The 144,179-nt window shown below is 40.2% G+C and overlaps 5 protein-coding genes across 12 annotated transcripts; 3 read left to right on the top strand and 2 right to left on the bottom strand.

Annotated features, from left to right (window-relative positions):
* Positions 1-3,894: 3,894 nt before the first annotated feature.
* On the bottom strand, positions 3,895-6,177 carry LOC308110692 (uncharacterized protein). The gene is made up of 6 exons (XM_080465158.1): positions 6,115-6,177; positions 5,685-6,011; positions 5,132-5,470; positions 4,920-5,045; positions 4,800-4,828; positions 3,895-4,704 (listed from the first exon to the last, which is right to left on the bottom strand). The coding sequence occupies exons 1-6, from the start codon at positions 6,155-6,157 to the stop codon at positions 4,516-4,518; spliced, it is 1,053 nt and encodes a 350-aa protein (XP_080321284.1). The 5' UTR covers positions 6,158-6,177; the 3' UTR covers positions 3,895-4,515.
* A 19,212-nt stretch (positions 6,178-25,389) lies between these two features.
* Positions 25,390-136,084, top strand: LOC308111366 (uncharacterized protein). The gene is made up of 6 exons (XM_080466231.1): positions 25,390-25,453; positions 25,563-25,892; positions 134,618-134,956; positions 135,043-135,168; positions 135,260-135,288; positions 135,384-136,084. The coding sequence occupies exons 1-6, from the start codon at positions 25,411-25,413 to the stop codon at positions 135,570-135,572; spliced, it is 1,056 nt and encodes a 351-aa protein (XP_080322357.1). The 5' UTR covers positions 25,390-25,410; the 3' UTR covers positions 135,573-136,084.
* LOC308110595 (uncharacterized protein) lies at positions 65,241-67,783 on the bottom strand. The gene is made up of 6 exons (XM_080464987.1): positions 67,720-67,783; positions 67,281-67,610; positions 66,721-67,059; positions 66,509-66,634; positions 66,389-66,417; positions 65,241-66,293 (listed from the first exon to the last, which is right to left on the bottom strand). Exons 1-6 carry the CDS (start codon positions 67,760-67,762, stop codon positions 66,165-66,167), a joined length of 996 nt encoding a protein of 331 aa, XP_080321113.1. The 5' UTR covers positions 67,763-67,783; the 3' UTR covers positions 65,241-66,164.
* On the top strand, positions 71,959-74,269 carry LOC308111508 (uncharacterized protein). Its single transcript, XM_080466450.1, has 5 exons — positions 71,959-72,021; positions 72,125-72,448; positions 73,284-73,622; positions 73,704-73,901; positions 73,972-74,269. Exons 1-4 carry the CDS (start codon positions 71,979-71,981, stop codon positions 73,892-73,894), a joined length of 897 nt encoding a protein of 298 aa, XP_080322576.1. The 5' UTR covers positions 71,959-71,978; the 3' UTR covers positions 73,895-73,901; positions 73,972-74,269.
* LOC308110698 (uncharacterized protein) lies at positions 116,600-118,617 on the top strand. Of its 8 annotated transcripts, none has more exons than XM_080465170.1 (6): positions 116,600-116,777; positions 116,864-117,190; positions 117,281-117,634; positions 117,712-117,840; positions 118,042-118,088; positions 118,163-118,615. In XM_080465170.1, the coding sequence occupies exons 1-6, from the start codon at positions 116,735-116,737 to the stop codon at positions 118,295-118,297; spliced, it is 1,035 nt and encodes a 344-aa protein (XP_080321296.1). In that variant the 5' UTR covers positions 116,600-116,734; the 3' UTR covers positions 118,298-118,615. The 8 variants fall into 8 exon arrangements, with proteins under 8 accessions (XP_080321296.1, XP_080321300.1, XP_080321301.1 ...); XM_080465174.1 differs by having other exon boundaries at positions 116,653-116,777; positions 117,712-117,773; positions 118,163-118,617; XM_080465175.1 differs by having other exon boundaries at positions 116,653-116,777; positions 117,284-117,634; positions 117,712-117,773; positions 118,163-118,613.
* Positions 136,085-144,179: the final 8,095 nt, after the last annotated feature.

The following is a 144,179-nucleotide window of genomic DNA, read 5'->3' as shown; positions in this document are numbered from 1 at the left end:
ATTCCTTAATGTGTGACTTCATGAGATTATACAATATTAATTCACTGGCAATATAAACGAACGGCACTGTGATCACTCAGTTTCACTTCATTACAGTAGAAACGTTTCATGCTGAACTTCCTCACTGACCTTCTTTTAGTTTATATTTTTCATCCAGTTGTTTTCTTGAGTTTCTCTTGTGTGAATGTTTTTTGTGTTGGAATATTATTCATCACCGTGATGGCACGAGTAGCTCTGTGTTCCATAAATTCATGTTTCTGCAGTTCTGTCAGGTGTGATCATTAACCTCACTATGACAGATCAACCCTCATGGAGATAAACAGACTTGGAACAATTCAAGAACAAAAACATCCTTCAAAGCCTCAGTGACCAGGATTTATTTTATCATGTCAAAAAGATTGCTCTAAATTAATTTCTCATTTCCGCTCAGCTGCAGCTCAGCTCAAAACCCGAGCACCAATCACCATCATTAAGAATGAGCAGCTCATTTTCCAAGAGAGGCGGAGCGCTGACCTCTTATCCAGAACTTGACCTCTGGAGCAGGTTAGACATTCAGCCTAAGTTGTCGGGGTGAATTATCCCAGTGAGAAGTGAGCGAGCGTCGTAGTACGGAAAACCAGGGTTAATCCTTGAAGTTATCTTGATAAGAAAAAATCCAGTGTCGTAGTCCAGACCTCTGGTGAAGAAGCTCCAGCACAGACTGAACTTACTGAGAAGGTTAAAGCAAGCTCTCCTCCCTCATCCCCTGGCATGTGGCTCTTTGACCCTTCCGTAGTGGCACCTTTCAGAAAATTATACCAAAACAAATATTTGATCTTGTTTTCATTTTATTTACACACAAAGTCATTTTCAAAAATACTTTTAACTCTTAACTAAAAAGAAACTTTTAAAAAAGACAAGAAAAATGCTAAAATAAGGAAAATTAGTTAAAACCACAAGAAATTATGAACAAAACATTAAATGACAAGCATTTTTAAAAGAAAAATATCTTAAAAATGAAGAAAGAAATAAAACGACAAAACTGCTTAAATAAGTGCCAAAATGGTTTAAACAGCTAAAATGTCAAAGTAGTCTAAAAATGCTGAAAAAGAAGGTCGAAACCTTTAAAATCAGGTACAGAAACAGCTGAACATGTAATGAAATGTTTCTAAATTTTAATGGAAACTTCAAAAATGCAACATAAGACACACAGTTTATGTTTATATATCAAAACTCTATAGGTGGCGCTCTCACCTCACAGCGAGAAGGCCCAGGTTGAAATCAAGCAAGGGCCTTTCGATGTGGAGTTTGTATGTTCTCCCTGTGTGTGTGTGGGTTTCCTCCACAGTCCCAAAAACTTGTAGTGAACAAGACCCTGGACCCCCCAGCTCTCTGTATGGCTGCTACCGATGGGTCATTCAGTCAAAAACTGTCCCAAGGGGATCGATAGTTGTTAAAATGAAATGAAATGAAATTTAAAAAAGAAACTTTAAGAGTTATTTGAGCTTAAAGGTTAAAAATGTTTGGCGGCTCCACTTAACTTTGATTTGGTGGCAGCAGCAGCATTACTGGCAGTCACTCAAATCACACGAGTCCTGGGGTGGCTGTGTTCTGGTGGAGTTTGGACGGGAGAAGCGGTGGTGCACGGTGGCAATGGAACCTTTTCTTTAGTCTATTTTGTGACTTTGTCTCTGTATTACAGCCGACTTCCTTTTCATGAGCTGCTGCTTCTTTACGTATAATTTCTGTCCAAAAATACCTGTTCATTGGTCTTGCTGTTGTCGGTCTTGATGTCGTCCAATGCAGCACTTCTTTTCCCACCAGGGACTATTTGACCTTTCGTAGGTAGAATATCTGTTTTGATAGAGGTGTGATCAGCATGTGTGGCTGGTGTTCAGAGTTAGTGCTTTCTAATTATAGTGGATGTGCAGCTCTTGTGTCATGTGCGATAAGAAAAGGATGTGTGTCGATGAGTTTGATCAGTACTTCAGTTGTAATTCTTGGTGCAGGGTTTTCTCAGTGAGCTCTACTAAAGTCAGCGCATCAAGAGCCACTACGCACAGACCAATCCTAGACATGGGATCCTAATGTGGCTTCCTGGTGTAAAGCCACTCCTGAACAAGAGACAAGGTCAGAAGCGTCTTACCTGGGCTGTGGAGAAAAAGAACTGGACTGTTGCTCAGTGGTCCAAAGTCCTTTCTTCAGATGAAAGTACATTTTGCTTTCATTTGGAAGTCAAGGTCCCAGAGTCTGGAGGAAGAGTGGAGAGGCTCAGAATCCAGGTTGCTTGAAGTCCAGTGTGAAGTTTCCACAGTCTGAGATGATTTGTGCTGCCATGTCCTCTGCTGGTGTCGGTCCACTGTGTCTCCTGAAGTCCACAGTCAACGCAGCCATCTAGCAGGAAACTTTAGAGCACTTCATGTTTCCTTCTGCTGACGAGCTTTATGGAGATGCTGATTTCATTTTGCAGCAGGACTTGGCACCTGCCCACACTGCCAAAGGTACCAGAAGCTGCTTCAATGACCTTGGTGCTTCTGGGCTTGATAATGAAGAAGAGCTAAAAGCTAAAAGAGCTTGTAGCCTGGCAAGTAAGCGAGTTTTCAATGTTTTTGACAGTTTTGACAGAATCTGTATGTAAATGTAAAATTCTGAAAATCAGTTGTTTTGTTTTAAATAGAGGAGCTTTTACTGTATGTGTGCGACGTGCGCGGTGCAGCGTGCGCATATTGTCGATGCGACAGTAGAAAATAAACTGAAGATCCCTAAATTCCCCAGCACCGTCACTGAAAGATCGAGCTTCCCCAAAGAACCAACAGAAACAAATCTCTGGCACCGCCACTGTTGTAATCATTATTTTGATCATGGCTTTTTTATGTCATACTGCTCCTCGTCTGGTTTTATTACTAATCACATTGTGGTGACAGAACACCTTATGTTCATATCTACTTTAACACATACAATGAATTTAAAAGAGGTTTTATATCATAATGAAAATGTTTTATCAACATAGAAAATTCTTAATTTGAAATTGATCAAACATCACATTTTTAAATAAAAGGAAAGTCGATATAAAAATAAATAAATGTAACAAAAGAAAACCGGTTAGAATAATTGTGTTCTATTTGACTGAAGCAGATTAACAAGATGTGTAAAGAAACTTTAGTTTTGATTTGTTTAATTTGTACGGAAGAGTATTGAAGAAAAACTAATTGGGAGGTTAAAAAAATAACAACCTTTATGCACTTCAGAAAAAGTCAAAAATCAAAGTCGATATTTATTTATTTATTTTCACGGAGAGACGTCTGTCCATCCCTCACCATTTGCCCATGGATATGAAATTACATTAAATCACTTAATTCTGACTATATAGTGTTGCTTACTGCTTATGGACATGTGATTTTACACAGAATTTCCTTGATTGATAATAACACATGTTATAAGCACCCTGGAACCCCTGCCTTTGTCCTTCGTACTCGACGAACGTCCGCAACAGAACAGCACTGCAGTCGGCACCGCCTCTGCAAAGTCCTGATACTGATTATAACTGCACCGTGTTTATGAGCAAAATCCTGATCTGAAGCACCTTTTCACTACTTCATTAAACCGCCTGTGATGCATTGTGAAGCAGTCACACGAGCTGGCATGTAGATGGACAGATTTTGTAGAAAGAATTCTGGAAAAGAAATTGTGGCGTTGATTTTCGACTTTCTTTCTGAAGCGCATGAGGTTTTTGTTTTTTTAGCCTTCTCTTTTTTTTTTTCTTCAGTGGCCCTAATACTCTTCCGTAAAATTGAACTGATACATACAAGGGAAATTTAAATGGTAAAACTTTGAAGAGATAAAAATATGCAGGATACCTTCAACACGCTGTCACAATCAAGAAACAAAATATTAAATATAAAAACACACTAGTCCAGAGCAATAGAGAATATTTTCAAAACTTCATGGTGGATTACATTTTCTGAAGAAATTACATCATAATCTGCATAATGAGAGTAAAATGAGCAGAAAATATTTATATTTTCAATAAACTAACTGAAGTAAAGTTTAATGTGATTTGCTTTATTATCAGAGACATGAAATTCAAGTCGTATACTGGGTTACTTATCAGAGGTGGAAGATAAGTGATGAACACTGAAGTGCAGCTGCTGTTACTTTTTATACATTTTAATTGATCACAATGCATCAAAATATCAGTTGATTTTCCTGGACTTTTATTTTCTTTGGTTAATAGCAGGCAATCATTTCATTTTACTGTATATTCATGTAATAATGAAGTTCAACATCATTTCTGTTTGAGGAAATTTCTTCTCTTTAAAAAATATATATTTTGTAAAACTTACTATCCAAAAGTTGGCATATTAATTTAAACTGTGGCCTTGTTTAGTTGCAATTTACATTGAATATAAAAAGTACATAACATGGCATAAACTGTACTTGAGTATAACACAAGTAACCCAAATTACTACTTGATTACAAAAATGCAAATACAGTCCACATGATCTGTTACTTGCACCCTGGTAACTATATTTGCAATCAGGTTTTGTATAAAAGGAAAATCACATCACCGTCATTTATCAGATTGAGATTAAATGATTTAGTGGTGAAAACGACGTGAGTGTAGATCGTCTCTTTCTGAGCCGAGTTTGTGTTTCCTCTTTCTGCTTTGGGGACTTTTCTCCTGCTGAAGGTTGGTGCAGAATAGGTCAATGAAGCTTCTTCTCTCTGAGGAAATAGAAGAAAATGTACAAATGTTACAACTTTATTTACATGAAAATAACTGAAATTAGATTTCCAGTTATTTCATCCTGAGACTTTACCTGCTGATCACTGCTGACCGGTTCAGCATCTGTTTCAACAGAGACATTTAGTGTAATATGTGATTAGTTAATTCAACACTGCACTGAGATTTAGCATTATATTCATGAAACTTGTATTACCACAGTTACAATCCTTCTTCTTCTTGGTCCAGATGAGATAAACTGAAACAGTCACACTCGCAGCCAAAGCAACACAGACAACACAAAGAGCTATTTCTGTTTTATTCAAAGCTCTCGTGTTGGGATCTGAGAAAATAAAACATTCAATGATAATGATTATTTAGTTTTTGAAATTTAAAAACCATTTTCCTAGTAAACTAGTCTGTACTTACCTTTAATGTCCAGTTTTGCTCCATTTCCAAACATGATCTCTCCACATGCAGCCACAGCACAGTAATAAGTAGCAGCATCAGAGACACTGACCTTCTTAGAGAAGTTATAGAAACATTTCTGTGAAGCGTTTCCACACTCTGCACCGTCTCCAGCAGTATAAATGAAACTGGGGTGAGATTGATCTGATCCGGCTCTGAACCAGTAAACTCTGGAATGTTCTGGACATGTTTTCTTCTCAGAGTCAGAGAGAACCGAACACTGCAGAGACACCGACTCTCCTGGATGGACCCACTCAGACGGAGGAGCTTGACTGATGCCAGAGAAGACAGACTGGGGTCCTGGAGGACACAAAATAACCAGTTTTATTTCAATGAAAATATAAATTAGTTATTAAATTCACAAATTCTATTATATAAATCGGTAACAGTATCAGTAAAAAACAACAACATATGTATAAATGAAAAAGGTAGAAACATAAATAAATACTATGATGAGCAAATAAAAACATGTATTGATATTTTGAATAGAGATAGAAGCAAAAACTCATTTTACCTGTAACTTTTAGAAACACTGCTCTCAAGAAGGTCATGTCAAGACTTTCAGTTCGTATGCAGTAGTAAAGTCCAGTGTCGATCATCTGAGTTTGATTAATGTGCAGAATAAAAGTTCCAGGTCCTTGTTTGGTGGTAAAATGAGGAGTCTCATTAACGTCTTCATGATCAAAGCCAAATGTTCCTCCCAAGAATTCAGGCTGTTGTTCAGAAATGATTCTGATCCAAAATATCACCTCTTTGTGGTGAAACGTACGAGGACACGTAAAGGTCACACTTTGTTTGACATTAACAGACGTTATGTTAAAGTTCTGATCATTCAGGGAGCCTGAAAGAAACAAGCAAATTCAATCATTGAATACACAAACGGAAACATTCCTTCATTTAATGTATGTACATACGCTGAATCAGAAGTGTGTAGAAATACTTACAGCCCGCTGCGATCATCAACAGAAAACTAAATGTGACAAACATTTTCTGAGAAATCCTCCACTGACTGTTTCAATCAGAGCGTCTCCACTTCTTTTGTCATCTCATAAAGAGGGAGGGTCAGACTCCACGACCATCTGATTGGTTCGTCTTCACACTGAAGGATGTGATGAAGACAGTGAGAGGAACACGATGGTCGACCTCTTCATCAGAGAGCACATGGAGGAGCTGCTGCACAACGTTAGACCTCAAGTCCTCATTGAACTCATCTTATTCATTTGTTATAAGAGGATTGAGGTTGAAGCTGTTTGTTCAGGTTGTAAAGTGTCTGTATTGTCCACAGGGCAGCAGGAGGAACAGGCGGAGTCATTAAAATGGATTTATTCCAACACAAGTTGGTTAAGTTGTGAAGTTTTGCTATGTTACATCTACAAATCAGGTGTTGACTTGGGTACAGCATTTTATTGGTTAAATAGAATTATTTAAACAGGAAAAACATGCGAGACGTTTAAATGATTTGTGATATTGTTTGTGTACTAATGTGTTTTTCATTTGCTGCACATTTGTGTATGAGCAAGCAAGTGAATGTATAATTAGTGCATATAGAGAAGAATAGAGGGATTATATCTGTGGTTTAGTCTGACAGTGGTTTAGGTTCCCCAGTAGAGCAGGAGGAAGTTGTGGGTGACTGAGATATCTGAACTTCTTTTCTTCTTGACTGCCACCGTGACCCCAAACAATCTGAGTGGGAACGAGAATGACTGGAGATGGAGAGAAACACATGGTCCATTCAAACATCGTGTGTTGGTTCCAACTCAGATAGTCTGTGACCTCCACCTGAATAACGTGGTGTGGAAGATGGATGAAAGTACCAACGGATTATTCTGCATCTGTACTTTTCTCCACACGTTACAAATGTTTTCTGTGTGTCAACAATATTAGAGCCCAGCAAGACAAAAGTCCAACTTTGTTGTGTTTTAAACAAGGCCCTCGATGCAGAGGCCTTTCCTCCCTGCCTGCTCCTGCCTTTACAAGTTTCAGGAAGATTTCATGCACATCCTTTTTTACACACTAGTATTTGAACTACTATTGTTATGATTAATGGTGATTTCAGAAGGATTCACTGGAGTAGTAATAAGTCAACAAGAGGCCAAACAACACACTTAAATCCATTGAAATAGGGAAGGCGCTGTGCTTTTAGTGTCTCTCCTGATCTTAGTGATCGTCTCTGTGAACAACAGGACTTTGAAATGTTTGCAAAATGATGAATAAGTCCCCACTGAAACAACTGACACAGAAATGGAATAACAGCTTGTTGACACTAATAATAAATGATCCATTGATCTGATTGACCTCTTTATCCTGTTCAGGGCTGCTGGGCACTGGAATCAACTCCAACTACCTGAGGGTGAAGGCAGTGTACACACTGGACGGGTCAGCACTCCATCACAGAGCAAAGAAATGAAAACCAACTCATGTTCACACAAAGGGAGAATTTAGGATCATCAATTAACCTCTCATGTCTGTTTTTGGACTTTCAGAGAAAATGGAGAAATGGAGAACATGCAAACTCTGTACAGAAGCAATGGGCCAAATTCAAAGCATGATGTTCTTGCTGTGAGGCGAGAGCACTAACCACGACTCCACCAGGCAGCTTGAACCAATAAACTAGAATCAAATGGTACAATGGTCAATGGAATTCACTTCAATCTATATATCACTGATTTAATAGCCAACATTAGTCACATTCATCCATTCACACACATTCACTCACCAACTGCCATGCAAGGCACACAGTCCATCCATTGGGGGCAATTTGAGGTTCAGTGTCTTGCTCAAGGACACTTCAACATGCGAACAGATGGAGGAATACTAATGCTAAGAGTTTACACAGAACTTTTGTATTGATGAATTTCAAGTGCAAGGAAGGTTTTTAATGCACAGTGTGTGAAGAATTAAGAGCAGAAATGACAAGTTTGAAAAAAAATTCATACAATTTTCCATCCTTCTATATCTTCATTTTCTATTCTGTGTTTATCTAACTAAAGCTTTTTTGCAGATCAGGGTAAGGGTAGAAACCCCTCCTCTCATCTGTCAGGAGCAACCTATTAAACAACAAACAGCAGGAAAATGAGATTTAAAACAAAACAAATATAAAAGTAAGCAGGTTTGTATATGTGGTCTTCCTCTCATGTAGATTTACTTCTGCTCTTCTGACGTTTTGAAATCAATTCATCAAAATGAAAAGTGAAAGTAGTACATTTATTACACACAAGTGTCTTTAAAAAAAACAATAGAAAAAATAACGGTATACATCTACTTCCTGAAATTCACCCAGAGAGCGAGTGAGGAAGAAAAGCTGCCCTCCTGCTCTCATAAAGCAAAACCACAACAAAGCTGGACTTTTGTCTTTTTGTGATTCAGGCAAAAGCAACAGTATTAACACTCACAAGAACACATGGCCAGCAGGAGAAGCAAATTAACACACTTTTCTATTGATTCACACATTCATCAGTACATTTAATGAGTTGTATCCAAGGAAGCAGCGAGTTTCCGAGGTCCAAGGAAAGTAAAACATCATGGATTTACTGGTCTGACATATTGGTGACTTCTAGTGAGGTAATGGCATTCAGAGAGGAAATGAAAGTGTTTTAAATCAAGTTGTCTCATTTGCTGATGACATCCCTGTAATAGGACTGATATCAGGCAACTTTGAAACAGGAAGTAGAAAAGAAAGAGCATTGGACAAGATGATGCTCTCACACAACAAGGACATGAACACCACGGAAATGAGACTCGACTGTGAAGATGGAATCACACTGAGAATCATGAAGGAAAGAGGGTGCAAAGTTCTAAATTCATTGTTGTCCACATGTCAGCTGACCTCACCTTCAATACAAACATTTCCCAGCAGGTGACGAAGGCCCAGCAACTACTGACGCTTGTCTCTTCCCTCTCCCTGCTGATTCACTTCTATCTCTCAGCCATATGGAGCCTTTTGACCTTCTGCTCCTCAGGTCCAGACTCATTTGTCTTATTTACACCTCAAGGAACAGAAACACTCCTTTAATTACAGTACTCTACACATTTTGTACACATTTTGTACAAAGATGAGATTTGACAGAAGAGTAGAAGAGATCATGTACATGAAATTGAAAAACCTTCAGTTTTGGTTTCAAACAGTATAAAAAGGTTCTGTTCTTCTTCGGTTGGTCTCTTTGTGTTTACCATGTGAGCTTTACACAGATACAACCATACAGCCTGCTGTTGATGTTGTTTCATGTGTTTCAGGTGCATGGTTGGTATTACAAAGTATTTCCTGGACGTGTTTCTCATCACATCCTTCAGTGTGATGAGAAGCCAATCAGATGGTCGTGATGTCTGACCCTCCCACTTTATGAGATTACAAATAAAGTGGAGACGCTCTGATTGTAACAGTCAGTGGTGGACTCCTCAGAAAATGTTGCTCCTAGTTTGTTTCCTGTTGATGATCAGAGTCGCGAGTAAGTATTTGATGAAGTGTCAGATTCTGTAAATATACACTGAATGATGATGGTACATTTAAAATTCTGTTTCTTTTATTCACCGGCTGATTTTGCTTGTTTCTTTCAGGCTGTACAGGTGATGAGAAGGTTGAGATAAAGTCTGTTGCTGCTCAACAAAATGTGATTCTGACGTGTCCTCGAGAGAATGACAAGAACGATGTGATGCTGTATTGGATCAGAATCATTTCTGGACAACAGTTTGAAGTCTTGGGAGGAACTTTGGGCATTGATTATGAAGAAGTTACTCAAACTCCTCATTTCACAACCCAACAAGGACCTGGAACTTTTATTCTGCACATTAATCAAACTCAGATGATCGACACTGGATTTTACTACTGTGTACAAACCTGGTTGACCCACATGACATTATTGAGAGGAGTGTTTCTAAAAGTTAAAGGTAAAGTGAACTCATTTTATATGCGGGCTTTCATATTTATTCACATGAATTTGAATTCTTTAATTACACACTTAACTCCATAATTCCATATAAATAGTTATTTATTTACAAATATCTTCTTTCTTGCATATTTATTTGGTTACTTGCGTTCTGCTTACTTTTCTAATCACTTTTTCTTACTTCCATATTGACTAAGGGATATACTTACCAACTTATTTATTTATTCATTTATATATTTTCTTCAACTGGTTTCATACTTTTTATTTGGTACTTCCCAGGACCCCAGTCTGTCTTCTCTGGCCTCAGTCAAGCTCCTCCGTCTGAGTGGGTCCATCCAGGAGAGTCGGTGTCTCTGCAGTGTTCGGTTCTCTCTGACTCTGAGAAGAAAACATGTCCAGAACATTCCAGAGTTTACTGGTTCAGAGCCAGATCAGATCAATCTCACCCCAATTTCATTTATACTGCTGGAGACGGTGCAGAGTGTGGAAACGCTTCACAGAAATGTTTCTATAACTTCTCTAAGAAGGTCAGTGTCTCTGATGCTGCTACTTATTACTGTGCTGTGGCTGCATGTGGAGAGATCATGTTTGGAAATGGAGCAAAACTGGACAGTAAAGGTCAGTTCAGACTAGTTTACTAGGAAAATGGTTTCTAATGTAAAAAAAAAATCTTGATCTTGAATGTTTTATTTTCTCAGATCCCAACACGAGAGCTTTGAAGAAAACAGAAATAGCTCTTTGTGTTGTCTGTGTTGCTTTGGCTGCGAGTGTGACTGTTTCAGTTTATCTCATCTGGACCAAGAAGAAGAAGGATTGTAACTGTGGTAATACAAGTTTCATGAATATCAGTCTGTCTAACACTTAGTGAAGTTTTAAATTCATTTAAAACTAAGTATTTTGAAAATATCTTCTTTGAAAACAGATGCTGAACCACTGACTGACCGGTCAGCAGTGATCAGCAGTGATCAGCAGGTAAAGTCTCAGGATGAAATAACTGGAAATCTAATTTCAGTTATTTTCATGTAAATAAAGTTGTAACATTTGTACATTTTCTTCTATTTCCTCAGAGAGAAGAAGCTTCATTGACCTATTCTGCACCAACCTTCAGCAGGAGAAAAGTCCCCAAAGCAGAAAGAGGAAACACAAACTCGGCTCAGAAAGAGACGATCTACACTGACGTGCGTTTTCACCACTAAATCATTTAATCTCAATCTGATAAATGACGGTGATGTGATTTTCCTTTTATACAAAACCTGATTGCAAATATAGTTACCAGGGTGCAAGTAACAGATCATGTGGACTGTATTTGCATTTTTGTTATCAAGTAGTAATTTGGGTTACTTGTGTTATACTCAAGTACAATTTATACCATGTTATGTACTTTTTATATTCAATGTAAATTGCAACTAAACAAGGCCACAGTTTAAATTCATATGCCAACTTTTGGATTGTAGATTTTACAGAATATATATATTTTAAAGAGAAAAAATTTCCTTTAACAGAAATGATGTTGAACTTCATTATTACATGAATATACAGTAAAATGAAATGATTGCCTGCTATTAACCAAAGAAAAACAAAGTCCAGGAAAAGCAACTGATATTTTGATGCATTGTGATCAATTAAAATGTATAAAAAGTAACAGCAGCTGTACTTCAGTTAGTTTATTGAAAATATAAATATTTTCTGCTCATTTTACTCTCATTATGCAGATTATGATGTAATTTCTTCAGAAAATGTAATCCACCATGACATTTTGAAAATATTCTCTATTGTTCTGGACTAGTGTGTTTTTTATTCATTGTTTTTTTTCTTTATTGTGACAGCGTGTTGAAGGTATCCTGCATATTTTTATCTCTTCAAAGTTTTTACCATTTAAATTTCCCTTGTATGTATCAGATCAATTTAAACAAATCAAACTAAATTTCTTTACACATCTTGTTTATCTGCTTCAGTCAAATAAAACACAATTATTCAAACCGGTTTTCTTTTGTTACATTTCTTTGCTTTTATATCGACTTTCTTTTTATTTAAAAATGTGATGTTTGATCAATTTCGAATGAAGAATTTTCTATGTTCATAAAAGTTTGTCGTTCTGATATAAAATCTCTTTTAAATTCATTGTATGTGTTGAACTAGATATGAATATACTGTAATGTTTCGTGTTCCCAAGAACCACTCACCGATAGACAGTAGATTAACCGTTTATTTAAAAAAGAAAACAGTCACTGTTGGCCGTGACTACGCCAAAAACACTGAACAGCTCCGTGAAAAGCTAACGGTTCCCTCCAAATCCAATCGCTCCGGCACCTCCTCGGGCAGCCTCTCCCTCGCCCCGCCCCTCCTCCCAGGAGCCCGCTCATCCCATCACCGTAACAACCACATCAACAAAACAGGGTCAATTCAGATTATAAGTGTTTTACACAGTAATGAACAATAAAGGACACTTAGGTCGTTACAATACAGTGCTATGTCGCTATTCACCACGATGTGATTAGTGATAAAACCAGACGGGAAGCAGCATGAAATATAAAAGCCATGATCAAAATAGTGATTACAACTCAGTGTTAAGAATACTCCAAGTTATAGTGGAATGTGGCTTCCCGCTTTTATTCTGAAATCGGCGCTTTTATTGTTAAAGGCCGACTCTGCACTTCCTTCCTCTTATGCACGTTCTGAAGCTAACATGTTTACGGTGGTGAAGCCGTGACGATGTAAGCTATGTTAATATTGCTGTGAAAAGAATGTGTATATGTCTCCTACAGTTTGTAGTAGTGTTGTTGAGTTCCTGGAGTGATTTGTTTTCTCTATAATGTTCGTTTAGTGCGTTAGCATTATCACGATTAGCATTGAGCTAACCAGGTTGGCTTGATGACTCAGGTTGCTCTCAGTTTACGTTTCAATGTATGGTAACGTGAAGTCACACAATGATTATAGACGTTGAGTGTTTATGGACATGATTAGATGTTACAGTGAATGTTTGTTTACTGCATTTGATTTACAGTGTGCATCATGGTCATTTAGTTATTTATTTCTCGTGTCTTTTCAGAAACTTCTAAATCGTAGTACACTCACCAGGGCAAACTCTTATTAGTTAATTCTTCATGCTCAAACTTGTGCGCCGTTCTCTGCGTTGTATGCAGACTGCATCATCGTTCATATGATTCCCTCACTAAAGGACTGAAATTCATCTGATGTCTCGTGTGCTTTCTGACCGGGGCCCTGCAGTGGTCAGTTAGGCAAGTTAACCAGCAACAGAGGACGTATTCCTCAATACAGAGCTTTACAACTTTATGACAATTTCATGTTTTAATAAAAGTCAAACTGAAAAAAGAAATGTTATAAAGGAAACAAAATGTAATTTAAAGATAAAATATTTCCAGTGTCGGTTACAGGGTCTCACGATGGGTTCTACTTGTTTGTTATTGTGAAAGCATTTAAATATCACCTGTCATCAAATGTATTGAATTATAAATTGATCTCCCAAAAACAACAATATATTTTGTACTGATAAGTTCAAGTTGTACTGATGTATAGGGGTGGGAATTGATAAGATTTTATCAATATCAATGCCATTGTCAATTCTGCTTTTCAATCCAATTCCTTAACAATTCTAATGATTCCAATTTTTGAAGGGAAAAAAAAGTAGTTTTACACAGTTTTCTGCACCAAAAGAACAATTTTATGTTTTCCAAACATGATACTTGAATTATAATTTTCCCTTAAAAAGAACAGTTGAATGTGTATTTGTATTCATTGGATGCCCCCTGGAATTTTTTTTTTGAATTTTGCACTGTTGACAAGATAACCCTCTCTGGGAGGTCGGAGACGGGAGAGGAATATGGAAGTGACGTAGGAGGAGGAACAAGATCTGGGAATGCTGTGTTTTCATATTGAGTTTGTGCTTTTTTTTAGGGGATTTTCAACACAGAATGATATAATACATAGATATACAGTAGTAGACCTCTACTAGATTGTGTATGTCTACATAGTTGACATACTCTAGTACAGGGGTGCTCACACTTTTTCAGCATGCGAGCTACTTATAAAATGATCAAGTCAAAATGATCTACCTACTACAAAAATGCAAAACATATATTTATTTCTTGCTTGTTAGTTTTGCCCTATGGTGCAGTGCGCCCTATGTGTGTGTTGTTGTAAAGCGGACGTAGTAGGGAACACCATGAGAACGTTAAAGGGGGAAGTGTGGGCGTGGATTGTATATAAATGAACGGGTATGTGCGTTATGCAGAACATCGTTGTTTTAACAACCCTGAAAATGGCGAAGAGACACGCTTATGAAGCACAGTTTAAACTGAAGGCCATCAGCTACGCGGAGGAACATGGAAATCGAGCAGCCGCGAGAGAATTTAAGATTAATGAATCGATGGTTCGCAAGTGGAGGAAGCTGGAAAACGAGCTCCGACAGGTGAAGAAGTTGAAGCTGAGTTTCCGCGGACATAAGGCGAGGTGGCCCGAGTTGGAGGAAAGACTCGAGCAGTGGATCATCGCACAAAGAACGAGTGGGAGAAGCGTTTCGACGGTCACCATTCGACTAAAAGCAGTAACGCTAGCAGAAGAAATGAAAATTCTTGGAACTCCAACCGCTGGACATCGGTGTGAACCGGCCGTTCAAAGTAAGGCTGCGAGCGGCGTGGGAGCGATGGATGACCGATGGAGACCACAGTTTCACTAAGAGTGGAAGGCAGCGCCGGGCGAGTTACGCCACAATTTGCAAATGGATTGTAGATGCTTGGGCTAGCGTGTCTGCTGGCACTGTTGTTCGAGCTTTCGCAAAAGCCGGCATCATTTCCAAGGAGCTGCACGGCACGGAAAGTGACTGACAGTGAAGAAAATGAACCTGGTATTTTTGATGGAGATTTTGCGCAGCTGTTCAATTCAGAAACAGAGGACGAGGAGTTAGATGGGTTTGATTGATGACGATTACAGGTAAAAAAAATGTTAGTACTTTGTAATCAATACTTAAATAAAGCACAACCAAACTCAGTTTTGCTCCCGCTCTATTTTTAAATACGCACACTTGTATGCTTGTGTGTGTGTTGTTGTAATGCGGACACCATGAGAACGTTAAAGGGGGGAAGTGTGGGCATGGAACCCGCGCCCTATGAGCGTATGTAATGCGATCTACCAATACTACCTTCGCGATCGACCAGTCGATCGCGATCGACGTATTGAGCACCCCTGCTCTAGTAGATCATTTACTCTGGTGAAAACCTATAATGCACGCATATAATGAAGGCTCTACTACCATATGTCTATGCCGTCGGCTCATTGGAGGACACATTCACTACAAGGGACAGATTGACGGCAGAGTTAATTTATTAAAAGTCCCTCATTAGTCCTCAGACAGGACATTTCTTCACCAAATGGACCGTCTTCAGCAGCCACACAGTGTGGTGCTCTGAGGAGGTGATGGAGGCCGGGGGTGTAGCTCAGGAGGAGGTGATAGAGGCCGGGGGTGTAGCTCAGGGAGTCACGGTGCAGGTCGTTTTGACTATCAGGGTAAACCAGAGTACCGGAGGAAAACGAGCACACACGGAGAGAGAACATGAAAACTACATACAGAAAGGCTCCTGCCGGGATTTGCGCCGAGACTTTTTTTATTTTTTTAACTGGGACCTTCTGGCTGTGGACTCTGTGGATTCAGGACATGGTGAGTGGAACATGTATTAATGTATCGTATTATTTGGTCGTTTATAGTCTCCCACTTTAGACCTTCTTCCTCTCCATGTTTTCTTGTTAGCGTGTTGAGGGCGGGATATGACCTGTGCAACATTACAGGTAGACTGTCATTTATAAAAGAAAGTGTGTGCAGATGTGCGTACGCACAGTTTTATCGATCCCAATTTTTTGGGGCACACGTCATTTTCTGCTTTTGGGCGCATGCACATTTTTAGTAGGAATCCTACGGAAGGTTTTATAAATGAGGGCCCAGGTGTCCCTGACCTGGAATCTGGTTTTACCTCATATGCTAATCTGCTAAGCTAACAAGCCTAGCATTAGCATTAAAAAGCCAACTCACCTCCAACCTAGCTAATCCCTAAATATCAATCTTTTAGGGTTGTGGTGTCATTTTTAATAAACAAGGACTTTTATTTTGGAAGAAAATGGGATTTTATATTTTGAAAGCCAGCTCACCCCCAGCCTAGCCAAACACTTAATATCCAATTTGAAGGTTTAGATTGTCTTTATAAAAAATAAGGTATTTTATTTTGAAGGATTTGGGGGCTTTAAAATATTGACATGTTAACAAGTCCACAAACCCCTTGTTAGCATGTTAGCTCTTCCACTAGCTGCATGTTAGCTAGTCCACTAGCTGCATGTTAGCTAGTCCACTAACCGCATGTTAGCTAGTCCACAAACTGCATGTTAGTAAAGGAAGAAATAGGTGTTATGAGTTATCAACGCTCTAGCTTACATACCAGTATAATCAGCTTGTCTCACTTCTGCTCAGAACTGTTAATAACATGACCATATATGGGAGGATGCATGTTTTGCTGAGGCTGCCCAGCTTTTCGGGCTGGAGTTGAGTCTTAAAAAGACAGAAGTTCTGCATCAACCCGCCCCCCGGGACACGTATATCGCCCCCCACATCACCATCGGCATCACTGAACTAAAAACAGTACAACAATTTAAATATCTTGGCTGCATCATCTCCACTGATGCACGCATTGATAAGGAGGTTGACAACCGGCTTGCGAAAGCAAATAGCTCATTCAGCAGACTACACAAGCGAGTTTGGAAAAACAAACACCTCAAATCCAACACTAAGATCAGTGTGTACAAAGCAGTTGTTCTTACCACCCTTCTCTACGGTTCAGAAGCCTGGGTTCCATACCGCAGCCACATCAGTCTCCTTGAACGTTTCCATCAGCGATGCCTGCGCACCATTCTAAACATCCACTGGAAGGACTATGTAACCAACAGCAAGGTCCTGGAACGTGCAGGAGTAAGCAGCATCGAAGCCATGCTTCTAAAATCACAGCTTCGCTGGGCCGGACATATAGCTAGAATGGAAGATCATCGTCTACCAAAGATCACCATGTTCGACGAGCTTTCGAGTGGTCACCGGGACAGGGGTGCTCCAAAGAAACGATATAAGGACTGTCTCAAAAAGTCTCTCAACATCTGTGGTTTAAACCCAAGCGAGTGGAAAACACAAGCAGAGGATCGAGTTGGATGGCGTCACACCATCAACGTAGCCGCCTCAACCTTTGAGAGTGAACGTAGGAGCAACTTAGCTGTAAAGAGACAACAACGGAAAGACCGGATAGCACAGCCATCAGACCCAGATGACCAATCCTTTATCTGTCGACACTGCAGTCGAGCCTGCCGTGCTCGCATTGGACTTATGAGCCACGAGAGGTCTTGTGGGAGAAAACGGGGTGGACCTCCTTCATGAATCTTCGTTCGCGAAGCCAAAGCCATGATATGGGAGGATGCAACTACATACACACCAGTTTGTAACATATGTCAAGGTGACATCCAGCTTGTCTGAAGAAAGTACGATTGTGATGTCTAAAACTTCTCGGGACAGAACACGAGATATAGTCAGTTTCGATAAAGACAACACGTGATATCCACACCATATGTGCAGGGAGGGGTGAAAGAAATGCTTATAAACCAATGTTTTTCTTCACTCGGGGCTCTTGACCATTTGAAGCCTGGTCCTCCCGGTCAGACTGGTGCTTGAGCCCGAGATCTCGTTTTATTCCATGTATTCTGCTTAAGGTATTTATCAATAAAACTGTGTGATTAATTCCACTCTTGTTTCCTCATCAATAAAAGAACACATTAATGACTGTTTTTCCTTCATTAGCTAGTCCACTAACTGCATGTTAGCTAGTCAAGTCAAGTCAAGTCAGCTTTATTTATCCAGCACTTTAAAACAGTTGTGGCTGAGGCCAAAGTGCTTTCCAATAAAAGACTAAATAAAAAAGTACAGTAAAGAGTAAAAACAGTGAAATACAATAAACAAACAATAGATTGGCAACAATAAAACCAGGGACAGAGTCTCAAACATGGTTAAAAGCCAAGGAATAAAAGTGGGTTTTAAGATTAGTTTTAAAAGTGGACAGTGAGGGGGATTGTCTGACGGGCAGTGGTAGCTCATTCCACAACAGAGGGGCTGCAAAAGAAAAGGCCCTGTCCCCTCTGAGCTTTCGTTTGGACCTCGGTACCTCCAGAAGAAGCTGATCAGCTGAGCGGAGGCATCGAGCAGGGGTGTAGGGGTGGAGCAGCTCAGAGAGGTAGGGCGGGGCAAGACCATTCAGAGATTTAAAAACAAATAAAAGAATCTTAAAACGAATTCCAAAATGCACAGGCAGCCAGTGGAGAGACGCCAGAACGGGTGTTATGTGCTCCCTCTTACCTGCTCCAGTTAGAAGGCGGGCTGCAGCGTTCTGAACTAACTGGAGACGAGCGAGGGAGGACTGGCTGACTCCAACATAAAGTGCATTACAGTAATCCAGCCGGGATGTAATAAAAGCATGGATTACTGTTTCAAAGTGCTGCTGTGCCAGAATGGTCTTTACCTTTGCAAGCCTTCTGAGGTGGAAGAAGCTGGACTTTACCACTGCCCTAATCTGAGAGTCCAATTTAAAATCACAGTCCATTCTAAAATCTAGGTTCAAAACCACTGGCTTCACATGTGGAGCCAGGGGACCCAGGTCAAAAAGAGGGGGTTTACAGGAGCCACTGGGCCCGAACACCATCACCTCAGTTTTGTTTTCATTAAAACTTAAAAAGTTAAAAGCCATCCAGGTCTTAATGTTCTCAAGGCATGACAGGAGAGGAGACAGTGAGGGGGCATCTTTCTTATTAAGTGGGACATAAATCTGGCTGTTGTCCGCATAACAGTGAAAAGAGCACAGTGGGAGAAGGTACAGGGAAAAAAGCAGGGGCCCTAGAATTGAGCCTTGTGGAACCCCATATGTGAGAGGAGCAGAGGAGGATTCAGAGCCAGCAAGGCTAACACACATGGTTCTGTCTGCCAGATAGGATTTAAACCAGGCCAGAGCAGTACCACGGATGCCCACCAGGTGCTGCAGCCGGGACACCAAGATGCTGTGGTCCACGGTGTCGAATGCAGCAGTCAGGTCTAGAAGAACCAGAACCATATAATCACCACGATCATTTGCCTGGAGGATGTCATTAAAAACCCTGAGCAATGCTGACTCTGTGCTGTGAAGGGGTTTAAAACCAGACGGAAAAACTTCTAAAATGTTGTGCTCCTCTAAGTAGTCCTTGAGCTGTGCGTGGACAACCTTCTCTAAAATCTTTGATATAAAAGGCAGCTTGGAGATGGGCCTAAAATTAGCCAAGACAGCCTGGTCAAGGCCTGGTTTTTTAAGAAGGGGCTGCACCACTGCCTGTTTAAAAAGCACAGGAACAACACCAGATGAAAGGCTGCAGTTAATAATAGTGAGGATGAGCTGCACTGTGCTGTAGAAGGTTTCTTTAAAAAGATGAGGAGGGATAGCATCCCAGGGGGAACCTGAGGGCTTCAAATGTGCAACCACATAACCTAAAAGTTGCAAAGTCACTGGCTCAAACTTGTCAAGTGTAACCGGACAAGGAGCAGAGTTAGAGGGATCAGAACCAGGAGTTGGAATCAGGGCCCTGGTGACAAGAACCTTGTCAATGAAGAATTGCAGGAAGTTTTCACACATTTCAGGGGAGGATTCTGGGAACACAGACTGTGGGGCATCTAAAACAGAAACAATGGTTCTAAAAAGCAGGCGTGAGTCGTGGCAGTTTTCCAGGATTAGTTTTTACAAGTGCTCCCTTTTAGCTTCTTTTACAGTGTTCTGATATTTGTGCCAGCTCTCCTTTAAGATTTGCAGGGAAACATGCAGTTTGTCCTTCTTCCACCTGCGCTCAGCTCTGCGACACTCCTGTCTGACTGCCCGGGTTCTTTCATTGAACCAAGGCTCAGGTTTTGCTTTAGGCTGCCTAGTTTTTAATGGAGCCACAGAGTGCAGAATAGATGTGCAGGAGGAGTGAAACCAAGAACTGAGCTCCTCTGCATCAGTAAACTCAGGGGGGACACAGAGCTGGTTGAACGCAGCAGAGAAGAGCCCAGCAGTGGAGGAGTTAAAGGTACGACAGAGTCGAGCAAAAGCACGGTTTTTAACTGCAGCGCGGGAAAAGCTAATATCAAATAAGACAGGCAGATGATCAGAAAGCACATTGTCACATATCACCAAGTTACTCACAGACAGACCATGACAAAGTACCAGATCTAAAGTATGCCCACGTTCGTGTGTGGAGCCAGACACACACTGAACAAGGTTAAAAGTGTCAATAAGATTTAAGAAGTCCTTCACAAGAGGTTTATCAGGACAACAAACATGTATGTTGAAATCTCCAACGATAAGAACACGATCGTATCTTGGCATGAGTCCAGCCAGAAAGTCAGAGAAGTCGCTTATAAAATCCTTATGATATTTGGGTGGTCGGTAGATGACGGCGCACAGCACCGGGTCGGAGCGGCCCACTTCAAATAAAGTCAGTTCGAAGCTGGAGAAGGACGATACAGCGCCCTGCTTACATTTAAAGTCATTTTTATAAATAGTCGCCATTCCACCTCCACGACCCGATGTCCGCGGGGAGCTGAAGTAGGAGCAACCAGCCGGTACAAGTTTGTTAAAAACGCCGCACTCACCGGCACCGATCCAGGTCTCTGTCAGGCAGAGGAAGTCCAAGGCGCTGGAGTTGAAGAAGTCCCTCAGGATAAAAGTTTTGTTTGTCAGTGATCTGGCATTCACCAGGCCAATCCTGGCAGGAGACGGTGCCTGTTGTCCGGCGGATCGGGGAACCCAGCGCAGCGTCGTCAGGTTGCGGGGATTCACCCCGCGCTGGCAGAGGAGCCGAGGAGAGGGGGGCCGGCGGGGCGGGAGTCTGTCATCCAGGCAGGCCAAAGGTACCAGCGATGTGCCGATGGGTTCCAGGAAACGCCGGGGCACGAAGAAGGAGCGGGATAATCCAGTACTTGTCCGGGAGGTGGAAAAGGACTGTGTCAGGCGGGCTTTCAGCTTTGCCAGCCGGCCGCTGCATTTACCGCGGCGGTGGTGACGCTTTCGCCGGGGGGGTAAAGCCGAGGTCCTGCACAGGTGAGCCGGGACTCCCGATAGAGGCGGGGGCAGGGTTCTGTGCCCGCCACAGTTTAATGCAGCAAGATCGCCCACATTGTTTCGAAGATCTAGAAGAAATTGGCCTTTGTCCTCAGCATCCAGCTGATACTGTGTTTGTGGAGAGGATTTCTTCTTACATGAAGAAGTGGACTGATGTGCTGAACAAATGTTCTGCTGAATTAATTAGAAGTGAGCTCATTGTCAGTCTTAAATGAGGAAATGTCTTGATCAGAGTTTTACTCTGGAACACTGAAAGACAAACTACTCCTCACTGCAGCAAGAGCTCAACAGAAATACTAATGAAACAATACTCTGTCTTTACATGATGGAGCATTGAGCTTTAGAGTTCATGAGTTTAATCTTTTTTTCTTTTTTACTTCTACTGTATCCTGCCGTCATTCACTATGAGGAACAAATATTTTATCTTTAGCACTTTTCCACAGACTTTCTGTTTGCACTTTTCTTATTGCACTAAATGTGCACTATTACGGGAATGTTCTGCTTTCTGTTGTTTTCTATTAATTTATAAAAAGAAATTGTAAATTTTTATTTATTCTGTTTTCATTTAAGCCAGATGAAGTTCTGTTCAAGAAACATGTATTTTTATTCTATGAAAGTTTCTATTTAAGATTTTATTTTGTTAATGTTGGTATTTTGCAATAAAAAGAAATTGCTACATAATTTGCTTTCAATGTGTTCATATCACAAATAATATGCATCTACTAAAATCCAGGTTCAAGTCAGATAGTAAAAAAAGTGTTTCATACTCAGAAAAAAAGAGCTAAAAAAATGTCAGCACACCAGAAACTGTGAAGACAAACGGGCCGGCCGGCCCTGCCAGTGAAGTCTCCCTTATTTATTTTTCAGGGAGTTGGAAACACAAGTCACTGTGCACAATAGAATGTTAGCTAGTCCATGAACCGCATATTAGCCAGTAGCGGGCGGTGGTGTTTCAGTCAGGGCCAGCAGGAACAAAATACAACCCCCCCCCCTCCTGAAACATTTGACCGGCTATTGAACAGAAAGCATTTATTAAGACTCTTTTATTAACATACTTGTAAACAAATAGAAGCAGAAGCTTCATTAGTCCCTTTTAGAAAATGAATGTGTTTTGGGGCTGGTTCACTGGAAATGACAGGTAGTCTGAGTTTAGGGAAAATAAAAGGTACATCAGATATATTTTCAAACAACACATCAGTTCCTCTCTTGAAAAAAACCTAAAAAAATAAAAAAAACTATACTGGAGAAAGTTGAACCTGTCCTGCAACTTTTCAGCCAAATTTCTTCTTTCAAACTGGTAAATTAGAAGAGATGTGACAGAGTTAATAATCTGAGACTCACCGCTTGTTGTCTTCATCTCAACATCTCATAGAAACACGCGAGAACAAACCAGAACGGACTTTAAGCCAATCACTGAACAGGTCTGGCCAGGGGAGATTTAAAAAGCGCCCCAAGTCTCGAACATGAAATGACGATGATTTGTTATTTTCTGTCAGTCGCTCTGGTGTTAATCAGTAACTGGTGAGATCCAGTGGTGTGCAGTCAGGGGCAGTTTTATAATTAAAAAGTGATTCTGGAATCAATTAGGCTGCTTGTTCATTATGCAACTTTGTCCAGAAAACAAATGATTATATTTTGTGGAGCTCAAATCTCCTACGTCCTCTAAACGCACCACAGCTCCTTTCCTCTGCTGGGGCCAGCAGTAACTGCATTGCTAACCTCTGATCGAAGCTGGACGCTGCTATTGGGTTAAAATGTTGAGCGACAGTATCATCAGAAATCCGGCGCGCTCCCGACGGCTACGGCCCGTGCACGGAGCTCAGTGACGTCACGCTATCCCAGGCAGAGCACGCCGAGCGCCTCTGGTGACCGGGTGGGTAATCACACCCATTTCCCACTGAGTCGCCGAGCCGTTCGGCGCCCTCTGGTAGTCGCGTGGGTAATTGCAACCGCTCGTGCCGCCATCTGGTGGTTGCATTAAGTCATCACACCCGCCCTGCGCGCCGTCGCACATCTAGTGGCCACATTGGGTGATTGCACAGGACCGCTGACGTCTACCTCACTCTGGTGGACGTTTGTGGTCATTACATTCTCACCCAGTCACGCCCCTTTCGCTCCGCAAACTTCCACACACACCGCTCCTCCACACTCGAACACACACACACACACACACACACACACACACACACACACACACACACACACACACACACACACACACACACACACACACACACACACACTTTATTTGCTGGCTTTTGGTTTTGTATTGTGTTGTTTTATGAGATCTTGCTTGATGTTTATTGATTAGATGTGATTCGTAGATTGATGATTTAGGAATAGACGTTAGTTAATAAACACTTAATAGTTGAATTGAACGATTCTTGGTGGTTTTTGTGTGCTTTTCAGTGACAATTGTTGGTTGTAACAGTCAGTGCTCGGATTTACAGCCTTCCTTTCCTGCTTCAGTTAAAGTGCGATTATCATTTCAATCAGAAATAATAATTTAACCATTTTAATTGAACCTTTCTTTTAAGACTGATGTTTAGTTAAGACCCTAACTTCAGCTGGTGCCCCGACTCTGATTAAGTAACGGTAATATTCAATTGATTAATAGTTTGAATGGTTTAAATCAATTTCAATGATTTTAACACTTTGAGTAATTTAACACACCTAGGAGTGGTTGGTGAATGAATGCAGGTTTTCTGCAGGGATAACCCGCATTGCTTTTACATCATTTTTAAGTGTTTTATCGCATTTTACGTGGTTAATTACTCGCACTATTATTGATTGATCTGTTACCCAGTTAACCTAATCACAACTTGAATTGCCTCTAAAGCTATTGTTCATTGACTTCATTGCAGATAGATAATTTGTATTCTTTATTAATTAATAAATTAATCAATTTATTCAATTAATAATCAAGATTGCTTTTGATCATTTTTAAGTGGTTTTCTTGCATCTCAGCATCCAATTATCCAGTATTATTAATTCATAAAGCGCAAGTTTATACAATTGATAATCCTAACTGCATTAAATTCATTTTCAATGGTTTAGCGCAAAAAACTCATTCTATTAATTAGTAAATCCCGACTTTACTTAATTAATTCCAACTCCTTCTTGATTACTTCCGATTGTTATTAAATAAATAACCAAATTTGTTTAATTAACAATTCATTCTAACTTACTTGCAGATCACCCTCGGTGGTTCACGCCACTGAGGTAATTGAGCCTCCCTTCAGTTATTGATTTACAAATCGCAGGTTTGTTTCATTGATAACTTGAATCATAGATCGCTTTCCGTAAGTTAATCGTCACTCGTAATCAAGTACGGTTGTTCATTGATTGGTCAATGGCCATTTGTAACGCCTTAGCAGCTTGAGTTATTCCCAGGTTACTTCAGCGAGTCACCTCCTGTGGGTCCACAGACGCTTCGGTAGTTCACTCCACTGACCCGCAGTTGTCAACAAAGGAGTGACCAGTCACTCCTGTTGACAGGTCGTGTCACTGGTGGACCGCCTTAGCGATCTGGCACCTGTGGAGGTTCCTCCCGTCAGGTAACCCTTTTTAGCTCAAAGCTGTTGGCCGACAACTGACTATTTACTTTAATCAGCCTTTATAGCTTTGCATAACTTACACTTGGTACATTGCCTTAGTAATCTATTACTCCAGTAATCCATTACTTTGGTGGTCTACCGCTAGTGATTAGTAATTGTCAACCCGTAAATAACAATTTACTTCGGTTGGCGATTCTTTTATATGTAAATTACCTCTGACGGTGTAGAACCTTCCGGTAGCTATCACTAGGGTAATTTGCATATTCTGATCAAACGCTGACCCCAACAAGGTCATCTATGTAAAAGTTAAAATGCTCTGAAAAGAGGAGGTTTACTCCACCATATCTTCAGTTTTGGTTTCAAACAGTATAAAAAGGTTCTGTTCTTCTTCGGTTGGTCTCTTTGTGTTTACCATGTGAGCTTTACACAGATACAACCATACAGCCTGCTGTTGATGTTGTTTCATGTGTTTCAGGTGCATGGTTGGTATTACAAAGTATTTCCTGGACGTGTTTCTCATCACATCCTTCAGTGTGATGAGAAGCCAATCAGATGGTCGTGATGTCTGACCCTCCCACTTTATGAGATTTCAAATAAAGTGGAAACGCTCTGATTGTAACAGTCAGTGGTGGACTCCTCAGAAAATGTTGCTCCTAGTTTGTTTCCTGTTGATGATCAGAGTCGCGAGTAAGTATTTGATGAAGTGTCAGATTCTGTAAATATACACTGAATGATGATGGTACATTTAAAATTCTGTTTCTTTTATTCACTGGCTGATTTTGCTTGTTTCTTTCAGGCTGTACAGGTGATGAGAAGGTTGAGATAAAGTCTGTTGCTGCTCAACAAAATGTGACTCTGACGTGTCCTCGAGAGAAAGACAAGAACGGTGTGATGCTGTATTGGATCAGAATCATTTCTGGACAAAAGCCTGAAGTCTTGGGAGGAACTTTGGGCATTGATTATGAAGAAGTTACTCAAACTCCTCATTTCACAACCCAACAAGGACCTGGAACTTTTATTCTGCACATTAATCAAACTCAGATGATCGACACTGGACTTTACTACTGTGTACAAACCTGGTTGACTAACATGACATTATTGAGAGGAGTGTTTCTAAAAGTTAAAGGTAAAGTGAACTCATTTTATATGCAGGCTTTTATATTTATTCACATGAATTTGAATTTTTTAATTACACACTTAACTCCATAACTCCATATAAATAGTTATTTATTTACAAATATCTTCTTACTTCCATATTGACTAAGGGATATACTTACCAACGTATTTATTTATTCATTTATATATTTTCTTCAACTGGTTTCTTACTTTTTATGTGGTACTTCCCAGGACCCCAGTCTGTCTTCTCTGGCATCAGTCAAGCTCCTCCGTCTGAGTGGTTCCATCCAGGAGAGTCGGTGTCTCTGCAGTGTTCGGTTCTCTCTGACTCTGAGAAGAAAACATGTCCAGAACATTCCAGAGTTTACTGGTTCAGAGCCGGATCAGATCAATCTCACCCCAGTTTCATTTATACTGCTGGAGACGGTGCAGAGTGTGGAAACGCTTCACAGAAATGTTTCTATAACTTCTCTAAGAAGGTCAGTGTCTCTGATGCTGCTACTTATTACTGTGCTGTGGCTGCATGTGGAGAGATCATGTTTGGAAATGGAGAAAAACTGGACAGTAAAGGTAAGTACAGACTAGTTTACTAGGAAAATGGTTTTTAATGTGAAAATAATCATCAGTATTAAATGTCTATTCTTTTTTTTAGAACATAAGTGGGAAGAAAGTGCCACCGCAGCCCTTTATGGTGTCGCTGCAGCTTTTGTTGCAACTATGATTGTTTGGGTCGGACTCATTTGGACCAACGACAAAAATGATTGTAACAGAGTGAAGACGGTGGTCATTTTCACCAGTCTGTCTAAAACTGAAGGAAAAACATGGAACACCAGCCGGCAGTGATCAGGAGGTAAAGTCACAGACTGGTAAAAGTAAATTCTTCTTAAATAAAATCATAATATTTTCTTCTATTTCCTCAGAGAGATGAAGCTGCAGTGACATATTCTGCACCAACCTTCAGCAGGAGAAAAGTCCTCAAAGCAGAAAGAGGAAACATTCGGCTCAGGAAGATGAAGATCAACACTGACGTGTGTTTTCACAACTGGTTAATAATTTACACTCTTATTCTAATAACTGGTGGTAATATTTGTTAGTTTTTGCTCATGATGTCTGATTACAAATATAGTCACCAGGGGTGAAGTAACAAATTCCACATGAATGTAATCAAGTAGGAATTTGGAGTATCTGAGCTTTTTTAATAAAATAGTACCAAACCATAAATTGTTACTGAGGACGCTCATTACTTTAATTGAGAATCAAACTGTTTTAAATGCATTTTTGTAAATATCCCTTTTTTTGAACCTTATATTTGCTTCATGTCTACATTTATTCACCATTTGTTTAATTCTAATTATCTTTTGTGTGAGAAATGTGCTTTGATTGTATTTAATGAAGGTAAACTTAATTGAAATGCTACAACTCCCAATGCAATTGAAAAGTTATTTAGTTAATTAAAGTTTTAAAGGACATCCCAAAGTGAAGAGTGAAGCAATATATACTTTAGGTATAATTCAAACTCTGACAATGTTATTTATTTTTCATGGGGACCCCCCATTCCACCCCTTTTTTTCTCTTATAGGTATTTTATCGCTGTTATTTGTCTTAGTTCAGTCCAAAAAACATGTACTGGGGGTTCCTGAGCAAGACCCTCGGCCCCCCAGCTCTCCAGGACACACTTGTAAAAGAGATTATTAATCTCAATGTGGTTCTCCTGGCTGAATAAAGGCTAAATAAACAAAATAAATGATATCTTAAACGGTTTGAGCCTATTCTTTTTGGTGATTCCATTTACTTCTGTGTAGTATTTTCTTCTTTAAATGCTCCCGCTCCACCTATAAATAGGCCGGGTCTTTCTCTCTCACCGACCGACTCCATCTCTTCCTCTCTGCTTCCTGGAGGCGTCTCGTCTTCATGCTCTCTCCCGCCGTCAGCAGTGACATGTCGCTCATTCTTACTTCCTGGTAGCCGGTAGGCTTTCTTTCTTAGCAGCAGTACTTTTGACTTGGCTGGACCGGCCGGACGGTTTTTCACCTTCATTTTGATCTGGGTCTAGTTTGGGTTTTTTCCTCAGCCTGGCGTCGGTGCTGGCTTCTCCGGCCCTGTACAGGGTCGGCCGAGTACAACACCTCTTTGTTTTGTCACGCCATCTTTCAGTTCATACTTTTCTTTTTTTCCATGTTTTTTGGGGCCCAGGTGGACGAGGGTTTTGTGTTTACTCCTCCAGTTTACATTTTCTTCAACATCACAAGAAGGAGAAAACAACCAGAGCGAAACAAAATAATTAATTGAAAGTTTAAAATCCTCCTCTTGTCTCCCGTGTCCATGATTATGTTCATTCTTTCAGTAAAAGATACTTTTACTTGTATTTCAGTAGAATTAAAGACATTTAACAGTGGCTGTATTAAAATCCACATTTGCAGTACTCTAGTAGTAAGTAAGCCTGCATATGGATTGTATGTCATGTCTGAAATAACAAAAAGTGAATTATATTGAGCTCAATTTAGTTTTGTTGATAATTTATATAAAATTTTAATATTTGATAAAACTCAGTTTGTTGTTATTATGATGCTTTTGATGCCATGAATCTATCTGGAACTTGTAAATACCATCCTGCTTATTCTGGACTAGACTGTTTTATTCATTAATATATTAAACCAGTATTGGGTATCGGTCAATACCAGGTATGAGTACTCGTACTCGTACTCATAAAACTGCCACGATACCACGACCCCCGATAACGGTTTATGGCAGCGTGCGGTTTATGGCACTTGGCTGCAAGGCACGGGCGGTGAGGAGCGCATATCGTGGCAGGCAATGAGGAGTACACAACGTTATTTTGTCGACCGTATTTTTGGAAAATTAACCGTTGAAATGACAGTTTGAGGCTCCTGCTTGCAACAGTGGACTGAAATGGAGCTGCTGCTACTTAAACTGGCTGTAGAGCCTGTGTTTGGTCTGTTCCACCCAGCGCACACGTACACACACACACACACACACACACACACACACACACACACACACACACACCCACACACACACACACACACACACACTGGCGACCCGCCACTCCTAAATGAATGTAGAGGAAACCCTGTGGTTTCTGACAAAGTTTTATTGAAAGCACTTTAGTTCAATGTTTGTTCTCAGCTTATGACAGAGTTAACCCTTCCTGCTCCGGTCTGCAGACCGTGGCCGGAAGATGCAGGGGAGACCAACTGGTACTCCGGGCCGAAGCTGTCCTCAGCTTCAGAGTTAACTCCTTCGCCTCACAGCTGGTGGAAAGCAGCAGTGTGATGATCGAATTTGAACGAATCGTTCAAAACCCACGAGTCGCTTTACTGAACTGTGTCTCACGAGTCATCACGTTCATTAACTCGTTCACTGAGTCATTCTTGCTTCAGCCGTCCAGCTGCAGAGAGGAAAACAGAAATGTCATTGTTGTGCTGCTGCTAGTCTAACTGCAAATATTTAGATCACATTACTCGCTTAAGTTGCTCTCAGGTAAAAGCAGCTGTGTTGCTACTGCTAATGGCTGCTAAAAGTAGCTAATAGTGATAGTAGCCGCATCGCTAACGCTAATAGCTGCTGAGCACAGCAGCCATAGACATAAACACTAGACGCCTCACCGACTGGCAGGAACATACGCCAGTGCGTCCTCCATCTTGTGAGGGGCATTTGTCAGGACTTCAGCAACGATACCGCATCAATTCAATTCAATTCAATTCAATTTTATTTGTAAAGCGCTAAATCACATCAACAAACATCTCAAAGCGCTCTTACAATGATAGAGTACAACAGGACCCAACTAAATCACTGTTCTGCTTTTGGTTGTACAAGGAGACAAAATAAGGACAATGGACTGCGTGGGATTACCTTCCACAGGTAGGAAAAACATATTTATTGTTGTTGTCGTTGTGTTTAGCTCATATAAAATTAACTTAGATGAGCTGGAGCCGTGGAAAATTCTCTCTATTCCCTGGCTTAAGCTCGCCCTCAAACAACAACAACGACAATATCAACATCTATTGGGTTCATCTAACGGAGGCTATTTTAGTTGCAGTGTGTAGAATATTACATTTCAAAAGAAATGAGTTGCTCAGAACCAGTCAGTGTACTGTTCCCCGCCTGTTCCAGCAGGAGAACCTCAGCCTGATCCCAGTAGGAAGTACTGTCTGGCTGTGCTCAAACAGCTGTGAGCAACATGTCACACCTCACTCCTTTTAGACATACTGACATGGACACAAACATTATTATTATATATATTGATTAGGATAGCAGATCAATTGATTGCACGTTGCACAAGCAGTGAATTAATGTGATAACACAGGACTCTGAACATGTAAATCCTTTTATTTTCACTAGGACCTCTCCTATGCACTGCCCACATGTCCTGATGCTTTGACAGCCAGACTCAGTGAAGCCATGGCCGAGGTGGAGAGTCTGAGAAGAGAGAAGAGGAATGAAAAGATGGAGAATGGAGGGCAAAGAGCACAGTGTGTGGTCTTCTGGAGGAACTGAGAGCGAAAAATCTACAAAATGAAGAGCTGAAAGAGAATATGTCATATAATATGTAATAATGGATAAATGTGTAACAATAAAGAAATAGGTAATAGGTAAATATCTAACAATTATTTTCTATCTAATATTAAAGGTAACTATGTAAAAATAAATGAAAGTATAATAGGTAAATATGTTATTGTGTGTAAATATGTTAAAAAAAAAATCTAAATTTGTTACACAAAAAAGTTATAATTTGTGCCCTAATGTACAGGTTTATTGGACATAAATGTCACATTGTGTGTAAATAAATTCTTTTACATATTTTTGTCATGGGCTCCATCATGTTGCTGCTCTAAAAGGAGAGGACAGCGTCCCAATGTTCAATTTGCAAACTTCATCCATTTCCTCTCAATACTTTCTATTAGTATTCTACATTGAATAAATAAATAAATGAAATTATTTTTAATTTTAAAACATTAAAAATGAAAGCAATGATTCTTCACAGTCCTGTAAATGCATATTTGCGTAGTTTTCTTCAGAAAGCACATCGCTGTCACATAGACTTGTTTAGGCTGACGGGTCAGACTTGCCACTCACAATATGGCGGCCGCTCTGACGTATCGGAGCGGTGAGCGGACCCAGGCTGCACGGGGTCTAGTGTTTATGTCTATGACAGCAGCTACCAGCTCCATAAAGTCACATGAGGCTTTCAGCTCACTCGCTCGAGTCAGCTTGTCTCAGTGGTTCAGCTCGAATGCCCGAGTCAGCTCGAAACTTGAAAGAGTCGTTCACCTCCTCTGAATGGTTCACCTCAACGGAATCGCCCCTCCCTCACCTGAAAGTCTGCAGTGGTGCTGCGCTCGGAAAGTTTCTGAATGATCGAGGAGGAAAATAATCACATAGTTTGTTTAACAAAGCTTGTAGAAATAAATACATGAATAAATACACAATAAATAATGTTAAAATACAACTTTGTTGCCTTTAATGCTGTCCCCTATAATTAGGTCCACCCTTTGAAAATCATGTTATTTATTGGTTCTCTTAAAACTGTATTTGAAAGTTGTAAGAAGAAAATCAAAATGTTGAAGAAAAAAAAGAAACTTTAAAAATCATACATATATAAATATATATTCTATATTTGCCATTCTGACTACCTGATATTTATTTGATGCTTAATGAGGATGGGTGGGGGCAATCTGTGGGCCACCAGTTTTTTCCCACGGTGTAATTTCGCTGCTGGAACGATCACTGCGGACAATCAATGGACTTCAGGGACTCCTGCCGATAGTTTGAAAGAAAGAAAATGAATAAACGCAGAAGAAGCCTTATCTGGATGCATTTTGAGATGATAAGTCCAACTCATGCCAAATGCCTGGTTTGCAGAGGACTTTTATCATTTCGGCAAGGAAGTACTTTGAATATGAAAAGGCATTTAGCCAGCAAGCATCCCACTGTGATGCACCGCCAAGACCAACCTGAGACCACGGCACAAAGGGCAGCAGCAGCAGCAGCAGCAGCAGCCACAATGACTGCTTTTTTCACCAGCGTCTCTGCTGCTACTGATCAACAGAACACAAACAGACAATCAGAACAAGAAGAAGCACCGCCAAGAAAAAAACAGAGACAATCCTCCATGGGAGCATTTGTCTCAAGGCCCATGATGCCGCTGCAGCAGACCAAGGCAGACGAGGCTCTGGTTAAGATGATAGCCATGGATTTTCAACCATTTTCCGTTGTTGATGATTTTCCTAAATGCAAATTTGTGAGGAGGATTCAGAGAGAAGGCTTACTTGGCACATTGTTGTGTTGTGTTACTTTTGCATTGTTGAAATTTGAATAATTGTTTTACTTCCAAATGTTTTTTGCATTGGCTTTTGCATGGCATTTGACATTCTTTAAATAGTTGTTATTCCTTTTACTTATTATTTTTATTCTTACATTATTTCTGTGTTTATATTTTATTCTTATATTGCACTGGTGAAAGTTCATTGTTATTTTACAGTGTCATTTGTATTTGCATTTACTTTGGAAGATTGTTTACAAGATTTGCACTCATTCTTAATTTGTGAAGAGCCTTCATTTACTTTTTGTACATAGTTATTTTATTATTATTTATTAATTTTAGTGTTAGTTCCAGTTTCTGTTTACTTTCTATTCCAAATTTGAATTTTTGACATTTCACTGTGATGTTTCACTTTGGTATTTTCCTTTGCATTCTATTCTTGGTTGGTTAATCTAGTTAACTTTGAGGTTGTGACAGAAAAATAAAGATTTCCGTCTGAGAAGTTTTGATCTTTCCCTCTTTTTTCACAATCATATAGCATGTTTTCCTGTTTAAAATTGGTGGTCTTAGCTTAATGAAATTAATCAGAAGGGATTTGATTTAGTAGAAGCATACCACTTTTTATGAATTGTACATTCTGTTTAAATCACTCTTCAACATTGCAGATTGGACTGACCGACTTGTACCTGAGCTCAATCTGTGACATTGGAGAATTTGTTTGATGGTATTTATGGTACGTTTGTCATCATAGGTTAATATAATTTACTTTATTGATCTCCACTACCGGTTCCATAGACATAATGTGTCTGGGGTGGTTTGATAAAAGACAAATATCTCTATCTATCCATCCATCCATCCATCTATCCATCCATCTATCCATCTTTCTACCTCTATGACTTCGATTAGTGGTTAGAAGCCTGTCAATCACATTATTCCTATGGAAACTGTTAGAGATGGCTGTGAGTTCACCTGGAATTGGCTGAGAGCAAAAAAGGGGAGGGTTTTCCACAAAATAGTTCCTGGTTCAAATAAACCTCAAAAAACAACAAAAATAATGTCGAATAAAGAGACCAGCGACACTAGAAAGTAGTGTGTACTTATTATTTCCCTCAGAAATGTTTCAGCAATTTTATTCTATTCAGGAAACTAATAATACCCCCACCCCTGCTTAGTACGTTGCTGCCATGGCGCTAAAGCTCTCGACACGTTCAGTGCACAATTGCGCATGCCCGAGTCACCTCGCTTCAGTCGTTCAGCTCGAATTCCCGAGTCAGCTCGAAACTCGAAAGAGTCGTTCACCTCCACTGAATCGGTGAGCAGCTCTGAGATGCTCCAGTGACAGTCCGTGAGCCCTCCGCCCCTCCCTCACCTGAAAGTCTGCAGTAGCGCTGCGCTTGGAAGGTTTTTGAGTGGTGGTGGAGAAAAAAAACACATTGGTTGTTTCACAAAGCTTGTAGAAATAAATACATGTATAATACATGAATAAATACACAAAAATAATGTTAAAATACGACTGTAGCATGTATTGTGTTACTTTTAATATTGTCCCCTATAATTAGTTCTGCCCTATGAACATCATGTTATTTATTGATACTAGTAAAAAATGGAAATCTGAATGTTTGAGGAAAAAAAAACTAAACTATAAAATCAAATGTATATATTTATATTGTATATCTGTCATTCTGGATGCCTGGTACTTATTCAGTTTAATCATTAATTTATTTCCTGGATCAAATAAACCTCAGAAACGACACACATACTCTAGAATAAAGAGACCAGGGCCACTAAAAACTAGTGTGGACTAATTATTTTTTTTTCCTCAGAAGTGTTTCAGCATTTATACATGATGCTCCCCAGTGGTTCGTAGCAGCAGGTGCAACTGAATCAAATGATTCAAATGAGTCAGACAACCGATTCACTTGGATGAACGACTCAAAAACCCGTGAGTCAGTTCAAGGAGTCAAGTTTCTCATCACTAATGTACAGCTTCGTGCCAGACCTGCTCTACATAAGCACGCTCGCTCGCTCATGCACACTGGTCAAGCCAGCAGATCATCATTTAAAGGGGCCACGCACGCAATGTTTTCTAACAGTATATGTGGCAGTGCCATGAAAAAAAATTATTGGATGTCAGTACATCACAATGTAGGAATGTTGTTCAATTAACCTTTGTGCAAGAAAATAAATGTGTGTATTGGCCTAAGTACTCGGTATCGGTATTGGTGAGTACTCAAATGCAAGTACTCACACACTACTTGTTTTGGAAAAAATGGTATCAGTGCATCCCTAATTAATATTTCCCTAATCCCTAATTACAGACAAGTGAGAAGCACAAAAAGCAGTCAAGAACAGTTTTCAAACCTGCTGCCAGTTAGTTTGATCAGCCACACACACACACACACGCACGCACGCACGCACGCACGCACGCACGCACACACACACACAGAGTAAAGTATGAAGAATAGCAGAAATTGCAAGCACAAGCAATAAACCATAAAATTCTTTCTCCATTCATAAATTTAAAGTCACATATCCCCCCTCACATGTTAGCAGCCCCCATTAAACACAAGAAAAGACATTGTGGAAGTGAGCAGGTGTGTGTGGTCGCCCTCTCATGTCTGCTCCACTGAATCCTTCTGAAATCACCACTAATCAAATCGACAGAGCTTCCGCTGCACACCTACTTCCTGGAATGTAGCCAGAGGGTGGGACAGGAAGAAAAGCTGCCACTCTGGACCATTTAAGTCCTTTTATGGGTTCTTTGAGGAACAGCTTTTAAACATGGTCAACTGCTCTCTTCAGACGAGTGTTTTCACCACCACAGAAGAAGAGCAGTTTAGGCCCCAAGGTTCTTAATAACTACCGTCCTGTATCAAACTTCGCATTTTTCAGCAAAAATTTTGAAAAAATTGTTTTTACTCAATTAAATGATTTGTTACTTACAAAGAACATTTTAAAGACGCATCAGTCTGGTTTTAGGAAGAACCACAGCACAGAGACAGCCCTTTTAAAGATTTTAAATGACAACAGGTGCAATCAAGACTCCCAACAGCTCACAGTCTTGATTTTATTGGATCTTAGTTCTGCTTTTGACACCATTGATCATGTCATTTTATTAGATAGACTCAGGAATCTGAGCAGCGTCTCTGGTAATGTTTTTAAGTGGTTCAGTTCTTATCTCACAGATCAACGCTTCTTTGTAAGTATGGATACACATTCCTCAGGAACCCATGAAGTCAGCTGTGGGGTTCCCCAAGGATCGATTTTAGGCCCAATCCTTTTTAATCTTTTCATGCTGCCACTAGGGGACGTCAACAGGAGACATGGCATCAGCTTCCATAGCTATGCTGATGACACACAGCTGTATGTGGCGGTGTCTCCTGAGGACACAAGGCCAATTGATGCCCTTCTTAACTGCATTTTAGATATCAAGCTTCAGCTTCAGCTCAACCAGGACAAAACAGAGGTTTTAGTTATAGGTCCTGAATGCCAGAGAGCCTTTTACCAAAACTGCTAGATTGTAACCCATCTTCATCTGTAAAAAACCTGTGCGTGACTTTTGACTCTGAACTTAATTTTATCTCACACATCAAAAATGTGACAAAGACTGTTTTTTATCACCTGGAGAACATAGCCAGAGTCCGCCCACTTCTCTCTCAGGCAAGCGCAGAGGTGCTAATGCATGTTTTTATCTCCTGGAGGCTAGACTATTGTAACGCCCTGCTCTCTGGTCTCCCCAAAAAAACCTTGTCAGCTCTCCAACTTCTACAAAACTCTGCTGCACGAGTGCTGACGAGGACCAGAGGGTGGGCCCACATCACGCCTGTTTTAAAATCTCTGCATTGGCTCCTCGTTCGCTTCAGGATCAATTTTAAGGTTCTTTTATTAGTTTTTAAGTGTCTTAACGGTTTTGCACCCTCTTATTTATCTGGCTTGCTTTTACTGTATCGACCCTCACGAGCCCTGAGGTCCTCCGGCGCCGGCCTTTTATTTGTGGCTAAAACCAGAACCAAAACCCACGGGGAGGCTGCATTCAGCTTTTATGGCCCCTGTCTGTGGAACAGCCTGCCGGGGAGCCGCACGGCCGCAGAGACCGTTGAGATTTAAAAAAAAAAAAGGTTCAAAACTCACCTTTTTAAAATCAGGCCTTTTAACTGATTGTTATATATGTATATATATCTATGTTTGCAGATATGTGTATTACCTATTTATTTATCTACTTTATCTATTATCTATTTATTTACTTTTATTAGGTTTTTAATTTAATCTTTTATCGCCAGCGATTCCTCAAAGGGGTCGCTACACTGGTGGTGGCCACGCTCCCCACCGGGATTTTATAGGCATGAAATGAGCCTTTTAATGGTGCTTCATGTGAAAGAGAACTTTAATCAGTGTCTTAACGTAGGTTGCCAATGGAAACAGTTTCTAGAGCTGCGTTCTATCATTCTACACCTCCATTCTTCTCCGATGTTGGAGCTTTTGATTCAGACTCATCCAGAAATAAAGTGAAAGGAGCAGAAATTTACAATGTAATGCCAAAATGTTAAAAAATAAGCTCATTCACGTGTTATTTTTGTTTTCTCTCAATGGCCACTCAGGGGCTCCGGACGAAAGCAAGACGGGAGTGAAAAAACTCAATGTTTTCTCGCTCTTTGGTCTGCATCCGAGGTTCAGGCCAAACTAGATGGAGCGATCCGGACCAAACCAATGAATGAAATCCATCTCCTGGTTCTTGTATGAGCGCTGTCAGCGCTAAAATGGTGAAGTCAGTGACGTATCACGTTTTGGAGTGACGCAATGACGTGGCTCTCAAGCTTTAGTAAATAGAAAAGTCTTGAGTCTAGCCTTAAAAGTAGAGACTGTTTCAGCTTCCCTAACTGAAACTGGGATCTGGTTCCACATAAGAGGAGCCTGAGAGCTAGAAGCTCTGCCTCCATTCCACTTTTAGAAAACCTAGGAACCTCCAGTAAGCCAGCACTCTGAGAACCAAGTGTTCTTCTGGGGAGATATGGGACTAACAGATCTTTTACGGTATGATGGAGCCTGGTTGTTAAGAGCTTTATAAGTTAGAAGGAGGATTTTAAATTCTATTCTAGATTTAACAGGGAGCCAGTGAAGTGAGGTTAGTATTGGAATGATGTGACCTCTGATGCTGGTTCTTGTCAGGACTCTCGCTGCAGCATTTTGAATCAATTGAAGACTTTTTAAGCAGTGATTTGGACACCCTGATTATAGGGAGTTACAATAGTCTACTCTCAAAGTAACAAATGCATGGATTAGTTTTTCAGCATCACTCTGAGTCAACATGTTTCTAATTTTGGAAATATTACGGAGGTAACAAAAGGTAGTCCTGCAGATTTGTTTAATGTGGGAGCTGAAGGATAAATCCTGGTCAAAAATAACTCCCAGGTTCCTCACGGTGGTACTGGAGGTCAAAGTAATACCATCTATTGTTACTTTATCTTTAGATCATTTCTCTCTCAGATGTTTTGGGCCAAATATAATAATTTCAGATTTATCTAAGTTCAGAAGCAGGAAATTACGTCTCATCCAAGCCTTTATGTCTTCAAGACAAGCTTGTCTTTTAGAAAGTTGGTTATTATCGTCTGGTTTCATAGATAAATAGATTTGTGTGTCATCTGCATAACAATGGAAGTTAATGGAATGTTTTTAAATAATATTCTCCACAGAAATTATGTATAATGGGAAAAGTATGGGACATAAAACAGAACCCTGTGGAACTTCATGTTTAACTTCAGTCTGGACTGAAGAGTCATTGTGAACATGGACAAAGTAGAACCTGTCTGATAAATATGATCGGATCCAATTTAGTGCTGTACCTTTAAGCCCGATGATGTGTTCTCGTCTTTGTAGTAGGATGTTAATCTTAAGGCTATCATTGTCAACATCCACATGAATGTTAAAGTCACCCACTATAATGACTTTATCTGAACTCAGTACTAAAACTGAGAGTCTCCGGAGTTGCCGTCCGTCATCCGAACATATAAAAAACTGTTCAAAATTATAAGGTATCATTTTTTAGTTTTTTCAAATATGTTTTGTTTTCATTTTGAAATATAACATAATTTTGAATAAAAAATGTTTTTGGTTTATTCTTGTGACATTTTTCTTGAATTTTGAAATTTGAACTAATCAACAATCCAACTAATCTTAATTTATTAATTCCCTGGGAGAAATTCCTTTTCCACATTGACCAATCCTGTTTCTAGGGGGCAGACGTGCTTCAGGGAGCTGATGAAGGTCAAACATCTTGCTCAAGGATCCACAGGGTAATCCGTCTGTAGTGAGGATGACATCCTACGAGCTTCTTATCCCAAGTTTTCCTCTCAGCCAACACTGCCCCAATAAACAGAATGCAGATTGAACTATTAACTCTACTGAAAAAAAAATGGGGCTTAGAGGGTGGACAACATGAGTAAAACTTCTTTTAAGGTAAAATTTTGAAAGACAAAAGTTTTTGTTTTTGTTTTAATGCAGCATATTAAAATGCATGTCCTCAAAGTTGCACTTGAATTTTGTGAGAACAGTAATTATGTCAGAATACAAATGACAAAAAAAATTACACTCAGCTACAACAAATACCTGATTAAATAATTATTCAATAGAAGTATGCTAAACAGGCAAAAAAGCCTCATAAAACTTGAAGATAATCAGTTAACAGAACTGGATCATGATTAATTTGCTTAGATTTCATCATTATTATTATTATTATTATTATTAATATTAATATTATTATTAATTGGTAACGTGGAGGTATGTGCAGGTCATCCCACTTAAAAAAAATGTCATGCAACAATGGTTGGTCCTCACAAGTGTAGCAGTAAGATTTTTTTTTTTTTACTTTCTCTTTTCTGACATTTAAAGTGACATTCTAACTCAGCAGTGGAAATGGGGGTCCTCACAAAGAACTCCAAGATCATGGTCCTCACAACCTGAGAAAGTCATTGTTTGGTTGTAGTCGAGCTGCCTTGCCCCTCTCACTCCCTCCTCCTTGACGGAGGTGTCGCGTCAGAGGGCAGAACCTATATCCCTCCAGTGCGCGCACTCCGGAGGAGGAGAAAACAAAGCACATGAGAGATCTGAAGCAGAGAGTGACACGGGTGGCTCAATCAACGCGGGCAGCGCGAGCCAAATCAGCCACAAGTATCTCGAGCGAGGCAAATCCATCGTGCAGGCGATCTCCTCAAAGGCACGTCAAAAGACGTGTGAAGAACAGCCGGTGAGCGCCGCCATGACTGTTTACATTGCGGGAGTAGGTGGCTTTGTGGTGCGTTCAAGTGCGCTGGGAATCAAAAAGCACGGACATGTGAACAGAACTCATTTGATTTAAAATGATTGATCGTTGATTGTGAGAAAACAGTGAAGAAAATAATGCTATAATTTTGAAATTAGAGTTTCTGAACTGTTTATTTGTATTTTGAATCATGGATTGACTATTTGATTTACTAAACGTAAACGTTTGATTTGCTAAAACTTACTAGAATAAAAAGTTAAGAATTGAGGGTGAAAAGTATAAATACTTAGTAGGCATGTGGAAATTATTATTTTGTGATTTAATTTTCTTATCTTGGGATGGTAACACCATAAGACTGCTAAAACATGTACACTTAGTTAAAATACAATTTAAATTCTTCAAGAGTAAAAACACAGAATGGAATCAAATGTGCTTGTTGTTAAGAAAGGTGTGTAAAATCTGTGAAGCTGAAAACAAACCATATTTACATGTGCTTATCCTGCATTCCCTTTGTTCCTTTGAGGTTTTTCCACCTGCTGCAAATGACTGCAAAAGAAAATAAAAGCAGCCAATACGCAAAGAGTGGAGTCCTGTTCTTCAGTTGGGGGGACGTCCTATCAAGTGGGGACAATCTGCAAAAAATAGACACACATGTATGTGTGTGTGCGCTTGTGTGTAAACTATTTTATTTCAAGTTATCTTGTGTGATTCGAGTTGAATATCCTGGGCTCCTTGAAAGCTTTGGGCTCAAGGCAATTCAACATTGAGCTGCAATGAGGTCTTCTGTGATGGACATTTGTGTCTTGAGTTCAAGAAGCTCGATATCAGTCTGACTCCATCAGAGGTCAGGGATTTCTTCAACTGCAAGATATCCATCCCATTATCCAACAGGTTTTCACTTCTTCTGTTCACTCTCTTTTGTTCTTTTCATCTTGTTTTATATCTCTTGATTCCATGTTTTGCTTTACTAAAAATCCCCAGTTGCAACTTCCATTATATGATAGCTTCCATTTTAAAGTAAGAGGAAAGAAAGTCTGAAATCCAGAGTAAAGTATTTGCATCGTATTTGGCGGTTATAGATTCATGTGTATCTTCAGTTCTTTAAAATTACTGTAAAATTATTTTAGTGTTTGAAATGCATTTAATGTTTTGTGTTGTTGTGTCTTTTGTTTCACATTGCTGTAGCCTTGTGGTTCTTGGAGAATGCAGGACTTTTTCACGCCGACTTAAAGCCAGAAAATATGATGCTGGTAGCTCCTTTTAACCCCTCTACTGATGTGTGGTCGTTAGGATTCATTGCTGCAGAAATGCTCAGGGGAACTCCACTGTTTCGCCCTCATGATGAAAATGACAACTGAGAACACAATAGTTTTAACCTCTTTGACAGAGATTCATGTAACAGTTTGTACTCAGTGATTTAAAGCGCTTGGTTGTTATAAGGGTAAACATATTTTAAATGTCAAGACCCTTTATGCACAGATGTGTAATACATCTTCTCTGTGTTGAAAAATCAATGCACAATGCCGGGCATACGTTAGACCTAATTATTTCTCATGGTCTTGCTTTGTCACTTTGTGAAAGAACCTCACAAATAATAGGGAAATGATCTGAGATGGGAGTCTCAGATCATTTCCCTATTATTGTTGTGGTTCTTGCTCCTCCACCTATTATCCAGCCTCCTTTTCCCGCATCTCGCCGTCAGATAATTACCTCACCTGCAGCTGCAGTGTTTGCTGCTGCTTTTGTGGACTTGGATTTTTCTGTTTGTGCTGGAAATGTTCCTACGGAATGCCCGGCCAGCTTCCTGTCATCTTTTTATTCCACTTCCTCTGGGATCCTGGACACTATTGCTCCTTTTCGGTGCAGGTCCAACAAGTCCAGGTATGATCCTTAGTTAAATAACTCTACCCGGGCCCTCAAACAGCGCTGCAGACAGGCAGAGCGCCGCTGGAAGAAGGACAGGCTCCATGTATCACTAGAAATACTAAGGGACAGTCTTGCTCAGTGCCAGAGGGCTGAGAAAGAGGCTAATCCCAATACCTGTCAGACATTATTTCCACTAATGATCATAGTGTTTGATCACTTTGAACTAGTCTCTAATTCATTCTGCACTGAGGTCGTTCAGCATATGAGAACAACAATCTTGGAAATCTTCCAGTGTGGAATCTTCTATCAAATACATGGAGACCTGTGACAAATGGAGCTTTGATAGATAGGAAAATGTTGAGCAGCCCTCCTCCAGCCCCACCAGCTTTAGCAACAACCATAATCTGACCATTGAACATCCTCCGTCTGAGCTGAGCAGCGAGGAGCAGCCCTCAGCACAAGATGTCTTTTTCAGAGGAGCAAAGACATCTAAAAAAAGACCTTTAGAGGATTTGAGCCATTCAGAGTGTCAGCAGGTATTTGTCTGAACTTTGTCCCTCTAAAATACGGCACACAAAAAAAACCTCACAAACTTTCATGAAGAAAAAAAGGGAACCAATGTTTTAGTCAACTCAAAAACTGAAATGGGTCAAATTGACCCTTAACATAATACAAGGACTTCCCATGTGATGAAGATGTGTTCCATGTCTGTGTGGACCTCATGTCAGAGTATAATCTGACATTAACAAATGATGTGTTTGAAACAGTTGACCTGTATATCAAACTGAGGCAGCTGATTAATACTGAACTTGATGTAGAACTTTGAAAGTGAAACCTACCTGATACGTGGAGACTGTCACATTCACCTCTCCAAATTGTTTCGCTTTTTCTTTTCTGTATTGTTCCAGGAAAAAAATAAAGCTTCGTACATAATTGCAACTGTCAATTCTAATTGTGTTAAATGCAAAATCCACACATGCATGAACAGATTTTTTTTATTCAAACAGTTAAACGATCATTGAATAATGAACAGCATATGGTTGAGAGGGAAGTGCAAAAACGACAAACAAAAAGCACCTGAACACATATTGATGCTGCTTGAACATTAAAAAAAATAAATAGGCTTTTATTAGTTTCAGATTTGTTTGTTGAATTGATTGGAGCTTAGACTATGTCCATCACCCATACATTGCTCTCTAAGACTTTGTTCATTTCATGTTGAAAGTCTGGATAGTTGTCATAACTCACAGACAGCTCCAAGTAACAGCCACATGTATGAGCGACAGGACGTCTCTGAAATCCCTCCACTTGCCTGAAGCTGACACTGATGCTCTTTCCTGTGAACAAGTCTGATCCTGAGCAAAATCTGAGGAAAGAGGGGAGGTGCTGGGTGTCTGATTCTCTGAGATATGCATTTACATACTTGACTATTTGTTTCTCCTGAGCATTCGGGGAGCTGGGTATGTAATTGATCTCATGGTTTTTCTTGAAGTTGGCTGAAGTTCTTCATAGACAGCGACAATCCCTTTCAGCTCTGATTTCACAGGTGCCAGTGTGTTGCTCCACTGTTCGATCACGAAAGCAGGCTCCTGAATCAGTTTCTGGTGAGCAAGCTCCTTCAGAATTTAGTCAATGTTATCTGCTGTTTGAGTCTCCGGCAGTGGTGAAGATCCATGATTTCCAACAATTCTTCTTGATCAACACTGTCAAAATCTGATCTGCAAGATTCAAAGATCCTTCGCTCAGACTCTGACACATACTTGAAAAAGATGTCCACAAGATCACTCTCCAAAGAGCCCAGAACTGCCTGCTCCAGAAGTACAGGTGCAAGTTTTACAGGAAGGTACTTCTCTTTCTGCCAGCCAAATGTAATTATTCTGCTCACGCTTTCCCATTCATTTTGACCAAAATCATGACGCAGGAATGGCACTTTGAAGCCATTTCCCATAGTGCATTGCTCATAGAAGTCAATCCAAAATTCTGACAACACATCCCTCAAAACTCCTCCATCGTCCACAGCCTTTTCAAGCTTTCCATCAGGAAGTACAAGTCTAAAGGAAACCTCATTCTCTTGGATACTTTCCTCAGAAAACACTTAAGTTCTCTGAGAATTTGTCCACTGAAGAACAATCATTTTCTTAACTCTTTGGGTCTGATTGGCTTGTTCCTGCAACGTTTCCACTGCAGGAGGCAGAAATGGTTAAAAAGACAGGTCCTCAGAGAGAGGCATGGTATCATCAAGACTGGAGTACTCCATGTCGGAGATCCTTTGTGTGTGGAACGTTACAACATCACTACTATCTAAAGAATCCACATGAAGTAATGCACCATGATCAGGTAAACCAGATGTGTCAGATGTGCGGCCTGTGGCGTACATTACAGAGACCTTCACCAGTTGGATTAGCAAACACTGTGCTGCTTTCAATGTCGATGATATCTGAAGAATTGATCTCCACAATGTTTGCTGCAGCAGCGTCTGGAGAATGGTGATCAATATCAGATCTGTCATTTGTGTTTTCACTTGGTTGTGCACTTGCAGCACGAGTACCCTCTTCCTGATGTGTGCCACTGGTGATGTCTTTTTTTTTGGTTGTTCAATAGAAACGCAAGAGAGGCAGCCTGGTCTTGTCATACAGTTCCCCAACTGTGATACTATCATCTAATGAATGCTCCTGAAAATCACTGAAATCAATGTCAAAATCACTGACAATCCCTACTGTATTTTTTCCATCTGGAAAAAACAACTGCACAGCTTTTTCAGTCATGCCCTGCTTTTTAATGTATTTTGGGACACTCACTTTTCTGGTTCCTCCACCTTTTTTGGTGCGTACCTGCATAAATCCCTCCTCTCTGTAGTGCATCCATCCAATCTCAATGTTTCTGATTCTTCTGAGCATTTTTTGGATGTTTCTGGTGCTCCTTCTCGAACACTTCATCACTTTTGTTTCTGGAGAGTCTTTGACTTGCGACTGCTCGGTTCTCTTTCCTTTCGTCTGCAGTGTCCAAAAACAGCCAGTCGATCACCATAGGATGGCAGATCCTCCTTTAGCTGGTCGTCCGTCATGAGGCATAGAACACCAGAATCAATCTAAAATAAAGAAAATTAAAAAGAGAATTCTTCATTAAAATGTATTAAGCTATAACAATTAACCTTTAATCAGAAATATGTTTTCATGAAGCATATCCACACTTTAAAAAAAGAAACAATTAATTAATAAAACACATCCGCTATAAAGTACCTTCCCCCGTTCCATTCGCTGTATGTCTTCCTCAGGCACATGTCGTGACTTTAAATAGTCACTAAGGTCATCCATCTGGTACAGTTTAAATGACTCTTGCTCTCAGAAGTACAGCTTAGACATCTTAAAACCATGTACAAGTCACAAATTGAGTTTGATAAGTGACACTTTAATTTTAATCAAAGCAACGGAGAGACTCATGCGCTGTGCATCACGGGTCGCAGTGACGTAATGCTCTCGTAGCACAGTTAATACCTCACGTTGATGGCAAGGATGCGTTGATAGTTTGGTGAGGACATTTCATTGAAGAGTTTTTGATGCCTGAAGTCCAAATATGTTAATATTGTGCCAACTTTCCCAAACTGGAGTGGGGATATCTCAATTACTACATTATCAATGGGAAATATGACAACACAGGATGCTATAGAGGTGACAGTAGCTGTCACAATTAGAAATGCCATATGGAAAGTGAAACCTACCTGATTCAGGACTTAATGACCACAAGGCTCTCTGGCAGCTCACAAGACAGAACATCACAGTATAATGGTGGGCATGCGCAGATGGTATCTCATAATTTTGACTTACCATGTCATAATTATAACTTCCCATGGGATTTTTTTATTTTTTTTACTTAAGTGGGAGTTTTCTTTTCTTTTTTTTTTTAATGGTGGAAATGGGCTTCCATAAATGTGTCATCAGTGTATTGACAAATCTTATACACAGCATACACAAATTGCTGTGTATAAGATTGCTCTCTCTCTCTCTCTCTCTCTCTCTCTCTCTCTCTCTTTCTCTCTCTCTCTCTCTCATTGGTTTTAATGTTATTGGGGGTTTTTTCTAGACTAAATATAAATGTTTGAGAGGCTGTATCTGGCAGCATAAATCACTGATTGATAATAACTGACCAACCCGCTGGACCCTCTGCTGAGTCAATGAGCAGACTTAAAAAAAAAAAGTTATGGCACGTTTAGCCCCAATTAATACCTTAAAGATGAGATCCTCTAAACGTATTGAGAATGGCCTACTACCATCCACACAAGTAACGGTATTGGCAGGTTACTGACAGGTTAGCGAGCTAATAAAACTAGTTGACAGAGTCCAGGTGTGTGTTAGTAAAAGTGAGCAGGTTGTTTCCTACCTGTAGATGTTTCTTCAGGTTAGACGTTGACAACACTTTCACGGCTGGGAGGCATAATTTACATTGTACAGAGAGGTTAAGAACCTTCTCTGACTTCAAAACAAAATGATGTCGGAGTTTCCAGCCAGAAAATGTGTTTCTTTCCCCGGGAGCAGCCATGACGAGAGCAGCTGCCGGCAGTATCCATGGCAACGCGTCGTCTCAGGCGTGGGTTTGTTGTTGCAGTCTACCTTAAAGCGTTGGTACGAGTCGCAATGCCAGTGGACGGCGCATGTGTCAGCTGCATTTCTAGTTCATGCGATCTCATTTTCTATTGTAATCTCGCTAAGTAATCCAAGCTTTTATCTAATATACCTGTAACGAGATTACACATTTTTGTATGTACTGTAACGGATTACAGTTACATTTCTTTTCTGTCCTAATTACGTAACGCAGTTACATGTAGTCCGTTACTCCCCAACCCTGCTAACCAGTTAGCGCTGTGTAGCATTACATGCTCCGGACGTTACTAACTTGCGCCGCCAACGCATTATTATGACGTCACTCAGTGAAAGTCAGGTCCGACTGCCACACCACCGTGATCGCCTTTCACTAACTCCTTTAGGAAGCCTTCTAACACCTTTACTTAACCCGTCAGCCGCGGGGTTAAGGTAAAGTCCATAGATAAGGAGATAGGAGGGACTTTTCGGACGTACCCACTGTTTGTGTAGAATCTCTCTCTTTCTTTCACCTTAAGTGTTGGAGAGCACGGCCGTGACCTGTGCAGCTGACCATGTGCTGAGAATGTCTTTATTAAATAATTGTGTTAATTCATAACGATCTCAGATCTGTTGTTCTTGAGCCAGCCACAGTTTAGGAACATGCAGAATCTAGAAACTAGAAAAAAAAAAAATATCTAACAACATGCTCCATGCAGGGCTGTCATAACTGGATAACAAGGAGAAGGCAGCTGAAACAACATTCTGAACATAAAGAGGAGAGAAAGGATTGTTGTGGAGCAGCATACAAGCTGTGGATTTGTGCAGCAATGTGTAACTTTACATCTGAATGTTTGTAACTTACCAGCAACACTTCTTGTTCCTGCTCGGTCTGATTGTTTGTCTACGGGAGCGCACAGTGCACCGCTGCAGGAGCAGTATTTCACCTGTTGGCTCCACCCACTGTGTAGGTTTTTTGTATGTCTTTCCTGGACATTGCATGGACGTCCTGTCTGGACATCATATAAACGTCCAAACAAGACCTCTGGATAACATGACGGAACGGAGGAAAAAACACCACCTGGGATCAAACCTAAACCTCTTCCATGACAAGTATGTTTCCTAATCACGAGATCAACTGTGCCAATTGGTGTCAATCCTGACAATAAATTTGTAAACATGTCACTTATATATGACAAGCTCCAAAAAGTATTATGAATCAATGTTATCTAGGGCACATGCTGAGTCACAATACTTTTTTGAGTCTGTCATATATAAGTGACATTCTTACAAATTTATTGTCAGGATTGACATGAGCACAAGTGCACTGTTGGTCAGTAGTCGGCAACCCGTGGCTCCGGAGCCACATGCGGCTCTTTGGTCCCTCTGCTGCGGCTCTTCGAGCCTCGGTCCCACTGCAGTACATCCCTGAGCACGGTGGGCCGGACGGTACAGTACGGTAAGGCAAAACGCACCCAGACCAAATGTGTTGCGCGGTCACACTACCGCAATGATGTAGTCTAGTTTATTCTCGTGGGTATACTCAGATTTTTCCAATCCCAGCCTCGTACACCCCCATCCTGGAGCGACATCTGTCCCGCAGCACCCCTCCCAGAGCAGCAGCTGCTCTAAAACAGCCACAACCAAGAACCACCACTCTCAATAATGCATAAAGTATGCATCCACACATAATTGAGATCATGAAAGATAAATCCAAATGTAAATGTATCGTAAGCAATACAAGATGTAAACCAGTCTTTAACAGCTGGACTTTAATTAACTACTGAACAGCCAGTGACAAGGCAAGACAAATAAGTTTCCCTTTCATCGGTTAAAGCTGCTGTGGCCTCTTCAATGTCATCAGGCTCCCTAAAACTAGCGTCAGCTGGAGCTGTAGTGTCCCCCAAAGCGGCAGTAGTAACAAGGCAAGCAGTAGGCTTACTGAAACACTGATATAGTGTCATCTGGCTTGCTTTTCTTTTCATTGTTTTTTCTCCACGTTCCTTCCTCACTGACTATTGCTGTAAGTTGTCGTCTTGTTCACGCCAAAACTCCACTGCTTCCGTCGTAGTCAACGTCGGGCAGTACTTTAAGTGGAAAAAAATAAATACCAGTACTCCTCTTGGTGACATGCTGTCAGTTTCTCATACAAATATGGACAAAAACATAATATTCAGTGGCGTGCCCAGACATTTTGTACGGCAGGTGGACAGTGTAAAATAAGGCACCTTGTGCAGCGTGTGGATCCACCAGCTGCTTTATTATAATAGTGTAAGATTAAATTTTTTTTAAAAAGTACATGTTGTAAGTAATTGCATATTTATTTAAATATTGGCAGACTTTTAATAATTTCCCCCCAAAAATAAAGGAAAGAATGAGAGCGAAAGAGAGAGAGATGAGTGAATGTCACTACACACCATCCTGAATAAGTTCAGATATACTTTTATTGTCCCTGTGGGAATTTTTTTTAATCAGTCTGTACTGCAGTACATGTATTGAGTGTAATTTAAGTGTGGAATTGTGAAAAAAAAAAAGCTGCAGTGAATCCATTTGAAAATTGACACAAAGGAACCTAGGGCCATGTAGAACTAATGTGGTGCAGTTTACTGAAAACAATTATATTTTTTAGGGAGTTTTAAAGAATCTGCCATGACAGCAATATTTCAATTAGGTGTGATTTTAGTGTGTGATTGTGAAAAAATGCTTCAGTGAATCCACTTGAAAACTGATACAGAGGACCCTGGAAAAATACACAAACACTAAGAGTTTTATCTCTGTTGATAAAGTATTTTCTGATTGTGATTGTGAGGAGAGAAGGTTTTCCTCTGAGGACGATTGGTCAGCCCTGGAGCGCAGCCACGGAGGGCAGAGTTACGTGATGCACCTGAACGCATCACCCATGTGTTGTCGGCATGAATCCTGTGAATACCAGTAAGAATCCACAAATTAGCCTCATTGTTCAAGCCGCTGGGTTCAAAGTGTGTGACAAAAGTAGCGGCTTATAATCGCGAGAAAAAAGTCCCGGTACGCTGAGGGGTAAAATTTAAAAGTGCCGGTACTGTATTACCGGAGTATACCGGCCCACTTAAAGCACTTACGTCGGGTGACGTCAAGCTTGACAGAAGCCCCTATGGTCCAAAAGTGCCGCTTCGTAACACAGAAAAGGTGAATTTATGAACAGGAGAGTGAAAGTTTTGTCACAAAACAATGCTGATACGTTTCTTTGTGCATTTTTCAGTGGGTGTACAGATATTCTGGACCTTTTCTAGTGGGTATACGGCGTGTACCTGCGTATCACGTAGACTACACCACTGCACTACAGAGAGTGCGGTAAAATGTAGGCAGGGTTGCAAATGACACAGGGATGTAACGTCATTACGCAACAATAGTGGCGGGAAGAACGTGGAATCCGCAGCTCTGTGGCCGTCTGAAGCTGTGAGCTTCGGGCGGCCACAGCTGTGTGGCCCCACATTTCAATAAACCCAGTCAGCAAAACCACTAGTGTGAACAAAGCGGAGTGTATGACCAATAGGGATGATTGTCACCACCAATCAGCAGACGTGGAGGAACGATGCGTCATGTTGATGCTCACAACCAGAGTAGCAAATGCTCTCTTCACTCTAATTAATAGTGAATTACACAATTAAATGACATTGAAAGCCACACCACTCACACTCATGGTTCTAACAACCTCGGTCGCCCGCATATATCCGCCGTTTTAATAATATGTAGCGTCATGGAGCTGATCACTGCAATGCATTATGGGAGTTTCTGTTCATCATGTTTTTGATGTAATTATTAAGGGTTATATTAGGTTTGTAGTGTTGGTAATGGTTGTGTTGTGTTGTGCTTTTGTTGCTTAGTTCATGTAGTTAGTCAGTTCATCTGCGGCCTGAACTACGAAGCTGGATTTTCTCTTAACGAGATACCTTCAAGGATTAACCCTGGGTTTTCTGTACTACCACGCTCGCTCACTTCTCACCAGGCTAAATCACTGTGGTAACTGACGCTGAATGTCTGACCTGCTCCGGAGCAGGTTATGTTCTCGATAAGAGGTCAAAGCTCCGCCTCCTGACCAATCAGATCTCTTTGAAAATGAGCTGTCCATTCTTAAATGATTGCGATTGGTGCGCAGGTTCAGCGCTGAGATGCAGCGGAGTGGAGATGAGAAAGTAATTGAGAGCGATCTTTTTGACATAATAAAATAAATCCTGGTCACTGAGGCTTTGAAGGATGTTTTTGTTCTTGACTTGTTCCAACTCTGTTTATCTGTAATAATGAGCTCAATGATCACACCTGACAGAACTGCAGAAACATGAATTTATGGAACGCAGAACTAATCGTGTAGTTGCGGTGAGGAATTCATTTTCCAACACAAAACACAAGAGAAACTCACCTCATAACAACTGAATGGAAAATATAAACTAAAAGAAGAGCAGTGAGGAAGTTCAGCCCGACACATTTCTGCTGTAATAAAGTGAAATTGATTGATCAGAGGATGTTCTGTCCGTTCATATTGCTGATAAATTAATATCATATAATCTCACTAAGTCACACATTAACAAGTCAGGAATGTTCTGGCTTTGGCTGCTGCAGCAGTGTTGCTTTAAACCTGGTGGAAGTGTTTTAATTCTTCATATTCTCTGAGAATAACTGCTCCTTCAGTAATCTGCAGGATTTCTCTGTGTGTGATTGGTCAGATGCTGCAAACTCCGCCCCTTTCACGTGAACACGGACATGAAAGCGAAAAAGCAATTCCTTCTTTAGGTTTTCTTTTGAGTTCTGTTCTAAAAAACTATGTTCAGAATACTTTTGTCAAACAGGTTTTACCACTTTGAAGTGGAATTAAGTGTTTATAATTCACATTGAAATGTAAATGTTTTGTGACAATTCAGGTCAAACCTCTCATACTGCTTTAAGTGAAACTGAAATTTAATACACAAAGAAGTTACATTGTAGCCTAAGAGCATTTATGTTTAAGATTTATTTATTTATTTTTATTATTGTATTTGCACTTTTTTAAGGACTTATTTTCAACCCAACCAGTCAAAGACAATTTGAAGTGGAATTGGGTTCTTCTGATTGGTTTTACTGAATACTGTTTATGTTGTAGTTTGTGACAGTTTATATGTTCGTCAAACTGATTCACTGGGTTTCATTCTTTATTTTTTTTTATTTGCCACAAAATCCAGGTGAAGTTGTTTAAGTTAACCTAAATAAGAGATACAAGACTGCAGAGTGTAATTGGGTTTTTTGTTGTTATGACTGAATAAAGTTTAAATAAGTTCTTAAGTCATTCTGAGAAGAATTTTGATTCAAGAAGTGAGTTTTACAATCATTTCTAGCTGAACAAAGCTTCTGCCAATAGTGCTTTTAGCTTCAGACATCTTAGTTGCTCCAGAAATAGACTATTGAGTATATTTGCAATAGCAATGTAAGTATCGGATCGGGAAAGTATCGGTATCGGCAAAAAAGTGTGATCGGGACATCCCTATTTTAAACTCTTCAACTACTTATAGTTGTCACATAAATGTAATATTGGTTAAGTGAGTGATATGAAATGCAGTGAATTATTATTCAAGGGTTCATTGACATATTTAAATACACTCAAAAGGCTAATAACACAACTTATTACTGCAGACGTTAACTTTCATTCACATTGTGGTGATTATTTCATACTGCACTTTAAAATCTCTGTAGGTGTTTATTTTGGAAATTTGCAGATTGGAAACAGCACTTACACTTATGCGACTTACACTTTTGATCACGTCGGTGTTCATAGACGTCCTCGAACTGAAACCAAACAAGAGTCTGGAGCCTTTGTTCTCCGTATTACCCAAACAGAGCTGAGTGATACTGCATTTTACTACTGTGAAGAAGTAGCTGAACTGAAAACAACATTGTGGAATATCACTCTTCTGAGAATCAAAGGTAAATGGGCAAATCATTTACTCCGACTAAAATCAGGACACGTTTATATTTCTTCTTGATGTGATGCATTTTCACTTATAAGTTATTTGTCCTCATTTCCCAGGACCAGAGACTGAAGTCACGGCCATTATTCAGTATTTTGGAGCTGATCCGGTTGGAGCAGAAAACTCAGTGAAGCTGCAGTTTTTAATCCTCTCTGATGTCCAGAAGAACAAAACATGTCCAGTTGGTCACAAGGTGCTCTGGTTCACTCCTGAATCTAACAAAAGTCACCCCAGTGTGGTTTATGTTCATGGAAACAGTGATGAGGAATGGGACATGGGTCCTGAAGCCGACCCTCCACAGAAATGTGTCCACCACCTGTCACGGTTGGATATCAACTCCTCCAATGCCGGGACATTTTACTGTGCTGTGGCGACATGTGGCGAGATACCATTTAGAAATGGAGTGACAGTGGAAAAGGACAATATAGGTAAATACCTGATTCTCACATATATCCTAGTATTTTCCATGTGATTTTCCCACATGATAAATCTTAGAACATAAACTAATACGTTCAGTCGTCAAAGTTAAAGAGTCATGATGAGGAATGGTGGCATATCAGTTAGTTTTCACAAGTCACACAGGGAATATCCTCTGTTCAAGTCTGGGCTGGTGGTTATGTTAAGTCTAAAGAACCTTGAGTTGCTTGTTTAGTCAAGTCGAGCTCATGAATGTCGTCAGGCATGTTAGAGCCCCGTTTCACAACGACTCTGAATTTGAAGTGCTTCAAACTGAATTACACTAAAAGAATGGGTTCTAAAAGTTTGGACTATTTGTTTATACATATATCTATATACAGTTTATGGTCTTTATGTATGATTGCTGTTGCCCAAGTCATTTAGAGTTCTCTGTTCTCTATAATCTGTAATCTATTTCTCAATCATCAGTAGAAAATAATGTATAAGAATGAAACATATTAAGATCACATTTAAATTCCTGTTCAATCTTTTTACATTATTGACCAATTATTATATTTCAGGTTATATTACATTTTAGATTAGATTAATTCAGGTCGGTGTTCCATATCGGGCTCTAACAGGACAGCCAGTTGTTTGTTGTTGAATATCTCAGACCAGACAATGTGAGATAGATTAGATTCCTTTTTATGGGTTCTTTTGAACATTTTCCACTTTAGAAAAATGTATTTTATTCATCTTCTGATCATTATGTTTATATGGTAGTTAGTGTTTTCAGCTGTTGTTAGGATTATCCCCGGTCAGGGTCCGGTTGTTCTGTGTAACATTTGCATATTCTCTCACGGGGCTTCTCGTCATTCATGAAGGTTAATCCATTAATCAGTCTTAAAGAGCATTCGAGGTTATTGGTGTCTTTTGATGTCTGTAGGTGTGGATGAGACTTTGGTGTGATTGTTTCCGAGTGTTTGCCTTATGATGGGCTGACAACCTGTGCTGGGTATCTACCATCTCTCGTCAGTTGGATGGGGTTTGTTCCACCAAGAGCGTAGAAAACAGATGGAAGATGTTTGGATATTCCTCTGCTGGTCATAAACTTCTGTTTGGTACTTTTTGTCATTTCAGTCATGAACAAAAGCGCCTCTGCAGCCGTGGCCCTGCTGTCTGCAGCTTTGGCTCTGAGTTTGATTGTCATCATCTTACTGCTTCATACCATGAAAAAGGACGTGTATGAATGTTTTAAAGGTCAGTCAATAAATAATATATTAAACTTATAGTCTAGAGTGATTCCCAGCTGATTATTATTCTCTCAACATCAGCAGCTGCTGCTGCTGCCCCACAAGAAGATGTTGGAATATCGGCCGTTCATCAGCAAAGTAATCAAGTAGGTTTGTTTCAAAGAAGAAATGTTGTCTTTCTCTGTTTATGTTTGCACCTGCCTTTTAGTCACGCTATCACATGTATCCCCAGACGAATGAAGAAGGCTTGGTTTATTCCGTGGCAAATTTCACAAAGAAGAAACAAAGTCGCAGTGAAAGGAGAGACGCCAATTCTGCTGAAGATCAGAGTTTCTATGCTGAAGTCAGGAATCAGGAGTAACAAGGTGCTGAAGGTTCTGATTGTTGTCAAGCTTCTTGCCTGAACGGTCAAATGTACAATGTGGGAAATCATGTTACAGCTTTCAGTGTGTCTTTTTTATTATGAGACACAGGCGGACATTCTTAGCTCTCCTTCTATTTATGATTCTTTACAGCACTTTGTTAAGGCTGTGGTTGTTTTTAAAGTTCTATTAAAATAATGTTGAGCTGATGTTTAATCTGCAGGACATCAAGAACAATATCAACTTACTTTGTTTCTTGTACGTTGTCTTCAACTGTGGAATGTTTTTTATTTTTTTTAACCTTTTTCTCTCCTGAATATTGTGTCATGAATAAATAATCTTTGCAGAAATGTGTATGTGGAGCCTACATTTGAAAAATTATGTTTCCATCACAATGTAAACGTCAGGAAATGTTTGGTTTGATATCACACTTCGTCCAGGGTGTAATGGATGGAGGGATGGAGGGAGGGAGGGATGGATGGAGGGATGGAGGGAGGGATGGAGGGAGGGATGGATGGATGGAGGGAGGAAGGGATGGATGGATGAATGGATGGATGGGTGGAGGGATGGATGGAGGGATGGAGGGAGGGATGGATGGATGGAGGGAGGAAGGGATGGATGGATGAATGGATGGAGGGGGGAATGGGTGGCAATTTCTAATATGTGGAACCAGTCGAGCCTGGATCTCATAGTCAAAGTAGTTAAGTTGTCTCAGCCAATATATCTTTAAAACTGACTTGGGGATTTATTCTGCTTGTTTTTACGATGATAAAGACCAGCAGAGGTGGAGGAAGAGATGGAAACACGTTGGAGAGAGAGAGGAGCGATGCTGCTGTCCAGACTCTTGCTATTATTAGAAAGTCAACACCTGGCATTATTTTCTTTTGTATTTGTTGGTCGCATCTTGATCAAGTTGTTCATGTGTTCATCATCTTAAGTTCACATCCTGCTCCGTCATTTGAAACCAGCTTCATATTAATTCATCACGTTGCCTTTTATATTTGTTGAAACTTGTTAAATTCAGCGTTAAATAAAGTGTATCTGTAGCTATATGTCATGCTTTATTATTTTCTGACAGTTGCTGACGTTGACGTCAGGATAGTTTATTGAGGTGAAAGTTATTGCTCCATTGAATCAATCTTTGTTTTGTTGACAGAGGTGGTTGTTATAAAACAATAAAATAAACTTACAGAGCTGTGGTATTACTATTCCTGAATTTATAAAGGTGACTATGAAGCAGAATAACAAAATTCTTACATGGAGATAAATTATGTGCACACACACACGTCTTTGTGGTTTCAAAAAGCTTTTAATAAATGAGTTCAATACTTCATGTTTACACTACAAGTCCAAAAATAGCAGGATCCAGAATTCTACTGTAAAATTACAAAGCTTGCTGCGTTAGCCTGAATCCATGGATTTTATTGATTGAATTCCAGACCTTCAGTTATATTTGACCACAACTACTTTTTCTAAGTATTAATCTGACAGGAAAAGAGTCCCAATATTGGACCGAGGTGCAGATCCCAATCATCTGTGGCGTCTTTTTTCCTTCCAAAATGCTTTCAATGCTCAGTGTTTTGAGAAAATAAGGATTGCAATAACAATCAAGCACAGAGCCAACAGGGTTCCGAGCACAATGACGACGGGATCCAACTCTGGTCCTGAAGCAGAAAAACAAAAGCAGATATTTCTTCTGTTATCCAACCATCTGTGTTCTGCAATTCTGTGTTGCTGGGCAGAAGGGCTGATCCCTGCGGAATAAAAATGGATCAATCAATCAATCAATCAGAGAGTGAAACATATGAGTACAAAGCAGTGCAAAGTATCATCCTTCCTCTGAAGGTTTCACTTCAAAGTCATTCTGGTGAGACTGATTTAAATCTCCAGGGTTTTGCCCGGTGGTATAAAACTGTTGTTCAGCCATTCATGAAAACAAGTAATTGATTGTAGAATTTGATGTCTCATTTTGCCCAAATCAGCATATTTTCATTAATCTGAAGACTCAGTGTTTGTGGAGCAGGAAAACACACAGCTGAGCATGTTTTACTGGAGACTTTTAAAATAAAATCTGAAAACTGGACGTACTTGTCCCCACGTTAGTTCCTTCTCCAAACAGGATGTGTCCACATGCCACCGCTGCACAGTAGTAGATCCCAGCGTCAGAGGAGCCCTGGATGGTTTTAGACAGACGGGAGACACGTCTCCGCTCCTCGTCTTCACCACTGGTGATGCTGTCGGTGTAAATGAAGCCTCGACGGGACTCGGACCCGGCTCTGAACCAGAGCACCCTGCCTTCACTTGGACACTGTTGCAGGTTTCCATTGCAGGTGGAATGAAGTGAGCACTGCAGAGTCACCAAGCCACCCGGCCGGACCGGCTCCACGGCCGGACCGGCTCCACGGCCGGACCGGCTCCACGGCCGGACCGGCTCCACGGACGAAGTCTGTTTGACGTTAACAGCTTTCCTCTGGCATTCAGGAGCTGTGTGATTAGTTCTTTAAAAAGATTCTATGACTTGTGTGTTTAAGATCAAGAATTGCTTTATGATTTGACATGAGGTACACTAATCAGCCAGAACATTATGTCCACCTTCTCGATATTATGTACACAGGTGCTCCCAAAGCCAAACGGAGACTGCAAGTAAAATTAAATAAAACAAGTAACAGCACCTACTAGTGGCCCCACAGGAAAACTACTTTGTTTTCAGCATTTCTGCCCGATAAAGGTGAAACAAATCTGGAATGAAAATACAAAAACAATGTGATTTTACTTGAAACATTGTCTTGTAAATTAAGTATTTTTGTCTACATTATATAATTTGATTTAATTGTTTTTTTTTACAAAACTTGAAGTTGTTAATAAAGCTTTGTTTGAATTGAAATAGTTCCACAATTATTTATTGCATTTATCTGATGTCCTTTCAATGTTTTAACCTCCCTCTTTTCCACATTATCAAAGTCACACACACTTCTGTTCTTTATAACAAAGTGCATCCTGAATATAGTCAACTCTGCGCCATAACAAGATAGTCACTCCACCCATCGGTGATCATAATATTATGGCTCATGAGTGTACGTTGAGCAGATTATTGTGAATTGATTAGTTATATTTTACCATTCACAGCGACCAGTGTGCCAGAAATGAATCTCTCTCCGAATCCTGCTTGACAGAAATATGTTGCTTCATCTTCTTTGCTCACCTCTCTGATTTTCAGAGAATAAACATGACCGACACGTTCAGAAACATATCTTGAGTTGTTAAATGGCCCAAATGGTTTGAAGTTCTCGAAAGCTGCCAACAAAACTTTCTCGACTAAATGCCCTCATTTCATTTTCTGCCAGTAACTCACGGAGTCATCTTTCGGGACTGTACATGTCAGCGTCAAACCATCACCAGCTTCAACCTCAGTCAGAGAAACATGTTTGGTGTCAAGGGCTTCAATCAAACCTGAGCAGGAAACAAAAACAGCTGCATTATCATACAATTGCCACCTGAACATTGCATGGACAAATACAGTGTAAAACATCAAACGTCTAAAGATCAACATGCACCTTTTTTCACACTTTACAAACTTTGACGATTTGACCTCTTGAAAGCACAAAAACTGCAATGAACTTACAAAGTGGATTGAAAAGAATGAAAGCAGCCAGGCTCCAAATTATTGTTGTACAATTAGCCTCTTTTGCTCAACTGCCCTCCTTTTGATGTGAAAACTAGAGTGACAAGACGATCAAATTCAACAAAGGAGACGTCGTCATGATTCGCTGATTCGTAAACTCAAAACTGGCACTACCCTGCAAAGTCAGCAATTCAGATGTTTCTTTCAGACAAGCTTTTTGGTTTGTTTGAGTCACTTCTTCTTTTCCTCACAACACAAAAACATCCCATTAGATAGATAGATAGATAGATAGATAGATAGATAGATAGATAGATAGATAGATAGATAGATAGATAGATAGATAGATAGATAGATAGATAGATAGATAGATAAATAGACAACTTTTATTGTCATTCTGACCATTTACATCAGAGTTGCACTGCACAACATTTATACAAGCTTAATAACAGTGAAATACACAGATTAAATAAAATACCAACAATGAAAAAGAAAATGATGTCAAATGTAAGAGTCACACACTTTAACTGAGGCGGTTCAGTCAAGTAGACAAGCACCTGAGACATGCTGGGGAATCCACAATTCTGACTGTGTGGAAGGAGAGGCTGACTTCAAGTTCCTGGATGTCACCTTCAAACACCCCAAGGTTTGTTGTGAAGAACAAAAAAAATTAGTAAATAAATATTGGCATAATGTGTAAAATCAGATCAGTATTAGATCAAAATTCACTCAACCTATTATATAACTCCCTCATTCTTACATATCTGAGTTATGGTGTGGAAATACGAGGACATTATAATACAAAAACAAACATTGATCCTATTTTTTTTTACTTCAGAAGAAGTTTGCCATTAGAGATCCAACAATAGAGATTTTACAGCATGGGCTGATTATTATTAAGCTCCAATAAATCCTCTGTTTGCCATATCAAAGATGCTAAAAATACATGATATCGTCGACTTTAATGCACAAGCAAGTTTTTGTGTCAAATATACTTAATAATCCTTCCAAATGTGTTAAATACACTTTGAAATCCAATTCTTCAAATCAATAATGTTGAAAAAGTTACTCGTGGACGAGTTGTCCAGAACTACATAGACGAGCTGTCCAGAACCACATGGACGAGTTGTCCAGAACCACATGGACGAGTTGTCCGTAAGATACGACACCAATTAGCATTTTTAAAAGGGAGAAATAATTCACAAAAATATTGTTTCCAAACTTTTCTTGAGGAGTTTGAATGCTTTAAAAAAAGTTGAGATTATGGTGAGAGACTTTTCTCATCCTGGTTCCACGATGTTTGATCGACAGGAGGAACAGGATTCCCAAGTCTAGAACCTAAAAGAGTTCTAATGTTGGAGCCACTGCTGCTCTAAATGAAGCTGAACTGACACTGACACTGACACTGACACTGACACTGACACACACACACACACACACACACACACACACACACACACACACACACACACACACACACACACACACACACACACACTTACTTCTCGTCCTCAGTCCCGCCCATTTTTGTCCCTCTAATGTTTTGTTTCAAGCTCTCGACCCTTCAGTTGCAGCAGGGCGTTGTACAGCAGCACTACTGCCATGGACCCAGAGCGCCTGCAGAGGACTCCACTGCCCTCCGTGCAGAGCACAATCCACCACAGAGTCCACCGCAGAGCTGCCTCCATCCTCTAGGACTCCACCCACCCTCAGCATGGGCCGCTCACACTGAAGTGTACACAAGTGTGAAATACAGGACTTCCACATTCAAAAACTCCCTCTTCCCCGCTGCCACCCAACTCTTAATCTGGTTCTTCCAGACATGACTTAAAAACACTACACAGAACAGATTGCACATATTCACGCTGCTCTAATTACTCCTGTTTCATTTACATAAACATACACATACATTAACTCTTCCCGACATAATGTTGCTCTACTCTTTCTTTCCACACTGTAAGGAATTGTAAACCTTTCTCCAAAACATATGTTACATGAACTATGTCTTCAATTAGAGCATCACAGGATCACACATCAGTCACAAGTTTTGATGATTTCTCACTGAGTAAAAGTCACATGTCACATACTAACTAGCATTTAATCCAACAATAGAGATTTTACAGTTCACAATGATCACAATGGTCTAGTTTCTTAAACAAATGGACCTTTTAGAATCACTTCTTGAACTGGATTCCCACAAGAGAAAAACTAGTCAAAAACACAAAAACCCTGGAACTTAAACAATGCAATAAAAGCAATCAAAACATATTTAAAACTGCAGTCACTTGAGTACAAGTGGATTTTTAAACACCTTTGACCCCAGAACAAACTTTGCAGTTGGTTGTCACCACGCACTGTGTATTGGTCTGCTACATGCACCGAGCATCACAGTGCAAACAAAAGGAAAAGAGCCGTCTATTGAGTGAACGCGGTCCACCACATAGTGGAAATGTGGTTGAGGATGTTTCCACTGGGCCCTGCTGGCACGTCTCCTGAAACAAAGGTCAGTTCTCTCTGTAACTGCTCATTAAGCTGAAGGTTTTAGTACGGAAATCCTTTTGATGCATTTGTGTGTTTAAAGATGGATATAAAACCAGATTAAAACACTTATGTTACTGCAGGTTTTAATCACTCCAGACAAAGATAAAGATGAATTTGGAGTGTTTTGGGAGAGTTTGTGTTGAGTTTGTGAGAAGACCTCAGTGCTGACATCAAGATCTTGTTCAGTAGAAAAACCCAGTCAGAGAACACAGCAGGGTTTAAGTGAAGCATTCAAACCAAAGTGTTGAATAAACATGTGGGTTTTCAGTTTAGAGTGAGACCTCGTTTACACGTCAACATATCAAGTGAAAACACATCGCTTTTAACGTTTTGTTCAGAAAAATTGTTTTCAAGGCAACATTTTGAAAACAATGACCATTTACATGAAATGGCAGAAATCCTGAAAACACACACACACACACACACACACACACACACACACACACACACACACACACACACACACACACACACACACACACACACACACACACACACACACACACATACACACACACACAGAACAATATGTTCTAAACATTAACGATTACGAGTACATCTGATGTCCCAGGAGAATATGGACGGGGCGTCTCCACACTCTGGAGGCTTTCGTTTCCTACAGTCTGCACACAGCAAACTTCATGTCTTGGCTTAGTTTATGTCGTACAGTGTTGCTGGCTGTGTCTTATAAGATTGTTAAAATCAACACAACGTTTCTGAAACGCTGCTATATGTGCACCACAGCTATGGAATAGTTCTGCACACGCACAAGTGTCATCACCCTCAGTCCATATTCTCCTGGGACTTGGTAGTTTTATAGTTGAGAGTCTCCAGTAATAGTAATCCAACTTGGTCATCTGTCCACTAGAATGTCCGTGTACTTCAGTCAGTAACGACATTTCATAGTCTAAGTGTGTGACCTTTTGTTTCTGCTTCATAAGTTGAAGATCCATGATAAAAGATTCATGTACAGTCGTCAAGAAATGAAACTGAGAGAAGTTGTCATTAACTACCTTTCCTAACGTCTGTGAACGCACAGCGCCTTCAGGTAGACGATGCAAGTCAAAGCCACATTGAACATCCGCGCTGGCAGGCACACTGTGGTGAGCTATTTCTGCACCGTTTGACCAACCACTCAAGTTGTTTACTCAGAACTGACATGGCTCTGGGCTTCCACAGGATATGGTGTCAGAAGGAAACTGACAAGAAGAGAAGAGCCACGGAAACCTCTTCAGAAGGCTGAGTTTAATATAGACTGAAAGGGCTGGCACTTTTTCTATGTTGTTGTTGTTGTTGTTGTTGTTGTTGTTGTTGTTCAGTTGGTAAATAAACTGTACACATCTCATTTACAAGGTGGCCGATCAATCAGACGGTCAGACTGATACAGTCATTCAAAGTTTCACATTTAGTTGCCTGTTTTCCACTGTGGGAGGGATTCAAGGTCAAGAGCAACAAACAAACTTCCCCCAACATGATGCCAGATTTTAATCACACTGATACAGGCAGTATAATCTCATCATGGGGTTTTGGTGGATTAACTCAAATGAAAAATTGGCCAGATTGAATCTTTCCTAAGTTATTAAAATAGCTGGTTTCTCAATGGCATCAATTGAGTAAAATGTATTCCATGTTCTCTTGTTGTCATTTTCTATTCTACACAACTACAAGAGAAATAGGAAGGTTGAGTTTGCAGCCATGTGGTCTGGTTATACTTAAAGCAGAGGGTAAACCTCACTGTGGTCGAGGGCCCAATCAATGCTTTCCTCACTCTTTTGTTTTTGCAGACACAATAACATTTGGAAAGTTTACATTTGATATATTTTTTACAAAACCTGAACCAGTTGAAATTAACTGAACAAAACAAGAGCAATTTCAGGATTATGACATTTTTAACAATTTTTCATGGATTATTTTGCAACATTAAATCTGCATTTTTATTTCATCACAAAGAGCTTCATAGTTTGATTTGACTCCTCCTCAAGCAAAGACATCCAGCATTTACTGATCGCTCAGCAAATCTCCAGTACATGAAGTAAATGAAAAAGTAAACATTTCTGTCAATATTGTGTGAATAAATAAATAAATAAAATAAATAAATATGTGTTCAACTCTGACTTCACTCTCTGTCCTGAGCTGTATTCATAGAAGCTGTCAAAGTTTGGTGGTTGGTCCCTGGCTTTAGTGAGGGCGTAGAACCACACTTTCTTTGTTTGTTACTTTTTTCAGGCCTGAGACGACAGCGAGAGAGTGAGACAGGAAGAGGACCTCACTTTGAATTCACACCTTTTTAGAAGCACAGTCACAACTTAACTTTCCACACATCTACACAGCTGAGAAACTACAAGGCACCAAAAAGGGATTCCTTTCTGTTATCACCCACCTCTCTCTCTCTCTCTCTCTCTCTCTCTCTCTCTCTCTCTCTCTCTCTCTCTCTCTCTCTCTCTCTCTCTCTCTCTCTCTCTCTCTTAAAAAACCTCAAAGTTCAAATGTAAACGTTATTATGGCAGTACTTTATCAGTCCGGCCCAGTCAAGATGAAATTGGGCCGTTTGTGGCCCCTGAACTAAAATGTGTTTGACACCCCTGCGTTAGAGGTTTTAGAAGAAAGAGTGACTGGATGCAATGAATATGTTTTTTTTAATTATTAGAACAGATTGGCTTTGGATATACAAGCAGAATTTTCACTCAAAGTACAAAACAATTCATACTGTGAGTGACTTGAAGTATGGAGCAGCAGGTAAATGCAGAAGATTTTAAACAGTACAACGTTTTCATACCTAAATCTTTAAGATTGAACTGACGCATTAATCTTCATTTCAAGCAAAGAAAAACAAAAAACTACAACGATAATTTCCCATTTTCACACTGTGATGACAGTGGTTATTCACAGAGGCCTTTTACCTGCTGCAGCTCAACTCTTTATGTCATTATTGCCTCTGTGTTTTAACTGATCTCATCTCTGTTTTATCTTTCAGTTTTTAGTGCTGCCAAGCACCTTGTGATCCATATCTGGGAAAGGTGCTATATAAATAAAGTTTACTTTACTTACTTTACAATGTCAGTAATATGAAGATATCACAGACAATTAAAGCTCCAAAAGAACCCGTGTTCTCTTGAAATGTGTGATTCAGAGGTTTCGGAGAGAATAGTTTTGGGGGAGAGGTGTTTTATACAATACAGCATGAAGAGAAGTAATAGAATTAAGTGACAGAATTAAACTTTAAAAAGTTATTTGGAGGCCAGTGAAGACTGGAATATATCTGTAGACTGTTGGTTTTGTAGTTAATTGGATTGTAAATGGATTGATAGAGAAAACTAAATATATGCAATGTTGTTTGAAATTCAAGTTTAACAAAAGCTGAAATTTAGATCTTGTTAAAAAAAATACAACAAATTGCATAAATTGCAATTGCACAGGTGAATAAAGTGAACATTTTGATATTTTTAAATGGAAGGAATCCAGATATATTTAAAATCAGAAGTAGCAACATTTCTGAAGAAAATCAGGTGTAAACAATCAGATGAAGAAGCTTCAACACATCAGATGACAAGAGAATGTGGCGACATCCTTTAACTCATTTGTTCTTCATCATTCACCAGTTTTACTCAAGTGAGAGTCGCAGCGAGCCGGACTTCACCCAAGCTGACCCCTGGGCAAAAGGTAAGTTATTCTCATAGATCTTTCACCTACCCAGGAGAGAAATCTCCTGTAGGGTGAACGCTGGCTTCATCTTGATGTTCAGTATGAATACAGACTGAGAAAGCGGGGCCTCCTTTTGACCTTGTTGATTTTAAGCAGGATGTGTCAGAAACGTTACCACAGGGAAACATTTAGATTCCTTGTCAGCAGCACTTCTGAGGAAGGAGAGATATCTCCTTCCTCTCCTTCCTCTTCTTCAGTGTACCTATGGTACCCTCTCTCTCCCCCTCACTCTCATCCTCCCCATTCCAATCAATATTACTCTCTGATCCACTCATGGAACAACTTCTCCTCATCTCCTCTGATCTTCCTCCGGCGGAGGATGCTGCCATCGTTCAGCTTGTTCAGATTGTTTCATTTAAACTTTAAACACCACCCCACCAGCTCCAATCGCATCGGAACGTAACCCCATAAAGATTCCCCCTTGCATGAACACTGCTAAAGAAGGTTCCAGGCTGAACCAAGAGGAGGAGCAAGTGGGGGGTGGTACATAGTTTTAGCAGGGTTCAGGATTTAGTTTATTATGGAGGTGTTTGGTTTTCAGGTTTATTCACTAATATGGATTTTGTTTCATTAAGTTATAGTTCTGGTTTTGGTTGGGAGGATTTTAACTTAGTTTTAAGACACTAATGTTAACTTTTATCACCTATGGAGTTTTAATGGTTTCACCCAGTTGAGTGAAATGTATTTAAGGCGCCTTTCAACATTCAGGGTTCTACTGCTGGAGAAGCCACTCCTGAATCCTCCCATGCACTTTTTGTCACTTTGCACTTTTTCTTATGCACTTTTGGAAAATAAAAAACAAAAAAATGTGGACCCCCCAAAAAGTTGACTCCGTCATCATTTATTTACTCATTGCTCAAACCGCTCTCCGGCCAGTCTGAGGCCATATCGGGGATCTGAGGCCAACAGTGAGTGATGATTATTGCCTTTTTGGTGTTTGAGATCTGAACTCTGACTCCTGGTTCTCTCTATGCAGTGTTTATTAATGTCATTAGATCCATTGAACTAAATGTTTTTCTTTCAGAGGAGGTTTTGGTGACTGGCAGCAGGAGTTAATGTCTTTGTGTGTGAGGCCGAATGAAAACCTGCTGTGTGTTTTGCTTCCTGCTGCTGTTGAAGCTCCATCAGTGACATTCTTGTGTTAAAGTTCCATTCAGTGGTGAGTTTAAGTGGCAGGCTTATAAAACTTTCATCTGTATCACTTTGGCTAAATATCTTGTGTGTTGTGTCGCATACTATTGCATTAAATAGCGGAGCTTTTATTGTATGTGTGCGACGTGCGCGGTGCAGCGTGGGCATATTGTCGATGCGACATTAGAAAATAAACTGAAGATCCCTAAATTCCCACTGAAAGATCGAGCTTCCCCAAAGAACCAGCAGAAACAAATCTCTGGCAGCGCCACTGTTGTAATCGTTATTTTGATCATGGCTTTTTTATGTCATACTGCTCCTCGTCTGGTTTTATTACTAAACACATTGTGGTGTATTGAGACAGAACACCTTATATTCATATGTACTTTAACACATACAATGAATTTAAAAGAGATTTTATATCAGAACGACAATGTTTTATCAACATAGAAAATTCTTCATTCGAAATTGATCAAACATCAAATTTTTAAATAAAAAGAAAGTCGATATAAAAACAAATAAATGCAACAAAAGAAAACCGGTTTGAATAATTGTGTTTTCTTTGACTGAAGCATATAAACAAGATGTGTAAAGAAACTTTAGATTGATTTGTTTAAATTGAACTGATACATACAAGGGAAATTTAAATGGTAAAACTTTGAAGAGATAAAAATATGCAGGATACCTTCAACACGCTGTCACAAACAAGAAAAAAACAATGAATAAAAAAACACACTAGTCCAGAACAATAGAGAATATTTTCAAAACTTCATGGTGGATTACATTTTCTGAAGAAATTATATCATAATCTGCATAATGAGAGTAAAATGAGCAGAAAATATTTATATTTTCAATAAACTAACTGAAGTGCAGCTGCTGTTACTTTTTATACATTTTAATTGATCACAATGCATCAAAATATCAGTTGCTTTTCCTGGACTTTTATTTTCTTTGGTTAATAGCAGGCAATCATTTCATTTTACTGTATATTCATGTAATAATGAAGTTCAACATCATTTCTGTTAGAGGACATTTCATCTGTTTAAAATATATATATTTTGTAAAATCTACAATCATAAAGTTGGCATATTAATTTAAACTGTGGCCTTGTTTAGTTGCAATTTACATTGAATATAAAAAGTACATAACATGGCATAAACTGTACTTGAGTATAACACAAGTAACCAAAATTACTACTTGATTACAATAATGCAAATACAGTCCACATGATCTGTTACTTGCACCCTGGTAACTATATTTGCAATCAGGTTTTGTATAAAAGGAAAATTACATCACCGTCATTTATCAGATTGAGATTAAATGATTTAGTGGTGAAAACGCACGTCAGTGTAGATCGTCTCTTTCTGAGCCGAGTTTGTGTTTCCTCTTTCTGCTTTGGGGACTTTTCTCCTGCTGAAGGTTGGTGCAGAATAGGTCAATGAAGCTTCTTCTCTCTGAGGAAATAGAAGAAAATGTACAAATGTTACAACTTTATTTACATGAAAATAACTGAAATTAGATTTCCAGTTATTTCATCCTGAGACTTTACCTGCTGATCACTGCTGACCGGTTCAGCATCTGTTTCAACAGAGACATTTTGTGTAATATGTGATTAGTTAATTCAACACTGCACTGAGATTTAGCATTATATTCATGAAACTTGTATTACCACAGTTACAATCCTTCTTCTTCTTGGTCCAGATGAGATAAACTGAAACAGTCACACTCGCAGCCAAAGCAACACAGACAACACAAAGAGCTATTTCTGTTTTATTCAAAGCTCTCGTGTTGGGATCTGAGAAAATAAAACATTCAATGATCATGATTATTTATTTTTTGAAATTTAAAAACCATTTTCCTAGTAAACTAGTCTGAACTGACCTTTAATGTCCAGTGTTGATCCATTTCCAAACATGATCTCTCCACATGCAGCCACAGCACAGTAATAAGTAGCAGCATCAGAGACACTGACCTTCTTAGAGAAGTTATAGAAACATTTCTGTGAAGCGTTTCCACACTCTGCACCGTCTCCAGCAGTATAAATGAAACTGGGGTGAGATTGATCTGATCCGGCTCTGAACCAGTAAACTCTGGAATGTTCTGGACATGTTTTCTTCTCAGAGTCAGAGAGAACCGAACACTGCAGAGACACCGACTCTCCTGGATGGACCCACTCAGACGGAGGAGCTTGACTGATGCCAGAGAAGACAGACTGGGGTCCTGGGAAGTACCAAATAAAAAGTAAGAAACCAGTTGAAGAAAATATATAAATTAATAAATAAATAAGTTGGTAAGTATATCCCTTAGTCAATATGGAAGTAAGAAGATATTTGTAAAAAAATAACTATTTATATGGAATTATGGAGTTAAGTGTGTAATTAAAGAATTCAAATTCATGTGAATAAATATGAAAGCCTGCATATAAAATGAGTTCACTTTACCTTTAACTTTTAGAAACACTCCTCTCAATAATGTCATGTTAGTCCAGTCGGTTTGTACACAGTAGTAAAGTCCCGTGTCGATCATCTGAGTTTGATTAATGTGCAGAATAAAAGTTCCAGGTCCTTGTTGGGTTGTGAAATGAGGAGTTTGAGTAACTTCTTCATAATGAATGCCCAAAGTTCCTCCCAAGACTTCAAACTGTTGTCCAGAAATGATTCTGATCCAATACAGCGTCACATCGTTCTTGTCTTTCTCTCGAGGACACGTCAGAGTCACATTTTGTTGAGCAGCAACAGACTTTATCTCAACCTTCTCATCACCTGTACAGCCTGAAAGAAACAAGCAAAATCAGCCAGTGAATAAAAGAAACAGAATTTTAAATGAACCATCATCATTCAGTGTATATTTACAGAATCTGACACTTCATCAAATACTTACTCGCGACTCTGATCATCAACAGGAAACAAACTAGGAGCAACATTTTCTGAGGAGTCCACCACTGACTGTTACAATCAGAGCATCTCCACTTTATTTGTAATCTCATAAAGTGGGAGGGTCAGACATCACGACCATCTGATTGGCTTCTCATCACACTGAAGGATGTGATGAGAAACACGTCCAGGAAATACTTTGTAATACCAACCATGCACCTGAAACACATGAAACAACATCAACAGCAGGCTGTATGGTTGTATCTGTGTAAAGCTCACATGGTAAACACAAAGAGACCAACCGAAGAAGAACAGAACCTTTTTATACTGTTTGAAACCAAAACTCAGGATTTTTGAATTTCACGTACATGACCTCTTCTTCTCTTCTGTCAAAGCTTCATCTTTGTACAAAATGTGTACAAAATGTGTAGAGTACTGTAATTAAAGGAGTGTTTCTGTTCCTTGAGGTGTAAATAAGACAAATGAGTCTGGACCTGAGGAGCAGAAGGTCAAAAGGCTCCATATGGCTGAGAGATAGAAGTGAATCAGCAGGGAGAGGGAAGAGACAAGCGTCAGTAGTTGCTGGGCCTTCGTCACCTGCTGGGAAATGTTTGTATTGAAGGTGAGGTCAGCTGACATGTGGACAACAATGAATTTAGACCTTTGCACCCTCTTTCCTTCATGATTCTCAGTGTGATTCCATCTTCACAGTCGAGTCTCATTTCCGTGGTGTTCATGTCCTTGTTGTGTGAGAGCATCATCTTGTCCAATGCTCTTTCTTTTCTACTTCCTGTTTCAAAGTTGCCTGATATCAGTCCTATTACAGGGATGTCATCAGCAAATGAGACAACCTGATTTAAAACACTTTCATGTCCTCTCTGAATGCCATTACCTCACTAGAAGTCACCAATATGTCAGACCAGTAAATCCATGATGTTTTACTTTCCTTGGACCTCGGAAACTCGCTGCTTCCTTGGATACAACTCATTAAATGTACTGATGAATGTGTGAATCAATAGAAAAGTGTGTTAATTTGCTTCTCCTGCTGGCCATGTGTTCTTGTGAGTGTTAATAATGTTGCTTTTGCCTGAATCACAAAAAGACAAAAGTCCAGCTTTGTTGTGGTTTTGCTTTTTGAGAGCAGGAGGGCAGCTTTTCTTCCTCACTCGCTCTCTGGGTGAATTTCAGGAAGTAGATGTGCACCGTTATTTTTTTATTGTTTTTTTTAAAGACACTTGTGTGTAATAAATGTACTACTTTCACTTTTCATTTTGATGAACTGATTTCAAAACGTCAGAAGAGCAGAAGTAAATCTACTTGAGAGGAAGACCACATATACAAACCTGCTTACTTTTATATTGGTTTTGTTTTAAATCTCATTTTCCTGCTGTTTGTTGTTTAATAGGTTGCTCCTGACAGACGAGAGGAGGGGTTTCTATCCTTACCCTGATCTGCAAAAAAGCTTTAGTTAGATAAACACAGAATAGAAAATGGAGATATAGAAGGATGGAAATTGTATGATTTTGTCATTTCTGCTCTTTATTCTTCACACACTGCATTAAAAACCTTCCTTGCACTTGAAATTCATCAATACAAAAGTTCTGTGTAAACTCTTAGCATTAGTATTCCTCCATCTGTTCGCATGTTGAAGTGTCCTTGAGCAAGACACTGAACCTCAAATTGCCCCCAATGGATGGACTGTGTGCCTTGCATGGCAGTTGGTGAGTGAATGTGTGTGAATGGATGAATGTGACTAATGTTGGCTATCAAATCAGTGATATATAGATTGAAGTGAATTCCATTGACCATTGTACCATTTGATTCTAGTTTATTGGTTCAAGCTGCCTGGTGGAGTCGTGGTTAGTGCTCTCGCCTCACAGCAAGAACATCATGCTTTGAATTTGGCCCATTGCTTCTGTACAGAGTTTGCATGTTCTCCATTTCTCCATTTTCTCTGAAAGTCCAAAAACAGACATGAGAGGTTAATTGATGATCCTAAATGCTCCCTTTGTGTGAACATGAGTTGGTTTTTATTTCTTTGCTCTGTGATGGAGTGCTGACCCGTCCAGTGTGCACCCTGCCTTCACCCTCAGGTAGTTGGAGTTGATTCCAGTGCCCAGCAGCCCTGAACAGGATAAAGAGGTCAATCAGATCAATGAATCATTTATTATTAGTGTCAACAAGCTGTTATTCCATTTCTGTCAGTTGTTTCAGTGGAGACTTATTCATCATTTTGCAAACATTTCAAAGTCCTGTTGTTCACAGAGACGATCACTAAGATCAGGAGAGACACTAAAAGCACAGCGCCTTCCCTATTTCAATGGATTTAAGTGTGTTGTTTAGCCTCTTGTTGACTTATTACTACTCCAGTGAACCGTTCTGAAATCACCATTAATCATAACAATAGTAGTTCATTTGTTAAATACTAGTGTGTAAAAAAGGATGTGCATGAAAACTTCCTGAAACTTGTAAAGGCAGGAGCAGGCAGGGAGGAAAGGCCTCTGCATCGAGGGCCTTGTTTAAAACACAACAAAGTTGGACTTTTGTCTTGCTGGGCTCTAATATTGTTGACACACAGAAAACATTTGTAACGTGTGGAGAAAAGTACAGATGCAGAATAATCCGTTGGTACTTTCATCCATCTTTCACACCACTTTATTCAGGTGGAGGTCACAGACTATCTGAGTTGGAACCAAGTTTACTGAGAAGCAGAGTTCCAGTTGATCATAAATATACAATTCAGAAATCAGTAAAACTTCCTTTATATGACTTTTATTTTCTGGATAACTGATATGCAATGTCACTTCTTGAGAGCTTCAGGTTCCTGATAATTTATCAATCACAAAACCAGATTTAAATTTGTTGTCTCAAGGAACCGATTTATGAAAACACAACAGTTTTTTGTTATCAGAATGATGAAACACAAACATGAGATACATTAAAAAATATATATAATAAAAGCAACCAACCACACATGTTTTATTAATAAGATATTTCCTATCTGGAAGCTGCTGCTCTGTTTGGACCCACAGGAAGTAGTTACTTGTGAATTTTGAGACCACATTTCAAACTGCTGGATTCTGGTGTAGTTTTGCATCCCTTTGTTTTCAGCCATGACAACCCAGTGGGCGGTGGCATCCAGGCGCTCATCAGGGACTGGAATAGGTGTTGTGAGTCCTCTTCTTCTCCGGTCATGTCAATCTGCAGCAAGCTGCTCACCCATTGGGATGGTTTTCAACTTGGATGTGAGAAGATCTACCAGTGGCTGGATGTTGTGCAGTGGATCTGGATTATCCTGTGTGTGATTAAGCGGCAGGGTTTTCCTGATGGTTGACCATCTATTCAGATTCATGGGGTCAGCTACTTTGTACACTTGGCTGGCTTTATGTCTACACATGCAGGTCGTTGGTAATCCACACAGTCATATGGAGACCACAGTACACACACCTTCATTCTCATCTTCATTCATCACCCACTGGTCCTTCTGCCTGGAAAACAAAATGAAGACACACAATGTTTGAATGGACCATGTGTTTCTCTCCATCTCCAGTCATTCTCGTTCCCACTCAGTTTGTTTGGGGTCACGGTGGCAGTCAAGAAGAAAAGAAGTTCAGATATCTCAGTCACCCACAACTTCCTCCTGCTCTACTGGGGAACCTAAACCACTGTCAGACTAAACCACAGATATAATCCCTCTATTCTTCTCTATATCCACTAATTATACATTCACTTGCTTGCTCATACACAAATGTGCAGCAAATGAAAAACACATTAGTACACAAACAATATCACAAAACATTTAAACGTCTCGTATGTTTTTCTGTTTAGTTAATTCTATTTAACCAACGAAATGCTGTACCCAGGTCAACACCTGATTTGTAGATGTAACATATCAAAACCTCACAACTTAACCAACTTGTGTTGGAATAAATCCATTTTAATGACTCCGCCTGTTCCTCCTGCTGCCCTGTGGACAATACAGACACTTTACAACCTGAACAAACAGCTTCAACCTCAATCCTCTTATAACAAATGAATAAGATGAGTTCAATGAGGACTTGAGGTCTAACGTTGTGCAGCAGCTCCTCCATGTGCTCTCTGATGAAGAGGTCGACCATCGTGTTCCTCTCACTTGTCTTCATCACATCCTTCAGTGTGAAGACGAACCAATCAGATGGTCGTGGAGTCTGACCCTCCCTCTTTATGAGATGACAAAAGAAGTGGAGACGCTCTGATTGAAACAGTCAGTGGAGGATTTCTCAGAAAATGTTTGTCACATTTAGTTTTCTGTTGATGATCGCAGCGGGCTGTAAGTATTTCTACACACTTCTGATTCAGCGTATGTACATACATTAAATGAAGGAATGTTTCCGTTTGTGTATTTAATGATTGAATTTGCTTGTTTCTTTCAGGCTCCCTGAATGATCAGAACTTTAACATAACGTCTGTTAATGTCAAACAAAGTGTGACCTTTACGTGTCCTCGTGATTCTGAGACCCGAGAGATGCTGTATTGGATCAGATTCATTTCTGATCACCAGCCTGAAGTCTTGGGAGGAACAGTTGGCTTTAATTCTACTGAAATTAATGAGACTCCTCATTTTACCACCAAACAAGGACCTGGAACTTTTATTCTGCACATTAAACAAACTCAGATGATCGACACTGGACTTTACTACTGCATAGGAACCGGCTGGACATTAACATTTTTGAGAGGAATATTTCTCAGAGTTAAAGGTAAAGTAATCTCTGTTTCTATGTCTGTTCATAAATGTTACACAATTTATTTTTCATTTACTTTAGATATGATGTTTGATCACTTCTCTTTTCTCTCCATCTTCAGTTACTGGTTTATTAATTCATTTACTTACTTACATTGTACTTATTTAATTGCTTATTACAGACTTACTTATCAACTTATTCACACAATTGTTCTCAAAATCTCTCTCTTCATGTGGGACATCAAAGTTCAGACTTGACATACGAGTTAACCTTGTGTAAGATATAGAATCTGTCTTTTGGAATAACATTGCAAGAACAGATTCCCAAATCTTTAGTGATATAAGAGAGAAGAAGCTGTCAGTTCCTGCTGTTAAAACCTGCGGTTGACTTCGGATCAACATCTCAGCTTGGACCCAAACTTTCTCTCTTATTACTGAAACACTTCAGAGAAATGTGTTTACTGGAAACATTGAAGGTGAGAAATAAGTTGTGCAGTTGAAAAGTTAAAACGCCGCTTCACAGACGTGTGGCTGCTGGGAAGGGGGAGTGGCCAGCGAGTTCGACAGCTTCTCCTCGGAGTATGAACTGTCCTGGCGAAAATTCATTTTTTTCGGCAGCTGGGTGACGTCACTGCCTGACTTTTCTTCTTGTTCTTATGGGTTCTAACTGGAAGTATGAAGGGGCCTTGACTCCAGTTTGCTGGAAAGAGTATTTACAGTAGCAAGTTTAGAGAATAATCTGTTTAATCTCAAACCAGATCATCTCTTGCTGATAGGGATTTTTTTTTTCTTACTTTTTTACTCACTTATGTCTCAGAACTGGTCTTGTAGTTTTCTTTTGTGTCCTCCAGGACCCCAGTCTGTCTTCTCTGGCCTCAGTCAAGCTCCTCCGTCTGAGTGGGTCCATCCAGGAGAGTCGGGGTCTCTGCAGTGTTCGGTTCTCTCTGACTCTGAGAAGAAAACATGTCCAGAACATTCCAGAGTTTACTGGTTCAGAGCCGGATCAGATCAATCTCACCCCAGTTTCATTTATACTGCTGGAGACGGTGCAGAGTGTGGAAACGCTTCACAGAAATGTTTCTATAACTTCTCTAAGAAGGTCAGTGTCTCTGATGCTGCTACTTATTACTGTGCTGTGGCTGCATGTGGAGAGATCATGTTTGGAAATGGAGCAAAACTGGACATTAAAGGTCAGTTCAGACTAGTTTACTAGGAAAATGGTTTTAAAGTGAAAATAATCATCAGTATTAAATGTCTATTCTTTTCTTTAGAACATAAGTGGGAAGAAAGTGCCACCGCAGCCCTTTATGGTGTCGCTGCAGCTTTTGTTGCAACTATGATTGTTTGGGTCGGACTCATTTGGACCAACGACAAAAATGATTGTAACAGAGTGAAGACGGTGGTCATTTTCACCAGTCTGTCTAAAACTGAAGGAAAAACATGGAACACCAGCCGGCAGTGATCAGGAGGTAAAGTCACAGACTGGTAAAAGTAAATTCTTCTTAAATAAAATCATAATATTTTCTTCTATTTCCTCAGAGAGATGAAGCTGCAGTGACATATTCTGCACCAACCTTCAGCAGGAGAAAAGTCCTCAAAGCAGAAAGAGGAAACATTCGGCTCAGGAAGATGAAGATCAACACTGACGTGTGTTTTCACAACTGGTTAATAATTTACACTCTTATTCTAATAACTGGTGGTAATATTTGTTAGTTTTTACTCATGATGTCTGATTACAAATATAGTCACCAGGGGTGAAGTAACAAATTCCACATGAATGTAATCAAGTAGGATTTTGGAGTATCTGAGCTTTTTTAATAAAATAGTACCAAACCATAAATTGTTACTGAGGACGCTCATTATTTTAATTGAGAATTAAACTTTTTTATCTGCATTTTTGTAAATATCCCTTTTTTTAAACCTTATATTTGCTTCATGTCTACATTTATTCACCATTTCTTTAATTCTAATTATCTTTTGTGTGAGAAATGTGCTTTGATTGTATTTAATGAAGGTAAACTTACTTGAAATGCTACAACTCCCAATGCAATTGAAAAGTTATTTAGTTAATTAAAGTTTTAAAGGACATCCCAAAGTGAAGAGTGAAGCAATATATACTTTAGGTATAATTCAAACTCTGATAATGTTATTTATTTTTCATGGGGACCCCCCATTCCACCCCTTTTTTCTCTTATGGGTATTTTTATCGCTGTTATTTGTCTTAGTTCAGTCCAAAAAACACTGGGGGTTCCTGAGCAAGACCCTCGGCCCCCCAGCTCTCCAGGACACACTTGTAAAAGAGATTATTAATCTCAATGTGGTTCTCCTGGCTGAATAAAGGCTAAATAAACAAAATAAATTATATTTTAAGCGGTTTGAGCCTATTCTTTTTGGTGATTCCATTTACTTCTGTGTAGTATTTTCTTCTTTAAATGCTCCCGCTCCACCTATAAATAGGCCGGGTCTTTCTCTCTCACCGACCGACTCCATCTCTTCCTCTCTGCTTCCTGGAGGCGTCTCGTCTTCATGCTCTCTCCCGCCGTCAGCAGTGACATGTCGCTCATTCTTACTTCCTGGTAGCCGGTAGGCTTTCTTTCTTAGCAGCAGTACTCTTGACTTGGCTGGACCGGACGGACGGTTTTTCACCTTCATTTTGATCTGGGTCTAGTTTGGGTTTTTTCCTCAGCCTGGCGTCGGTGCTGGCTTCTCCGGCCCTGTACAGGGTCGGCCGAGTACAACACCTCTTTGTTTTGTCACGCCATCTTTCAGTTCATACTTTTCTTTTTTTCCATGTTTTTTGGGGCCCAGGTGGACGAGGGTTTTGTGTTTACTCCTCCAGTTTACATTTTCTTCAACATCACCAGAAGGAGAAAACAACCAGAGCGAAACAAAATAATTAATTGAAAGTTTAAAATCCTCCTCTTGTCTCCCGTGTCCATGATTATGTTCATTCTTTCAGTAAAAGATACTTTTAATTGTATTTAAGTAGAATTAAAGACATTTAACAGTGGCTGTATTAAAATACACATTTGCAGTACTCTAGTAGTAAGTAAGCCTGCATATGGATTGTATGTCATGTCTGAAATAACAAAAAGTGAATTATATTGAGCTTAATTTAGTTTTGTTGATAATTTATATAGAATTTAAATATTTAATAAAACTCAGTTTGTTGTTATTATGATGCTTTTGATGCCATGAATCTATCTGGAACTTGTAAATACCATCCTGCTTATTCTGGACTAGACTGTTTTATTCATTAATATATTAAACCAGTATTGGGTATCGGTCAATAGCAGGCATGAGTACTCGTACTCGTACTCATAAAACTGCCACCATACCACGACACCCGATAACGCTTTATGGCAGCGTGCGGTTTATGGCACTTGGCTGCAAGGCACGGGCGGTGAGGAGCGCACATCGTGGCAGGCAATGAGGAGTACACAACGTTATTTTGTCGACCGTATTTTTGGAAAATTAACCGTTGAAATGACAGTTTGAGGCTCCTGCTTGCAACAGTGGACTGAAATGGAGCTGCTGCTACTTAAACTGGCTGTAGAGCCTGTGTTTGGTCTGTTCCACCCAGCGCACACACACACACACACACACACACACACACACACACACACACACACACACACACACACACACACACACACACACACACTGGCGACCCGCCACTCCTAAATGAATGTAGAGGAAACCCTGTGGTTTCTGACAAAGTTTTATTGAAAGCACTTTAGTTCAATGTTTGTTCTCAGTTTATGACAGAGTTAACCCTTCCTGCTCCGGTCTGCAGACCGTGGCCGGAAGATGCAGGGGAGACCAACTGGTACTCCGGGCCGAAGCTGTCCTCAGCTTCAGAGTTAACTCCTTCGCCTCACAGCTGGTGGAAAGCAGCAGTGTGATGATCGAATTTGAACGAATCGTTCAAAACCCACGAGTCGCTTTACTGAACTGTGTCTCACGAGTCATCACGTTCATTAACTCGTTCACTGAGTCATTCTTGCTTCAGCCGTCCAGCTGCAGAGAGGAAAACAGAAATGTCATTGTTGTGCTGCTGCTAGTCTAACTGCAAATATTTAGATCACATTACTCGCTTAAGTTGTTCTCAGGTAAAAGCAGCTGTGTTGCTACTGCTAATGGCTGCTAAAAGTAGCTAATAGCGATAGTAGCCGCATCGCTAACGCTAATAGCTGCTGAGCACAGCAGCCATAGACATAAACACTAGACGCCTCACCGACTGGCAGGAACATACGTCAGTGCGTCCTCCATCTTGTGAGGGGCATTTGTCAGGACTTCAGCAACGATACCGCATCACTGTTCTGCTTTTGGTTGTACAAACAGACAAAATAAGGACAATGGACTGCGTGGGATTACCTTCCACAGGTAGGAAAAACATATTTATTGTTGTTGTCGTTGTGTTTAGCTCATATAAAATTAACTTAGATGAGCTGGAGCCGTGGAAAATTCTCTCTATTCCCTAGCTTAAGCTCGCCCTCAAACAACAACAAAAATATCAACATCTATTGGGTTCATCTAACGGAGGCTATTTTAGTTGCAGTGTGTAGAATATTACATTTCAAAAGAAATGAGTTGCTCAGAACCAGTCAGTGTACTGTTCCCCGCCTGTTCCAGCAGGAGAACGTCAGCCTGATCCCAGTAGGAAGTACTGTCTGGCTGTGCTAAAACAGCTGTGAGCAACATGTCACACCTCACTCCTTTTAGACATACTGACATGGACACAAACATTATTATTATATATATTGATTAGGATAGCAGATCAATTGATTGCACGTTGCACAAGCAGTGAATTAATGTGATAACACAGGACTCTGAACATGTAAATCCTTTTATTTTCACTAGGACCACTCCTCTGCACTGCCCACATGTCCTGATGCTTTGACAGCCAGACTCAGTGAAGCCATGGCCGAGGTGGAGAGTCTGAGAAGAGAGAAGAGGAATGAAAAGATGGAGAATGGAGGGCAAAGAGCACAGTGTGTGGTCTTCTGGAGGAACTGAGAGCGAAAAATCTACAAAATGAAGAGCTGAAAGAGAATATGTCATATAATATGTAATAATGGATAAATGTGTAACAATAAAGAAATAGGTAATAGGTAAATATCTAACAATTATTTTCTATCTAATATTAAAGGTAACTATGTAAAAATAAATGAAAGTATAATAGGTAAATATGTTATTGTGTGTAAATATGTTAAAAAAGTTATAATTTGTGCCCTAATGTACAGGTTTATTGTACATAAATGTCACATTGTGTGTAAATAAATTATTTTACATATTTTTGTCATGGGCTCCATCATGTTGCTGCTCTAAAAGGAGAGGACAGCGTCCCAATGTTCAATTTGCAAACTTCATCCATTTCCTCTCAATACTTTCTATTAGTATTCTACATTGAATAAATAAATAAATGAAATTATTTTTAATTTTAAAACATTAAAAATGAAAGCAATGATTCTTCACAGTCCTGTAAATGCATATTTGCGTAGTTTTCTTCAGAAAGCACATCGCTGTCACATAGACTTGTTTAGGCTGACGGGTCAGACTTGCCACTCACAATATGGCGGCCGCTCTGACGTATCGGAGCGGTGGGCGGACCCAGGCTGCACGGCGTCTAGTGTTTATGTCTATGACAGCAGCTACCAGCTCCATAAAGTCACATGAGGCTTTCAGCTCACTCGCTCGAGTCAGCTTGTCTCAGTGGTTCAGCTCGAATGCTCGAGTCAGCTCGAAACTTGAAAGAGTCGTTCACCTCCTCTGAATGGTTCACCTCAATGGAATCGCCCCTCCCTCACCTGAAAATCTGCAGTGGTGCTGCGCTCGGAAAGTTTCTGAATGATCGAGGAGGAAAATAATCACATAGTTTGTTTAACAAAGCTTGTAGAAATAAATACATGAATAAATACACAATAAATAATGTTAAAATACAACTTTGTTGCCTTTAATGCTGTCCCCTATAATTAGTTCCACCCTTTGAAAATCACGTTATTTATTGGTTCTCGTAAAACTGTATTTGAAAGTTGTAAGAAGAAAATCAAAATGTTGAAGAAAAAAAAGAAACTTTAAAAACCATACATATATAAATATATATTCTATATTTGCCATTCTGAATACCTGATATTTATTTGATGCTTAATGAGGATGGGTGGGGGCAATCTGTGGGCCACCAGTTTTTTCCCACGGTGTAATTTCGCTGCTGGAACGATCACTGCGGACAATCAATGGACTTCAGGGACTCCTGCCGATAGTTTGAAAGAAAGAAAATGAATAAACGCAGAAGAAGCCTTATCTGGATGCATTTTGAGATGATAAGTCCAACTCATGCCAAATGCCTGGTTTGCAGAGAACTTTTATCATTTCGGCAAGGAAGTACTTCGAATATGAAAAGGCATTTAGCCAGCAATCATCCCACTGTGATGCACCGCCAAGACCAACCTGAGACCACGGCACAAAGGGCAGCAGCAGCAGCAGCAGCAGCAGCAGCAGCAGCAGCCACAATGACTGCTTTTTTCACCAGCGTCTCTGCTGCTACTGATCAACAGAACACAAACAGACAATCAGAACAAGAAGAAGCACCGCCAAGAAAAAAACAGAGACAATCCTCCATGGGAGCATTTGTCTCAAGGCCCATGATGCCGCTGCAGCAGACCAAGGCAGACGAGGCTCTGGTTAAGATGATAGCCATGGATTTTCAACCATTTTCCGTTATTGATGATTTTCCTAAATGCAAATTTGTGAGGAGGATTCAGAGAGAAGGCTTACTTGGCACATTGTTGTGTTGTGTTACTTTTGCATTGTTGAAATTTGAATAATTGTTTTACTTCCAAATGTTTTTTGCATTGGCTTTTGCATGGCATTTGACATTCTTTAAATAGTTGTTATTCCTTTTACTTATTATTTTTATTCTTACATTATTTCTGTGTTTATATTTTATTCTTATATTGCACTGGTGAAAGTTCATTGTTATTTTACAGATTGTCATTTGTATTTGCATTTACTTTGGAAGATTGTTTACAAGATTTGCACTCATTCTTAATTTGTGAAGAGCCTTCATTTACTTTTTGTACATAGTTATTTTATTATTATTTATTAATTTTAGTGTTAGTTCCAGTTTCTGTTTACTTTCTATTCCAAATTTGCATTTTTGACATTTCACTGTGATGTTTCACTTTGGTATTTTCCTTTGCATTCTATTCTTGGTTGGTTAATCTAGTTAACTTTGAGGTTGTGACAGAAAAATAAAGATTTCCGTCTGAGAAGTTTTGATCTTTCCCTCTTTTTTCACAATTATATAGCATGTTTTCCTGTTTAAAATTGGTGGTCTTAGCTTAATGAAATTAATCAGAAGGGATTTGATTTAGTAGAAGCATACCACTTTTTATGAATTGTACATTCTGTTTAAATCACTCTTCAACATTGCAGATTGGACTGACCGACTTGTACCTGAGCTCAATCTGTGACATTGGAGAATTTGTTTGATGGTATTTATGGTACGTTTGTCATCATAGGTTAATATAATTTACTTTATTGATCTCCACTACCGGTTCCATAGACCTAATGTGTCTGGGGTGGTTTGATAAAAGACAAATATCTCGATCTATCCATCCATCCATCCATCCATCCATCCATCCATCCATATATCCATCCATCTATCCATCTATCCATCGATCCATGTATCCATCTATCCATCTATCTACCTATCTACCTCTATGACTTCGATTAGTGGTTAGAAGCCTGTCAATCACATTATTCCTATGGAAACTGTTAGAGATGGCTGTGAGTTCACCTGGAATTGGCTGAGAGCAAAAAAGGGGAGGGTTTTCCACAAAATAGTTCCTGGTTCAAATAAACCTCAAAAAACAACAAAAATAATGTCGAATAAAGAGACCAGCGACACTAGAAAGTAGTGTGTACTTATTATTTCCCTCAGAAATGTTTCAGCAATTTTATTCTATCCAGGAAACTAATAATACCCCCACCCCTGCTTAGTACGTTGCTGCCATGGCGCTAAAGCTCTCGACATGTTCAGTGCACAATTGCGCTTGCCCGAGTCACCTCGCTTCAGTCGTTCAGCTCGAATTCCCGAGTCAGCTCGAAACTCGAAAGAGTCGCTCACCTCCACTGAATCGGTGAGCAGCTCTGAGCTGCTCCAGTGACAGTCTGCGAGCCCTCCGCCCCTCCCTCACCTGAAAGTCTGCAGTAGCGCTGCGCTTGGAAGGTTTTTGAGTGGTGGTGGAGAAAAAAAACACATTGGTTGTTTCACAAAGCTTGTAGAAATAAATACATGTATAATACATGAATAAATACACAAAAATAATGTTAAAATACGACTGTAGCATGTATTGTGTTACTTTTAATATTGTCCCCTATAATTAGTTCTGCCCTATGAACATCATGTTATTTATTGATACTAGTAAAAAATGGAAATCTGAATGTTTGAGGAAAAAAAAACTAAACTATAAAATCAAATGTATATATTTATATATACTGTATATCTGTCATTCTGGATGCCTGGTACTTATTCAGTTTAATCATTAATTTATTTCCTGGATCAAATAAACCTCAGAAACGACACACATACTCTAGAATAAAGAGACCAGGGCCACTAAAAACTAGTGTGGACTAATTTTTTTTTTTTCCTCAGAAGTGTTTCAGCATTTATACATGATGCTCCCCAGTGGTTCGTAGCAGCAGGTGCAACTGAATCAAATGATTCAAATGAGTCAGACAACCGATTCACTTGGATGAACGACTCAAAAACCTGTGAGTCAGTTCAAGGAGTCAGGTTTCTCATCACTAATGTACAGCTTCGTGCCAGACCTGCTCTACATAAGCACGCTCGCTCGCTCATGCACACTGGTCAAGCCAGCACTGCATCATTTAAAGGGGCCACGCACGCAATGTTTTCTAACAGTATATGTGGCAGTGCCATGAAAAAAAATTATTGGATGTCAGTACATCACAATGTAGGAATGTTGTTCAATTAACCTTTGTGCAAGAAAATAAATGTGTGTATTGGCCTAAGTACTCGGTATCGGTATTGGTGAGTACTCAAATGCAAGTACTCATACACTACTTGTTTTGGAAAAAATGGTATCAGTGCATCCCTAATTAATATTTCCCTAATCCCTAATTACAGACAAGTGAGAAGCACAAAAAGCAGTCAAGACAGTTTTCAAACCTGCTGCCAGTTAGTTTGATCAGCCACACACACGCACGCACGCACGCACGCACGCACGCACGCACGCACGCACGCACGCACGCACACACACACACAGAGTAAAGTATGAAGAATAGCAGAAATTGCAAGCACAAGCAATAAACCATAAAATTCTTTCTCCATTCATAAATTTAAAGTCACATTTCCCCCCTCACATGTTAGCAGCCCCCATTAAACACAAGAGAAGACATTGAGGAAGTGAGCAGGTGTGTGTGGTCGCCCTCTCATGTCTGCTCCACTGAATCCTTCTGAAATCACCACTAATCAAATCGACAGAGCTTCCGCTGCACACCTACTTCCTGGAATGTAACCAGAGGGTGGGACAGGAAGAAAAGCTGCCACTCTGGACCATTTAAGTCCTTTTATGGGTTCTTTGAGGAACAGCTTTTAAACATGGTCAACTGCTCTCTTCAGACGAGTGTTTTCACCACCACAGAAGAAGAGCAGTTTAGGCCCCAAGGTTCTTAATAACTACCGTCCTGTATCAAAGTTCGCATTTTTCAGCAAAAATTTTGAAAAAATTGTTTTTACTCAATTAAATGATTTGTTACTTACAAAGAACATTTTAGAGACGCATCAGTCTGGTTTTAGGAAGAACCACAGCACAGAGACAGCCCTTTTAAAGATTTTAAATGACAACAGGTGCAATCAAGACTCCCAACAGCTCACAGTCTTGATTTTATTGGATCTTAGTTCTGCTTTTGACACCATTGATCATGTCATTTTATTAGATAGACTCAGGAATCTGAGCAGCGTCTCTGGTAATGTTTTTAAGTGGTTCAGTTCTTATCTCACAGATCAACGCTTCTTTGTAAGTATGGATAGACGTTCCTCAGGAACCCATGAAGTCAGCTGTGGGGTTCCCCAAGGATCGATTTTAGGCCCAATCCTTTTTAATCTTTTCATGCTGCCACTAGGGGACGTCAACAGGAGACATGGCATCAGCTTCCATAGCTATGCTGATGACACACAGCTGTATGTGGCGGTGTCTCCTGAGGACACAAGGCCAATTGATGCCCTTCTTAACTGCATTTTAGATATCAAGCTTCAGCTTCAGCTCAACCAGGACAAAACAGAGGTTTTAGTTATAGGTCCTGAATGCCAGAGAGCTTTTTACCAAAACTGCTAGATTGTAACCCATCTTCATCCGTAAAAAACCTGTGCGTGACTTTTGACTCTGAACTTAATTTTATCTCACACATCAAAAATGTGACAAAGACTGGTTTTTATCACCTGGAGAACATAGCCAGAGTCCGCCCACTTCTCTCTCAGGCAAGCGCAGAGGTGCTAATGCATGTTTTTATCTCCTGGAGGCTAGACTATTGTAACGCCCTGCTCTCTGGTCTCCCCAAAAAAACCTTGTCAGCTCTCCAACTTCTACAAAACTCTGCTGCACGAGTGCTGACGAGGACCAGAGGGCGGGCCCACATCACGCCTGTTTTAAAATCTCTGCATTGGCTCCCCGTTCGCTTCAGGATAGATTTTAAGGTTCTTTTATTAGTTTTTAAGTGTCTTAACGGTTTTGCACCCTCTTATTTATCTGGCTTGCTTTTACTGTATCGACCCTCACGAGCCCTGAGGTCCTCCGGCGCCGGCCTTTTAATTGTGCCTAAAACCAGAACCAAGACCCACGGGGAGGCTGCATTCAGCTCTTATGGCCCCTGTCTGTGGAACAGCCTGCCGGGGAGCCGCACGGCCGCAGAGACCGTTGAGATTTAAAAAAAAAAAAAAGATTCAAAACTCACCTTTTTAAAATCAGGCCTTTTAACTGATTGTTATATATGTATATATATCTATGTTTGCAGATATGTGTATTACCTATTTATTTATGTACTTTATCTATTATCTATTTATTTACTTTTATTAGGTTTTTAATTTAATCTTTTATCGCCAGCGATTCCTCAAAGGGGTCGCTACACTGGTGGTGGCCACGCTCCCCACCGGGATTTTATAGGCATGAAATGAGCCTTTTAATGGTGCTTCATGTGAAAGAACTTTAATCAGTGTCTTAACGTAGGTTGCCAATGGAAACAGTTTTTAGAGCTGCGTTCTATCATTCTACACCTCCATTCTTCTCCGATGTTGGAGCTTTTGATTCAGACTCATCCAGAAATAAGTGAAAAGAGCAGAAATTTACAATGTAATGCCAAAATGTTAAAAAAATAAGCTCATTCACGTGTTATTTTTGTTTTCTCTCAATGGCCACTCAGGGGCTCCGGACGAAAGCAAGACGGGAGTGAAAAAACTCAATGTTTTCTCGCTCTTTGGTCTGCATCCGAGGTTCAGGCCAAACTAGATGGAGCGATCCGGACCAAACCAATGAATGCAATCCATCTCCTGGTTCTTGTATGAGCGCTGTCAGCGCTAAAATGGTGAAGTCAGTGACGTATCACGTTTTGGAGTGACGCAATGACGTGGCTCTCACTTGGCTCCGTTAACGGAGGAAAAAGAACCGGTTCTTTGGTGGTGCTCATTTAGGAACTGGCTCTGGCACCGGCCTTGAACTAGCTCCTGGTTCTTTTTGGTGGAAAAGCCCTATGAGAGAGGTAGAGAGAGGTAGAGAGAGGTAGAGAGAGAGTGTTTGAAAGTGTTTTGAAGCAGCCTTAACCGTAAGCTTTAGTAAATAGAAAAGTCTTGAGTCTAGCCTTAAAAGTAGAGACTGTTTCAGCTTCCCTAACTGAAACTGGGATCTGGTTCCACATAAGAGGAGCCTGAGAGCTTGAAGCTCTGCCTCCATTCTACTTTTAGAAAACCTAGGAACCTTCAGTAAACCAGCACTCTGAGAACCAAGTGTTCTTCTGGGGAGATATGGGACTAACAGATCTTTTACGGTATGATGGAGCCTGGTTGTTAAGAGCTTTATAAGTTAGAAGGAGGATTTTAAATTTTATTCTAGATTTAACAGGGAGCCAGTGAAGTGAGGTTAGTATTGGAATGATGTGCTCTCTGACGCTGGTTCTTGTCAGGACTCTCGCTGCAGCATATTGAATCAATTGAAGACTTTTTAAGCAGTGATTTGGACACCCTGATTATAGGGAGTTACAATAGTCTACTCTCAAAGTAACAAATGCATGGATTAGTTTTTCGACATCACTGAATCAACATGTTTCTAATTTTGGAAATATTACGGAGGTGAAAAAAGGTAGTCCTGCAGATTTGTTTAATGTGGGAGCTGAAGGATAAATCCTGGTCAAAAATAACTCCCAGGTTCCTCACGGTGGTACTGGAGGTCAAAGTAATACCATCTATTGTTACTATATCTTTAGATCATTTCTCTCTCAGATGTTTTGGGCCAAATATAATAATTTCAGATTTATCTAAGTTCAGAAGCAGGAAATTACGTCTCATCCAAGCCTTTATGTCTTCAAGACAAGCTTGTCTTTTAGAAAGTTGGTTATTATCATCTGGTTTCATAGATAAATAGATTTGTGTGTCATCTGCATAACAATGGAAGTTAATGGAATGTTTTTAAATAATATTCTCCACAGAAATTATGTATCATGGGAAAATTATGGAACATAAAACAGAACCCTGTGGAACTTCATGTTTAACTTCAGTCTGGACTGAAGAGTCATTGTGAACATGGACAAAGTAGAACCTGTCTGATAAATATGATCGGATCCAATTTAGTGCTGTACCTTTAAGCCCGATGATGTGTTCTCGTCTTTGTAGTAGGATGTTAATCTTAAGGCTATCATTGTCAACATCCACATGAATGTTAAAGTCACCCACTATAATGACTTTATCAGTACTAAAACTGAGAGAAAGGCTGAGAATCTGATGGTGACGGGAGCGGAGCGGGGCAGGCTGCCGAAGCGTCTCATCATGGCTTCCTGCAAGAGTCTGCGGCGAGAAGCGGAGGTCTTCTGACGGGAAGAGGGTCGCTGCTCTGGCTGTCCAGAGGAGAGGGAGGTCGCTCCAGCGTTGTTGCCCTCCGGTGATGACGAAGTTGCTGCTGTTTGGGACGCAGGAGGAGGGAGATCCAGGTGGGAAGCTGGCGGGGCTGCAGTAGCGGGAGCAGGATCATCAGCTTGGTGGACTGGGACATCATCAGCCAGTGAAGCGTAATAGTTGGCCAGGCTGAGTGCAGGAGGTGAGGCCGCTGCACCGGAGCATCCCATACGACCACGGATTACCACCTCCGACCATGGCGGCTGATGGCTGGGGGTCGAGCAGGAGGAAGAGCGAGTATAGGTGGAAGAATTCCACGCAACTGTGTCCTGAAGGTTCTGAATGGTCGAATTGAGCGAGGTGAACTGTTTGGACTGGCCTGCGGCTACGTCCATGAAGCTAGACAACATGGCACCCTTCTTCTGCAGTTCTCTGGAGAGCCGTCCAATATCCTCTTTAAAAGGCATGGTTCTTTTTTGGGATGGTCCCGACAGTAGTTAGAATGGTAGGGGACACAGAGCTGAAGGTGAGGGAAGCTGTTCGGGTTTGCACTCACCTCACCTCCCGCCGGTTCGGGCGTAGGCTCTACACCCCCCTAATCTGATCAGATGAGTCCAGAAAAATCACTCTTGTCTGTTTCTCAGATAAGCTTTAAAAAGGGTGTAAGGGAAATATAAAAGATGCTTCTGTAAGAAAGATCAACGCAAACAAAACCACATTTGTTTTCTCGCTTCCACTCAGTGTCTCCGGCGTTGCCGTCCGTCATCCGAACATATAAAAAACTGTTCGAAATTATAAGGTATCATTTTTTATTTTTTTCAAATATATTTTGTTTTCATTTTGAAATATAACATAATTTTGAATAAAAAATGTTTTTGGTTTATTCTTGTGACATTTTTCTTGAATTTTGAAATTTGAACTAATCAACAATCCAACTAATCTTAATTTATTAATTCCCTGGGAGAAATTCCTTTTCCACATTGACCAATCCTGTTTCTAGGGGGCAGACGTGCTTCAGGGAGCTGATGAAGGTCAAACATCTTGCTCAAGGATCCACAGGGTAATCCGTCTGTAGTGAGGATGACATCCTACGAGCTTCTTATCCCAAGTTTTCCTCTCAGCCAACACTGCCCCAATAAACAGAATGCAGATTGAACTATTAACTCTACTGAAAACAAATGGGGCTTAGAGGGTGGACAACATGAGTAAAACTTCTTTTGAGGTAAAACTTTGAAAGACAAAAGTTTTTGTTTTTGTTTTAATGCAGCATATTAAAATGCATGTCCTCAAAGTTGCACTTCAATTCAGTGAGAACAGTAATTATGTCAGAATACAAATGACAAAAAAAATTACACTCAGCTACAACAAATACTTGATTAAATAATTATTCAATAGAAGTATACTAAACAGGCAAAAAAAGCCTCATAAAACTTGAAGATAATCCGTTAACAGAACTGGATCATGATTAATTTGCTTAGATTTCATCATTATTATTATTATGATTATTATTATTATTATTAATTGGAAACGTGGAGGTATGTGCAGGTCATCCCACTTAAAAATAGTGTCATGCAACAATGGTTGGTCCTCACAAGTGTAGCAGTAAGATTATTTTTTTTTACTTTCTCTTTTCTGACATTTAAAGTGACATTCTAACTCAGCAGTGGAAATGGGGGTCCTCACAAAGAACTCCAAGATCATGGTCCTCACAACCTGAGAAAGTCATTGTTTGGTTGTAGTCGAGCTGCCTTGCCCCTCTCACTCCCTCCTCCTTGACGGAGGTGTCGCGTCAGAGGGCAGAACCTATATCCCTCCAGTGCGCGCACTCCGGAGGAGGAGAAAACAAAGCACATGAGAGATCTGAAGCAGAGAGTGACACGGGTGGCTCAATCAACGCGGGCAGCGCGAGCCAAATCAGCCACAAGTATCTCGAGCGTGGCAAATCCATCGTGCAGGCGATCTCCCCAAAGGCACGTCAAAAGACGTGTGAAGAACAGCCGGTGAGCGCCGCCATGACTGTTTACATTGCGGGAGTAGGTGGCTCTGTGGTGCGTTCAAGTGCGCTGGGAATCAAAACGCACGGACATGTGAACAGAACTCATTTGATTTAAAATGATTGATCGTTGATTGTGAGAAAACAGTGAAGAAAATACTGCTATAATTTTGAAATTAGAGTTTCTGAACTGTTTATTTGTATTTTGAATCATGCATTGACTATTTGATTTACTAAACGTAAACGTTTGATTTGCTAAAACTTACTAGAATAAAAAGTTAAGAATTGAGGGTGAAAAGTATAAATACTTAGTAGGCATGTGGAAATTATTATTTTGTGATTTAATTTTCTTATCTTGGGATGGTAACACCATAAGACTGCTAAAACATGTACACTTAGTTAAAATACAATTTAAATTCTTCAAGAGTAAAAACACAGAATGGAATCAAATGTGCTTGTTGTTAAGAAAGGTGTGTAAAATCTGTGAAGCTGAAAACAAACCATATTTACATGTGCTTATCCTGCATTCCCTTTGTTCCTTTGAGGTTTTTCCACCTGCTGCAAATGACTGCAAAAGAAAATAAAAGCAGCCAATACGCAAAGAGTGGAGTCCTGTTCTTCAGTTGGGGGGACGTCCTATCAAGTGGGGACAATCTGCAAAAAATAGACACACATGTATGTGTGTGTGCGCTTGTGTGTAAGCTATTTTATTTCAAGTTATCTTGTGTGATTCTAGTTGAATATCCTGGGCTCCTTGAAAGCTTTGGGCTCAAGGCAATTCAACATTGAGCTGCAATGAGGTCTTCTGTGATGGACATTTGTGTCTTGAGTTCAAGAAGCTCGATATCAGTCTGACTCCATCAGAGGTCAGGGATTTCTTCAACTGCAAGATATTCATGCCATTATCCAACAGGTTTTCACTTCTTCTGTTCACTCTATTTTGTTCTTTTCATCTTGTTTTATATCTCTTGATTCCATGTTTTGCTTTACTAAAAATCCCCAGTTGCAACTTCCATTATATGATAGCTTCCATTTTAAAGTAAGAGGAAAGAAAGTCTGAAATCCAGAGTAAAGTATTTGCATCGTATTTGGCGGTTATAGATTCATGTGTATCTTCAGTTCTTTAAAATTACTGTAAAATTATTTTAGTGTTTGAAATGCATTTAATGTTTTGTGTTGTTGTGTCTTTTGTTTCACATTGCTGTAGCCTTGTGGTTCTTGGAGAATGCAGGACTTTTTCACGCCGACTTAAAGCCAGAAAATATGATGCTGGTAGCTCCTTTTAACCCCTCTACTGATGTGTGGTCGTTAGGATTCATTGCTGCAGAAATGCTCAGGGGAACTCCACTGTTTCGCCCTCATGATGAAAATGACAACTGAGAACACAAACAATAGTTTTAATCTGTTTGACAGAGATTCATGTAACAGTTTGTACTCAGTGATTTAAAGCGCTTGGTTGTTATAAGGGTAAACATATTTTAAATGTCAAGACACTTTATGCACAGATGTGTAATACATCTTCTCTGTGTTGATAAATCAATGCACAATGCCGGGCATACGTTAGACCTAATTATTTCTCATGGTCTTGCTTTGTCACTTTGTGAAAGAACCTCACAAATAATAGGGAAATGATCTGAGATGGGAGTCTCAGATCATTTCCCTATTATTGTTGTGGTTCTTGCTCCTCCACCTATTATCCAGCCTCCTTTTCCCGCATCTCGCCGTCAGATAATTACCTCACCTGCAGCTGCAGTGTTTGCTGCTGCTTTTGTGGACTTGGATTTTTCTGTTTGTGCTGGAAATGTTCCGACGGAATGCCCGGCCAGCTTCCTGTCATCTTTTTATTCCACTTCCTCTGGGATCCTGGACACTATTGCTCCTTTTCGGTGCAGGTCCAACAAGTCCAGGTATGATCCTTAGTTAAATAACTCTACCCGGGCCCTCAAACAGCGCTGCAGACAGGCAGAGCGCCGCTGGAAGAAGGACAGGCTCCATGTATCACTAGAAATACTAAGGGACAGTCTTGCTCAGTGCCAGAGGGCTGAGAAAGAGGCTAATCCCAATACCTGTCAGACATTATTTCCACTAATGATCATAGTGTTTGATCACTTTGAACTAGTCTCTAATTCATTCTGCACTGAGGTCGTTCAGCATATGAGAACAACAATCTTGGAAATCTTCCAGTGTGGAATCTTCTATCAAATACATGGAGACCTGTGACAATTGGAGCTTTGATAGATAGGAAAATGTTGAGCAGCCCTCCTCCAGCCCCACCAGCTTTAGCAACAACCATAATCTGACCATTGAACATCCTCCGTCTGAGCTGAGCAGCGAGGAGCAGCCCTCAGCACAAGATGTCTTTTTCAGAGGAGCAAAGACATCTAAAAAAAGACCTTTAGAGGATTTGAGCCATTCAGAGTGTCAGCAGGTATTTGTCTGAACTTTATCCCTCTAAAATACGGCACACAAAAAAAACCTCACAAACTTTCATGAAGGAAAAAAAAAGGGAACCAATGTTTTAGTCAACTCAAAAACTGAAATGGGTCAAATTGACCCTTAACATAATACAAGGACTTCCCATGTGATGAGGATGTGTTCCATGTCTGTGTGGACCTCATGTCAGAGTATAATCTGACATTAACAAATGATGTGTTTGAAACAGTTGACCTGTATATCAAACTGAGGCAGCTGATTAATACTGAACTTGATGTAGAACTTTGAAAGTGAAAACTACCTGATATGTGGAGACTGTCACATTCACCTCTCCAAATTGTTTCGCTTTTTCTTTTCTGTATTGTTCCAGGAAAAAAATAAAGCTTCGTACATAATTGCAACTGTCAATTCTAATTGTGTTAAATGCAAAATCCACACATGCATGAACAGATTTTTTTTATTCAAACAGTTAAACGATCATTGAATAATGAACAGCATATGGTTGAGAGGGAAGTGCAAAAACGACAACCAAAAAGCACCTGAACACATATTGATGCTGCTTGAACATTAAAAAAAATAAATAGGCTTTTATTAGTTTCAGACTTGTTTGTTGAATTGATTGGAGCTTAGACTATGTCCATCACCCATACGTTGCTCTCTAAGACTTTGTTCATTTCATGTCGAAAGTCTGGATAGTTGTCATAACTCACAGACAGCTCCAAGTAACAGCCACATGTATGAGCGACAGGACGTCTCTGAAATCCCTCCACTTGCCTGAAGCTGACACTGATGCTCTTTCCTGTGAACAAGTCTGATCCTGTGCAAAATCTGAGGAAAGAGGGGAGGTGCTGGGTGTCTGATTCTCTGAGATATGCATTTACATACTTGACTATTTGTTTCTCCTGAGCATTCGGGGAGCTGGGTATGTAATTGATCTCATGGTTTTTCTTGAAGTTGGCTGAAGTTCTTCATAGACAGCGACAATCCCTTTCAGCTCTGATTTCACAGGTGCCAGTGTGTTGCTCCACTGTTCGATCACGAAAGCAGGCTCCTGAATCAGTTTCTGGTGAGCAAGCTCCTTCAGAATTTGGTCAATGTTATCTGCTGTTTGAGTCTCCGGCAGTGGTGAAGATCCATGATTTCCAACAATTCTTCTTGATCAACACTGTCAAAATCTGATCTGCAAGATTCAAAGATCCTTCGCTCAGACTCTGACACATACTTGAAAAAGATGTCCACAAGATCACTCTCCAAAGAGCCCAGAACTGCCTGCTCCAGAAGTACAGGTGCAAGTTTTACAGGAAGGTACTTCTCTTTCTGCCAGCCAAATGTAATTATTCTGCTCACGCTTTCCCATTCATTTTGACCAAAATCATGACGCAGGAATGGCACTTTGAAGCCATTTCCCATAGTGCATTGCTCATAGAAGTCAATCCAAAATTCTGACAACACATCCCTTAAAACTCCTCCATCGTCCACAGCCTTTTCAAGCTTTCCATCAGGAAGTACAAGTCTAAAGGAAACGTCATTCTCTGGGATACTTTCCTCAGAAAACACTTAAGTTCTCTGAGAATTTGTCCACTGAAGAACAATCATTTTCTTAACTCTTTGGGTCTGATTGGCTTGTTCCTGCAACGTTTCCACTGCAGGAGGCAGAAATGGTTAAAAAGACAGGTCCTCAGAGAGAGGCATGGTATCATCAAGACTGGAGTACTCCATGTCGGAGATCCTTTGTGTGTGGAACGTTACAACATCACTATTATCTAAAGAATCCACATGAAGTAATGCACCATGATCAGGTAAACCAGATGTGTCAGATGTGCGGCCTGTGGCGTACATTACAGAGACCTTCACCAGTTGGATTAGCAAACACTGTGCTGCTTTCAATGTCGATGATATCTGAAGAATTGATCTCCACAATGTTTGCTGCAGCAGCGTCTGGAGAATGGTGATCAATATCAGATCTGTCATTTGTGTTTTCACTTGGTTGTGCACTTGCAGCACGAGTACCCTCTTCCTGATGTGTGCCACTGGTGATGTCTTTCTTTTTGGTTGTTAAATAGAAACGCAAGAGAGGCAGCCTGGTCTTGTCATACAGCTCCTCAACTGTGATACTATCATCTAATGAATGCTCCTGAAAATCACTTAAATCAATGTCAAAATCACTGACAATCCCTACTGTATTTTTTCCATCTGGAAAAAACAACTGCACAGCTTTTTCAGTCATGCCCTGCTTTTTAATGTCTTTTGGGACACTCACTTTTCTGGTTCCTCCACCTTTTTTGGTGCGTACCTGCATAAATCCCTCCTCTCTGTAGTGCATCCATCCAATCTCAATGTTTCTGATTCTTCTGAGCATTTTGTGGATGTTTTTGGTGCTCCTTCTCGAACACTTCATCACTTTTGTTTCTGGAAAGTCTTTGACTTGCGACTGCTCGGTTCTCTTTCCTTTCGTCTGCAGTGTCCAAAAACAGCCAGTCGATCACCATAGGATGGCAGATCCTCCTTTATTTGGACGTCCGTCATGAGGCATAGAACACCAGAATCAATCTAAAATAAAGAAAATTAAAAAGAGAATTCTTCATTAAAATGTATTAAGCTATAACAATTAACCTTTAATCAGAAATATGTTTTCATGAAGCATATCCACACTTTAAAAAAAGAAACAATTAATTAATAAAAACACATCCTATATTAAGTACCTTCCCCGTTCCATTCGCTGTATGTCTTCCTCAGGCACATGTCGTGACTTTAAATAGTCACTAAGGTCATCCATCTGGTACAGTTTAAATGACTCTTGCTCTCAGAAGTACAGCTTAGACATCTTAAAACCATGTACAAGTCACAAATTGAGTTTGGTAAGTGACACTTTAATTTTAATCAAAGCAACGGAGAGACTCATGCGCTGTGCATCACGGGTCGCAGTGACGTAATGCTCTCGTAGCACAGTTAATACCTCACGTTGATGGCAAGGATGCGTTGATAGTTTGGTGAGGACATTTCATTGAAGAGTTTTTGATGCCTGAAGTCCAAATATGTTAATATTGTGCCAACTTTCCCAAACTGGAGTGGGGATATCTCAATTACTACATTATCAATGGGAAATATGACAACACAGGATGCTATAGAGGTGACAGTAGCTGTCACAATTAGAAATGCCATATGGAAAGTGAAACCTACCTGATTCAGGACTTAATGACCACAAGGCTCTCTGGCAGCTCACAAGACAGAACGTCACAGTATAATGGTGGGCATGCGCAGATGGTAACTCATAATTTTGACTTACCATGTCATAATTATAACTTCCCATGGGATTTTTTTATTTTTTTATTTTTTATTTTTTAATTTTTTTTTTGTCTTTATTTTTTTGTCTTTTTTCTTCTTTTTGCCCTTGTCCTGTTCGGCAGCTTGGGCCAACAATATGATGTGATTGAGAGCCTTCGGAGTCAGAACAGATTTTGGTCTTGCAACAGGGAGAGACCTGGAGTCTCCTCCTGTTGCCTTCTCCGTCAGAAGTTGGCATGGCTGCCGTACACGACCGGGGGGGAACGCACAAAGAGAGAGAGAAGAGAAAAGAGAGAAAAAGGTTGAGGGAGGAGGGAGGAGGGAGGAGGGGGGAGGGGGGAGGGGGGAAGGGGATAACATACAATATCCTTGTTGTGCTACATATATTATTTTCAGTTATCACACTGATCCAAATATTTTCCAACTGTTTTTGGATTAAACCAGCCTGAGCTGCTCTATCTAGACAGTAAAATGATTTCTTAAATTAACCAGCCTGAGCAGCTCTATCTAGACAGTAACGTGAAGCAGGAACATGAATTAACAAAGAGGTGACAACAAAAGAGGAACATGATTTTTAAAGTTTGAGCAAATGATGATAGAGAACAAGCAACTTCAGAAGCACCTTTCGTGAGGAGTGGAAGTGTGTGTGTGTGTGTGTGTGTGTGTGTGTGTGTGTGTGTGTGTGTGTGTGTGTGTGTGTGTGTGTGTGTGTGTGTGTGTGTGTGTGTGTGTGTGTGTGTGTGTGTGTGTGGTTTGTCCACTGGGTGTGACCGGAACTGCTGTGGGGGGACCCGTGGCGACACCCCGGGGTCCGAGGCCATCGGGCCCGGACACCGCCACCCCGGCAGACGGAAGCCCCCCAGGCCCGGGGAGACCCCAGCGAACCACCCCAGAGAGCCACGTCCCCGCCCAAACAGCACCCGACGGAGAATGCAGAGAGGAATCCCCCCCAGGAAAGAGGGGCCCACAAGAGAAGGATAAAGGGCACAGGGCCCCAGGCCCCGACCCAAGCCGCCAAGCCGAGAAAAGGCCGGAGCAGGGCCCCTGGGCCGAGCGGGTCGAGAGCCCCCCCAACCCCGGCGGCGAGTCCCGCCGCACCCCCGGGAACAGGCCCACCCACCGCCCCCCCCCAACCCGGCAAGGCAGAGACGGCCCCAGCCGCCGCGCCCCGGACCAGCCCCGCCCCAGCCCCGCCCCCAGACCCAGGAAAGCGAAGGCCGGCGCAGGCCCCGGTCGGAGGACAGTCAACTCTACACCCCCAGGAGCCTCATATCCCACCCGCCCCATGATCCTCCCTCCCGGTTTTAATTGAAATACCCAACCCCTGACCCACCCCCCACAGACACCCACCCCTGATGCAGACGCAGACGCAGACGCAGACGGGCACACACACACACACACACACACACACTCGGGACGGGGGGGGAGTGATGACTCTCGCCCCCCCAGGCCGCCGGCCGGGCCCCCACCCGGCCACCGCGGTGTCCCAACCTCCACCAATCCAACAGCAAATGGAGAAGGAGCACCGCGCCCCAGCCCCCCCACGAGCGCCACGCCCGAGGGAGCGCGCCCCCCGCATCCCAGCCGTACTCACCCCGGGCCGGGACGGGACCCCAGCGGGAGGTGCTGGGGGGAGCCACGTCTCCCGCCCTTCCCCTGCCCTATATGTGTTTTGGATGTATGTAGGGTGTGTCTTTGTGTTTTGAAGAGGTGGATGCAATTTGTGTGTCTATGGTGCGGTTTAAAATTGGGGGGTAGCGGGGCCCGGGCGTTCTACCGCTGACAAGCGGCAGAACCCCGAAAGCGGCTTACCCCCTCAAGACCCTGCGTGACTAAGTGTGGTTAAAATTGTGGGTGGTGCAAAGTCGGGGGAGGACCCAGACCGCAGTTAAGTAGCCTGGACCCCCCACCTAGGCACCGCCCCACTGTTCCCTATTGTGGAGTAATATAAGGTGAGGTAAGGCAGGGAGGGTTCTGAGGGAGGGGGTCCCCCCGTCGCTAGGACCTTGGCCCAGCTGGGTGTGAGTTTGCAGGGAATGAGTGAAGATCCATTTATTTTAAGAAATTCCCACCAAGCTGTCAGAGATGTGTTTATATTGATGCTTTTAAAGCAGCTGTGCTTTTTAATGACAGGACTGAAGAAGGGAAGATCTCTGGTCTGGAGATCTTCACAGAATGTTTTTTCAACGTCTAGCCAGCCTTCATCTAAGGGTTTCTGATTGATCCATTTTACAACATAAAGTAGTTTATTGGCCAGATAATAATTATAAAAATTTGGGAGTTCTAAGCCACCTTGGTCCATGGTGTTCTGTAGTGTTTTTAAACTTATACGTGATGGTTTATTTTTCCATAAGAATTTTGAGACATGAGAATCAAGAGTGTTAAACCAGGTTTTTGGTGGTTTTGTTGGGATCATTGAGAAGATGTAGTTAATTTTAGGCAAGACCATCATTTTGATTGTTGCTACTCTCCCCATAAGTGAAATTGGGAGTGTCCTCCATCGAATGAGGTCCTCCTCTATTGCTTTAATAAGGGGGGTGTAGTTTAAGTGTACCAAGTCTGAGAGTTTGCCTGAGACGTTAATGCCGAGATATTTGATGTTCCCTGGTTTTAGTGGGGTGTTCGGTGTGTGCTGAAATGTAGAGTTGATAGGCAAGACGACTGATTTGTTCCAATTTATAGAATATTCTGAGATTGAGGAGAATCTGTCTATTAACCCTATTGTTTCTGGAAGAGAGGTCTGTGCATTTTGCAGGAAAATTAGCACATCATCTGCATAGAGACATATTTTATGTGTTACATTTGCTGTTCGTATTCCTTTTATGTTATTGTTCTGTCTGATGGCTGCTGCTAGTGGTTCGATAAAAATTGCAAAGAGAGATGGTGAGAGTGGACACCCCTGTCGGGTGCCTCTCTCAAGATTGAACCTTGAGGACATTTGGTCATTGGTTTTAACACAGGCACTGGGTGAGGTATACAGTATTTTTATCCAGGAGAGGTAATTTTCTCTAAATCCAAATTTCCGTAGTGTAGCACGTAGAATTTTCCAATTTACCCTATCAAAGGCTTTTTCTGCATCTAAGGAGGTGACAATGGCCTTTTGTTTATTGTGGTGGCAGTGGTCTATAAGATTAATTAATCTACGTGTATTGTTAGTGGAGTGTCGTCCTTTAATAAACCCAGTTTGATCTGGGTGTATGATGTGGGGTGTGATTTTTTCCAGTCTGGTTGCTAATGTTTTACTAATTATTTTAAGATCTACATTGATTAGTGATATCGGCCGATAGCTAGATGGTAGTGTGGGATCTTTATCCGGTTTTAGAAGAAGACTGATATTTGCACAGTTCATATGTTGGGGGAGAGTTGAAGATTCTTTAATTTCCTCAATTATTCTGAAAAAAATAGGTGAGAGTAAAAACCAAAATTCTTTGTAAAATTCAGTGGGGTATCCATCAGGTCCTGGAGCTTTACCATCAGGCATGTGCTGGAGAGCTTCCTGCAGTTCTTCAATTGAGATGGAAGCTTCTAGACCTTGGATCTGTTCTTCTTTTAATTTTGGTAGGTCAACTGTGCTCAGAAAGCTCTCTATTTCAGATTGTGAAGGGTCAATTTGTGGAGAGTAAAGTTTTTTGTAGAATTCTCTGAAGGTATTGTTTATTTCTTGTGGGTTAAAGGTGATTTTACCATTTTGAGTTTGGACTGAGGGGATTGTACATTTTTCTTTATTTCGTTTTAACTGATTGGCTAAAAGTTTGCTGGATTTATTACCATGTTCAAAGTTCTCCCAGCGTAGTCTCTGCAGTTGAAATTGTGTTTTATGTTCAATTATTTTGTTTAACTCTATTTTCAATTTTCTTAGTTCCATTAATAGGCTGTCGTCTTTGCAGGCAGCATGAGCTGTCTCCATGGTTTTGATTTTATCTTCCAGTTCTTTCTCCTTTATTTTTTCCCTTTTGGTCTTGTATGAGGAAAAATAAATGATTTTACCTCTCATGACAACTTTAGCCGTCTCCCAGAGGACGCAGGGAGAGACACCAGGCAGGTCATTTGCTTCTAAAAAATTTGACCATTGTTTTTTAAAGAATATGCGGAAGTCTGGATCCTTAAGCAGTGACGTGTTAAATCTCCACTGTCTAATAGGAGGGGTGATTGTTCTATTAGTAACTGTCATAGTGACAGGTGCATGGTCACTGATAGTAATGGGGTGAATCTGTGTGTCCAGAATGTCTTTAATCACTGATTTACTCACCAGAAAGTAATCTAAGCGCGAATAGGATTGGTGCACTGCTGAGTAGAAGGTGTACTCTTTAAGGGTGGGATGAGAGGTGCGCCAGGCGTCGCAAAGACCATAGTCACTCATGTACTGCTGGACTAAGTCTGTAGATTCCCAGTGTCGGGTGTTTGCTGCTTTACTAACTCTGTCTACTTGTGGATTGAGGGCGATGTTGAGGTCTCCTCCCACTATCAGTGTTTTATCAGAGTGTGTTGAGAGGGTGGTGAAGAAATTATGATAGAAGGAGGGGTCATCAACATTTGGGCCATAGATGTTTGCGATACACATCTCTATGTTCTGCAGAGAGATGTGAATAATTATAAATCTTCCCTCTGGATCTGTGATTGTGTCTTTACAAGAGAATTGTATTTTATTGTTGATTAATATAGCTACGCCTCTCTGCTTGGAGTTAAAACAAGCTGAGTATGTGTGAGGGAATTGTGGTGATATCAATTTGTGATGTCCTGTTGTAGGAGTGTGTGTCTCTTGTAACAAGACAATGTCTGCCTGTAGTTTGTTTAAGTATTCAAAAACTTTTTGTCTTTTTATTTGCGTGCCCATTCCTCGTACATTCCAGGTGACAAACTTGAGCGTGTTCCTAGCTACACTCATCTTCTAGGTGGGTTTTCTAATGCTGTATGTGTGGGTGTGTGTGTGTATGTGTCCGCGTGCGTGCGTGCGTGCGTGTACGGGTGTGTTTGTATGTGTGTGTCCGCATGTGTGTGTGTGTGTGTGTGTGTGCATGCATGAGTGTGTGCGTGTGTGTGTGTCTGCATGTGTGCGCGACTATGTGCATGCGTTTGTGGGCATGCGTGCATCTTTGAATGTGTCTTTCCGCATGTGTGTGTGTGTGAGTGTGTGTGGATGCATATATCTGTGCGTGTGTACTTAGGATCCCTAAGTCTGACTGGCTATTCAAACGTAGGAGTGTGTGTCTGCCAATATATGAGTGTGTGATATCGTGACAGTTGGATTGTGATGTTGAGGTTTTAATGTAGTGAAAACAGTGGAAATGTATTGTTATTAAAACAAGGGAGGGGGTGTGGAAATAGAAAAGAAAAGTGAGAAACCAAAAACAGAAAAAGAACCAATTCAAACCCATAGGTGACATTTAGTGGTGACGTAACGAGTGCTTTTTTTTTTTTTTTTTTTTTTTTTTAAATATCTCAGTGCTGACAGTGCAAGTCCATAATAATTATCACTACAGTAATATAGCAAACATCGTGTACATTAATGATGTAATATTAATTCGCTTCGCTTTAATATACGTTGTTCATGATGTTCACTGATGTTACTGTTAAACACTTACCTGGACCTGAGTAAACCTGTGAAGTGTGTGTGTTAGAGTGGTTATACTCAGCTTGTGAGGACCATCAGTACAGCCAGGGAGTGACGGCGGGGTCTCGGAACAGCTGGCCGTTGACACAGAGCCTGTCCACGGTGATGACGGCTCGGGATCCCTCAGCGATTAACTTCTTTCTTACCGGAAAAAGCAGGCGGCGGCGGTCCAGGATCTCCTTCGGGAACTGGTCGTTGACGCTGAAGTCCGTCCCTCGTAGTTCCCTGCCGCGACTCTTCACCAGCTCTTTCTGTTTGAAATAGTCAAACTTGGCGACGATGGGCCGCGGGCGCTGGTTGTCCTGTCGTCTTGCTCCCAGGCGGTGGACGCGGGCGAAGGTGATCTTGCTCACGGTGTCGGCTGGCAGCTTCAGGCTCACCTGCATGAAGTCTCGCAGCGACGTCTCGGCGTCCTCTTCCGCACGCTCAGGCAGTCCCGCGAAGACGAGGTTGTCCCGCATGCTCCGACTCTGGAGATCGAGGATGGACTCCTTCATCTTCTTGTTGTCCTGCGTCAGCCCGGTCAGTCCTTTATTAAGTGACTTCACCTCGTCCTGAAGTCCCTGGTTCTCAGTGGTCAGTTCCACCACCTGCCGCTGGCTGAATTCCAGCGAGTCCCGGAGAGCCTTTTTTTTACTTAAGTGGGAGTTTTCTTTTCTTTTTTTTTCTAATGGTGGAAATGGGCTTCCATAAATGTGTCATCAGTGTATTGACAAATCTTGTACACAGCATACACAAATTGCTGTGTATAAGATTGCTCTCTCTCTCTCTCTCTCTCTCTCTCTCTCTCTCTCTCTCTCTCTCTCTCTCTCTCTCATTGGTTTTAATGTTATTGGGGTTTTTTTCTAGACTAAATATAAATGTTTGAGAGGTTTGAGAGGCTGTATCTGGCAGCATAAATCACTGATTGATAATAACTGACCAACCCGCTGGACCCTCTGCTGAGTCAATGAGCAGACTTAAAAAAAAAAAGTTATGGCGCGTTTAGCCCCAATTAATACCTTAAAGATGAGATCCTCTAAACGTATTGAGAATGGCCTACAACCATCCACACAAGTAACGGTATTGGCAGGTTACTGACAGGTTAGCGAGCTAATAAAACTAGTTGACAGAGTCCAGGTGTGTGTTAGTAAAAGTGAGCAGGTTGTTTCCTACCTGTAGATGTTTCTTCAGGTTAGACGTTGACAACACTTTCACGGCTGGGAGGCATAATTTACATTGTAAAGAGAGGTTAAGAACCTTCTCTGACTTCAAAACAAAATGATGTTGGAGTTTCCAGCCAGAAAATGTGTTTCTTTCCCCGGGAGCAGCCATGACGAGAGCAGCTGCCGGCAGTATCCATGGCAACGCGTCGTCTCAGGCGTGGGTTTGTTGTTGCAGTCTACCTTAAAGCGTTGGTAAGAGTCGCAATGCCAGTGGACGGCGCATGTGTCAGCTGCATTTCTAGTTCATGCGATCTCATTTTCTATTGTAATCTCGCTAAGTAATCCAAGCTTTTATCTAATATACCTGTAACGAGATTACACATTTTTTTGTGTACTGTAACGGATTACAGTTACATTTCTTTTCTATCCTAATTACGTAACGCCGTTACATGTAGTCCGTTACTCCCCAACCCTGCTAACCAGTTAGCTCTGTGTAGCATTACATGCTCCGGACGTTACTAACTTGCGCCGCCGTCGCATTATTATGACGTCACTCAGTGAAAGTCAGGTCCGACTGCCACACCACCGTGATCGCCTTTCACTAACTCCTTTAGGAAGCCTTCTAACACCTTTACTTAACCCGTCAGCCGCGGGGTTAAGGTAAAGTCCATTGATAAGGAGATAGGAGGGACTTTTCGGACGTACCCACTGTTTGTGTAGAATTTCTCTCTTTCCTTCACCTTAAGTGTTGGAGAGCACGGCCGTGACCTGTGCAGCTGACCATGTGCTGAGAATGTCTTTATTAAATAATTGTGTTAATTCATAACGATCTCAGATCTGTTGTTCTTGAGCCAGCCACAGTTTAGGAACATGCAGAATCTAGAAACTAGAAGAAAAAAAAATATCTAACAACATGCTCCATGCAGGGCTGTCATAACTGGATAACAAGGAGAAGGCAGCTGAAACAACATTCTGAACATAAAGAGGAGAGAAAGGACTGTTGTGGAGCAGCATACAAGCTGTGGATTTGTGCAGCAATGTGTAACTTTACATCTGAATGTTTGTAACTTACCAGCAACACTTCTTGTTCCTGCTCGGTCTGATTGTTTGTCTACGGGAGCGCACAGTGCACCGCTGCAGGAGCAGTATTTCACCTGTTGGCTCCACCCACTGTGTAGGTTTTTTGTATGTCTTTCCTGGACATTGCATGGACGTCCTGTCTGGACATCATATAAACGTCCAAACAAGACCTCTGGATAACATGACGGAACGGAGGAAAAAACACCACCTGGGATCAAACCTAAACCTCTTCCATGACAAGTATGTTTCCTAATCACAAGATCAACTGTGCCAATTGGTGTCAATCCTGACAATAAATTTGTAAACATGTCACTTATATATGACAAGCTCCAAAAAGTATTATGAATCAATGTTATCTAGGGCACATGCTGAGTCACAATACTTTTTTGAGTCTGTCATATATAAGTGACATTCTTACAAATTTATTGTCAGGATTGACATGAGCACAAGTGCACTGTTGGTCAGTAGTCGGCAACCCGCGGCTCCGGAGCCACATGCGGCTCTTTGGTCCCTCTGCTGCGGCTCTTTGAGCCTCGGTCCCACTGCAGTACATCCCTGAGCACGGTGGGCCGGACGGTACAGTACGGTAAGGCAAAACGCACCCAGACCAAATGTGTTGCGCGGTCTCACTACCGCAGTGATGTAGTCTAGTTTATTCTCGTGGGTATACTCTGATTTTTCCAATCCCAGCCTCGTACACCCCCATCCTGGAGCGACATCTGTCCCGCAGCACCCCTCCCAGAGCAGCAGCTGCTCTAAAACAGCCACAACCAAGAACCACCACTCTCATTAATGCATAAAGTATGCATCCACACATAATTGAGATCATGAAAGATAAATCTAAATGTAAATGTATCGTAAGCAATACAAGATGTAAACCAGTCTTTAACAGCTGGACTTTAATTAACTACTGAACAGCCAGTGACAAGGCAAGACAAATAAGTTTCCCTTTCATCGGTTAAAGCTGCTGTGGCCTCTTCACAGTCATCAGGCTCCCTTAAACTAGCGTCAGCTGGAGCTGTAGTGTCCCCCAAAGTGGCAGTAGTAACAAGGCAAGCAGTAGGCTTACTGAAACACTGATATAGTGTCATCTGGCTTGCTTTTCTTTTCATTGTTTTTTCTCCACTTTCCTTCCTCACTGACTATTGCTGTAAGTTGTCGCCTTGTTCACGCCAAAACTCCACTGCTTCCGTCGTAGTCAACGTCGGGCAGTACTTTAAGTGGAAAAAAATAAATACCAGTACTCCTCTTGGTGACATGCTGTCAGTTTCTCATACAAATATGGACAAAAACATAATATTCAGTGGTGTGCCCAGACATTTTGTACGGCAGGTGGACAGTGTAAAATAAGGCACCTTGTGCAGCGTGTGGATCCACCAGCTGCTTTATTATAATAGTGTGAGATTAAATTTTTTTTAAAAAGTACATGTTGTAAGTAATTGCATATTTATTTAAATATTGGCAGACTTTTAATAATTTCCCCCCAAAAATAAAGGAAAGAATGAGAGCAAAAGAGAGAGAGATGAGTGAATGTCACTACACACCATCCTGAATAAGTTCAGATATACTTTTATTGTCCCTGTGGGAATTTTTTTTAATCAGTCTGTACTGCAGTACATGTATTGAGTGTAATTTAAAGGGGACATATCATGCTAAATCCACTTTTTTAGCCCTTAAATGCATTGTGTTGTATATTTAGAGTGTTTAGAAGTACAGAAAAGTTCAAAGTAGTCTCTTCAGGTGCTCCGTTGATATCTTTATATTCTGTTTTGGTCATATTTTGCGATCGGTTTCGATTTTTCTATTCTCTATTACGTTTTTTGAACAATGACGTCACAGTATTCTCAGCGGAACTGCCAAATTAGGACATCGACATTTTGAGCAATCCGCCATTTTTGTTTCTCGCTGCGATTTTGTAGTCCAACCGAAGTTACGAGAGGATAAGTCGAAATGTTCGGTTGTTGGATGTAGTAACCCACAAGCTTCGTTACACCGTCTCCCAGCATCAGAACCTTTTCGAAGTGCCTGGTTGAGTTTTATTTTTCACAGAAATGTACCCACATCTGTGGGTAAGGTCATTTTTGTGTGCGCGAATCACTTTAAGGACGACTGCTTCAGCAACCTCCGCCAGTATAAAGAAGGATTTGCCGAAAGACTTCGTCTGATTGAGCGGTCAGTTCCTTCTATCTATGGAGACGACGAACAGAGCACTTCGGTAAGCTGTATATAACGCTAAAAAGTGTGATGATAAGACGTCCCTGTCATTGTTTTGTTAGCATTAGCAGTTGCACCGTCTTCATATGTTAGCGCTGTGTGCTCGTTTTAGATTATAATGTAACTTCTGTGTTAAATAGTCGTTGTAATACAGGCAGTATTGTAGTAGTGGGCATGGATGGAGAAGTTAGTGTAAATATAGTAACACACCATTGCGTTACATCCATATGAAGACGTTATTCTGTAGGTGCATCATCGTCATTTTCATCTCGCTCCGCCGGGTCCGACTCTGGCTCCAACATGTATGGCTGGATGGACAAATCTTCCGTTGTTGACATTTTGTAAATAATGTGTGAATATAAAGTTTCTGCGCCGCTAGATAATTGTATCTGTTCTATCAAACTACAAAGATGGCCGAACAGGGTGACGTTGAACCAAGTGTCACCTCTGCAACCTGGAGAGGAGGCGGGGTATGAAGAGTCTCATTTGCATTTGAAGAGACCGCCCCAAAACGAGTTGCTCTCAGAAGCGCATCAGAAAAGGGGTTGAAAAGGGGCCTGTGGAGCTATAATAATGAGGAATTCAGACCCAAGCATTGCAGTTTCGCGTTGTATAGACCACAACTGTATGATTTATATGTAAAAAGGAAGGATTTAAAAGCATGATATGTCTCCTTTAAGTGTGGAATTGTGAAAAAAAAAAGCTGCAGTGAATCCATTTGAACATTGACACAAAGGAACCTAGGGCCATGTAGAACTAATGTGGTGCAGTTTACTGAAAACAATTATATTTTTTAGGGAGTTTTAAAGAATCTGCCATGACAGCAATATTTCAATTAGGTGTGATTTTAGTGTGTGATTGTGAAAAAATGCTTCAGTGAATCTACTTGAAAACTGATACAGAGGACCCTGGAAAAATACACAAACACTGAGAGTTTTATCTCTGTTGATAAAGTATTTTCTGATTGTGATTGTGAGGAGAGAAGGTTTTCCTCTGAGGACGATTGGTCAGCCCCGGAGCGCAGCCACGGAGGGCAGAGTTACGTGATGCACCTGAACGCATCACCCATGTGTTGTCGGCATGAATCCTGTGAATACCAGTAAGAATCCACAAATTAGCCTCATTGTTCAAGCCGCTGGGTTCAAAGTGTGTGACAAAAGTAGCGGCTTATAATCGCGAGAAAAAAGTCCCGGTACGCTGAGGGGTAAAATTTAAAAGTGCCGGTACTGCGTACCGGAGTATACCGGCCCACTTAAAGCACTTACGTCAGGTGACGTCAAGCTTGACAGAAGCCCCTATGGTCCAAAAGTGCCGCTTCGTAACACAGAAAAGGTGAATTTATGAACAGGAGAGTGAAAGTTTTGTCACAAAACAATGCTGATACGTTTCTTTGTGCATTTTTCAGTGGGTGTACAGATATTCTGGACCTTTTCTAGTGGGTATACGGCATGTACCTGCGTATCACGTAGACTACACCACTGCACTACAGAGAGTGCGGTAAAATGTAGGCAGGGTTGCAAATGACACAAGGATGTAACGTCATTACGCAACAATAGTGGCGAGAAGAACGTGGAATCCGCAGCTCTGTGGCCGTCTGAAGCTGTGAGCTTCGGGCGGCCACAGCTGTGTGGCCCCACATTTCAATAAACCCAGTCAGCAAAACCACTAGTGTGAACAAAGCGGAGTGTATGACCAATAGGGATGATTGTCACCACCAATCAGCAGACGTGGAGGAACGATGCGTCATGTTGATGCTCACAACCAGAGTGGCAAATGCTCTCTTCACTCTAATTAATAGTGAATTACACAATTAAATGACATTGAAAGCCACACCACTCACACTCACGGTTCTAACAACCTCGGTCGCCCGCATATATCCGCCGTTTTACTAATATGTAGCGTCATGGAGCTGATCACTGCAATGCATTATGGGAGTTTCTGTTCATCATGTTTTTGATGTAATTATTAAGGGTTATATTAGGTTTGTAGTGTTGGTAATGGTTGTGTTGTGTTGTGCTTTTGTTGCTTAGTTCATGGAGTTAGTCAGTTCATCTGCGGCCTGAACTACGAAGCTGGATTTTCTCTTAACGAGATACCTTCAAGGATTAACCCTGGGTTTTCTGTACTACCACGCTCGCTCACTTCTCACCAGGCTAAATCACCGTGGTAACTGACGCTGAATGTCTGACCTGCTCCGGAGCAGGTTATGTTCTCGATAAGAGGTCAAAGCTCCGCCTCCTGACCAATCAGATCTCTTTGAAAATGAGCTGTCCATTCTTAAATGATTGTGATTGGTGCGCAGGTTCAGCGCTGAGATGCAGCGGAGTGGAGATGAGAAAGTAATTGAGAACGATCTTTTTGATATAATAAAATAAATCCTGGTCACTGAGGCTTTGAAGGATGTTTTTGTTCTTGACTTGTTCCAACTCTGTTTATCTGTAATAATGAGCTCAATGATCACACCTGACAGAACTGCAGAAACATGAATTTATGGAACGCAGAACTACTCGTGTAGTTGCGGTGAGGAATTCATTTTCCAACACAAAACACAAGAGAAACTCACCTCATAACAACTGAATGGAAAATGTAAACTAAAAGAAGAGCAGTGAGGAAGTTCAGCCCGACACATTTCTGCTGTAATAAAGTGAAATTGATTGATCAGAGGACGTTCTGTCCGTTCATATCGCTGATAAATTAATATCATATAATCTCACTAAGTCACATATTAACAAGTCAGGAATATTCTGGCTTTGGCTGCTGCAGCAGTGTTGCTTTAAACCTGGTGGAAGTGTTTTAATTCTTCATATTCTCTGAGAATAACTGCTCCTTCAGTAATCTGCAGGATTTCTCTGTGTGTGATTGGTCGGATGCTGCAAACTCCGCCCCTTTCACGTGAATGCGCACACTTAGGTCTGGGTTGAACCAGCGAGTTGATAACCTGCTTCGTAGTAACGGTGATCAGGATCGCACACATCTCGATAAGCCAACCCAGGAAACACAGAGATGCTTTTGGATGGAAAGTGATCCACATGTCTCTGAGTGTTGAAGTGTGCTCTCCGAATCGTTCAATGCTTGTTGGGAAGAGCCCCGACTGTGTACCACATTACGTTCGTACAGTGACTGCAAAACCTCCCAGTACGTGAGCAGATCACTGAACAAGCACCGTTCCCTCGCTATGAGAGAATCGGACAATATGCCTCTGCCACGCTGTTTTCTCAGTTTCCTGGTTTCACCATTCAGACGAGAGCGGCGACTGACGTCGCTCCCCTGCGCCGTTTGGAAATGCGAAGTCAAACTTTTTTGCGCGGCCGACATGAAAGTGAAAAAGCAATTCCTTCTTTAGGTTTTCTTTTGAGTTCTGTTATAAAAACTATGTTCAGAATACTTTTGTCAAACAGGTTTTACCACTTTGAAGTGGAATTAAGTGTTTATAATTCACATTGAAATGTAAATGTTTTGTGACAATTCAGGTCAAACCTCTCATACTGCTTTAAGTGAAACTGAAATTTAATATGCAAAGAAGTTACATTGTAGCCAAAGAGCATTTATGTTTAAGATTTATTTATTTATTTTTATTATTGTATTTGCACTTTTTTAAGGACTTATTTTCAACCCAACCAGTCAAAGACACTTTGAAGTGGAATTGGGTTCTTCTGATTGGTTTTACTGAATACTGTTTATGTTGTAGTTTGTGATAGTTTATATGTTAGTCAAACTGATTCACTGGGTTTCAATGAAATCATGTTACAGCTTTCAGTGTGTCTTTTTTTATTATGAGACACAGGCGGACATTCTTAGCTCTCCTTCTATTTATGATTCTTTACAGCACTTTGTTAAGGCTGTGGTTGTTTTTAAAGTTTTATTAAAATAATGTTGAGCTGATGTTTAATCTTCAGGACATCAAGAACAATATCAACTTACTTTGTTTCTTGTACGTTGTCTTCAACTGTGGAATGTTTTGTTTTTTTTACCTTTTTCTTTCCTGAATATTGTGTCATGAATAAATAATCTTTGCAGAAATGTGTATGTGGAGCCTACATTTGAAAAATTAAGTTTCCATCACAATGTAAACGTCAGGAAATATTTGGTTTGATATCACACTTCGTCCAGGGTGTAATGGATGGAGGGAGGGATGGATGGAGGGATGGATGGATGGAGGGAGGGATGGATGGATGGGTGGAGGGATGGATGGATGGAGGGAGGGATGGATGGATGGGTGGAGGGATGGATGGATGGATGGATGGATGGATGGATGGGTGGAGGGATGGAGGGGGGGATGGATGGCAATTTCTAATATGTGGAACCAGTCGAGCCTGGATCTCAAAGTCAAAGTAGTTAAGTTGTCTCTGCCAATATATCTTTAAAACTGACTTGGGGATTTATTCTGCTTGTTTTTATGATGATAAAGACCAGCAGAGGTGGAGGAAGAGATGGAAACACGTTGGAGAGAGAGAGGAGCGATGCTGCTGTCCAGACTCTTGCTATTATTAGAAAGTCAACACCTGGCATTATTTTCTATTGTATTTGTTGGTCGCATCTTGATAAAGTTGTTCATGTGTTCATCATCTTAATTTCACATCCTGCTCCATCATTTGAAACCAGCTTCATATTAATTCATCACGTTGCCTTTTATATTTGTTGAAACTTGTTAAATTCAGCGTGAAATAAAGTGTATCTGTAGCTATATGTCATGCTTTATTATTTTCTGACAGTTGCTGACGTTGACGTCAGGACAGTTTATTGAGGTGAAAGTTATTGCTCCATTGAATCAATCTTTGTTTTGTTGACAGAGGTGGTTGTTATAAAACAATAAAATAAACTGACAGAGCTGTGGTATTACTATTCCTGAATTTATAAAGGTGACTATGAAGCAGAATAACAAAATTCTTACATGGAGATAAATTATGTGCACACACACACGTCTTTGTGGTTTCAAAAAGCTTTTAATAAATGAGTTCAATACTTCATGTTTACACTACAAGTCCAAAAATAGCAGGATCCAGAATTCTACTGTAAAATTACAAAGCTTGCTGCGTTAGCATGAATCCATGGATTTTATTGATTGAATTCCAGACCTTCAGTTATATTTGACCACAACTACTTTTTCTAAGTATTAATCTGACAGGAAAAGAGTCCCAATATTGGACCGAGGTGCAGATCCCAATCATCTGTGGCGTCTTTTTTCCTTCCAAAATGCTTTCAGTGCTCAGTGTTTTGAGAAAATAAGGATTGCAATAACAATCAAGCACAGAGCCAACAGGGTTCCGAGCACAATGACGACGGGATCCAACTCTGGTCCTGAAGCAGAAAAACAAAAGCAGATATTTCTTTTGTTATCCAACCATCTGTGTTCTGCAATTCTGTGTTGCTGGGCAGAAGGGCTGATCCCTGCTGAATAAAAATGGATCAATCAATCAATCAATCAGAGAGTGAAACATATGAGTACAAAGCAGTGCAAAGTATCATCCTTCCTCTGAAGGTTTCACTTCAGTCATTCTGGTGGGACTGATTTAAATCTCCAGGGTTTTGCCCGGTGGTATAAAACTGTTGTTCAGCCATTCATGAAAACAAGTAATTGATTGTAGAATTTGATGTCTCATATTGCCCAAATCATTCTTTCTGGGTCACTGTCTCCTCTAAAACTCACAGACTCAACCTGTGAATGTGCTGCAGTCACACCATTCAGAGAGAAGTAAAGTGGCAGCTTACAAAAACCTTTCCATTATGCTCAGAGACTAAGTGGCGACATATAATGTAAAACAGGCCAAATACGTCTCTTTTATTAACAGCCGATGACGACCTAATTTAGCACTTTGGCTCAAATGCTAGACTTCTTTTATTAATCGATTGTTTAACCTTTATAACCTCTATACTTCCTGCCAGTGAAATCTGTTGCATGCTCTGTGTACATTGTGCGTTTACTACTTGATTCAATGTATGTTAAAGAAAAGAAATATGTACTTTTATCTTTTTGGAATCATTATTTCTTTTTGTTTTGTTTTTTCATTCCAGCATATTTTCATTAATCTGAAGACTCAGTGTTTGTGGAGCAGGAAAACACACAGCTGAGCATGTTTTACTGGAGACTTGTAAAATAAAATCTGAAAACTGGACGTACTTGTCCCCACGTTAGTTCCTTCTCCAAACAGGATGTGTCAACATGCCACCGCTGCACAGTAGTAGATCCCAGCGTCAGAGGAGCCCTGGATGGTTTTAGACAGACGGGAGACACGTCTCCGCTTCTCGTCTTCACCACTGGTGATGCTGTCGGTGTAAATGAAGCCTCGACGGGACTCGGACCCGGCTCTGAACCAGAGCACCCTGCCTTCACTTGGACATGTTGCAGGTTTCCATTGCAGGTGGAGTGAAGTGAGCACTGCAGAGTCACCAAGCCGCCCGGCTGGACCGGCTCCACGGACGGAGTCTGTCTGACGTTAACAGCTTTCCTCTGGCATTCAGGAGCTGCCTACAAAACTTTCTTGACTAAATGCCCTCATTTCATTTTCTGCCAGTAAACCAATACGGAGTCATCTTTAGGGACTGTACATGTCAGCGTCAAACCATCACCAGCTTCAACCTCAGTCAGAGAAACATGTTTGGTGTCAAGGGCTTCAATCAAACCTGAGGAGGAAACAAAAACAGCTGCATTATCATACAATTGCCACCTGAACATTGCATGGACAAATACAGTGTGAAAACATCAATCGTCTAAAGATCAACATGCACCTTTTTTCACACTTTACAAACTTTGACGATTTGACCTCTTGAAAGCACAAAAACTGCAATGAACTTACAAAGTGGATTGAAAAGAATGAAAGCAGCCAGGCTCCAAACTATTGTTGTACAATTAGCCTCTTTTGCTCAACTGCCCTCCTTTTGATGTGAAAACTAGAGTGACAAGACGATCAAATTCAACAAAGGAGACGTCGTCATGATTCGCTGATTCGTAAACTCAAAACTGGCACTACCCTGCAAAGTCAGCAATTCAGATGTTTCTTTCAGACAAGCTTTTTGGTTTGTTTGAGTCACTTCTTCTTTTCCTCACAACACAAAAACATCCCATTAGATAGATAGATAGATAGATAGATAGATAGATAGATAGATAGATAGATAGATAGATAGATAGATAGATAGATAGATAGATAGATAGATAGATAGATAGATAGATAGATAGATAGATAGATGGATAGAGAGATAGATAGATAGATAGATAGATAGATAGATAGATAGATAGATAGATAGATAGATAGATAGATAGATAGATAGATAGATAGATGGATAACTTTTATTGTCATTCTGACCATTTACATCAGAGTTGCACTGCACAACATTTATACAAGCTTAATAACAGTGAAATACACAGATTAAATAAAATACCAACAATGAAAAAGAAAATGATGTCAAATGTAAGAGTCACACACTTTAACTGAGGCGGTTCAGTCAAGTAGACAAGCACCTGAGATATGCTGGGGAATCCAGAATTCTGACTGTGTGGAAGGAGAGGCTGACTTCAAGTTCCTGGATGTCACCTTCAAACACCCCAATGTTTGTTGTGAAGAACAAAAAAAATTAGCAAATAAATATTGGCATAATGTGTAAAATCAGATCAGTATTAGATCAAAATTCACTCAACCTATTATATAACTCCCTCATTCTTACATATCTGAGTTATGGTGTGGAAATACAAGGACATTATAATACAAAAACAAACATTGATCCTATTTTGTTTTACTTCAGAAGAAGTTTGCCATTAGAGATCCAACAATAGAGATTTTACAGCATGGGCTGATTATTATTAAGCTCCAATAAATCCTCTGTTTGCCATATCAAAGATGCTAAAAATACATGATATCGTCGACTTTAATGCACAAGCAAGTTTTTGTGTCAAATATACTTAATAATCCTTCCAAATGTGTTAAACACACTTTGAAATCCAATTCTTCAAATCAATAATGTTGAAAAAATTACTCGTGGACGAGTTGTCCAGAACTACATGGACGAGTTGTCCGTTGTCCAGAACCACATGGACGAGTTGTCCAGAACCACATGGACGAGTTGTCCGTAAGATACGACACCAATTAGCATTTTTAAAAGGGAGAAATAATTCACAAAAATATTGTTTCCAAACTTTTCTTGAGGAGTTTGAATGCTTTAAAAAAAGTTAAGATTATGGTGAGAGACTTTTCTCATCCTGGTTCCACGATGTTTGATCGACAGGAGGAACAGGATTCCCAAGTCTAGAACCTAAAAGAGTTCTAATGTTGGAGCCACTGCTGCTCTAAATGAAGCTGAACTGACACTGACACTGACACACACACACACACACACACACACACACACACACACACACACACACACACACACACACACACACACACACACACACACACACACACTTCTCGTCCTCAGTCCCGCCCATTTTTGTCCCTCTAATGTTTTGTTTCAAGCTCTCGACCCTTCAGTTGCAGCAGGGCGTTGTACAGCAGCACTACTGCCATGGACCCAGAGCGCCTGCAGAGGACTCCACTGCCCTCCGTGCAGAGCACAATCCACCACAGAGTCCACCGCAGAGCTGCCTCCATCCTCTAGGACTCCACCCACCCTCAGCATGGGCCGCTCACACTGAAGTGTACACAAGTGTGAAATACAGGACTTCCACATTCAAAAACTCCCTCTTCCCCGCTGCCACCCAACTCTTAATCTGGTTCTTCCAGACATGACTTAAAAACACTACACAGAACAGATTGCACATATTCACGCTGCTCTAATTACTCCTGTTTCATTTACATAAACATACACATACATGAACTCTTCCCTACATGATGTTGCTCTACTCTTTCTTTACACACTGTAAGGAATTGTAAACCTTTCTCCAAAACATATGTTACATGAACTATGTCTTCAATTAGAGCATCACAGGATCACACATCAGTCACAAGTTTTGATGATTTCTCACTGAGTAAAAGTCACATGTCACATACTAACTAGCATTTAATCCAACAATAGAGATTTTACAGTTCACAATGATCACAATGGTCCAGTTTTTTAAACAAATGGACCTTTTAGAATCACTTCTTGAACTGGATTCCCACAAGAGAAAAACTAGTCAAAAACACAAAAACCCTGGACCTTAAACAATGCAATAAAAGCAATCAAAACATATTTAAAACTGCAGTCACTTGAGTACAAGTGGATTTTTAAACACCTTTGACCACAGAACAAACTTTGCAGTTGGTTGTCACCACGCACTGTGTATTGGTCTGCTACATGCACCGAGCATCACAGTGCAAACAAAAGGAAAAGAGCCGTCTATTGAGTGAACGCGGTCCACCACATAGTGGAAATGTGGTTGAGGATGTTTCCACTGGGCCCTGCTGGCACGTCTCCTGAAACAAAGGTCAGTTCTCTCTGTAACTGCTCATTGAGCTGAAGGTTTTAGTACGGAAATCCTTTTGATGCATTTGTGTGTTTAAAGATGGATATAAAACCAGATTAAAACACTTATGTTACTGCAGGTTTTAATCACTCCAGACAAAGATAAAGATGAATTTGGAGTGTTTTGGGAGAGTTTGTGTTGAGTTTGTGAGAAGACCTCAGTGCTGACATCAAGATCTTGTTCAGTAGAAAAACCCAGTCAGAGAACACAGCAGGGTTTAAGTGAAGCATTCAAACCAAAGTGTTGAATAAACATGTGGGTTTTCAGTTTAGAGTGAGACCCCGTTTACACGTCAACATATCAAGTGAAAACACATCGCTTTTAACGTTTTGTTCAGAACAATTGTTTTCAAGGCAACATTTTGAAAACAATGACCATTTACATGAAATGGCAGAAATCCTGAAAACACACACACACACACACACACACACACACACACACACACACACACACACACACACACACACACACACACACACACACACACACACACACACACACACACACACAGAACAATATGCTCTAAACATAAATGATTACGAGTACATCTGATGTCCCAGGAGAATATGGACGGGGCGTCTCCACACTCTGGAGGCTTTCGTTTCCTACAGTCTGCACACAGCAAACTTCATGTCTTGGCTTAGTTTATGTCGTACAGTGTTGCGGGCTGTGTCTTATAAGATTGTTAAAATCAACACAACGTTTCTGAAACGCTGCTATATGTGCACCACAGCTTAGGAATAGTTCTGCACACGCACAAGTGTCATCACCCTCAGTCCATATTCTCCTGGGACTTGGTAGTTTTATAGTTGAGAGTCTCCAGTAATAGTAATCCAACTTGGTCATCTGTCCACTAGAATGTCCGTGTACTTCAGTCAGTAACGACATTTCATAGTCTAAGTGTGTGACCTTTTGTTTCTGCTTCATAAGTTGAAGATCCATTATAAAAGATTCATGTACAGTCGTCAAGAAATGAAACTGAGAGAAGTTGTCATTAACTACCTTTCCTAACGTCTGTGAACGCACAGCGCCTTCAGGTAGACGATGCAAGTCAAAGCCACATTGAACATCCGCGCTGGCAGGCACACTGTGGTGAGCTATTTCTGCACCGTTTGACCAACCACTCAAGTTGTTTACTCAGAACTGACATGGCTCTGGGCTTCCACAGGATATGGTGTCAGGAGGAAACTGACAAGAAGAGAAGAGCCACGGAAACCTCTTCAGAAGGCTGAGTTTAATATAGACTGAAAGGGCTGGCACTTTTTCTATGTTGTTGTTGTTGTTGTTGTTGTTGTTCAGTTGGTAAATAAACTGTACACATCTCATTTACAAGGTGGCCGATCAATCAGACGGTCAGACTGATACAGTCATTCAAAGTTTCACATTTAGTTGCCTTTTTGCACTGTGGGAGGGATTCAAGGTCAAGAGCAATAAACAAACTTCCCCCAACATGATGCCAGATTTTAATCACACTGATACAGGCAGTATAATCTCATCATGGGGTTTTGGTGGATTAACTCAAATGAAAAATTGGCCAGATTGAATCTTTCCTAAATTATTAAAATAGCTGGTTTCTCAATGGCATCAATTGAGTAAAATATATTCCATGTTCTCTTGTTGTCATTTTCTATTCCACACAACTACAAGAGAAATAGGAAGGTTGAGTTTGCAGCCATGTGGTCTGGTTATACTTAAAGCAGAGGGTAAACCTCACTGTGGTCGAGGGCCCAATCAATGCTTTCCTCACTCTTTTGTTTTTGCAGACACAATAACATTTGGAAAGTTTACATTTGATACATTTTTTACAAAACCTGAACCAGTTGAAATTAACTGAACAAAACAAGAGCAATTTCAGGATTATGACATTTTTAACAATTTTTCATGGATTATTTTGCAACATTAAATCTGCATTTTTTTTTCATCACAAAGAGCTTCATAGTTTGATTTGACTCCTCCTCAAGCAAAGACATCCAGCATTTACTGATCTCTCAGCAAATCTCCAGTACATGAAGTAAATGAAAAATTAAACATTTCTGTCAATATTTTCTTTGTCATTATTACACTTTAGATGATTATTATGCCGGCTGGATTCAATCAGCTGCCGGGCCTCAGATTTAGAGAATTTCCTGTTAGTCAGAATACAATTGATTTGATTTTTATCTGAGAAGCAAACGTTTGTCAGATGTCAGATGTATGTGTTCAACTCTGACTTCACTCTCTGTCCTGAGCTGTATTCATAGAAGCTGACAGTTTGGTGGTTGGTCCCTGGCTTTAGTGAGGGCGTAGAACCACACTTTCTTTGTTTGTTAATTTTTTCAGGCCTGAGACGACAGCGAGAGAGTGAGACAGGAAGAGGACCTCACTTTGAATTCACACCTTTTTAGAAGCACAGTCACAACTTAACTTTCCACACATCTACACAGCTGAGAAACTACAAGGCACCAAAACGTGATTCCTTTCTGTTATCACCCACCTCTCTCTCTCTCTCTCTCTCTCTCTCTCTCTCTCTCTCTCTCTCTCTCTCTCTCTCTCTCTGTCTCTCTCTTAAAAAAACAGTGGTTATTCACAGAGGCCTTTTACCTGCTGCAGCTCAACTCTTTATGTCATTATAGCCTCTGTGTTTTAACTGATCTCATCTCTGTTTTATCTTTCAGTTTTTAGTGCTGCCAAGCACCTTGTGATCCATATCTGGGAAAGGTGCTATATAAATAAAGTTTACTTTACTTACTTTACAATGTCAGTAATATGAAGATATCACAGACAATTAAAGCTCCAAAAGAACCCGTGTTCTCTTGAAATGTGTGATTCAGAGGTTTTGGAGAGAATAGCTTTGGGGGAGAGGTGTTTCATACTATACAGCATGAAGAGAAGTAACAGAAATAAGTGACAGAATTAAACTTTAAAAAGATCTTTGGAGGCCAGTGAAGGCTGGAATATAGCTGTAGACTGTTGATTTTGTAGTTAATTGGATTGTAAATGGATTGATAGAGATAACTAAATATATGCAATGTTGTTTGAAATTCAAGTTTAACAAAAGCTGAAATTTAGATCTTGTTAAAAAAAATACAACAAATTTCATAAATTGCAATTGCACAGGTGAATAAAGTGAACATTTTGATATTTTTAAATGGAAGGAATCCAGATATATTTAAAATCAGAAGTAGCAACATTTCTGAAGAAAATCAGGTGTAAACAATCAGATGAAGAAGCTTCAACACATCAGATGACAAGAGAATGTGGCGACATCCTTTAACTCATTTGTTCTTCATCATTCACCAGTTTTACTCAAGTGAGAGTCGCAGCGAGACGGACTTCAGCCAAGCTGACCCCTGGGCAAAAGGTAAGTTATTCTCATAGATCTTTCACCTACCCAGGAGAGAAATCTCCTTTAGGGTGAACGCTGGCTTCATCTTGATGTTCAGTATGAATACAGACTGAGAAAGCGGGGCCTCCTTTTGACCTTGTTGATTTTAAGCAGGATGTGTCAGAAACGTTACCACAGGGAAACATTTAGATTCCTTGTCAGCAGCACTTCTGATCATTGAGAAGCAGAATTCACAAAACGTTGCATTGTTTCCCCACAAATAGGGAATATGAGCTGGGCTTCGGCCATTGGTGGACAGATTAGTTTCAACCTATTGACGGAATATTGATGGGGACAAGTGAACACTTAATATAAGTCAGGTAAAGTTTGCAAACGCGGAAAAACAAAACATAAGGTACAACACCATCAAAAATGAATGAATAAATGAAAAATAGGTGAATTCTGGTCATGACCACAGAAACACACAAGTCACTTTGTCAGAGTCAAAAGAGTGAAGACGACCACACCTCCAACAGTGAAAAGCAGTCCAGGACAAAGTGTGACAGGAAATGTTCTGTGAAGGAAACGCTCTGCAATGTCCAATCAGATGTGTTCAGCTCAACTCCTTCAGTCTCTGAAAAGTCTTCAAGGTTCCTCACAAGAGACGAAGTCAAGATGATCACGTTGTGGCTCGCACTGCTTTTTCTCCATCCTGGACGTGAGTGTTTACTTTCTGCAATGTTTCTCTAAATCGCACACTTTCTAAATAATTCCACGTGCTGTGTTTGTCTTGATGAAAAGCAGATGCTCTGGCTCCAGTGACTTGGGTTGGTCTTGGTGAACCAGCCACCATTTCCTGTGCTTTAGCCACTGCAGAGGTCAGCTGGATGGAGCTCCACTGGTACAGGCAGCGTGTCGGGGAAACTCTGGAGAACATTGTGACGCTGTGGCAATCCACCACACCCATGTATGCGCCCGGGTTTTCAAACTCCAGATGGGAGGTTACGATCGGCAAAAGTCTTAGCAACTTGACCATAGTGAAGACCGTTGAAGAGGATGAAGGGATGTATCACTGTGGGTCCGTGGAGTGGATTAAAACTGAGTGGAGTGCCACATATTTGCTAGTGAAAGGTAATTATGTGAGTAGTCATGAGCTTGCGTGTCTCAATTTTCTTTTCCAAAAATGTCCAAACTCATACCTTTTACAAATCTGACATCAAGCAGGCCACAGTCAGAGGACACCGGACTTCACCGTTCAGCAGTCAACCGTGTCAGAATCAGTCGTCCTCGGAGAACCAGTGACGTTTCAGTGTTCGGTCTTCTCTGAGAACAAAGCGTGTTCAGGAGATGTCAGGGTGTTCTGGCTCCGAGGCGGCTCGCAAACGTCTCATCCAGACATCGTCTACACCGACGCAAACAGCTGGGATGAATGTGAGAGAAGATCTGACGCTCAGAGAAGATGCCTTTATCACTTCTCTAAAAGCGTCACCTCCTCCGACGCTGGGACTTACTACTGTGCTGTGGCCACATGTGGGCAGATATTATTTGGAAATGGGACTGAACTGGATTTCAACGGTGATGAAATATTGAGAAAAACAAATCCAAAACATATTATTTGAGCAGTTTGTAATTCATATTTTGAATTGCTTCAGGAAGCAGTTTGTGTTCACAGCAAGTCTATACAGTTGTTTTCCTGCTGTGTGGCGTCTTGGCTGTAAGTCTGATGGTCACGGCCTTCCTCGTCTACACCGTCATCAAAAGCACATGTGATCACTGCAAAGGTAACTGTGTGTGTGTGTGTGTGTGTGTGTGTGTGTGTGTGTGTGTGTGTGTGTGTGTGTGTGTGTGTGTGTGTGTGTGTGTGTGTGTGTGTGTGTGTGTGTGTGTGTGTGTGTGTGTGTGTGTGTGTGTGTGTGTGTGTGTGTGTGTGTGTGTGTGTGTGTGTGTGTGACTACCATTGCTTGTGTTTTGTTCTAATCCAGCATCCCATGACCTACAGAAGCACAGCGGTGGTTGGAGGAGTCATCTGGTAAATTACAAGTAATTTAAGTGACAGTTAACCTTTGAAAAAGTAAAACTATTGAAAGCATTTTCTTTCCACAGAAACACCAGAACATGTGGGTTTATTCTGCAGTTGTCTTTACCGTCATGAAGCCCAGAAAAGGTTCAAACAGGGTCCAAAAAGCAGCAGAGAGAGAGAGAATCTATACTGCTGTCAAGGCCTTTGGGCTGGATTAGTGAGTTATACTAATGATGTAAATATAGTAACTGAAGTTTCAATACTGAAGGATTTTGTACAGATATTTTCTAAACTACACATATACTTTGAATAAAAATGAATGTATTACCACTGAAATCTTGTTATGTTTGTCAAACGTGTCCAGATGTGTTGAGTTGATGAATCCTGCTCTGTAACATCCTCCATCATTCTGCTCTGCTCTGCATGACTGGCCTCCGGGAAACATGCAAACATCCTGAACAGGATTTACGGTGTTAGTTTAGAATTTATTGCATGAACTTCATTCTCAGGCCCTGTTCACACAATAAAGTCCTAACTAAAAACTTTTGTTGAGTTTTGGGCTCAGAGCCACTGAAAACACAACTTTTCAAAAAGACTCTGTCTCCATATAGACGGAGGAAAACACAACTTCTCTGAAACGCAACTACACCGTATGTGTATGTACTGTAGTAGAACTATAGTTTCCTGCACATGCTCAGTAGCAGGACAATCAGAACAATGTTTCCTCCATGGTGTCATGACTCCCAGTCCATATTCTCCTGGGACTTGGTACTTTTATTTTGACAGTCACAGTAATAACAATCCAACTTGGTCGTCTGTCCACTAGAATGTCCGTGTTCAATCATTATTAATGTTTATAGCGTATATAAGTGCATATGCATGTTACAAAACAGCACCCACTAGTGGCCCATAATGAAATCATATCATTTTCAGCATTGCTGCCCTTACTGTGTAAATAAACATCATTTTCAAAAGTTGCTGTCTAAATGCTAAACTTTTGGGAAATGAAAACGATTCATTTCTCCTCAGGGTGTCAGAGCTGCTGTTCAAAGTAAAAAAGAATTGATTAGTTTTGTTTGAGTTACTTGTAAAAGTATCTTATCCAATCCAGATCAATATCAATCTATAGATATTCTTATTTTATCACCTTGTGGTAAAATATTCCAGTTGAATGAAGCAGAGCGATACATGCTTGGACCTCACAAGTTATATTTCTAACTGCACTTTTGGAGGAAGCCCATTAAAGCGTCATCTTAAACAAGATTGAATAGAATCCTGAGCGAGTGTAAACTAACCGCTGGCTGGGCCTCGACGCACAAGTCATGTGTCTGTGTGAGGTTCCCATGCATTGTGTGGCTCCGTGTCTCGAGTTTAGAGATTGAACAGAAACTCTCAGATTAAAAGACGACTTCCCCAACGCAGCCGCAGTCACCCCAGGAATCTGGGTCATGTGTTCACTGCTTCCTGATAAAGTTTACTGAAGTAGTGAAGCTGCCATAGGACCGACACTGAGCTTTTTTCCTTTCTCACTCATCGTGTGTCACTATAGGCGTGTTTCCACCGCACAAAAAGGGCGGGAATGGACTGATATAGTCCGTTATGCTTCGGGTTTCCACCGCAAGAATTTGGGATTTCCCTGAAAATACCGCTCCAAAGGTGGACGCTTTTCCGATAACTGAACTAACTGAACAACTCATGCAAAGCGGAGGATGTAAACAACAACAGAGGATTCATAAGGTCCAGATCTGTCGCCCCGGCTGAGATTACTGTTGCAACGTCACATACTGTATTTGGTCTGCTTTGCTGTACTGCTCCGAACCGCTCCGTTCCTTCCCTGCACAAGAAAATAGCAAACAGCCTCAGGTGTCTGAAAATGCATGATGACCTTTTCCACTTGGTAGTTTTCAGAAATGACAGCTCGGCAAAGATTGGAAAAATTACACATATTACTGCATATGACACATTTCCTGAAAGCCCATAGCCTTGCCTTCAAGATTATATTACTGTTGGAGCTATAAAATATATGTGGTGGTATCTAGAGCATGTTAAATGAAGTCATATCCTTCATTTTGCATGTTTTTTGACATTGCCCTTGACCTTTGAGCATGACCTTGACCGTTAATTAAATAAACGAATTCCCCATATCAAATAACCTATAAGTCGGCATATATTGCAAATGTATATCACTTTTGTATGCTGAGCTATTCCAATTTTACATTTTCACAGTGTGCCATATTTTTTCACAATTTCCGATCTTTGCCGAGCTGTAATTTCTAAAAACTACCAAGTTGATAAGGTTATCATGCATTTTCAGACACCTGAGACTGTCGGCTTTCATAAAATATATGATAGCCTTTGCCCACACAGACGGATCCATATTGGCCTCTGGCCCATGGAGTACTATGGTGTCACATAGATTGATTGATTGCTGACTGATGAATGTTTTGTAGTGTGTGTATAAGTATCACTGTAGATACTTGGGTGTAGTTCTATGATGATATTGAAGATAAATTAAGATACAATAATATTGCGTGACTAAAAACACAAATAATGACTGTACAAAGGGGTAGCATTAAATATGTCTGTACTTCTTCCTACCTGCTTTCGAGCATGTAAAGTTAGTGCCGAATATGAAAAAAGGAGTGTGCTATGGCTAAAAAATTAATATTTTTGCTTTACTTATTCTGATGTTTTTCTTTATAGTTTGTTTGTTTTCTTTCTTCTGTTTTTACATGTTCAGAATTCATTCACTTGCTCACTCACTCGCTCACTCACTCACTCACTCACTCACTCACTCACTCACTCACTCACTCACTCACTGTCAGGTCTCTGAGTCTGCCTCTGTGTGTCTCACCTCGTGTTTCCAATTAACCAATGTTCCACTTGTGGCCACCCCTTCCTTGTGGATTTAAACTCCTCTCCCTCTGTTGTCGAATCGTCTTGTCAACATATCTTGACTCCTTGTCACTTGTCTTGCCTCTGGTCATCCCATCGCTCCTCTCGTCTCGTCGCCCTTGTGTCTCCTCGTGTTCCATGGATGTTTGTTTGCAATAAACTTGGTTTTCAAGGAACTGGCTGAGTCTGCATTTGGGTTCACCCTGTAAAACCATGACACTCACTCACTCACTGTTTGCTTATGTGGATTTGTTGGGTTTTCTCTGCAAAAGTGCCCTGAAATAACTTTGTTGTATTCAGCGCTGTATAAATAAAGTTGAATTGAACTCAAAGCTTTTTTTAAACGCACAAACAAGTCACACCTTCATAGTTAAAGTTGTGTTTCATTGAAACTATCACGTTTATGACAGTGTGGCTTTACAATGTGTGTCCACCACAGCGTGTAGGAGAAACAGCAGAGAGGACTGAAAAATAAAAAACACCAAACAAACATGTTGTGCCTCAGATATAATTATCTGTCAGAAAGAAAAGTTATTACATGTTTTTAGGAGTAATTAATTTTGTTTTCCTGGTGTCACAGGACTCTGTGTTTCGTTGGAACACTGAGCAGCAGGGCCACATGCAGCTGCTTCACGCTCACACCAGAGTTGTGGTTGGACATTTCTGCAGCTTCTAACCATCACTGGAGCTGTTTACTGAGAACAAGCTTGGTGATTCAACCACATATAAAGTGAGTGGGCTGCAAAGAGGTTCAGCTTAGCAGGTTTAGAAACAGTAATGGCTGTTTAAATTGGACATGTTTGTTAACGTGTTGATACACAGCTAAATAACAGAGTTATTTTTAAAGCCATTGATGGAAAATAAAACACGACTAGTCACTTGAAAAATGAACTCCAGTGTCTTAAAAATGGGCACAGACCTATATTAATATATACTGCTATTACACAAAAGCTGAACGGTGGGTCACTCTAATGACTGAGTCACTCAGTAAGTTCAGCTGAAGTAACATCAGCCAGTTGAAAATCAACTTGTGGCGTACACATATTATTTTAGACAGCTCTAATCAATCATTCATTAATAAAATACACTATTTTCAAGCATTTCATAACAAGCTGCCACAAGGGTTACGTCAAGTTCTGCATGATTGTTGAAAATGCCATAACGCCTGTTCTTCACAGAAATGGAATTATGAACTTAAAACAAAAGAAAAGCATCAACAATACAGTAGAGATAAATTACCTTTATATACAGACAGTGGCTTCTTTCTGTGTGGAGTTTGCATGTTGTCCTTGTGTGTGCATCGGTTTCCTTTCACTATATCTTTATTCTTCTCATCCCAAAGTGGTTGCCTTCCAGTAACACGTTAAATTATTGACACAGGAAGTAAAAGTGGTGCCTGGTGAGTTTTTGGTTTTGTTGCTATAAACAGGATGGTACTCACACCCTCTGTCAAATACTGCACACTAAATTATGGTTTCAAGTCCTGGTTTGTGCAGATAAGCTCATGATAGAACAAGTGAAAGATGAAGACATCCCCTCCATGTGTCAGGAGCTACCAATGAAAACCCAAATAAGCAGGAATATATGTTCAAAAAAAGAAAAAAGAAAACATTCAACTCAGTAGGTTTGGATTGTGCAGCCCTGACTCAAGTGCATTTACTTCAACTCCTATAATTACTGTAGTTTAGTTTTAGTTGAATTATCATTGATTATAGTCATTCAAATGTATATGTGTCTTTGAAAGAATGCTGCATGTTCAACTTCCTGAAATGTAAGCAGAGGGTGAGACAGGAAGAAAAGCCGTCCACACTAAATGAGTGCAAAGTGCTTCTCTAAAAGCTCAACCACAACAAAGTTCTGCTTCAGTCTGGCTGAGTTTCAGGTTCAAGCAACACTGTTAACACACAATAACTGGATGAAAAGAAGCACAAATGACAAGTACAATAAACTAAATAGAAATTGTTTCTCCATCAATCTTTTATACTGCTTTAACCACGAGTGCTGAAGCGATGGCAAGTAATATGCTTAACTGAGCTACAATGCTACTCGAAGTTTGAACAACAGAAAACTGCCTGAACCAGGGAGTCACCAGGACGTCCGTACCAGTTAAGTAAAACCCCTGCAGGAAGCTCTTGCTGGGGAGTCACGGTGTCCTTGAGATAAGAACGACTAAAGATTTGTAGACTCATTAGTTTGCCTCAATAGCTTCTCCGGGCAAAACAACTCACACACACACTTTCATCAAACATGCGACGTCTGATTTCGCTTGGAAACAGACGTCAAAAAGACCAACCCAATGTCGGGGCGAGGCCTACGCCCAGAAGAAAACTGTCAGTCCCTGGAAGTTCGAGACACACTCTGGGTGTGCTCCTGCGTGAGTTCACTTGGTGTCCAGCGCTGCTCATTGCATTTGGCTTCATTTACTCAAATAAATGGTCAAACGTATCTTGCTGTCTTGAGACTTTTTTAGACAACCAAGGATCAACGGACCGGGAGGGACCAGCAGGCCCAAGGCCGGGTTCCAACAGTGCTGAAGCTCATCCCAGGTGAAGACAGGTTATTCCATGGACAGGTCAGCAGTCCATCACAGGACAAACACAGACTCTCTCTGAGAAAAAAACATCATCCAATTACCTGGTCTTGCCCTCATTATTTCCCATTATAAATCAAGACACATTAAAATGTATTTCATTCACATGAACAGTAGGATTTAGCTTTGACCCACAATCCACATGATGACAGAGCTGTCAGTACAAAAACTGAAACTCCAAGAGGTAGTACTATTAAACTATAAAACACCATTTATACAACATGTCTCACTACACAGAAACATTAATCACTAAACCTTTCTTGAACATGGAGAAAGTATTTATTATTTAAACTCTGCAATACTGAAAGCTGTTTGGGTTTCTAAAGTCTAATAATAATATGCACTGAGATGTGTCAACCAAATTGTGTTAAAAGAAATTCTCTTATTGCACAAACTAAAAAAACTATCAGGGCACATCATTTTGGTGAGTTCTGGATCATGTCAGCTGAAGGAGTCATACTGTCATACAGTGTTGGCTTTACTCATCACATTTGCTGATGACACCATCATGAGAGGATAGAAAACAGATGGAACATTCTAGTACTGAAGCATTTTACTAGATTATCATATAACCAAAACACCACAAAGACCAAGAAAACTTACTGAGAAGATGGAACCAGAATGAACCCTGTGCTGTCCGTGTTCCATCCCCCTGCATGTCCAAACCTCAGCTGACCTCACCTGGAACACAAAAACATCCAATCAGAGGCCTGTACTATGAACCGTGATCAACATATCCAGGATGTCTCTGTTTCCTGGGTTGACTGATCCAGACAGGCACGATCCTGATCACCGTTACTACGAAGCAGGTTATCAACTCACTAGTTCTACTCAGACCTACGTGTACACATTCACATGAAAGGGGCGGAGTTTGCAGCGTCTGACCAATCACACATGGAGAAATCCTGCAGAGCAGTTTACAGATTACTGAAGGAGCAGTTATTCTCTGAGAATATGACTAATTAAAACACATCCTGCAGCTAAAAGCAACACTGCTGCTGTGTTCAAAGCCAGACCATTCCTTAATGTGTGACTTCATGAGATTATACAATATTAATTCACTGGCAATATAAACGAACGGCACTGTGATCACTCAGTTTCACTTCATTACAGTAGAAACGTTTCATGCTGAACTTCCTCACTGACCTTCTTTTAGTTTATATTTTTCATCCAGTTGTTTTCTTGAGTTTCTCTTGTGTGAATGTTTTTTGTGTTGGAATATTATTCATCACCGTGATGGCACGAGTAGCTCTGTGTTCCATAAATTCATGTTTCTGCAGTTCTGTCAGGTGTGATCATTAACCTCACTATGACAGATCAACCCTCATGGAGATAAACAGACTTGGAACAATTCTAGAACAAAAACATCCTTCAAAGCCTCAGTGACCAGGATTTATTTTATCATGTCAAAAAGATTGCTCTAAATTAATTTCTCATTTCCGCTCAGCTGCAGCTCAGCTCAAAACCCGAGCACCAATCACCATCATTAAGAATGAGCAGCTCATTTTCCAAGAGAGGCGGAGCGCTGACCTCTTATCCAGAACTTGACCTCTGGAGCAGGTTAGACATTCAGCCTAAGTTGTCGGTGTGAATTATCCCAGTGAGAAGTGAGCGAGCGTCGTAGTACGGAAAACCAGGGTTAATCCTTGAAGTTATCTTGATAAGAAAAAATTCAGTGTCGTAGTCCAGACCTCTGGTGAAGAAGCTCCAGCACAGACTGAACTTACTGAGAAGGTTAAAGCAAGCTCTCCTCCCTCATCCCCTGGCATGTGGCTCTTTGACCCTTCCGTAGTGGCACCTTTCAGAAAATTATACCAAAACAAATATTTGATCTTGTTTTCAATTTATTTACACACAAAGTCATTTTCAAAAATACTTTTAACTCTTAACTAAAAAGAAACTTTTAAAAAAGACAAGAAAAATGCTAAAATAAGGAAAATTAGTTAAAACCACAAGAAATTATGAACAAAACATTAAATGACAAGCATTTTTAAAAGAAAAATATCTTAAAAATGAAGAAAGAAATAAAACGACAAAACTGCTTAAATAAGTGCCAAAATGGTTTAAACAGCTAAAATGTCAAAGTTGTCTAAAAATGCTGAAAAAGAAGGTCGAAACCTTTAAAATCAGGTACAGAAACAGCTGAACATGTAATGAAATGTTTCTAAATTTTAATGGAAACTTCAAAAATGCAACATAAGACACACAGTTTATGTTTATATATCAAAACTCTATAGGTGGCGCTCTCACCTCACAGCGAGAAGGCCCAGGTTGAAATCAAGCAAGGGCCTTTCGATGTGGAGTTTGTATGTTCTCCCTGTGTGTGTGTGGGTTTCCTCCACAGTCCCAAAAACTTGTAGTGAACAAGACCCTGGACCCCCCAGCTCTCTGTATGGCTGCTACCGATGGGTCATTCAGTCAAAAACTGTCCCAAGGGGATCGATAGTTGTTAAAATGAAATGAAATGAAATTTAAAAAAGAAACTTTAAGAGTTATTTGAGCTTAAAGGTTAAAAATGTTTGGCGGCTCCACTTAACTTTGATTTGGTGGCAGCAGCAGCATTACTGGCAGTCACTCAAATCACACGAGTCCTGGGGTGGCTGTGTTCTGGTGGAGTTTGGACGGGAGAAGCGGTGGTGCACGGTGGCAATGGAACCTTTTCTTTAGTCTATTATGTGACTTTGTCTCTGTATCACAGCCGACTTCCTTTTCATGAGCTGCTGCTTCTTTACGTATAATTTCTGTCCAAAAATACCTGTTCATTGGTCTTGCTGTTGTCGGTCTTGATGTCGTCCAATGCAGCACTTCTTTTCCCACCAGGGACTATTTGACCTTTCGTAGGTAGAATATCTGTTTTGATAGAGGTGTGATCAGCATGTGTGGCTGGTGTTCAGAGTTAGTGCTTTCTAATTATAGTGGATGTGCAGCTCTTGTGTCATGTGCGATAAGAAAAGGATGTGTGTCGATGAGTTTGATCAGTACTTCAGTTGTAATTCTTGGTGCAGGGTTTTCTCAGTGAGCTCTACTAAAGTCAGCGCATCAAGAGCCACTACGCACAGACCAATCCTAGACATGGGATCCTAATGTGGCTTCCTGGTGTAAAGCCACTCCTGAACAAGAGACAAGGTCAGAAGCGTCTTACCTGGGCTGTGGAGAAAAAGAACTGGACTGTTGCTCAGTGGTCCAAAGTCCTTTCTTCAGATGAAAGTACATTTTGCTTTCATTTGGAAGTCAAGGTCCCAGAGTCTGGAGGAAGAGTGGAGAGGCTCAGAATCCAGGTTGCTTGAAGTCCAGTGTGAAGTTTCCACAGTCTGAGATGATTTGTGCTGCCATGTCCTCTGCTGGTGTCGGTCCACTGTGTCTCCTGAAGTCCACAGTCAACGCAGCCATCTAGCAGGAAACTTTAGAGCACTTCATGTTTCCTTCTGCTGACGAGCTTTATGGAGATGCTGATTTCATTTTGCAGCAGGACTTGGCACCTGCCCACACTGCCAAAGGTACCAGAAGCTGCTTCAATGACCTTGGTGTTTCTGGGCTTGATAATGAAGAAGAGCTAAAAGCTAAAAGAGCTTGTAGCCTGGCAAGTAAGCGAGTTTTCAATGTTTTTGACAGTTTTGACAGAATCTGTATGTAAATGTAAAATTCTGAAAATCAGTTGTTTTGTTTTAAATAGAGGAGCTTTTACTGTATGTGTGCGACGTGCGCGGTGCAGCGTGCGCATATTGTCGATGCGACAGTAGAAAATAAACTGAAGATCCCTAAATTCCCCAGCACCGTCACTGAAAGATCGAGCTTCCCCAAAGAACCAACAGAAACAAATCTCTGACACTCCCACTGTTGTAATCATTATTTTGATCATGGCTTTTTTATGTCATACTGCTCCTCGTCTGGTTTTATTACTAATCACATTGTGGTGACAGAACACCTTATGTTCATATCTACTTTAACACATACAATGAATTTAAAAGAGGTTTTATATCATAATGAAAATGTTTTATCAACATAGAAAATTCTTAATTTGAAATTGATCAAACATCACATTTTTAAATAAAAGGAAAGTCGATATAAAAATAAATAAATGTAACAAAAGAAAACCGGTTAGAATAATTGTGTTCTATTTGACTGAAGCAGATTAACAAGATGTGTAAAGAAACTTTAGTTTTGATTTGTTTAATTTGTACAGAAGAGTATTGAAGAAAAACTAAATGGGAGGTTAAAAAAATAACAACCTTTATGCACTTCAGAAAAAGTCAAAAATCAAAGTCGATATTTATTTATTTATTTTCACGGAGAGACGTCTGTCCATCCCTCACCATTTGCCCATGGATATGAAATTACATTAAATCACTTAATTCTGACTATATAGTGTTCCTTACTGCTTATGGACATGTGATTTTACACAGAATTTCCTTGATTGATAATAACACATGTTATAAGCACCCTGGAACCCCTGCCTTTGTCCTTCGTACTCGACGAACGTCCGCAACAGAACAGCACTGCAGTCGGCACCGCCTCTGCAAAGTCCTGATACTGATTATAACTGCACCGTGTTTATGAGCTAAATCCTGATCTGAAGCACCTTTTCACTACTTCATTAAACCGCCTGTGATGCATTGTGAAGCAGTCACACGAGCTGGCATGTAGATGGACAGATTTTGTAGAAAGAATTCTGGAAAAGAAATTGTGGCGTTGATTTTCGACTTTCTTTCTGAAGCGCATGAGGTTTTTGTTTTTTTGGCCTTCTCTTTTTTTTTTTCTTCAGTGGCCCTAATACTCTTCCATAAAATTGAACTGATACATACAAGGGAAATTTAAATGGTAAAACTTTGAAGAGATAAAAATATGCAGGATACCTTCAACACGCTGTCACAATCAAGAAACAAAATATTAAATATAAAAACACACTAGTCCAGAACAATAGAGAATATTTTCAAAACTTCATGGTGGATTACATTTTCTGAAGAAATTACATCATAATCTGCATAATGAGAGTAAAATGAGCAGAAAATATTTATATTTTCAATAAACTAACTGAAGTAAAGTTTAATGTGATTTGCTTTATTATCAGAGACATGAAATTCAAGTCGTATACTGGGTTACTTATCAGAGGTGGAAAATAAGTGATGAACACTGAAGTACAGCTGCTGTTACTTTTTATACATTTTAATTGATCACAATGCATCAAAATATCAGTTGATTTTCCTGGACTTTTATTTTCTTTGGTTAATAGCAGGCAATCATTTCATTTTACTGTATATTCATGTAATAATGAAGTTCAACATCATTTCTGTTTGAGGAAATTTCTTCTCTTTAAAAAATATATATTTTGTAAAACTTACTATCCAAAAGTTGGCATATTAATTTAAACTGTGGCCTTGTTTAGTTGCAATTTACATTGAATATAAAAAGTACATAACATGGCATAAACTGTACTTGAGTATAACACAAGTAACCCAAATTACTACTTGATTACAAAAATGCCAATACAGTACACATGATCTGTTACTTGCACCCTGGTAACTATATTTGCAATCAGGTTTTGTATAAAAGGAAAATCACATCACCGTCATTTATCAGATTGAGATTAAATGATTTAGTGGTGAAAACGACGTGAGTGTAGATCGTCTCTTTCTGAGCCGAGTTTGTGTTTCCTCTTTCTGCTTTGGGGACTTTTCTCCTGCTGAAGGTTGGTGCAGAATAGGTCAATGAAGCTTCTTCTCTCTGAGGAAATAGAAGAAAATGTACAAATGTTACAACTTTATTTACATGAAAATAACTGAAATTAGATTTCCAGTTATTTCATCCTGAGACTTTACCTGCTGATCACTGCTGACCGGTTCAGCATCTGTTTCAACAGAGACATTTAGTGTAATATGTGATTAGTTAATTCAACGCTGCACTGAGATTTAGCATTATATTCATGAAACTTGTATTACCACAGTTACAATCCTTCTTCTTCTTGGTCCAGATGAGATAAACTGAAACAGTCACACTCGCAGCCAAAGCAACACAGACAACACAAAGAGCTATTTCTGTTTTATTCAAAGCTCTCGTGTTGGGATCTGAGAAAATAAAACATTTAATGATAATGATTATTTAGTTTTTGAAATTTAAAAACCATTTTCCTAGTAAACTAGTCTGAACTGACCTTTACTGTCCAGTTTTGCTCCATTTCCAAACATGATCTCTCCACATGCAGCCACAGCACAGTAATAAGTAGCAGCATCAGAGACACTGACCTTCTTAGAGAAGTTATAGAAACATTTCTGTGAAGTGTTTCCACACTCTGCACCGTCTCCAGCAGTATAAATGAAACTGGGGTGAGATTGATCTGATCCGGCTCTGAACCAGTAAACTCTGGAATGTTCTGGACATGTTTTCTTCTCAGAGTCAGAGAGAACCGAACACTGCAGAGACACCGACTCTCCTGGATGGACCCACTCAGACGGAGGAGCTTGACTGATGCCAGAGAAGACAGACTGGGGTCCTGGAGGACACAAAATAACCAGTTTTATTTCAATGAAAATATAAATTAGTTATTACATTCACAAATTCTATTATATAAATCGGTAACAGTATCAGTAAAAAACAACAACATATGTATAAATGAAAAAGGTAGAAACATAAATAAATACTATGATGAGCAAATAAAAACATGTATTGATATTTTGAATAGAGATAGAAGCAAAAACTCATTTTACCTGTAACTTTTAGAAACACTGCTCTCAAGAAGGTCATGTCAAGACTTTTAGTTCGTATGCAGTAGTAAAGTCCAGTGTCGATCATCTGAGTTTGATTAATGTGCAGAATGAAAGTTCCAGGTCCTTGTTTGGTGGTAAAATGAGGAGTCTCATTAACGTCTTCATGATCAAAGCCAAATGTTCCTCCCAAGAATTCAGGCTGGTGATCAGAAATGATTCTGATCCAAAATATCACCTCTTTGTGGTGAAACGTACGAGGACACGTAAAGGTCACACTTTGTTTGACATTAACAGACGTTATGTTAAAGTTCTGATCATTCAGGGAGCCTGAAAAAAAAAAAGCAAATTCAATCATTGAATACACAAACGGAAACATTCCTTCATTTAATGTATGTACATACGCTGAATCAGAAGTGTGTAGAAATACTTACAGCCCACTGCGATCATCAACAGAAAACTAAATGTGACAAACATTTTCTGAGAAATCCTCCACTGACTGTTTCAATCAGAGCGTCTCTACTTCTTTTGCCATCTCATAAAGAGGGAGGGTCAGACTCCACGACCATCTGATTGGTTCGTCTTCACACTGAAGGATGTGATGAAGACAGTGAGAGGAACACGATGGTCGACCTCTTCATCAGAGAGCACATGGAGGAGCTGCTGCACAACGTTAGACCTCAAGTCCTCATTGAACTCATCTTATTCATTTGTTATAAGAGGATTGAGGTTGAAGCTGTTTGTTCAGGTTGTAAAGTGTCTGTATTGTCCACAGGGCAGCAGGAGGAACAGGCGGAGTCATTAAAATGGATTTATTCCAACACAAGTTGGTTAAGTTGTGAAGTTTTGCTATGTTACATCTACAAATCAGGTGTTGACTTGGGTACAGCATTTTATTGGTTAAATAGAATTAATTAAACAGAAAAACATACGAGACGTTTAAATGTTTTGTGATATTGTTTGTGTACTAATGTGTTTTTCATTTGCTGCACATTTGTGTATGAGCAAGCAAGTGAATGTATAATTAGTGCATATAGAGAAGAATAGAGGGATTATATCTGTGGTTTAGTCTGACAGTGGTTTAGGTTCCCCAGTAGAGCAGGAGGAAGTTGTGGGTGACTGAGATATCTGAACTTCTTTTCTTCTTGACTGCCACCGTGACCCCAAACAATCTGAGTGGGAACGAGAATGACTGGAGATGGAGAGAAACACATGGTCCATTCAAACATTGTGTCTTGGTTCCAACTCAGATAGTCTGTGACCTCCACCTGAATAAAGTGGTGTGGAAGATGGATGAAAGTACCAACGGATTATTCTGCATCTGTACTTTTCTCCACACGTTACAAATGTTTTCTGTGTGTCAACAATATTAGAGCCCAGCAAGACAAAAGTCCAACTTTGTTGTGTTTTCAACAAGGCCCTCGATGCAGAGGCCTTTCCTCCCTGCCTGCTCCTGCCTTTACAAGTTTCAGGAAGATTTCATGCACATCCTTTTTTACACACTAGTATTTGAACTACTATTGTTATGATTAATGGTGATTTCAGAATGATTCACTGGAGTAGTAATAAGTCAACAAGAGGCCAACAACACACTTACATCCGTTGAAATAGGGAAGGCGCTGTGCTTTTAGTGTCTCTCCTGATCTTAGTGATCGTCTCTGTGAACAACAGGACTTTGAAATGTTTGCAAAATGATGAATAAGTCTCCACTGAAACAACTGACACAGAAATGGAATAACAGCTTGTTGACACTAATAATAAATGATCCATTGATCTGATTGACCTCTTTATCCTGTTCAGGGCTGCTGGGCACTGGAATCAACTCCAACTACCTGAGGGTGAAGGCAGGGTACACACTGGACGGGTCAGCACTCCATCACAGAGCAAAGAAATAAAAACCAACTCATGTTCACACAAAGGGAGAATTTAGGATCATCAATTAACCTCTCATGTCTGTTTTTGGACTTTCAGAGAAAATGGAGAAATGGAGAACATGCAAACTCTGTACAGAAGCAATGGGCCAAATTCAAAGCATGATGTTCTTGCTGTGAGGCGAGAGCACTAACCACGACTCCACCAGGCAGCTTGAACCAATAAACTAGAATCAAATGGTACAATGGTCAATGGAATTCACTTCAATCTATATATCACTGATTTAATAGCCAACATTAGTCACATTCATCCATTCACACACATTCACTCACCAACTGCCATGCAAGGCACACAGTCCATCCATTGGGGGCAATTTGAGGTTCAGTGTCTTGCTCAAGGACACTTCAACATGCGAACAGATGGAGGAATACTAATGCTAAGAGTTTACACAGAACTTTTGTATTCATGAATTTCAAGTGCAAGGAAGGTTTTTAATGCAGTGTGTGAAGAATAAAGAGCAGAAATGACAAAATCATACAATTTCCATCCTTCTATATCTCCATTTTCTATTCTGTGTTTATCTAACTAAAGCTTTTTTGCAGATCAGGGTAAGGATAGAAACCCCTCCTCTCGTCTGTCAGGAGCAACCTATTAAACAACAAACAGCAGGAAAATGAGATTTAAAACAAAACCAATATAAAAGTAAGCAGGTTTGTATATGTGGTCTTCCTCTCATGTAGATTTACTTCTGCTCTTCTGACGTTTTGAAATCAGTTCATCAAAATGAAAAGTGAAAGTAGTACATTTATTACACACAAGTGTCTTTAAAAAAAAACAATAGAAAAAATAACGGTGCACATCTACTTCCTGAAATTCACCCAGAGAGCGAGTGAGGAAAAAAAGCTGCCCTCCTGCTCTCATAAAGCAAAACCACAACAAAGCTGGACTTTTGTCTTTTTGTGATTCAGGCAAAAGCAACATTATTAACACTCACAAGAACACATGGCCAGCAGGAGAAGCAAATTAACACACTTTTCTATTGATTCACACATTCATCAGTACATTTAATGAGTTGTATCCAAGGAAGCAGCGAGTTTCCGAGGTCCAAGGAAAGTAAAACATCATGGATTTACTGGTCTGACATATTGGTGACTTCTAGTGAGGTAATGGCATTCAGAGAGGACATGAAAGTGTTTTAAATCAAGTTGTCTCATTTGCTGATGACATCCCTGTAATAGGACTAATATCAGGCAACTTTGAAACAGGAAGTAGAAAAGAAAGAGCATTGGACAAGATGATGCTCTCACACAACAAGGACATGAACACCACAGAAATGAGACTCGACTGTGAAGATGGAATCACACTGAGAATCATAAAGGAAAGAGGGTGCAAAGTTCTAAATTCATTGTTGTCCACATGTCAGCTGACCTCACTTTCAATACAAACATTTCCCAGCAGGTGACGAAGGCCCAGCAACTACTGACGCTTGTCTCTTCCCTCTCCCTGCTGATTCACTTCTATCTCTCAGCCATATGGAGCCTTTTGACCTTCTGCTCCTCAGGTCCAGACTCATTTGTCTTATTTACACCTCAAGGAACAGAAACACTCCTTTAATTACAGTACTCTACACATTTTGTACACATTTTGTACAAAGATGAAGATATTACAGAAGAGTAGAAGAGATCATGTACGTGAAATTCAAAAACAGTAACAGTCAGTGGTGGACTCCTCAGAAAATGTTGCTCCTAGTTTGTTTCCTGTTGATGATCAGAGTCGCGAGTAAGTATTTGATGAAGTGTTAGATTCTGTAAATATACACTGAATGATGATGGTACATTTGAAATTCTGTTTCTTTTATTCACTGGCTGATTTTGCTTGTTTCTTTCAGGCTGTACAGGTGATGAGAAGGTTGAAATAAAGTCTGTTGCTGCTCAACAAAATGTGACTCTGACGTGTCCTCGAGAGAAAGACAAGAACGATGTGATGCTGTATTGGATCAGAATCATTTCTGGACAACAGTTTGAAGTCTTGGGAGGAACTTTGGGCATTCATTATGAAGAAGTTACTCAAACTCCTCATTTCACAACCCAACAAGGACCTGGAACATTTATTCTGCACATTAATCAAACTCAGATGATCGACACTGGACTTTACTACTGTGTACAAACCTGGTTGACCCACATGACATTATTGAGAGGAGTGTTTCTAAAAGTTAAAGGTAAAGTGAACTCATTTTATATGCAGGCTTTCATATTTATTCACATGAATTTAAATTCTTTTTTTACACATTTAACTCCATATAAATGTAATTGTTATTTATTTACAAATATCTTATGCATATTTATTTGGTTATTTGCGTTCTGCTACTTTTCTAATCACTTTTTCTTACTTCCATATTGACTAAGGGATATACTTACCAACTTATTTATTTATTCATGTATTTTCTTAAACTGGTTTCTTACTTTTTATTTGGTACTTCCCAGGACCCCAGTCTGTCTTCTCTGGCATCAGTCAAGCTCCTCCGTCTGAGTGGTTCCATCCAGGAGAGTCGGTGTCTCTGCAGTGTTCGGTTCTCTCTGACTCTGAGAAGAAAACATGTCCAGAACATTCCAGAGTTTACTGGTTCAGAGCCGGCTCAGATCAATCTCACCCCAGTTTCATTTATACTGCTGGAGACGGTGCAGAGTGTGGAAACGCTTCACAGAAATGTTTCTATAACTTCTCTAAGAAGGTCAGTGTCTCTGATGCTGCTACTTTTTACTGTGCTGTGGCTGCATGTGGAGAGATCATGTTTGGAAATGGAGCAAAACTGGACAGTAAAGGTCAGTTCAGACTAGTTTACTAGGAAAATGTTTTTTAAATTTCAAAAAGTAAATAATCATTATCATTAAATGTTTTATTTTCTCAGATCCCAACACGAGAGCTTTGAATAAAACAGAAATAGCTCTTTGTGTTTCCTGTGTTGCTTTGGCTGCGAGTGTGACTGTTTCAGTTTATCTCATCTGGACCAAGAAGAAGAAGGATTGTAACTGTGGTAATACAAGTTTCATGAATATAATGCTAAATCTCAGTGCAGTGTTGAATTAACTAATCACATATTACACTAAATGTCTCTGTTGAAACAGATGCTGAACCGGTCAGCAGTGATCAGCAGGTAAAGTCTCAGGATGAAATAACTGGAAATCTAATTTCAGTTATTTTCATGTAAATAAAGTTGTAACATTTGTACATTTTCTTCTATTTCCTCAGAGAGAAGAAGCTTCATTGACCTATTCTGCACCAACCTTCAGCAGGAGAAAAGTCCCCAAAGCAGAAAGAGGAAACACAAACTCGGCTCAGAAAGAGACGATCTACACTCACGTCGTTTTCACCACTAAATCATTTAATCTCAATCTGATAAATGACGGTGATGTGATTTTCCTTTTAGACAAAACCTGATTGCAAATATAGTTACCAGGGTGCAAGTAACAGATCATGTGGACTGTATTTGCATTTTTGTAATCAAGTAGTAATTTGGGTTACTTGTGTTATACTCGAGTACAGTTTATGCCATGTTATGTACTTTTTATATTCAATGTAAATTGCAACTAAACAAGGCCACAGTTTAAATTAATATGCCAACTTTTGGATTGTAAGTTTTACAAAATATATATTTTTTAAAGAGAAGAAATTTCCTTGAACAGAAATGATGTTTAACTTCATTATTACATGAATATACAGTAAAATGAAATGATTGCCTGCTATTAACCAAAGAAAAACAAAGTCCAGTAAAATCAACTGATATTTTGATGCATTGTGATCAATTAAAATGTATAAAAAGTAACAGCAGCTGTATTTCAGTGTTCATCACTTATTTTCCACCTCTGATAAGTAACCCAGTATACGACTTGAATTTCATGTCTCTGATAATAAAGCAAATCACATTAAACTTTACTTCAGTTGGTTCATTGAAAATATGAATGTTTTCTGCTCATTTTACTTTAATTATGCAGATTATGATGTCATTTCTTCAGAAAATGTAATCCACCATGAAGTTTTGAAAATATTCTCTATTGTTCTGGACTAGTGTGCTTTTTTATTCATTGTTTTTTTTCTTGTTTGTGACAGCGTGTTGAAGGTATCCTGCATATTTTTTATCTCTTCAAAGTGTTTACAATTTAAATTTCCCTTGTATGTATCAGTTCATTTTAAACAAATCAAACCAACATTTCTTTACACATCTTGTTTATCTGCTTCAGTCAAATAAAACAATTATTCAAACCGGTTTTCTTTTGTTACATTTCTTTGCTTTTATATCGACTTTCTTTTTATTTAAAAATGTGATGTTTGATCAATTTCGAATGAAGAATTTTCTATGTTCATAAAAGTTTGTCGTTCTGATATAAAATCTCTTTTAAATTCATTGTATGTGTTGAACTAGATATGAATATACAGTGCTATGTCGCTATACACCACGATGTGATTAGTGATAAAACCAGACGGGAAGCAGCATGACATAAAAAAGCCATGATCAAAATAGTGATTACAACTCAGTGTTAAGAATACTCCAAGTTACAGCGGAATGTGGCTTCCCGCTTTTATTCTGAAATTGGCGCTTTTATTGTTAAAGGCCGACTCTGCACTTCCTTCCTCCTATGCACGTTCTGAAGCTAACATGTTTACGGTGGTGAAGCCGTGACGATGTAAGCTATGTTAATATTGCTGTGAAAAGAATGTGTATATGTCTCCTACAGTTTGTAGTAGTGTTGTTGAGTTCCTGGAGTGATTTGTTTTCTCTATAATGTTCATTTAGTGCGTTAACATTATCACGATTAGCATTGAGCTAACCAGGTTGGCTTGATGACTCAGGTTGCTCTCAGTTTACGTTTCAATGTATGGTAACGTGAAGTCACACAATGATTATAGACGTTGAGTGTTTATGGACATGATTAGATGTTACAGTGAATGTTTGTTTACTGCATTTGATTTACAGTGTGCATCATGGTCATTTAGTTATTTATTTCTCGTGTCTTTTCAGAAACTTTTAAATCGTAGTACACTCACCAGGGCAAACTCTTATTAGTTAATTCTTCATGCTCAAACTTGCGCACCGTTCTCTGCGTTGTATGCAGACTGCATCATCGTTCATATGATTCCCTCACTAAAGGACTGAAATTCATCTGATGTCTCGTGTGCTTTCTGACCGGAGCCCTGCAGTGGTCAGTTAGGCAAGTTAACCAGCAACAGAGGTCGTATTCCTCAATACAGAGCTTTACAACTTTTTGACAATTTCATGTTTTAATAAAAGTAAAACTGAAAAAAGTAATGTTATAAAGGAAACAAAATGTAATTTAAAGATAAAATATTTCCAGTGTCGGTTACAGGGTCTCACGATGGATTCTACTTGTTTGTTATTGTGAAAGCATTTAAATATCACCTGTCATCAAATGTATTGAATTATAAATTGATCTCCCAAAAACAACAATATATTTTGTACTGATAAGTTCAAGTTGTACTGATGTATAGGGGTGGGAATTGATAAGATTTTATCAATATCAATGCCATTGTCAATTCTGCTTTTCTATCCAATTCCTTATCAATTCTAATGATTCCAATTTTTGAAGGGAAAAAAAAGTAGTTTTACACAGTTTTCTGCACCAAAAGAACAATTTTATGTTTTCCAAACATGATACTTGAATTATAATTTTCCATTAAAAAGAACAGTTGAATGTGTATTTGTGTTCACTGGATGCCCCCTGGAATTTTTTTTCGAATTTTGCACTGTTGACAAGATAACCCTCTCTGGGAGGTCGGAGACTGGAGAGGAATATGGAAGTGACGTAGGAGGATGAACAAGATCTGGGAATGCTGTGTTTTCATATGGAGTTTGTGCTTCTTTTTGAGGGGATTTTCAACACAGAATGATATAATACATAGATATACAGTAGTAGACCTCTACTAGATTGTGTATGTCTACATAGTTGACATACTGTAGTAGATCATTTACTATATGGTGTGAAAACCAGAGGGTCACACATATAATGAAGGATCTACTACCATATGTCTATGCTGTCGGCTCATTGGAGGACACATTCACTACAAGGGACAGATTGACGGCAGAGTTAATTTATTAAAAGTCCCTCATTAGTCCTCAGACAGGACATTTCTTCACCAAATGGACCGTCTTCAGCAGCCACACAGTGTGGTGCTCTGAGGAGTTGATGGAGGCCGGGGGTGTAGCTCAGGAGGAGGTGATGGAGGCCGGGGGTGTAGCTCAGGGAGTCACGGTGCAGGTTGTTTTGACTATCAGGGTAAACCGGAGTACCGGAGGAAAACAAGCACACACGGATTTGCGCCGAGACTTTTTTTATTTTTTTAACTGGGACCTTCTGGCTGTGAGGCGAGAGGCTGTGGACTCTGTGGATTCAGGACGTGGTGAGTGGAACATGTATTAATGTATCGTATTATTTGGTCGTTTATAGTCTCCCACTTTAGACCTTCTTCCTCTCCATGTTTTCTTGTTAGCGTGTTGAGGGCGGGATATGACCTGCGCAACATTACAGGTAGACTGTGATTTATAAAAGAAAGTGTGTGAAGATGTGCGTACGCACAGTTTTATCGATCCAAATTTTTGGGGCACACGTCATTTTCTGCTTTTGGGCGCATGTACATTTTTAGTAGGAATCCTACGGAAGGTTTTATAAATGAGGGCCCAGGTGTCCCTGACCTGGAATCTGGTTTTACCTCATATGCTAATCTGCTAAGCTAACGAGCCTAGCATTAGCATTAAAAAGTCAACTCACCTCCAACCTAGCTAATCCCTAAATATCAATCTTTTAGGGTTGTGGTGTCATTTCTAATAAACAAGGACTGGAAGAAAATGAGATTTTATATTTTGAAAGCCAGCTCACCCCCAGCCTAGCCAAACACTTAATATCCAATTTGAAGGTTTACATTGTCTTTATAAAAAATAAGGTATTTTATTTTGAAGGATTTGGGGGCTTTAACATATTAGCATGTTAACAAGTCCACAAACCTCTTGTTAGCATGTTAGCTCTTCCACTAGCTGCATGTTAGCTAGTCCACTAGCTGCATGTTAGTAAAGGAAGCAATAGGTGTTATGAGTTATCAACGCACTAGCTTACATACCAGTATAATCAGCTTGTCTCACTTCTGCTCAGAACTGTTAATAACATGACCATATATGGGAGGATGCAACTACATACACACCAGTTTGTAACAAATGTCAAGGTGACATCCAGCTTGTCTGAAGAAAGGACGATTATGATGTCTAAAACTTCTCGGGACACAACACGAGATATAGTCAGTTTCGATAAAGACAACACGTGATATCCACACCATATGTGCAGGGAGGGGTGAAAGAAATGCTTATAAACCAATGTTTTTCTTCACTCGGGGCTCTTGACCATTTGAAGCCTGGTCCTCCCGGTCAGACTGGTGCTTGAGCCCGAGATCTCGTTTTATTCCATGTATTCTGCTTAAGGTATTTATCAATAAAACTGTGTGATTAATTCCACTCTTGTTTCCTCATCAATAAAAGAACACATTAATGACTGTTTTTCCTTCATTAGCTAGTCCACTAACTGCATCTTAGGTAGTTTATGTAGCACGTGTTAGCTAGTTCACTAGTCCACAAACCACACATTAGCATGTTAGCCTGTTTATGTCACAGTTAGGGTTGCCAACCGTCCCTTGAAAAACGGAATCGTCCCGCATTTGCAAACAAAAGTATGCGTCCCGTATTGAGCTGAAAAGGGACGCACTTTGTCCCGTATTACCGTGAGAATCAAAAATAGTCTGTAAAATGTCAATGGAATTTATGAGCAGCAGGGCGCTTTATATCAAAACTTACGGTAAACTTATTCCACCGCCTCTCCTGCTCTGTGACCAATGAGCTGACAGCATACTCACACATGAGTATGACAGTACAGAATCCCAATGATCTCACTGGTTGAGGGACAGTTGCTCGAGAACAAGTTCCCAGAAGACAACAGACGAGCAGACAAAGCAGCATGGTGACAAATTTGGATATTACACCTTCGACCACCAATGCTCCTCCGGAAAAACATTAAAAAAAAGCTGCAGGAAACATCGAGGAGGAAAAAGTGCGTGATAACAATTATAAAGTGCACTGCACTCTGCACTTTTTGAGCCTCGTCGCTCTGCATGAGGGAAGATTTCCTTCAGTGACATGGAGAAGATCATTGAGCAGCTTTGCCTGGTTGACAGGTAAGAATGAAAGAACTGCCAGTGTAGTGATAAACCATGTTTAATATTAGTGATAGTTAGAAACAAAGAAATACAACTGATGGATAATATATATAAATAATAAATACAGAACAGACTGAACACAGGCAGTATTTTTGCTGCCAGAGCCAGTTTAAGTAGCTGCAGCTCCATTTCACTGCAGTTTAAAGCAGCGAGCCTCCAGACGTTATTTGGACGGTCAATCTTCGAAAAAGATGGACGAGAAAACGGCTCACATCTGCTCAAAGTTGTCTAACTTATGTGTACAGTAGAACCTCAGACTAGGGACCTGGTAAGAGCGGATAAATAGTCGAGCAGAGAGATGTTTTAACTGTTAACACCTTAATGAGGGACAGCCTCAGCAGGGGGCGCTGCTGTGAAGTTTACTTTCGTCAAACATGAGGCCTGTGGACCAAAACCGGCCGCAACAAGCTCCAATGAGCCCCAGAAACCACCAAGCAAGGTGGTTATATATATTTTTTTTTTTACCATTTCATTGTATTTTGTAGCAGAATGTTTCATTAAAATTGACTTTATGTTCAGGTTGTTGTCATTTTTTGTACTAATTGTGTAATCTGGCAAAATTCATCCTGTACACTGTGGCCACAACAAAGAAACACTTTCAAGTGTAAATTTAAAGATTATTATAGCATTATTTTACCAGTCCAACAACTCAAGATGAAACTGGACTGTATGTGGCTTCTGAAGTTAAATTGTATTTAGTGTTTATTTTGTATACCTCTTTGAATATATTATATTCATGTATATATCTTTATATTGGTTCAGTTATGTGCTTTTAAATAAGAATGTTTCTTCAGTAACTTATTATTTGGTGTTATGTTTGTTTAATATTAACTAGTCCTCCAATTTATCACGTCATAATGTAGTATTTAGTAGTACAGAATGCCTTAATGCATTAGAATACGCCATTTAAGTGTTGAATCTCCTCCTCTCCTGTTACTGAGAGGAGCATCTGCACCTGTTGAAAGACGGTGGTGTTGTGTTGCTCGCCGACGTTTCAATAAACCCAGTTCACAAAACAAAGAGTGTGTGCAAAGCGGTGTGTGTAAACAAGAACTGGAGAGTTTACAGTCGATGAAATATTGAAAAATGGGAAAGTCCAGAGTGACGATCTTCACTACCAATCAGCAGACGGCTGCGTTGCCGCTCCTCCTCACAGATGTTCCTCGGTGCTAGGTACCTCAACGGAGAGGTGGCGGAAAATCGTAGCCGGTGGTAACGGTTTCTTTCCGTACCTTCCACAACTTCTTCTGTCAGACCCGTCCCGTCCCACGACGTTCCGGCACAAAGTGTGGTGGAACCGTGGCTCAAGAGAACAGCAGAGAGGTTCCAGTTCCTCCACAACATCCAGGCTGTTGTGTCCTTTGTCCTCAGCATCCAGCTTATACTGTGTTTGTGGAGAGGATTTCTTCTTACATGAAGAAGTGGACTGATGTGCTGAACAAATGTTCTGCTGAATTAATTAGAAGTGAGCTCATTGTCAGTCTTAAATGAGGAAATGTCTTGATCAGAGTTTTACTCTGGAACACTGAAAGACAAACTACTCCTCACTGCAGCAAGAGCTCAACAGAAATACTAATGAAACAATACTCTGTCTTTACATGATGGAGCATTGAGCTTTAGAGTTCATGAGTTTAATCTTTTTTTCTTTTTTACTTCAACTGTATCCTGCCGTCATTCACTATGAGGAACAAATATTCTATCTTTAGAACTTTTCCACAGACTTTCTGTTTGCACTTTTCTTATTGCACTAAATGTGCACTATTACAGGAATGTTCTGCTTTCTGTTGTTTTCTATTAATTTAAAAAAAAAAATTGTAAATTTTTATTTATTCTGTTTTCATTTAAGCCAGATGAAGTTCTGTTAAAGAAACATGTATTTTTATTCTATGAAAGTTTCTATTTAAGATTTTATTTTGTTAATGTTGGTATTTTGCAATAAAAAGAAATTGCTACATAATTTGCTTTCAATGTGTTCATATCACAAATAATATGCATCTACTAAAATCCAGGTTCAAGTCAGATAGTAAAAAAAGTGTTTCATACTCAGAAAAAAAGAGCTAAAAAAATGTCAGCACACCAGAAACGGTGAAGACAAACGGGCCGGCCGGCCCTGCCAGTGAAGTCTCCCTTATTTATTTTCCAGGGAGTTGGAAACACAAGTCACTGTGCACAATAGAATGTTAGCTAGTCCATGAACCGCATATTAGCCAGTAGCGGGCGGTGGTGTTTCAGTCAGGGCCAGCAGGAACAAAATACAACCCCCCCCCTCCTGAAACATTTGACCAGCTATTGAACAGAAAGCATTTATTAAGACTCTTTTATTAACATACTTGTAAACAAATAGAAGCAGAAGCTTCATTTGTCCCTTTTAGAAAATGAATGTGTTTTGGGGCTGGTTCACTGGAAATGACAGGCAGTCTGAGTTTAGGGAAAATAAAAGGTACATCAGATATATTTTCAAACAACACATCAGTTCCTCTCTCTGGAAAAAAACCTAAAAAAATTAAAAAAAACTATACTGGAGAAAGTTGAACCTGTCCTGCAACTTTTCAGCCAAATTTCTTCTTTCAAACTGGTAAATTAGAAGAGATGTGACAGAGTTAATAATCTGAGACTCACCGCTTGTTGTCTTCATCTCAACATCTCATAGAAACACGCGAGAACAAACCAGAACGGACTTTAAGCCAATCACTGAACAGGTCTGGCCAGGGGAGATTTAAAAAGCGCCCCAAGTCTCGAACATGAAATGACGCTGATTTGTTATTTTCTGTCAGTCGCTCTGGTGTTAATCAGTAACTGGTGAGATCCAGTGGTGTGCAGTCAGGGGCAGTTTTATAATTAAAAAGTGATTCTGGAATCAATTAGGCTGCTTGTTCATTATGCAACTTTGTCCAGAAAACAAATGATTATATTTTGTGGAGCTCAAATCTCCTACGTCCTCTAAACGCACCACAGCTCCTTTCCTCTGCTGGGGCCAGCAGTAACTGCATTGCTAACCTCTGATCGAAGCTGGACGCTGCTATTGGGTTAAAATGTTGAGCGACAGTATCATCAGCCAATCAAATTCTGATCTGTTATTGACAGAACACCCCAGGACAAGAGGAGTTTCCAGTGCTGGTCTGGGTGTCGTCATTGAAATGAGCTTCACTGATTGGCCCATGGGCAGGTGCGTGATGACGCACTGTTATTATCTGCTATTCTGGAGGTGATGGCGACGAATTTAACAGCAAGATCAGGTGATACGATAGCGGACCTGCTTCTGGTGCCTTTTCCAAAGTGCTCGTTTGCAGAAGAAATAGAAATTGTGAGTAGAGGAAGACCAAAGGCTTTGTGCAACTTTTTACAACTACCGACACTACGACTAGGAGACGGCGAGCTGGGACCACAACAAGCTGTTCTGCTGGCCATGTTTACTCTTCAGTACAAGAACATGGAATCGCAGTGGTTTGAGCAGCCTCATAGAGCGATTCATCAAAAAGGATCGCAGGATGGATTTCATCTTCAAGTGATGGGCGAGTGCCAGTTTTTTTTTTTTTTACTTTCTCTGGATTAGATTAGCGCTGCGCTTGGCATTTGGTGCTGTTTTTGATTGTAAAGTGGTTTTTCCCATCCAATCGTCTCGGTGCAAACCAGAGGGAAACACTGGAAGATGATCTGATGGCGACGCTGCACAGTGGTGTCTTGATGTGTTATACTTGTTGATCAGCTGCATAATATTGGCCTTACACTGGATTCGGATTGTGTTTTGCTGTAGGACATAATGTGCTGCTGTTA

This window comes from Lipophrys pholis (assembly GCF_963383615.2).
Source record: "Lipophrys pholis genome assembly, chromosome: 6".
Taxonomy (NCBI): domain Eukaryota; kingdom Metazoa; phylum Chordata; class Actinopteri; order Blenniiformes; family Blenniidae; genus Lipophrys; species Lipophrys pholis.
The sequence above is the reverse complement of the archived record's forward strand: the minus strand, read 5'-3'. Positions and strand labels throughout refer to the sequence as shown.

What these genes read in the sequence shown, in the direction of transcription:
- LOC308110692 (XM_080465158.1), bottom strand. Translation starts at nt 6,157, where the DNA reads ATGTTTGTCACATTTAGTTTTCTGTTGATGATCGCAGCGGGCT. An exon ending in GTTGATGATCGCAGCGGGCT is followed by an intron (nt 6,012 to 6,114) that starts GTAAGTATTTCT and finishes TGTTTCTTTCAG; the next exon opens with GCTCCCTGAATGATCAGAAC. An exon ending in AGCAAAACTGGACATTAAAG is followed by an intron (nt 5,046 to 5,131) that starts GTAAGTACAGAC and finishes TTATTTTCTCAG; the next exon opens with ATCCCAACACGAGAGCTTTG.
- LOC308111366 (XM_080466231.1), top strand. Translation starts at nt 25,411, where the DNA reads ATGTTGCTCCTAGTTTGTTTCCTGTTGATGATCAGAGTCGCGA. An exon ending in AGTGTTTCTAAAAGTTAAAG is followed by an intron (nt 25,893 to 134,617) that starts GTAAAGTGAACT and finishes GGTACTTCCCAG; the next exon opens with GACCCCAGTCTGTCTTCTCT. An exon ending in GAAGAAGGATTGTAACTGTG is followed by an intron (nt 135,169 to 135,259) that starts GTAATACAAGTT and finishes CTGTTGAAACAG; the next exon opens with ATGCTGAACCGGTCAGCAGT.
- LOC308110595 (XM_080464987.1), bottom strand. Translation starts at nt 67,762, where the DNA reads ATGTTGCTCCTAGTTTGTTTCCTGTTGATGATCAGAGTCGCGA. An exon ending in AGTGTTTCTAAAAGTTAAAG is followed by an intron (nt 67,060 to 67,280) that starts GTAAAGTGAACT and finishes GGTACTTCCCAG; the next exon opens with GACCCCAGTCTGTCTTCTCT. An exon ending in ATCAACACTGGACATTAAAG is followed by an intron (nt 66,635 to 66,720) that starts GTCAGTTCAGAC and finishes TTATTTTCTCAG; the next exon opens with ATCCCAACACGAGAGCTTTG.
- LOC308111508 (XM_080466450.1), top strand. Translation starts at nt 71,979, where the DNA reads ATGTTTGTCACATTTAGTTTTCTGTTGATGATCGCAGCGGGCT. An exon ending in GTTGATGATCGCAGCGGGCT is followed by an intron (nt 72,022 to 72,124) that starts GTAAGTATTTCT and finishes TGTTTCTTTCAG; the next exon opens with GCTCCCTGAATGATCAGAAC. An exon ending in AGCAAAACTGGACATTAAAG is followed by an intron (nt 73,623 to 73,703) that starts GTCAGTTCAGAC and finishes TCTTTTCTTTAG; the next exon opens with AACATAAGTGGGAAGAAAGT.
- LOC308110698 (XM_080465168.1), top strand. Translation starts at nt 116,735, where the DNA reads ATGATCACGTTGTGGCTCGCACTGCTTTTTCTCCATCCTGGAC. An exon ending in CACATGTGATCACTGCAAAG is followed by an intron (nt 117,841 to 118,058) that starts GTAACTGTGTGT and finishes CATGACCTACAG; the next exon opens with AAGCACAGCGGTGGTTGGAG. An exon ending in GTGGTTGGAGGAGTCATCTG is followed by an intron (nt 118,089 to 118,162) that starts GTAAATTACAAG and finishes TTCTTTCCACAG; the next exon opens with AAACACCAGAACATGTGGGT.